Raw genomic sequence first — 144,179 nt, 5'->3', positions numbered from 1 at the left:
AAAGTCAGGAACTTCAAAGAAACCAAGAAAAAAGATGTAAAGGAAGGAGATTCAGCAGTATCGGACCTTAAGCTATATTATAAGAGAGAGTATTGCTGAAGTGTAAAAAGGATAATTTCAACTATTTTAAATTAAAATTTTCTTGTATGAATAAAAGCTATATAGCTAAGAACAGAAGGAATGCAGAAAATTGGGGGGAAAAACTTTCATTGAAAATCTGTCAGATAAGATGTGATTGAATTGGAATATTGCTGTGGCATAGGAAATGATGAGTTGGTTGATTTAGAAAAATATGAAAAGACTTGCACCTATGAAGGAAGATGCTTTCCACCTTCAAAGTAACAGACGACAGGTGAAAATAACCATAGTACAATATGTGCATGGCAATGTTTTTTCTCTTCTCATTTTATATTCAAGTTTAAAATAAAATTTACCAAAAAAGATGAATAAATGCAAATATCTCATTTGATCCTCACAACAGAACCCTGGGATTTGTTATTTATTATTCCCATTTTATAGGTGGGTAAATTGAGGCAAACAGGTTAAGTGACTTACCTAGGGTCATACAGAATATCTGAAGCTAGATTTGAACTCAAGTCTTCCTGACTCCCTTTTATTATTTTAATTTCTCCTATAAGGAAAGCAGAACAGCACAACAATTTTGCTGGAGGAGACTTCTAAGAGTCCTTTGGACAGGAAGGAGACCAAATCAGTCAATACTTAAAGAAATTAATTCAGACTATTCTCTGGAAGATCACATTCTGAGTTGAAGCTTAAATACTTTCGCCACATAATGAGAAGATGGGACTCATTAGAAAAGACCCTGATATTGGGAAAGATTGAAGGCCAAAGGAGAAGGGGACATCAGAGGGTGAGATGGCTAGATGGTGTCATGGAAGCAATGAACCTGAGCTTGGACAGACTTTGAGAGATAGTGGAGGATAGAAGGGCCTGGCTTGCTTTGGTCCATGGGGTCCCAACTGAACAACAACTTCCTGATTCCAGACCCAGTGCTCTATCTACTGCACACCTAGCTTCTTGGGACTGCATCACCGGGAGGCCTAGATCTCTTTGTTTCACCCTTCCCCAAACCCAGGCTGTTTACAAGTCTCTATTTTTCATAAAGAAATATGTAGCATTTGTTCAGCAGAATTTGTCCATTATTTATACTGTATTAGACAGCGGCATCTCCTGGTGAAGCGTGAGATTGTAACCCAATTTCTCAATGGCATCAAACACACCCAGAACAAAGCTTGTATGATAATGAAGATCGTGAGATTTAAGACTGGATGAGAATTCAGACACCTTCAGATCGGACTCCCTCATTTTAAAGAAAAGGAACTTGAGGCTTCAGTCAATTTAATGGGTATTTATTAAGTGCCTACTCCAGGGGAAGACATTAGCTTAGGTACTGGAGATATGAAGACATCAATTGTCCTTAGCCCTCAGTGAACTCATTTTTTCAGGGTAGGGGAATACAACATAAATACAACTAAGTACTGTTTAGTCATTTTCACTTACAGCCATCTCTTCGTGACCTCTTTTTGAGGCTTTCTTGGCAAAGAGACTGGAGTGGTTTGCCATTTCCTTCTCCAGCTCATTTTACCAATGAGGAAACTGAGGTAAACAGGGTTTAGTGACTTCACCACAGTCAAACACCTAGGAAATATCTGAGACCAGACTGGAATTCAGGTCTTCCTGACTCCAGGGCTGTCACTCTATCCACTTCACACCTAGCTGCTCACAAATAAGTACAGTATAATGAAAATAAATAATGAAAATTGACGTTGGGAGAGAACGCTAAGAGACGGGAGTAGATTGGGAGCAGAGGGGGAGAGGAGAATGTTGCACATTTGGGAAGGTGGCACAGAAGAGATATATCCTAAATTGAACCTTAAGGAAAAAAAGGATTCTGAGAGGTGGAATTAAGGAGGGAGTGTGTGCATTCCAGACATTTTGGAATAGCTGATTGGGATTCCCTAGATGAGAAATAGTATCATTTTCTAGGGAACAGGTACAAGACATTTTGCTGTTCTTGTCTAGCTTGTCCTCCCTCCTTTCCTCACCAATGGACTGGAACATAGTGTCTGTGAAGGGGACTAATATGAAATATATGTGGAAAGCTAAGTAGAAACTTGATAGTGGAAAACCTTAAATTTCAGTCAGTAAGCATTTATTAACAGCCTACTCCCAAAGAACTGGGAATACAACGAAAAGCAATAGATGGTCCATGTCTTTGAGGACCTCAAAATCTAATGGAGAAGACAATACACAGGCAACTATCTATGAACAAGCTATATGCAGGATAAATTAGAAATAATCGACAGAGGAAAGGCACTAGAATTGAGAGATTGGAAAAGGCTTCTTATAAAAAGTGAGAATTTATTTTTCTTATTCAATTCCCAGCACAGCTGGTCAGTCTGGTGTCCAACTCTTCATGGCCCCATTTGTGGTTTTCTGGGCAAAGATAATGGAGTATTTTGACACATCCTTCTCCAGTTCATTTTACAGGTGAGGAAACTGAGGCAAACAGGCTGAAGTGACTTGCATGGTCACACAGCTAGTAAATATCTAAGGCTGGATTTGAATTCATGAAAATGAATCTTCCTGATTCCAAGTTCAGAGCCCTATTCACTTGCACCACCTACTTGGTGCAGTAGGTTCTTAATAAAGGTTTATTGACAGTCAGCTTGAAGGAAGCCAGGGAAGCCAGGAGCAGAGGTGAGAAAGAACAACATTCTTGGCATGGGAGACAACCACTGAAAATGCCTAGAGCCAAGAGATGGAATGCATTATTTGAGGAAAAGCAAAGAGTGACTGGATCAAAGTGTGTGTGTGTGTGTGGGGGGGGGGGGTAAAGTGTAGCAGACTGGAAAGGTGGGGAGTGATAGATTATGATTACTAAGAAGTTTGAATTTTATCCTATGAATAATGGGGAGCTATTAAAGGTTTTTGAGGAGGGTAGTGACATGGTTGGACCTAAGCTTTAGGAAAATTATTTTTGTAGTTTTGTAGAGAATGGATTAGTGAGGGGAGTCTAAAACTAGGGAGAGCCATTAGGAAAATGGTTATAACAGTCCAGGCCAGAGGTGATAAGGGCCTGAACCAGGTTAGTGACTAAGTAGGGAGAAAGAGTTGGTGCTGGTGGTGGTGTTTGTCCTTTGTTCTAGAAGAGGATCTTGGCTTTAGGAAAGTGATGCCTTGACTTGCAAGTGAATTGGATTTAATTGAGGGAGCTTCACTCTCTCCTCCAGAGCCAGTGGAAAGATATAAATCAGGATAACTAGAGATGGCCCACAGAGAGAAAGAGATAGATGTAATCAATTAATTAACAAGTATTTATTAAGGGTGTGCTATCCTAGGTGCTGAAGATATAAATAAATAAGATGTGTGACTGGTGTGATATAGGGGGAAGGTCTTGGGTTTTGGAATTATTTTGCTTCAGATCTCCACTTCCAAGCTCTGTTCTACTTGGGTCAGAAATTGCCTGGGGCTCTTGAAGATTGATCAGCCATTCCTTACAATTAACTTGTTCTAGCCTGGAGGCAAACTGTTCCTCAGGTCTATTAGACTTCCTTCTGCTTTTGAGAATTTTAAGAACACTGAAAATCCTAGTTGTTTTGGACAGAGATGCAGCCCCTGTATTTTGATTACAATTCAAGCTAGCCATTGGTGTTTCCCTCCCCCACCCCTTTTGCCTTTTCAATATACAATTAAAGAAAAAAAATTAAGATTCATTTTATTTTTTATCAAGGGAAAGCCAAATCCCTTTGGTACTCATTAAAACAGAAAGTGTGAACTTGACTTTATAGACAAGAAAACTTTTCAAAAGAAACCTCCTTTAGGATGGGAGGATAGAGAGAAATGAGGGAGGGGAGGTAAGTGAGGAAAGATCACCACTGTCTCTTTTAACAGAATCAAGCAGCTCTTTTGTCTCTTTTACAGCCTCAAATTCATCAGAATTAAGCTGTTTAAAGCCTTGAATGACTGTCTAATACTGCCTGATTAGAGAGGTTGCACCTTCTAAAGTTGCCAGAGAAAAATATTCACACCTCATAAAGGGATCACTGGGTAACACAGTTTCATTTTAACACCTTGTTACCACATTAAGCCTCCATCAACTATGATTAAATCTTGTGACTACATTAATTAGCTGGGGTAGGAGTAGAGGAGGAGAAACCAAATTCTCCCTTCCCTTTCATACTTATTTTGCTTAACCCGACACACAAGGAATAACCTACCCAAGTCCATAAAGAATGGAGACAAGGCCAAGATGGCGGAAACACACACATACACTAGCTCTTCCCCCACAGCCCATAAAATACCTGTAAAGAAAGACTCTCAACAAATTCTAGAGCAGCAGAAGCCACAGAACAATGGAGTGGAGATTTCCAGCCCAGGGGGACATGAAAGGCCAATGGGAAAGGTCTGTTGCACCGAGACATAGAGAGGAGCCCAGCCCAGTCTTGGCTGTGCCACACGGAGCTGGGGAAGAGGACCTGAGCAGGCCTCAGGGACAGAATCCCCAGCAGCAGTAGTGGTGGTTTGTAGATCCCTCAACCCACAGGCATCAAAGGTCAGTGAGAGGGTTTTTTCAGCTGGCTGAGAAGGGAGCAAGGTTTTCCCATAGCTCCAGGCTCAGGTGGTGGTGGTGGCAGAGACCTGCATTGGGGGTCACAGCAGCTCCCACAGCAGCCTGCATCCATTGTTGGATTGTAAAACCCCTGGGGGCACTGTGCAGCTGATCCTTACCTCAGCCCTGTATGGAGGCCCTGCCCCTACCTAGTGCTCTTGGAGGAATTGAGCAGCTGATCTTTATCTCACACAGAATGGTGGCCCTGCCCCTGCCTAAAGCCCCTGGGGGAATTGAGCAGCTTATCTGAATCTCAGCCCCTAGTGCTGGCATGGTGGAACTGGAGGCCAGGTGGTTGAGGAGAGGAAACTCTACTACTCACAGATTCTGGGCACAAAAGTCCTGGTTGCTCCCAGACCAGTGTACATGCTTCATTGTGCTACCTTGGAGGAACTGAGATCTTATAGATCCCCAGAGTATACCCTACTCTTGACAAAGGACCCAAAAGTGAGTAACTGGTTGAGAAAATGCCCCCAAAAGGGAAAAAAATAAGACTATAGAAGGTTACTTTCTTGGTGAACAGATATCTTCTCCTATCCTTTCAGATGAGGAAGAACAATGCTTACCATCAGGAAAAGACATAAAAGTCAAGGCTTCTGCATCCCAAACATCCAAAATAAATATTCAATGGTCTTAGGCCATTAAAGAGCTCAAAAAGGATTTTGAAAATCAAGTAAGACAGGTGGAGGAAAAATTGGGAAGAGAAATTAGAGAGATGCCAGAAAATCATGATTTTTAAATTATCTCTCCTGGATCTATTTTCCAGGTCAGTTGTTTTTCCAATGAGATATTTCACATTATCTTCCATTTTTTCATTCTTTGGGTTTTGTTTTGTGATTTCTTGGTTTCTCATAAAGTCATTAGCCTCCATCTGTTCCATTCTAATTTTGAAAGAACTATTTTCTTCAGTGAGCTTTTGAACCCCCTTTTCCATTTGGCTAATTCTGCTTTTTAAAGCATTCTTCTCCTCATTGGCTTTTTGAACCTCTTTTGCCAATTGAGTTAGCCTATTTTTCAAGGTGTTATTTTCTTCAGCATTTTTTTGGGTCTCCTTTAGCAGGGTGCTGACCTGCTGTTCATGCTTCGCTTGCATGTCTCTCATTGCTCTTCCCAGCTTTTCCTCCACCTCTCTAACTTGATTTTCAAAATCCTTTTTGAGCTCTTCCATGGCCTGAGCCCATTGAGTGGGCTGGGATACAGAAGCCTTGACTTCTGTGTCTTTCCCTGATGGTAAGCATTGTTCTTCCTCATCAGAAAGGATAGGAGAAGATATCTGTTCACCAAGAAAGTAACCTTCTGTAGTCTTATTTCTTTTCCCTTTTCTGGGCATTTTCCCAGCCAGTGACTTGACTTCTGAATATTCTCTTCACACCCACTTCACCTCCGGATCCTCCCAGCCAGTGCTTGGGGTCTGAGATTCAAATGCTGCTTCCCAGCCTCAGGGCTTGGGGTGGGGGCAGGGCTGCTAGTCAGTGTTAGATTAAGTTCAGGTGCTCAGGTGGGGGCAGGGCCTCCTCACAGGCTCAGTTCCCTCAGGGGGTTTATGCAGAGACCTTCAACAATGGATCCAAGCTCCTGCCTGCTTGGGGAGCCCAGGTCTGCTCCCGCCTCTGCTGTTGGCTCCCGAGGGGGCCTGAGTTATGGGGGCACCCCACTTCCTTCTCGACCCGCCAAAGAGACTCTCTCACCAACTCCCGTCACCTGTGGGTGGAGGGACCTGTGTGGCCGCTGGAGATCCCGTCCCTGAAGCCCACTTGGATCTGCTCCTCTTGGCTCGACTCCACGTCTGCAGTGCGACAGACCTTTTGTGAGAAGTTTGCAGGGCTCTCTGGAACAGAAATCTCTTCCGCTCCACCGTTCTGTGGCTTCTGCTGCTCCAGAATTCGCCGGAGGTTCTTTTTTACAGATATTGTATGGGTTGTGGGTTCAGAGCTATGTGTATGTGCATCTTTCTACTCCGCCATCTTGGCTCCACCCCTGAAAATCATGAAAAGTGAGTCAACAGCTTGCTAAAGGAGACCCAAAATAATGCTGAAGAAAATAACACCTTTAAAAATAGGCTAACTCAATTGGCAAAAGAGGTTCAAAAAGCCAATAAGGAGAAGAGTGCTTTAAAAAGCAGAATTAGCTAAATGGAAAAGGAGGTTCAAAAGCTCACTGAAGAAAATAGTTCTTTAAAAATTAGAATGGAACAGATGGAGGCTAATGACTTTATGAGAAACCAAGAAATCACAAAACAAAACCAAAAGAATGAAAAAATGGAAGATAATGTGAAATATCTCATTGGAAAGACAACTGACTAGGAAAACAGATCCAGGAGAGACAATTTAAAAATTATGGGACTACCTGAAAGTCATGACCAAAAAAAGAGACTGGACATCATCTTTCATGAAATAATCAAGGAAAATTGCCCTGATGTTCTAGAACCAGTGGGTAAAATAAATATTGAAAGAATCCACTGATCACCTTCTGAAAGAGATCCAAAAAGAGAAACTCCTAGGAACATTGAAGTCAAATTGCAGAGTTCCCAGGTCAAGGAGAAAATATTGCAAGCAACTAGAAAGAAACAATTTGAGAACTGTGGAAATACAATCAGGATAACACAAGATCTAGCAGCTTCTACATCAAGGGACTGAAGGGTTTTGAATATGATATTCCAGAAGTCAAAGGAACTAGGATTAAAACCAAGAATCACCTACCCAGCAAAACTGAGTATAATACTTCAGGGGAAAAAAATGGTTTTTCAATGAAATAGAGGACTTTCAAGCATTCTTTTTTTTTTTTTTTTGAAGGCAGAACCAAAACATTTATTCAGACACCAGAAAGTCAAATCCATCACAATAACAAAAATCTGTACACAATAACAATGCAAAGAACAACACCATCCCGAAGTCTTCTCCCTGCTATGCTTCCCACAAACCAAGTCCATTAAACAAATCACAAGCAGGAGGTCTTAAACAAAATCACAATCAGTTTTACTCATGCTAGGCAGCAGGCTGCATCCTTCCTACCTCAGACTGACCTCAAGACTAACTTCCTCTCAGCTCTGCTCTAGCTCTGTCTCTTCCAGATCTACCCTTCCTGTTTCACCCATTCAGCAAACTCCTCCCATCACAGGCTCTGTGTGACCCAGACAGGTTACATGGGCCTATTAATGAATACAAAATATTTTTCAATTTAAATTACCATTACAATAAGCTGTTCTTCCTGCCAGTGATCATCAGCTGAATCTTGGTGACTCTAAAATGACTTCAGAATCTGGGAATTTTATTATCTGGCACTTATTTTTTTTTTTAATTTTTTTAATTTTTTTTTATTTTGTAATGTTTAACAATCACTGCCATACAATTGTGATTTTATCCCCCCCACCTACCCCCCCTCCCCCCCCCCCCCCCTCCCCACGACTGCATACAATTCTGTATAGATTCTACATATACTTTCCTATTGAGTATATTTTCACTATGGTCATGCTATGTAGTCAGACTAAGATAAATGAAAGAAATCGTATAACAAATCAGAACATGATACACAAACACATACACATACACAAACATGATCTGCTACAATATGTGAGTGACTTCCATATTTCTCTCTCTGAGTGTGGCAGACATTTTGCCTTGAGATCCTCCATTGGGATTTTTTTTTTTTTTGGTAAGAAGTTCTTGTGTTATTACAAAAATCTAAGTCTACCAGAAAAAACTCTCACACACTGTGGTTGTTGCTGTGCATAAAGTTCTCCTGGTTCTGCTCCTTTCACTCAGCATCAGGTCATATAAGTCCTTCCAGGCCTCTCTGAAGTCTTCTTGTTCATCATTTCTTATGGCACAATAGTACTCCATTACATTCATATACCATAATTTATTCAGCCATTCCCCAATTGATGGACATCCCCTTGACTTCCAGTTTTTGGCAACTACATAGAGTGCTGCTATAAATATTTTTGTACATGTGGGACCCTTTCCCATTTTTATGATCTCTTGGGGATATAGTCCTAGTAGCGATATTGCTGGGTCAAAGGGTATGCACATTTTTGGACTTTCAAGCATTCTTGATGAAAAGACCAGAGCTGAAAAGAAAATTTGACTTTCAAACACAAGAATCAAGAGAAGCATGAAAAGGTAAACAGGAAAGAGAAAAGATAAGGGAACCTACCAAAGTTGAACTATTTACAATCCTACATGGAAAGACAATATTTGTAACTCTTGAAACTTTTTTCAGTATCTGGGTAGTTGGTGGGATTATACACACACACAGACACATAGACACATACAAACACACACACACACACACACACACACACATAGAGAAAGAGACACAGAGAGCACAGGGTGAGTTGAATAGGAAGGAATCATATCTAAAAAAATAAAATTAAGGGGTGAGAGAGGAATATATTGGGAGGAGAAAAGGAGAAATGGAATAGGGCAAATTGTCTCTCATAAAAGAGGTAAGAAAAGGACTTTTCAGTGGAGGGAAAAAGGGAGGAGGTGAGAGGGAAAACATGAAGCTTACTCTCATCGTATTTGACTCAAGGAAGGAATAAAATGCACACTCATTTTGATATGAAAACCCAGCTTACAATACAGGAAAGTGAGGGAGAAGGGGATAAGCAGGGTGGGGGGGATGATGGAAGGGAGGGCAATGGGAGGAGGGAGCAATTAGAAGTCAACACTCTTGGGGAGGGACAAGGTCAAAAGAGAGAAAAGAAGAAATGGGGGGCAGGATAAGATGGAGGGAAATATAGTTAGTCTTACACAGCATGATTATTATGGAAATCATTTGCAAAACTACATTGAATTGCTTGACTTCCCAATGGGGATGGGTGGAGAGGGAGGAAGGAAGAGAAGTTGGAACTCAAAGCTTTAGGAACAACTGTTGAGTATTATTCTTGCATACAACTGGGGACTAAGAAATATAGGTAATGGGCTATAGAAATTTATCTTGCCCTACAGGACAAAAGAGAAGATGGGGATGAGGGAAGGGAGGGATGTTAGAAGGGAGGGCAGATTGGTGGTAGGGGTAATTAGGATGCTTGGTGTTTTGGGGTGGGGGGAGGAGAGAGATGGGGAGAAAACTTGGAACGTAAAACTTTGTGGAAGTGATTGTTGAAAACTTAAAAATAAATAAATAAATTTTAAAAAAAGGGAGGAAGACAAATTCCCCCCAGGATTTCAATGGTTCACATGTCTCCCTACACCTTCATCTAGACCTTGGCATCTTCTCTTTAGAGGTGGATGCACACAATTATTTCTTTAGAAATCCAGTTTATCCTGCAAAAAGATAACTTGCATTTTTTCCACTTGGGCAAACAGAAAATACACCCTCAATGAAAAATAATCAGTGAGCATTTATTAAGTACTTACTATGGAGTAGATACTGGAAGGAACATGTTTTCTACTGGTACTTAATTTAGTGGAGGCAAAAAAAGCAAGAAGGCAAGTTCAGGCTATGGAGAAGGTCTCTTGGAGGACCCCTCTTCCCTCACTGGAGCAGGAAAAGAGGAAGCATTGACCATCTGATAGTTTCCTATTTTAACTAAATATGTTATTTAGTTGTCCCAAATTTTTGAGATCCCATTTGGAGTTTTCTTGGGAAAGATACTGCAGTGGCTTGCCATTTCCTTCTCCAGCTCATTTTACAGGTGAGGAAACTGAGGCAAATAATAACTTGCCCAAGGTCACACATCTAGTAAGTGTCTGAGGCCAGATTTGAGCTCAGGAAGATGAGTCTTCCTCATTCCAGGCCAGGTACTCTATCTACCGTGCCATTTAGCTGCCCCTTAACTAAGTATACATGTTAATTAATAAGCTCAGTTGTTCCTTCCTACTTGCAAGTGCTGTCAGTACTCTTTAATTTTAATTTTGGCTACCTGGGGAAAATCCGGAGTTGTGCTACCGTAGTCATAGAAATGCTTTGTTGGGTCAGTGCCTTAGTAACTCCTCATACTGTACAAAGGCTGCTGGTACTTAATTCTTTCTGTGAATTTGTGTTTTCTATTCTGCTGTCTCTCCTACTGGTTGGGATGGGGAAAAGGCATTATACTCTTTGACCCATATTGCTGCTTGAAGTAAGTACTCCTTGTGTCTGAAGGTCAGTTCATTTGTGTAAATTTTATCAACCCGGTGAGGTTAACTTGGTGACCCTCATAGCTATTTGTCATTGACCAGAAAAATGTATTTTCTGGGTCTAGACATTTTTTGTCTTCTCTTGAGACAATCTCCTCTAGTTTCATATTCCTGTCTTGCCCCTTTCCTGGAACCTCTAATAACTAGAATCTTTCTTATTGGAAACTTCCAGGTAATTGAAACCAGTCACTCTGATATCAAACGCGGGAAAACCAATCCGATGCACCTGAACAATACCCAGATTGACCCTTTTCAGTATCAAGAGGTCCTGAGGATGCTTATGGAATTTGGAGGTGTGAGTAAACACCATACACTCCTACAACTTTATTCTGCAAGCAAGAAAGTTGTGGTACTGACCTGGGATACTCTCATTTAACTTTGCAGGAGGCAGATTAATTTGGAACACAGCAAGATAATCCTTCTATTTCTCCCCAATTGATTACTCATCGTACTCCCCCCATAAGCTATTTCAAACTTTTTCTTCCCTCCTCAGGACTTCCCTCTCTTACTTGTCTCCCTCTCCTCACCAAATGGGGACTTTGCCTCTTATTTTGCTTAGAAAATCACGGCCATTCAAACATGAGCTTCCTCTTCTCTCTTTCTCTTCATCTCAAAATCCCTTGAGACCATCTCTCCTATTTCTTCTTCCTTTCCTTTGGTCTTGGACAAAAAGATGACAAAAAAGCTTTGCCAAGGCCACCCCCCTGTACATATTTACTTGAATAAAATCCCCTCTTAATTTTTCATTTCTCTCTCAAATCCTCAATCTCCCCCTATCTACTGGTTTCTTCTCTATTGTCTTCAAGTCTGCCCTATTCTTAAAAAAACCCCAAACCCCAAAACAAAAACATCCTTCCCTGGACCTTATTATCTCTTCATACTGTCATCCTATTTCTTTCCTCTATTTCATAGCCAAATTCTTTGAAAACATTCTCTAGGGTTGCTGGCTCTACCTCCTACCTTCTCACTCATCAATCCTTACAGTCTGAATTTTTCTTTACCACTCAACTGAAACTGCTTTCCAAAGTTACCAGTGACTTTTTCTTTCCTTTGAGGCATTCGGGGGTGGGGGGGGGTGGGGGGGGGTAGGGGGGTGGGGGGGTGGGTGGGGGTTAAGTGACTTGCCCAAAGTCATAGGGCTAGTAAGTGGCAAGTATCTGAGGTTAGATTTGAATTCAGGTTCTCCTGACCTCAGGCTAGGTGCTCTACCCACTGTGCCACCTAGCTGCCCCACCTCTTAACTGCTAAATCTGCTGGTCTTCTCTTAGCCTTTTGCTGCCTTTGACACAGTAGGCACCTTTTCCTCGTGGGCATTCTCTTCTCTGGGTTTTTGAATGCCGCTCTTTCTTGGTTTTCCTCCTACCTGTCTGCCCACACCTTAATCTCCTTTGCTGCTTCATGGTACGTCATACCATACCCCTGAATTGCAAGTGTGCTCCAAGGTTCTACCTCAGGTTCTCCTTCTCTCCATTCTTGACCTTATTAGGTCCCATGGGTTTAATGATCACCTCTATGCAGAAGTCTGATCTCGATATCCATCTTTAGTTGATGCTCCATCCCTACAGCCAGCTCTCACCGCTCCAGAGTTGCTGATCATCGTCATTACTTACTTCCTAGTGTTACACAACACAATCAATTCTGATCTCTCATAGACTCCAACTACTTTTCTCTTCCTTGTTTCCATACTTCATCCTGAATTCCCTTCTTCTGTTTGCTTGATCCAAGAGTCTTTTCATAACTTTTCTAAAGCTGGTAGTGAGTAGAGCAAGTTTGGAAGTCAAATTCAACTTCTGCTCAGAGAAGTAGTGTGCTGGTGAATGTTTAATAACTGACCCCCTTGAAACAAATGTCCAGCACACTTCTAAGTTTAATCTATATTATTAATATTTTATCAATCATTTTCTTAAATCTAGACAACCAATCAGGCAACAAACTGAGTCCTGCTTTGTGGCAATTGAAATTTTAATAACAAATTCTCTTGAGCCTCTACAAGCAGGCTCTAACACACCTCTGCTTTCAAGTTTCTCTGCTCCAAAGGCAGTTTACATTCATAAGCAAATAATTCATCAAGTGGTCAGACCACTTAGCTAGGCTGGTACTTAACAAGTAGACATAGGTTGATGCTGGGATATCTGAAGCTCTTTCAGCATCATAGTATGTAACGGGACAAGTTAGAGCCGACCCCTGACTATTGCAGGACGCCACACTGAGAGCCTGCCTATATACCCTGGGGGCTTGTCAGTAGGGGTGGAACTAGATGGATTTCAGGAGGAAGGGTCTCATCTTTGTTGGCAACGTGGCAGTTCTTTGTCCAGTTCCGGATGTCCAGTGGAGAAGACACCCATATAAGGAATAATGTTAGGTGATAGGTTCAATGTATAGGTTTAGGAATGTTCACGTAATTAAGACTATATATGCATGTGAGCTAGCTGGAATAAATGGAGTTCTCACCACCTTGTCTCCCACCTCATTTCATTACTCACTAGATCAAGGCCTCTTGCTGGACAAGAGCCTTGGGTCAGGGTTTAGGGATCCCCGTAATGGTCTAGGGGACCCCAACAATAGTACCTACCTGACATTGTACTATCCTGGCAGTTTTTGAGAACCCAGAGTCACTTTTATCCTATGATGAGGTGTGAAAGCCAGACTTTGTGAATGTAAAAATAAAGAGGAAAAAGCCTTTGTCAAGTCATGCATTCTGATGCTTCGTTTAGAAAGCTTGGGGTCAAAATAACCTTAATATCTTGCTAAGGCCCCAGAACTTGCCACTGTCTTAACCCCTTCATTGATTGTTATAGATTTCCTAAGATTTAGAGCTAAAATAAATTCCAGAGATTGTCTAAATGAAGTTGCTAAGTTTGTAGACAACTAAACTGAAGCTTAGAGATGCTATGATCTGCCCTTGGCCACATAGATTCCAAATAGTAGAGTCAGGATTTAAGCTGATCTTTTGACTCCAAATTCAATGCTTTTCTGTACATTCATTCATTAAAACTCATTCTATTATATACCCTTTTCCCCCTACGTAGGAATAAGTTCGCAGTTTTATAATTGAAATTTACTGCCGAAGGAGCCAAAACTTCATTTTGCAACTACATTTTCTGGTACAAATCTATCCCATTTGCAAGGATCCCAATCTTTCTAACCAGCCTTCCACCCATATTCCTTCTCTATTCCACACACTTTCCAATTCATTTTTGCTGAGACAACAGTGTCACCTAGTGGAAGAACCTTGACATTACACCTGCAGATTGCCTGCTGCTGGCTCTCCAATCCTTTCAGTCATGTCTGACTAGTTATGACCCCATTTGGGGTTTCCTTGGAAAAAATACTGGCGTGGTTTGCCATTTCCTTCTCCAGCTCATTTTAACGATGAAAAATTGAATCATCTGATAGTCATAAAATCACAAAGGTGGAGCTGGAAAGACCTTTAAAGAACTCTAAAAAATTGTCCTCTTCCTAATGGCAAAATCTGCTGCCAGAGAGTCTTTCCTCAAGATTTTCAACATGCTTTGAAGATTGCAGTTATGACTCCCTAGCTGCATTTGATTTGTTTAATGAAATTGGACAACCAGACTTCATCATGTGGACCCTCCAGGTTAACTCAAGTGTCCAAAGAAATGTACTAAAAAGTAAAAAGCTAGAAGAGACCTATGTATCCCAGATACTATCTCATTTGAAAAGGATGATGATAGCTAACATTTATACAGTGCTTACTAGGTGCCAGGAACTATGCTAAGCACTTTAAAACTATCTCATTTGATCTACACAACAACCTGAGAGGTAAGTGCTGTTATCAATTTAATATTTTAAAAGCTCTAAATCACTATTGACTAGAGAAATGCAAATTAAAACAATTCTCAGGTACCAGCTCACACCTATCAGATTGGTTAATATGACAGAAAAGGATAAGGGAATGTTGTAGGGGATGTGGGAAAATTGGGACACTAATGCACTTTTGGTATAGTTGTAAAATGATCCAACCATTCTGGAGAGCAGCTAGCAACTATGCCCAAAGGGCTATTAAACTGTGCATATCCTTTGATCTAACAATATCACTACTAGGTCTGCATCACAAATCGATTAAAAGTGAGGGGTGCAGAGAGAGAACCTATTTGTACAAAAATATTCATAGCAACTCTTTTTATAGTGGCAAAGAATTGGAAATTGAGGGGATGCCAATCAACTGGGTAATGACTGGACAAATTGTGGTATATGAATGTAATGGAATATTACTGTGCTATTAGAAATTATGATCAGGCTGATTTCAGAAAAACCTGGGAAGACTTACATGAACTGATGCAAAGTGAAGTGAGCAGAACCAGGAGAATATTGTACAGAGTAACAACAACATTATACAACAATCAACGACTTATCAATGACTTAGTTATTCTAAGAAATACAATGATCCAAGACAATTCCAGAGGACTCACAATGAAAAATGCTATCCACCTCCAGAAGAACTGGTGGAGTTCTGAATGTAGATTGAAGAATACTATTTTTCACTTACTGTATTTTATTTTGTAGGGTTTTATTTTTATTCTTTGTGCATCTTCTTTTACAGCATGACTAATATGGCAATTTATTTTGCATGATTGCACATATATAACCTACATCAAATTGCTCACTGTCTCAGGGAGAGGGAAAACTGAGAGAAGGAGAGAGAAAGTACGCAACTCACAATTTTATAAAAAGGAATCTTTAAAATTGTCGTTACATGAACTAGGGAAAAAATAAAATATTACTTTTTAAAAATAAATACTTCTTGAATGTATGAGTATATGCATGATAGAAGTTAGTAGAATATTGATAATAGTTAACACTTACGTAGCAATTGTTTTATAAATATTATCTTAATTGAATTTCACAACAACCCACATATAGACACTAGTTATCATCCCCATTTCAAAGATGAAAAAACTAAGTCTGAGAAAGGTTGTGTGTGACCTGTGAAGATCACACAGCTGGTAAGTATCAGGAGTGGAATATGTCAGGAACTGGATATAAGTTCCAATCCTGGCTCCAAATACAACATTCTTTTAGCTATACCAGACTCCTACCTTATCAGTTATGGTTTCTTCATGAGAGCTGGTAGAAAACATATAACCTAGAATAAGTATTGACAGATCCATTGATGGCTAAATTTGTTTTTCTTTGTTTCTATCTGTAGCTGGGAAAAATGATTGAGATATAAAGATGATAAACATTTCTAAAACATATTAACTATGTATGTATGTGTATACTGAGGACTTGTGTGTGTTTATTTTCTATCTTGCAACTTTGCTAAAGTTGTTAATTATTTTAATTAGTTTTTTAATTGATTCTCTAGGACTCTCAGTATACGATCATATCATCTGCAAAGAATTATAGTTTTGTTTCCTCATTGCCGGTTTTGATTATTTTAATTTCTTTTTCTTCTCTTATTGTGAAAGATGATACTTGTGAATCCATTTGGCCCTGAGAAGGTTTTCTTAGGGAGTTTATTGATGGCTTGTCAAATTTCTTTTCTAAAATGGGGTCATTAAGTATTCTATTTGCTCCTCTGTTAATCTGGGCAATTTATATTTTTGTAAATTATTCATTAATTTCACTTAGATTTTCAGATTTATTGGTATATAGTTGGGCAAAATATTTCCTAATAATTGCTTTCATTTCCTCTTCATTGATGGGGAATTCATCATTTTCATTTTTGATACTGGTAATTTGATTTTTCTTCTTTTTTAAAATCAAATTAACCAATGGTTTATCTACTTTATTTTCTTTTTTTCATAAAAATAGTTTTCTTACTTTTAATTTTACTAATCTCTCCTTTGGTTTTCAGGGTTCCTAATTTGGTGCTTAGTTGGGGATTTTTAATTTGTTCTATTTCTAGTTTTTTTTTAGTTGCATATCCAATTCATCGATCTGCTCTTTCTCTATTGTATTGATGAAAGAGTTTAGAGAAATAAATTTTCCCCTAAGTTCTGCTTTGGGTGCATCCCATAAATTTTGGTTGGTTGTCTCAATGTTGTCAGGCTCTTTAATGAAATTATTGATTGTTTCTATGATTTTTTTCTTTGACCCACTCATTCTTTAAAATTAGATTATCTAGTTTCCAATTAATTTTTAAGCTGTATGTTTTCCATGGCCCTTTACTAAATGTAATTTTTATTGCATTATGATCGGAAAAGGAGGCATTTAATATTTTTACCTTTTTGCATTTGATTGTGAGGTTTTTAATAAATGATCAATTTTTTTTGTAGGTGCTATGTACCACTGAGAAAAAGGTATATTCCTTTCTATCCCCATTTAATTTTCTCTACAGGTCTATCAAATCCAACTTTTCTAAAATTCTATCCACCTCCTTAACTTCTTTCTTGTTTATTTTGTGGTTAGACTTTATATAGTTCTGAGAGGGGAAAGTTGAGGTCCCCCACTAGTATAGTTTTACTATTTTGCAACTCATTTAACTTTTCCTTTAGCAATTTTGATGCTTTATGGTGCATATATGTTTAGTACTGATATTCCTTCATTGTTGTAATGGTAATTTAAAGAATGTAATTGTAATTTAAATGGGAAAATCTTTCCCATTCATTAATAGGCCCATGTCACGTGCCTGGGTCACATGGAAGTCTGAGTCACATGGAGCCTGTGGTGGGAGGAGTTTGCTGAATGGACGGACCAGGAAGTGTGGAGCAGAGCTGAGAGAAAATTGATCAGAGTAGTCAGAACGGAAGGAGAGAGAAAGCAGGTAGCTAGCTGGCTAGCATGAATGGAAGAGCTTGTTTGTGATTTTAAGGGAGCTGGTTTGTGGGAAGCCTAACAGAGGGAAGGCTTGGGGATGGTGGTGCCCCTTGCATTGTTATTGTGTATGGATTTTTTGTTGCTGTGATGGACTTGGCTTTCTGGTATTTGAATAAATGTTTTTCTTCTGCCTTCTATATGGAGAGTCTGTTACACTTTGCTGTTCAGAATTATGTTAGAATATTCATAGTCACCATTGGTACTGCGAATATTACCTTGGCAATTAAATTGTCTTTTGTATCTTTTATCAAAATGTAGTTTTCTTCTGTATCTCTTTAAATTAGACCTATTTTTGCTTTTTCTTTGTCTGAGATGATGATGCTACCCCTACTTTTTTTTTTTACTTTGGCTAAAGCATAATAGATTTTGTTTCATCATTTTACCTTTACTCTCTGTGTGTCCCTCTGCTTCAGATATGTTTCTTGTAAACAACAATTTCAAGATTCTGGTTTTTAATTTGCTTTGCTACCCGCTTCTGTTTTATGGGTGAATTCTTCCTGTTCATATTCACAGTTATGATTTTTAACTGAGTATTTTCCCCCATCCTGTTTCCTCCTGTTTACACTTCTCTTTCTCCTTTCACACTATGCCTCCTCATCAGTGTTTTGCTTCTGACCACCACCTTTCTAAGTCTGCCCTTCCTCCTATCAGCCCTCTCTTTTTCTTTTTCCCCTCCCCTCCTACTTCTCTATAGGATAAGATAGATTTTTATACGTAACCGAATGTGTATATTATTCCCCCTTTGAGTTAAATCCAATGACAGTAAGGTTTAAGCAATGTTCATCCCCTCCCTTTTTTTCTTTCCACAGTAATGGTCTTTAATGTCTTTTCCTATGATGTAATTTATCCCACTCTACCTTTCCCTTCCCTCTCCTCCCAGTGCAATCTTCTTTGTCACCTCTTAATTTTTTCACATTATCATATCAAAGTCAACCCGCACCCTCTGGCTATACATATTCCTTCTAGCTGCCCTAACAGTGATACAGTTTTTAAGAGTTACAAATATCATCTTCCTGTGTAGGGAACAGTTAAATCTTATTGAATAATTTATGTTTTATCTTCTCTGTTTATCTTTTTATCCTTCTCTTGAGCCTTATATTTGAAGATCGAATTTTCTGTTTAGCTCTGGTCTTTTCATCAGGAATGTTTGAAAGTCCTCTATTTCACTGAATATCTGTTTTTCTCCTTTAAGGGTTATGCTCAGTTTTTCTGAGGACATGATTCTTGGTTATAATCTGAGCTCTTTCGTCTTCTGGAATATCACATTTCAAGCCCTCCAATCTTTTAATGTAGAAGCTGCTAAATCTTGTAATCCTGATTGTAACTCCTCAGTATTAGAATTGTTTCTTTGTGGCTCCTTGAAATATTTTCTCCTTGATCTTAGAATTCAAAAATTTGCTTGTAATATTCCTGGGAGTTTTTATTTTAGGATCACTTTCAAGAAGTAATTGGTGGATTCTTTCAGTTACTGGTTCTAGGATATGAGGGTAATTTCTCTTGATAATTTCTTGAAAGTTGCTACCCAGGCTGTTTTTTATTTTTATTTTTTATCATGGCTTTCAGGTGATTCAATAATTCTTAAATTATCTCTCTGATCTATTTTTCAGGCTAGTTATTTTTTCAATGAAGTATTTAACATTTTCTTCTATTTTTCCATACTTTTGATTTTATTTGTTTGATTCTTAATGTCTCATGGAGTCATTAGCATCCAATTCTATTATTTAAAGAATTATTTTCCTCAGTTAACTTTCATACCTCCCTTTCCATTTTGTCAATTCTACTTTGGTCTTCTTTAGTGAATTTTTATACGTCTTTTCCCATTTTTTGTGTTTCCTTTACCAAGCTGTTGTCTCTTTTTTCATGATTCTCTTGCATAACTCTCATTTCTTTTCCTAAGTTTTCTTCTACCTCTCTTATTTGATTTTAAAAATCCTTTTTGAGCTCTTCCAGGAGTTAATTTTGGGCCTGAGACTAATTCTTATTTCTCTTTGAGGCTTTGCATGTAAGTATTTTGATACTGTTGTCCTCTTTCGAGTTTGTGTTTTGATATTCCCTGATTACGTCTGACAGAGCATGCAATATTTTGTATCTATAGCTCTCTGTTTCTCTACTTAAGAGAAGGAGGGGAATAAGAATTCATTAAGCATCTTCTTTGTGCCAGGCACTATGCTATTTACAAATACTGTCTCATTTGATCCTTATAACAACGCTATGAAATTATTCCCATTTTACAGCTGAGGAAATGGAGGCAGACAAAAGTTAAATGACTTGCTCAGTGTCTCATAGCTAGTAAGTATTGGAGGTTAGATTTTAATTCAGGTCTTCTTGACTCCAAGTGCCGTGCACTGATCACTGACCCACCTAGCTGCCTGCTTAAGGAAAGAGATTTATTTCAACATCTTTTCTCCTGAGCCGAGATTGGTCATTAGAATTCCTTAGAGTTCAACTCTGAGTAAGATGTCTTTTCATTTATAATATTATTGTCATTGTGTATGTCATTCTTCTCTGGACCTCAGTTTCTCCACCTGTAAAAGGGAATAGAGCCAGATAGCTTGTAAGTTACCTTCAAGCTCTAACTCTGTGATCCTGCTTTTCCATACTCCTTATGTGCATAATAAATTCTTTCATAATAATATTAGATCTCATTAATATATCACAATTTATTCAGCCATTCTCCAGTTAACGGGCATTCATGTTATTTCTAGTTTTTAGTTGCCACAAAAAATACTGCTACAAATATTTGTGTATCTGTGTGACATTTCCCTATGTATTTGACCTTTTTAGGGTATAATTAATTCTAATGCCTCCCCTCTGTTAATTATCCCTTGTCCAGAGTATAGCTTGCTTTCTATATATTTGTTTTCATGTTGTCTCTCCCATTAAATTGTAAGCTCCTTGAGGGCATGGATTGTCTTTTGACTCTTTTTGCATCCCCAGTGAATAGCACAGTTTCTGGCACATAGTAAGTACTTAATAAATGTCTGTTGATTGACATTGAATTATTAATATGCCCTATAAGAGGATGACTGGGCTGAAGATAGTTTAGTTGAACATCTTACTTTTCTTGACTAATGCCAGAATGGTTGAATCAAATCACAGCTTCACCAACAATTCACTAGTGTGCCTAATTTGCCATATCACTTCCAATATTGACTAGTTTTGTCTTTTTTTCTAAACTCAGCCAATTAGATGGGTATGTGATAGAACCCCAGAGATGTTTTAATTTTTACTTCTATTATTACCAGTTATTTAAATGACCTTTTGTTTGATTGTTGGTAGTTTTCAATCTTTTAAAAATAGATTTTATTGATTTTTAAATTTTTGTACTGCCTAAATTTTCTCCTGTATTCCTTCCTGATTCCTTCCTAGAGAATTGTCACATATAACATAGATTTTTTTTAAAAGAAAAAAGAAGAAGAGAGCAAACAATGAGTAAAACTGACCAATACGTTGAAAAATCTGAAAATATGTGCATTATTTCACACCTGTACACCTCCCACTTCTTCAAAGGATCTAGGGAAGATGTTTTTTCATTTCTCCTCTTTGGAGCTATGCTTATTCTTTGTAAATTTGCACTATTTATTTTTTTATTGTTTTGTGGTGGTTGTTCTTTCAATTTATATTATGTATTTTGTTTTCTTGGTTCTGTTTACTTCATTTTGCATCAATTCATATAAGTTTTTCCATGCTTCTCTATATTCATTATATTTACCATTTCTTACAGCCAAGTAATAGTCTATTACATTCATGTACCCCTGTTTTTTAGACAATCCTCAGTGGATGGACATCTCCTCTTCAGGTTTTTACTGCCACAAAAATACTGCTATAAATATTTTGGTTTATATGGGGATTCCCCTTGTCCACATTATCACTGACTTCTTAGGTGGAATATAGTAGTGGAATCTCTGGGTGAAAGGTTATAGACATTTTAGTCACTTTATTTATGTATTTCCAAATTTCTTTCCAAAATTCAGAGCTCTACCAACATACCAGTGTATTTAACTTCTCATATCATATAACATTCCAAAATAGTCCAAAGACTATTTTTGTCTTTTATCATCTTAGCCATTTTGATGGGTGCCATGATGACTTAATGAGCTGATGAAATTCCAGAGTTGTTTTAACTTGTGTTTCTGTTATTATCATGATTTGGATATGATTCATATGGCTGTCAATAGTTTTCATTTCTTTGAAAAATTACGTGTTTACATTTTTTGACCACTCAGCAATTGGAAAATGGCTCTTAGCCTTATATATTTTTGTCAGTTACATAAATATCAAGCATGGATGCAAAGAACTTCTCCAGTTGTCAGTTTCTATTCTGATTTAAATTATGTTGATTTTGTTTTTGAATAAAGCTCTTAATTTTACATAATCAACATTATCTATTTTGTTTCTCAGGATCATTTCTAGCTTTTATTTGGATAAGAATTTTCCTGCTAAGCCATAATTATAAAGGGTACTTCCTTCCATTCAATTCTATTTTTTTACATGACCTCTTTATTTTAGTCTCATATACATTTGGAATTTATTGTGACATATGATAACTCACCTTCTGCCAAACTGTTTTCTAGTTTTCCAGCAGTTCTTATTCATTAGGTAGTTCTTTTTCTAGCAATTTATCACCCTAGGTTTGATAAACACTAGTCTACTATGTTCCATTGCTTCTGGGTCTTGCAAATGTAGTTAGTTTCATCTTCGTGCTCTTAGATACATAGTCCATAAATTAGCACATGGGCATTTTTACTTTCTTTGGGTTGGCTCATGCACTTCAATGGGTTCTCACACTAGTAGGTCTGGGGCTTCCAAAGCTAAACTACCACTACAAGCCTTTGAGTCAAAATCTTTCAGTGTCCTAGAGTTAACCCCCCTTGTGGAAGTTGCTTCCTAATTACACAAAACCAGTCATCATCATATTACTTACCCATAAGGAAAAAGCAAGATTAATCATATAAATACACAATAAAAAGCAAATACAAGTATAATCAGTATATCACAGTCTATATACAGATACGGGTCATATTCTCTTATCAATATATAATGTATCCATAAGGAAGAGTGGGCACATACAGAAACCTAGGAGGAAGGCAAATAAGCAGAAGACCCAGGCATTTGGGGCATCTCACACTCTGATCTACAGGCACTGTGTCCTTGGTTCCTTTAGGAATATTCTTCTCCATGCGAAGCTATTTCTCTGTTAATGACTCCCTTTCTGGGAGTCTGCTAGGGAAATATATCCCTCTTCTCCTTTCAGACTGATGGAGCAATGCCAAACTATTTAAACTCACAATCACCCTCTTTTTTTCTGCTACTTTCAAGCAACAAAACTGTTCACATATGAAAGGTGCAGTACCTTACAGAAATATAATTGAGTTTCTATAGATAATATAACCAGAACAGAATGTAGCCTTGAGAGGGATAGGTGCACAGAAACATTTATTAGAGCTATAAATGTTGTTAGCAATTGGGTGAATTAGCAGTGTGAGTAAAAAGGACTTTTTTTGAATAAGCTGTTGTAAGTTAGTGCAAGTAGAGATGGTGATGCTTGTCTTGATAGGAAACTGGTGACAGAAAGGACAAGTAAAGGGGAATATGAATTGTGCAAGGGAGAAGAATTCAATCTGACAATTATTTAACTGCTTACTTTTGAATGGGGCATAATGATTGGCCTAAACTTTTCTTTTTTTGTTTTTGTTTTTTCCTATTCTAGTATCACCGATAATTCAGGACCCCCCAAAGATTACAAGCTTACACAACAGAGGCTTGAATTGGGGTGCCTGGCTCCAAAGAGTTCAGTTTCTCTCTCTGATTCTGCCTTTACGATGGATTAAAAACTCCATGAAAAATTAAAACAAAGCTATCAAAAATATTTAAAGCTATCAAAAATATCTAAAACAAAGGTATCTCTTGTGTCTAGAGTTTCCTAATATATGGGTAGCAGGATCCTCCTTCTTCAAGGGACCCAAAGTTGGTATCAGGTGTGGGAAAGTCCTTATTTCTTCCTCTTCAAAAATAAGACAGGATGCAAAAGTCTTACAGACATGTATGTCCAAAGAGACATCAGACACACAATAGTCCACCATATTCCCTTAGAAGATAAAAATACTTCAGATGAACTCTACGTGAAGATTGGAGTGTATTATTTTTACTTTCTTTATTTTTCTTGCCTTTTTGGTATGTTTACTTTTGCAATGTGGCTAATAGGAAAATATGTTTTGTATGACTACATCACATTGCTTTCTTTCTCAAGGGGAGGGGGAAGGACGAGAAAGGGATGGGAGGGAGTGAATTTGGAACTCAAAAAAAACTTTTGAGGAGGCAATCGGGGTTAAATGACTTACCTAGGGTCACATAACTAGTAGGAACTCAAATTTTTAAAAAAATGAATGTTAAAATTATTTTTATATGTAATTGGGAGATTTTAATGAAATTAATAAAAATATATTAGAAGATAAAGATATTTTACACTGAACAAATACTTCTTCTTGACCTTGGACCTGAACCATCCAGGTATCCTGGTCCCTTTTAGAATTGCTTTAGTCTTCTAGCTTCAGACTCTTATTCTCTTCTGACAATTTAAGGAAACCTCCCTTTTAGAGGATAATGCCCAACTTCTGAGCTCAGGAACCCTCAACTCTTAAGGAACCTCCAAAGTTAAAAATATTAATCCTTAGGATCACAAGTCTCTGACTTCTTATCAGATATGAAAACAGAAAGCAAAAGAAGAAAACTATGACTGAGATTCAAGAACTCCCTTCACAAACTGCATGTTGTAAGTACATACCTCCTATGGAAATGTACTTCTGCTTTAAGCCTCCTCTGCTGCTCTTCTGGTAATGGTAGAAGGACATGGATGGAAGAGAAAGGATGAAACCCCTTCTTTGCATTTGGCGTTCTCCAGGCTGAAAGTTCAAAGGAGAGCAAGAAGGAAAAGAAGTCCAAGTGATGATCTGGATCATGGGTCAGTTTTGAAGTTCATAGGGAGTATAGTTCCTCTGACAAGAGTCTGTCCTCCTGTAACTTTGTCAACCAATTATCTGGAGGCAACCCAAGGAACTTAAGATCAATCAGAGTAGTCCTTTGTGTCTTCTTATCAAGGGTAAAAAGTGTATATAGTGTATATCTAGCTCATTGGGAAGTTTGCCCTTCTGGCAAAAACCCATGACCTATAATTTTCATTAAATTGTCTGTCAGGGAATTCATCAGAGTAATTGGGACCTGATCAGTTCCACCACACTAGTCATAGATATTGCATGGTGTGCAGGATATATTTTGGAAAGTATCTTAACCTGGGGTCCACAGACCCCTTAACCTGGGGTTCACAGATCCTTGAACAAGGAAAAAATTCAGGGGGTCTGAGATTTTGGATGGGAAAAACGACATCTTTATTTCAATATATTTAGTTTCCTTTGTAATATTATGTGTTTTATTTTATACATATAAAAATATCCTGAGAAGGAGTCCATAGGCTTTACTAGATTGCCAAAGTGGTCTATCACAAGAAAAAGTAAGAAAATACCTTGGTCTAATGGAAAGAAGACTGACTTTGGTGTCAAAGGACCTGGGTTTGAGCTCTGACTCTACAATTTGCTAGTTGGGTGATCTTGGGCAAATCACCCCATGTCCTCTGAGTTTCCTCAGTTTCTCCATCTAAAAAAAGGGAACACTAATACCTGTATCTACTTCATAAGGTTCTTTGAGAAACCAAAAGGGAGAATGTATGTACAACATTTGATATATTTATAAATATAAGCTATTATCATAAGTATTTTTTTGCAGTTTTTATTTTGAGCTTTATAGTCTTATTTGACCAGGAGATCAAATAACCTCACTTTCTTACGTCCTTAGTTTGCTCATATCAAAAGATTAGACTAGATGAATTGCAGGGTACCTTCCCCCTCTTATCATTCTGTCTTTTTGCTATGAGGTATAGTTTTCAGTTGTGGTACATTCATTAATCCTAAAAACTTAACTGCTTTGCAAGTCCTTCAAAGTCACCCTGACCCAGTCCCCCTCTCATGGATTCAAACAAATATAAAAAGGTCACCTTTAACAACTGCGATATCAAAAATCATGCTAGAACATAATGTGTGTATTTGGCAGACTCCTCCTCAATGTTGGCAGCCTCAAAGCAATGAATCACAGAGGGATTGTGCTTCAGATCTCGGTCTGCGGTTATTGTTCTGGCTGCACTGGGTTTAGTTCTGTACCAAGCAGGGCAGTATTAGGCTGAGACACTTGGAAAATGTGTATGCCTTTGCACATATGGTGGGGGAGTGGCACACAGCTTTCTAATATTAAACACTCTTACAAAGTTTCTGTCTGGCTCATTTATATCCCAATGCCAGATTGCCAAGGCTTGTGTTTTTATTATTATTATTTCATTATTATTATATTTTATTATTGTTTTTATTAGTAGTTTTCAAATTCTTGTACTAATGGTTTGTCAGATCATATAACATTTTAAAATCAACTATAACTAAACTAAACTTGGTAGGTAGGTGGTACAATGAGTAGAGTGCAGAGCCTGGAGTCAGGAATACCTGAGTTTCCTCACCCTATTTGCCTCAGTTGCATCATCTGTAAAATGAACTGGAGAAGGAAATGACAAATCAGTATCTTTGCCCAGAAAACCCCAAATTGGGGCATGACATGATTGAAACAACTGAGCAGTGACAACATGGCATAGTGGATAGAGTGCTGGGCCCAGAGTCAGGAAGACCTGAATTCAAAACTGGCCTCTGAATCTTACTAGCAGTAACCCTAGGCAAGTCACGTAACTGTCTGCCTCAGTTTCCTCATCTGAAAATTGGGGGTAATAATAACAATACCTCCTTTCCAAAGTAGTTATGAGGATCAAATGAGATATTTATAAAATGCTTAACAGGCTACTTGGCACATAGTAGGTGCTTAATAAATGCATGTTTTCTTCCTTCTTTAATACTGAAAATAATTACTGAAAGAGCAGCAAATCTTTATTTAAATCATTTATACATCATTCATGGGCATTCTTGATGAGAGAATCAGTAGGGAACATTTGTAAGAGCTATTTAACAGTGGACCACATCTTTACCATCTCACAATTAACCAAAAGACGTAGAGGTCTGAAAGGTGCTTAAGATTCCACTGGACTTTGTAGATTATGAAAAAACATTTGATTCAGTAGAACAGAATTCTGCCTTACAGGTTCTTTTACAACCATGTCTCTCATTCATATATCAACATCATTGTGGATTCATTGGAAGAAATAAGTGTATTCAATGACCCTCTGATAATAAATGTTGGGCAAGGTACAGTATAGGGAGATGTTTACATGCCAAAAGTATTCACTCTACTGTGATGGAGGCAATTCAGTGTAGAGCACAGGTGGTAGAAGGATAAATTGTAGATGGTGAGGTCCTCTAGAATCTCCCATTTGCAAATAATGGGAGAGATCTGTAATAACTGGTTTCATCCATACAGAAAAGGCTAAATGAATGAAGACAATCTATTGTCTATATTTTAATATGTGTTTGGGTACATATCCTATATATCTTGTCCCATAGTTTTCATATCTGGGACAGACAATATTGATGAATAATGAGCTCAACCCAAAATTGAAAATAACAGTTGGATGGCTTTCAGGAAATTATTGTTCAGTTGTTTTTCAGTCATGTCCAACTCTTTGTGACCCCATTTGGGGTTTTCTTGCAGAGATACTAGAGTAGTTTGCCATTGTCTTCTCCAACTCATTTTACAGATGAGGAAACTGTGACAAAAGGGTTAAAGTGCTTTGCCCAGGGTCACATAGCTACTAAGTGTCTGGGGCCAGATTTGAACTCAGGAAGATGAGTCTTCCTGACTCCAGGTCTGGTGTTCTATCCACTGTGCTGCCCAACTACCTCTAATTCAGAAAATTACAAATCTCTTTACTGTCTTCTAGCTTTCCATAAAAGCAAAGTCCCATCTTTTTTAAAATGGACATTTTACTCGTGTTGCTTTATGGCAACAAGACATGGAGGAACTAAAGATAAGAAGAGGCACATGGGGGCAATGAGTTGGTGGTAACACAACCAACAATGAACTTCAAAGATGAACAAGTAAAGGATGTCATCAAAGAATTATATGACAAAAAGTGAAGATGGGGTCACCACATTTCAAGAGTTAGGGATGACAGCCCGTGACACTCCATTAATGCTCTTGAAATGTTGGGAGAAATTAAGTCTTTAAGCACATTGGGTAGTTTGCTTGTGGCAAACTTTTGGGAGAAGAGTTGGCCAACTAGCGTTTATCAATGCCAGGCAGACACTGGAGAAGAAAAGAGTCATCTAGGATGGGCAAGTATGGATGGCTTTCAATCAGCATCATTGGCAAAAACTCCTGCATTGATGAGGTCACGTTGATGAGATTTGAATATTTAAGTGACATTTGGCATTCTGCCTTAGTTTTGAATTTTTAGGAGACGTAGAGGATAAGTTACTGCTCCTGGAGTTAGGAAGAGCTGAGGTCAAATCCTCTTTCACATATTTACTAGGTTTATGACCCTAGGCAAGTTACTTAAACTCTGTTTGCCTCAGTTTCCTCATCTGTAAAATAGGGATAATAATAGAATCGACCTCCCAAGTTCATTGTGAGGATGAACTGAGACAATATTTGTAAAATGCTTTGCAGACTTTAAAGTGCTATGTAAAAAGCTGACTATTCTTACGATTAAGATTTTCCCACAGTCATTCAGATGACCAATCTGTCCTGGCCTTTACATTACATCTACTCTTGTGCTGTCTCATTACTACCAGTTTGAAAAATTGCAATTGCAGCCTAACAGGTCTTTGTGCTTCCATCCTTTCTCTCCCTCTAATTCATTTTTTATACCACTGCCAGATTTATCTTTCTCTATAAATTTGGCCAATAATAGGTCAATAATTTTCAGCAGCTCCCTATGCTGACTGAATAAACTCCTTTGCTTGGCATTCAAGGCCCCCTACAACCTGGCACCGTCCTGCTTTCCCAGGATCACCTTACACCACTCCTCTCTACATACTCTATGTTCAACCAAACTAGACAAATGTTTGTCTCTTGAATTCTCCCTGTATTTTGTTGCACTATGTCTTTGCTTGTGATGTTCCTTATGCTTGATTCTCTTATTGCAGATCTGCAGACAGAGATGGATAACCACTTGGCAGGCATGTTGCCATGCAGTTTCCTTTTTGGGTATAAGGAATAGTAGAAGGCCATGAAGGTCTCTTCCAACTCTAAAGTCCAATAATTGTGTGAATATCATCTTTCACTCTCTTTGCCCATTGATTTCCTATCCATCTTGTTTCAAAGTCCAATGCAGATACCCCTTTCCTCATGAAGCCTTCTCTGAATCTCTACCAGTAATAATCTTTTGTTCCTTGAATCATTGTACTTCTAGTAGTTTTGTACCTTTAATGCACTTATTATGTATTCTTTTTATCTACACAAGTGCCATCTCTCTCTCTACTAGGCTATAATCTCCATGAGGCTAGGCACCTGTCATATCTAAAATTTGCATCACCTCTAGTACCCAAGCACACTGCTTAGCACATAGTAGACCCTTTATAAAAGTAAGTGCTTATAGAATTAGATTCAATTTGAGATGTTTTCCTCAGGCTGGTAGGAATTAGTGGTTTGTTTTGGAGTTGTCTGAGGTATTTTAAGAATGTCACGGCAATTGAAGCGTTTGTGTCAGCCCCACTGTTGGCAGCTAGAACTGCTTGATTTATTGCCTTTGACAGTAAATTTGCCCTTCCAAGCTTTCCAGTGAGAGATTAGCAAATCGCATTAGATTCAGGCATTTAATCTTTTGGAAGACAGAGCCAAATTCCTAGGGACCCACTTCATTCATTCATTCGTTGAATAAGCAGGTACCAGAGCTGGGAATACAAAAAACAAGCCCCTGCCTTCAAGGAGCTTGTTCTGTTGAGACCCAGTCTCAGGATGAAATGGTCCATTGTCTTGGGAGGCTTCTGAACAGAGACAGAGAAGGGGCAGGAACTTTCTGACTTGAAAATTTGCTGTAACCAGTGTGATGGAATATAATTGTGTGTGTCAATATATATGTGCGTGCATATATTTCATAATCTTATGAAACATTTTATTGTTCATATACATGTATGTTTACATATTCTTATAGGTTCAAGTGTACCTATATTTATTGTGTATATATATCTATAGATACTAGATAGATCTCTAGATATAGATATATGTATGTACGTATGTATGGAGAGATATGTTTCATAGGATTTAGTGCTGGAAAGCTCTTTCGGGACCATTTAGTTCGATCCCCTTGTTTTATAGATGAGAAAATTGAGGTCCACAGAAGGTAAATAAATGATCTGCTCCAAGTCACACAGTCAGTAGCTCAGTCAATACTCAGCTGTAAGCCCACTTTCTCCAAATTTACTATTCTTTCCATTACTTTATGCTGCCTTCTCACAAACAAATAAACAATGCTGATGAATGCACACGTGAAAAAGTAGTTTTTATACCTTTACTTAAGAGCTAGGCTCAGTAAAACTGTTTTAACTAGTTTTAACTGTTAACACCGTAAACAAGGCTAGTGGTTTGGCGGTACTGTTCTTTGCAGTGCTGTGGGGCTTACCTGCTCATCTATGACAGTTAATTGACAGTTGATGCTGGTGGTGTCAAGGATTATGGGTCCCTTTTCTACAATGGTTACTCTCCTTGATGATGGATGCAAAGGCTCATTTGGAAGTAAGGCCAGTGGTCTGAGGGCAGAGGTGTGTGGGTACTAATGTTTCTAGGGTTCCTGGACTCAGGGTCCTGGGCTATCTTTTCTTGGATCTGAGGAGAGGGGATGGTGAAGGCTGTTTGACCCCGCCTGGTATATGCCATTTTCTGTCTCTCCCTCAGGATACCTTACTGCTTCAGCTAGGCTGCTTTGCCTGACAATTCAGTTCTGAATAGGGCAGCCAGTGGGCATGCTCTTTTCAGAAGCAATAGCAGTTTTGATTTGATTACTTTTCTCAGTGCCTGGCACATAGCAGGTGTTGAAGAAATGTTTCTTTCTTTCCTTCCTTCCTTCCTTCCTTCCTTCCTTCCTTCCTTCCTTCCTTCCTTCCTTCCTTCCTTCCTTCCCTCCTTCGTACAGGCTAACAGGGCAATTGGGACAGGGGACAGGGGACCTGCTAGATATATAATAGGTTCTCAATAATCAGGTGAACATTTGCTCCCTCACTCCCCTCACCCCTTAGTGTGATTTCCAAAGTTGAATGTCTTAGCTCTAGAACTTGTCAAGAACTTCTCTGGAGTTTTGGTTCACAGCACTCAGTAGCAGCAAGGTAGCATGTTATGAAGAAGGCTGGAGTAAGGCATCATGATGAGGATACCGATAGAGAGGCAGTGGAGAAGAGTGCTAGACACCTTGGTATAACTGTCATGCCCAACACTGGCAATGTGACCATGGTCTAGTTGCTTAACTTCTTTGGGCCTCAGTTTCCTTATTTGTAAAATGGGACTAATCATACTTGTATTACATATTTCACAGAGTGATTATGAAAACAGTATTTTGGGGGGCGGAGTAGAAAGATGCACATACACATAGCTCCGAACCCACAACCCACAGAACGGCTAGAGGGGACCAACTCACGGTGAATTCTGCACCCAGAGGCCACGGAATATTGGAGCGAGGGAGATTTCTGTTCCAGAGAGACCTGCAAACCTCTCGCGGGGGGTCCTTCGCGCTGTGGACTGGGTGCCGGGACTGGGAGCTGAGTGCAGCCCTGCAGTGGCCGCAACACCGTGAGGAAAAGATCCGAGAGGGCTGCGGGGACGGGATCTCCAGTGGCCACGCGGGTCCCTCCACCCTCAGAGGGACCTGCAAACCTCTCGCAAAAGGTCCGTCGCACTGCAGACGCAGAGCCCAGCCCTGCGGGGGCCACAGCTCCGAGAGGTACAGATCCGAGCAGGCTTCAAGGACGGGATCTCCAGCGGCCGCACAAGCCCCCCCACCCACAGGTGACGAGGGTTGGTGAGAGAGTCTCTTTGGCGGGTCAAGAGGGGAGTGGGGTGCCCCCATGGCTCGGCCCCCCCCCCCCACCCGGGAGATAGAAGCTGAGAGGAGGCTGCAGACAGGGGCTCCCCAAGCAGGTGGGAGCCTGGATCCATTGTGGAAGGTCTGTGCATAAACCCCCTGAAGGAACTGTGCCTGAGAGGCAGCCCTGCCCCGACCTGACCATCTGAACTTAATTCTCACACTGAATAGCAGTCCTGCCCCCGCCAAAAGCCCTAAGGCGGGAAGCAGCATTTCAATCTCAGTCCCCAAACGCTGGCTGGGAGGACCAGGAGGCGAGGTGGGTGTGAGGAGAATATTCAGAGGTCAAGCCACTGGCTGGGGAGAATGCCCAGAAAAGGGAAAAGAAATAAAACTATTGAAGGGTACTTTCTCGGAGAAAAGACACTTCCTCCCTTCCTCCCTTCCTTTCCGACAAGGAAGAACAATGCTTACCATCAGGCAAAGACACAGAAATCAAGGATTCTGTGTCCCAGTCCACCCAATGGGCTCAGGCCATGGAAGAGCTCAAAAAGAATTTTGAAAATCAAGTTAGAGAGGTGGAGGAAAAACTGGGAAGAGAAATGAGAGGGATGAAAGAGAAGCATGAAAAGCAGATCAGCTCCCTGCTAAAGGAGAACCAAAAAAATGTTGAAGAAATTAACACCTTGAAAACTAGCCTAACTCAATTAGCAAAAGAGGTTCAAAAGGCCAATGAGGAGAAGAATGCTTTCAAAAACAGACTTAGCCAAATGGAAAAGGAGATTCAAAAGCTCACTGAAGAAAATAGATCTTTCAAAACTGGAATGGCACAGATGGACGCTAAGGACTTTATGAGAAAGACAGATATCACAGAACATAGAGAGAAGATTCGAAAAATGGAAGATAATGTGAAATATCTTATTGGAAAAACAACTGACCTGGAAAATAGAATCAGGAGAGACAATGTAAAAATTCTGGGACTACCTGAAAACCATGATCAAAAGAAGAGCCTAGACATCATCTTCCATGAAATTATCAAGGAAAACTGCCCTGAGATTCTAGAACCAGAGGGCAAAATAAATATTCAAGGAATCCGCAGAACACCGCATGAAAGAGATCCAAAAAGAGAAACTCCTAGGAGCATTGTGGCCAAATTCCAGAATTCCCAGGTGAAAGAGAAAATATTGCAAGCAGCTAGAAAGAAACAATTCAAGTATTGTGGAAATACAATCAGGATAACACAAGATCTAGCACCCTCTACATTAAGGGATCGAAGGGAATGGAATAGGATATTCCAGAAGTCAAAGGAACTAGGACTAAAACCAAGAATCACCTACCCAGCAAAACTGAGTATAATACTTCAGGAGAAAAAATGGTCTTTCAATGAAATAGAGGATTTTCAAATTTTCTTGATGAAAAGACCAGAGCTGGAAAGAAAATTTGACTTTCTAACACAAGAATGAAGAGAACCATGAAAAGGTGAACAGCAAAGAGAAGTCATAAGGGGCTTACTAAAGTTGAACTGTTTACATTCCTACATGGAAAGACAATATTTGTAACTCTTGAAACATTTCAGTATCTGGGTACTGGGTGGGAGTACACACACACACACATGCACACACGCACACATACATAGAGACAGTGCACAGAGTGAATTGAAGAGGATGGGATCATATCTTAAAAAAAAGATGAAATCAAGCAGTGAGAGAGAAATATTGGGAGGAGAAAGGGAGAAGTTGAATGGGGCAAATTATCTCTCATAAAAGAGGCAAGCAAAAGACTTATTAGTGGAGAGATAAAGAGGGGAGGCAAGAGAAAAACATGAGGTCTATCTCATCACATTCCACTAAAGGAAAGAATAAAATACACACTCATTTTGATAGGAAAACCTATCTCATAATACAGGAGAGTGGGGGACAGGGGCACAAGCAGGGTGGGGGGGAGGATGGAGGGGAGGGCATGGGGAGGAGAATGCAATCTGAGGTCGACACTCATGGGGAGGGAAAGGATCATAAGAGAATAGAAGTAATGGGGGACAGGATAGGATGGAGGGAAATATAGTTAGTCCTATACAACACAACTAGTATGGAAATCATTTGCAAAACTACACAGATTTGGCCTAAATTGAATTGCTTGTCTTCTAAGAGGAAGGGGTGGAGAGGGAGGGAGCTAAAGAAGTTGGAACTCAAAGTGTTAGGATCAAATGTAATGTTCTTACCACTGGGAAATAAGAAATACAGGTTAAGGGGTCAAGAAAGCTATTGGGCCCTACAGGACAAAAGAGAAGACGGAGACAAGGGCAGGGAGGGAGGATAGAGGAGAGAGCAGATTGGTCACAGGGGCAATAAGAATGCTTGGGTTTGGGGGGGGAGGGGATAAAAGGGGAGAAAATTTGTAACCCAAAATTGTGTGAAAATAAATGTTAAAAGTTAAATAAAAAAAAAAAAAGAAAACAGTATTTTGTTAACCTTAAAGTGATCTTTAAATGTGTTTTTATTATAATAATTGCCTCTAAAGCTGAAAAGCTAGCTGATTGGAACTGAACCTTCCTGAAACTTTGGCCCTGTCGGGAAAGGAGAGGCAGATTTCTCTTGGGGCCCACCTTGGATCTTGAGGCAGTGAGTTCCCAGTACCAAACTTGTGGTTGTGGGGTGTCCACAAAGCACCTTTGAATCTTTCCTTCAAAGGCCCCTAGATTTCATCAACCCCAAGGCTTGGAAAACAGGATGGAAATGGCAGGGTACAGGGTCATAAATCTGAAAACTGATGACAGAGTTGTTTAGGGGTTGCAGATTCTCACAAAGATTAAAGTGTCATCCTCCAAAATAGCAGAGCTATAACATTAGGCAATGAGCAAGCAGATGTTGCACCTATTAATGCAAATACACACACACACACACACAAATACATGCTCTATTGGTTTGGGCTAGAATTATAGAATATCAGTATTCCAAGGAACCTAAGGAATTATCTAATAAACACATACACATACTTATACCCCTCTAATTTTATAGAGGAGGAAACTGGCTTACATAGAGGGAAAGAGGCTTGCCCAAAATCATACAACCAACTAATGGAAGAGTCAGGACTTGAACCTAGGTCTTTTGAATATCAGGCAAGAGTTCTTTTGATCATGCCAAGCTGCCTTTCTAGACTTATTTGAACTGAACTGTTTGGAAGTCCAAGTGGAAAGCCAGCACCAAATGAGCTAACTTGGCACAAATTTGGCATATTAGATATTTCTCCTCCTCCCCCTCTGTCCCCACAAAACACCTGCTAGTTGATAAGTCACAATCTGTCAGTTCTTTAGTGACAGGTTTCTCACAAAGTCCACCCTGATCTATATATAGTGATATTCTTGGATTGCCATGGGTTCATCCCAGATGAATCAGGCAATAGGGCCATCTGAAATATCAGCCAGAGAACATTGTATGCAAGGCAATAGCTTACAGGGATTTAAACAGGGAGCTGTTTAATGACCTGTATAGAAATGAATTAAGGCAGTTAGGTGGCACAGTGGCTAGAGCACTGGGTCTGGAGTCAGGAAGACTAGAATTCAAATCCATCCTCAGACCTTTACTAGATGTATGACCCTGGGCAAGTCACTTAACCCTGTTTGCCTCAGTTCCTCATCTGGCAAATGAGTTGGAGAAGGAAATGGTAAACTACTCCAGTATCACTGTCAAGAAAACCCCAAATGCTGTCATGAAGAATCAGACACAATTGAAATAACTGAATGGCAACAAAAATAGGAACAAAAAATATTAAAGTATTATGAAACAACAAATGAGTGCAAAAGGTGTTTAGTAAGCACTTACTATATGCCAAATACAGTGAAGCAGAATAATAAGCCAGTCCTTCATCTCCAGGAGTTCACATTCTAATCAGGAGAGATGACACATAGAGGAGGCTTACCTGAAAGTCAGATGGAAAGACTCAGTGGTCTTTAGGATGCAAGAGCAAAGCAGTTATTTAGCTTCATTTCTGTTAGTAAGACAATTACCATTTTCTGCTGTTGAACCATTTGATAGTGCCAAGCACTTTGGTGGTGAGAACTTTCTTTTCTGGGATTTCAGAAGCTGTGGAGGCTGCACCACCTTCGGAGAAAGTTGCCAGATTACGTCTCCACTAGGGTTGCTTCCCTAGACTGTGACTTTGAGGGCCAGACTAGAAGTAAGGCTAGTGGTTTGGGGGCACTGTTGCTCCCAGTGCTCATCTGTGCTGTTGTTGTATTTGTCCTTCATTCTCAAAGAGGACCATGACATCAAGATGATGACATGACTTGCAGTTGACTTTGATTTAAGTGAGGAAGGGCTATGCAAGGTCACCAACCTCACTTTCTTCTCCTGTGCCATCTGGATGCAGTGGCCTGAAATTCATCAGGACAACTGGAGATGATCCAGGATGCAATGTGAGACCCTGGTCCTCTAAGGCTAAGGTCTTATAGCATTCTCACTGAGTGAGATACACTCATTCAATGAATAGGCTCCTTTAAGTAGTTGCTCAAGGGATGGCCCCTTAGTCAAAAACTAAACAAAACAAAAAAAACCCAAGCTGATAGGAGAAGACCCTCAGGGTTCCTGAGTGAAAGAGAATCAATTACTATTTAGATTGGCAGTTGGGGTTGGTGGTATCAGGGACTGTCTTAACAAGGATTTATCCCCTTGATCATGGATACAAGGATGGAGTTGGAAGCAGGGTCAGTGGTCTGGGAGCAAGGGAGGGCATTGCTATTCCCAAGGTTCTTGGGCTCAGGATCCTAGGCTATATCTGCTTGGATCTGAGGGGAGGTGGTGATCAGGATGGCTTGACCCACTTGGTATAAGTTATTTAATGTCTCTCCCTTAGGATATCCTGCTGTTTTAGCTGGACTGGTTTCCCTGACAAATCAGTTTCCCCAACTCTCAGAGGGCTCCCTTAGGCCAGTGGGTTATATACTGGATCAAAACAAGAATCCTTGCTCCCGATTAGGTGGTCACCTAGCCTTTGCTTGAAGACTTCCAGTGAGAGGTAGCCCACTACTTTCTGAAGCATCTCATTCCACTTTTGGACAGTTCTCAGAAGATTTGTTCTTAAGATCAAGTCTAAATCCGCCTCTCTGCAACTTGGACCTGTTTCTCCTAGTTCCACCCTGTGGGGTCAAATATTGTAAGTCTAACCCTTTTTGATAAATTCATAGCTAATAATAAAAGCTAACTTTTACATGGTATTTTAAGGTTAACAAAGCACTGTACATTTGTTGCCTCATTTGATTCTTATAACAATCCTGTGAAGTATGAATGATTATAATACCCATTTTATAGATGTGGAAAATGAGGTTGAGCTAGGTTAGGTGACTCGGTCATGGTTTCACTACTAGAAAATATATGAGAAAAGATTTGAACCCAGGTCTTCTTATCTTCAAGTCCAACACATTATCCCCCCTTAGCACTTAGCTATCTTATAGGATCTTGGGATAATAAACTCCAAAAGAGAACTTTTCATCTACAGTTCTTTTCTCTCCACACTTTCTCCCTTTTTAATTTCATTGGCTCTCCTACAGGTTCAATTACCTTTATGCTAATGATTATACATCCAGTCCTACTCTCTCTCTCTCTCTCTCTTTCTCTCTCTCTCTCTCTCTCAAAAGTATTTTATTTTTTCAATTACATATAGAGATAACTTTTAACATTCATCTTAAAATTTTTTTGAGTTCCAAATTCTTTTTCTCTCTCTCTCCCCTGCTTGTTCCCTAAGATGATAAGGAATTTTATATAGGTTACATATGTGCAATCATGTAAAATATGTTTCCATGTTAGTCATGTTGTGAAAGAAGAAACATAGTCTCTCTTAAGTTCCATTCCTACACCACTCTCAAACTAGAGGTCCCACAGTGCCTCAATTTCAAGATATCTATACATAATTATACTCTAACTATAGAAATCCTAAAAGTCTATGATACTATAAGTCAGTGGTTCTCAATTTTTTGTCTGAGGACCTATTTGTGCTCTTAAAAATCATAAAGTACCCCAAAAAGCATTTGTTTATATGGGTTATATCTCTTAATATTTACTGTATTAGAAATTTAAACTGAAAAAATTTCTTAAAATATTTATTTACTTAAAAATAACAAACCCATTGCATGTTAACATAAATAGACTCTTCTCGTGAAAATAACTATTTTCCAAAGCAAAAAACTTTGGTGAGAAGATTGGCATTGTTTTCATATTTTTGCAAAGCTTTTTAATTTCTGCCTTAAAAGAAGACAGCTGGATTCTTCTCTCTGCTTCTACCTTCAATCTGTTGCAATATGTTGTTTTGGTTGAAGTATATGAAGAAAATCTGGTCTCACAGAGTATACTTGGAAAAGAGGGGGATAGATTAATAGTCGAATAATATCTCAAAATTGTTATAAAAATAGTTTTGATTTCAAAGACCTGCTGAAGGAGTCATAGAGATCTCCAGGGGATGGAGGACCACATTTTGAGAATTGTTGCTACAAGCTAGCTGGACAAAAATGATTAGAGTTTCCATATGTTTGTTCTTTGTACTCTTTCTATCTTGGGTTTTTTTGGGGGGGTATTGTCTTAAATACACTAATATGCAAGGTACTCCAAACTTTCATAGCATAAATCAAGGTTAGAAAATAATTTTACAGGGGAGGAGCCAAGACAGCAGACTAGAAAGACACACTTACGCAGGGTCCTCCCCACAGCCCATAAAATACCTGTAGAGAGGGACTCTCAACAAATTTTGGAGCAGCAGAAGTGGAGAACAACAGAGTGGAGGAGATTTCCAGCCCACGGTGACCTGAAAGGTCCACGGAAAAGTTGGTTGCACTGGACAAGGCAGAGCTCAGCCCAGCCTTGGCCTGGCGGTGCAGCACAACGAGACTCTGGGAGGAGGACACCTCCGGGGCAGACTCTCCAGTCACAGTAGGGGGCCCTCAGATCCCTCGGCCCACAGGCACCAAAGGTCAGTGACGGGGTTTAATCAGCAGGCCAGGAAGGGAGAAGTGCCTTCCCATAGCTCTGGCATCAGGCAGCGGCCATGGAGCCTGCACAGCAGCCCGTATGGAAGCTCCATTGTTGGAGCATAAAAACCCCTGGGGGTATTGAAGAGCTGAGTCTTACCTCAGCCCTGGGTGGAGGCCCAGGGCAAGCTGGTCTTTATCTCAAACTGAATGGTGGCCCTGCCTATCCAGCTTATCTAAAAATTAGCCCCCAGTGCTACCTTGGCGGAACTGGAGGCCAAGTGGCTATGGAGAGGTATCTGCTAAGATTCTGGGCACAAAAATCCCTCTCTGCATCCAGACCAGTACACGCTTGATTGTGCCACCTTGGAGGAACTGAGATCTCACAGATTCCCAGAGTATACCCTACTCTTGACAAAGGATCCAAAAGTCAAGTAACTGGTTGGGAAAATGCCCAGAAAAGGGAAAAAAAATAAGACCATAGAAGGTTACTTTCTTGGTGAACAGATATCTCCTCCCATCCTTTCAGAGGAGGAAGAACAATACTTACCATCAGGGAAAGACTTAGAAGTCAAGACTTCTGTATCCCAAACATCCAAAATAAATATTCAATGGGCTCAGGCCATGGAAGAGCTCAAAAAGGGATTTTGAAAATCAAGTTAGAAAGGTGGGGGAAAAACTGGGAAGAGAAATGAGAGAGATGCAAGAAAAGCATGAAAAGTAGGTCAACACCTTGCTAAAGGAGACCCAAAAAAGTGCTGAAGAAAATAACACCTTGAAAAATAGGCTAACTCAATTGGCAAAAGAGGTTCAAAAAGCCAATGAGGAGAAGAATGCTTTAAAAAGCAGAATTAGCCAAATGGAAAAGGAGGTCCAAAAGCTCACTGAAGAAAATAGTTCTTTAAAAATTAGAATGGAACAGTTGGAGGCTAATGACTTTATGAGAAACCAAGAAATCACAAAACAAAACCAAAAGAGTGAAAAAATGGAAGATAATGTGAAATATCTCATTGGAAAAACAATTGACCTGGAAAATAGATCCAGGAGAGACAATTTAAAAATTATGGGACTACTTGAAAGCCGTGATCAAAAAAAGAGCCTAGACATCATCTTTCATGAAATTATCAAGGACAACTGCCCTGATATTCTAGAACCAGAGGGCAAAATAAGTATTGAAAGAATCCACTGATCACTACCTGAAAGAGATCCAAAAAGAGAAACTCCTAGGAACATTGTGGCCAAATTCCAGAGTTCCCAGGTCAAGGAGAAAATATTGCAAGCAGCTAGAAAGAAACAATTCAAGTATTGTGGAAATACAATCAGGATAACACAAGATCTAGCAGCTTCTACATTAAGGGATAGAAGGGTGTGGAATATGATATTCCAGAAGTCAAAGGAACTAGGACTAAAACCAAGAATCACCTACCCAGCAGAACTGAGTATAATACTTCAGGGGAAAAAATGGTCTTTCAATGAAATAGAGGACTTTCAAGCATTCTTGATGAAAAGACCAGAGCTGAAAAGAAAATTTGACTTTCAAACACAAGAATCAAGAGAAGCATGAAAAGGTAAACAGGAAAGAGAAAAGATAAGGGACCTACCAAAGTTGAACTATTTACAATCCTACATGGAAAGACAATATCTGTAACTCTTGAAACTTTTTTCAGTCTCTGGGTAGTTGGTGGGATTACACACACACACACACACACACACACACACACACACACACACACACACACACACACACCCAGCACAGAGTGAGTTGAATAGGATGGGATCATATCTTAAAAAAATGAAATTAAGCAGTGAGAAATATATTGGGAGGAGGAAGGGAGAAATGGAATGGGGCAAATTATCTCTCATAAAAGAGACAAGCAAAAGACTTTTCAGTGTGGGGAAAAAGAGGAGAGGTGAAAGAAAAACATGAAGGTTACTCTCATCACATTCCACTAAAGGAAGGAATAAAATGCACACTCATTTTGGTATGAAAACCTATCTTACAATACAGGAAAGTGGGGGAGAAGGGGATAGGAGGGATGGGGGGGGATGATGGAAGGGAGGGCAGTGGGAGGAGGGAGCAATTTGAGGTCAACACTCTTGCAGGGGGACAGGATCCAAAGAGAGAACAGAAGCCATGGGGGACAAGATAGGATGGAGGGAAATATAGTTATTCTTACACAACATGACTATTATGGAAGTCATTTGCAAAACTACAGAGATATGGCCTATATTGAATTGCTTGCTTCCCAAAGGGAATGGGTGGGGAGGGAGGGATGAAGAGAAGTTGGAAGTCAAAGTGTTAGGAACAACTGTCCAGTATTGTTCTTACTACTAGGAAATAAATACAGGTAATGGGGTATAGAAAGTTATGTGGCCCTACAGTACAAAAGAGAAGATGGGGACAAGGGAAGGGAGGGATGTTAGAAGAGAGGGCAGATTGGTGATAGGGGCAATTAGAATGCTCGGTGTTTTGGGGTGGGAGAGGGGAGAAATGGGGAGAAAATTTGGAACCCAAAATTTTGTGAAAATGAATGTTAAAGGTTAAATAAATAAATTAAAAAAAAAAAAGAAAATAATTTTACAAATTATTTCTTCAAGCAAAGTTCCCCCCTTCCTTGTCCACCAAAGAATTTTTGGAGAAGTGCATTAGATGACACTGAAAGATGAGGTCAGATTCTGATTCTGAAGGTGAGGAAACTGTGAATGCAAAATGCAGTGGAGACAACTAGAGAGGGAGGAGAGACTGTACTAAGGACTTTTGTCAGATGTTCATGTTGGATTTATGTAACTAAGTAAATGAGTAGCTATTGAGTTACACTCTTTGATATATCAACCCTTGGTGGATTCCCTAGGTTTTTCTCTCAGTAGAAGAGGAGGCAAATCTTTAAAAGTCACTGGTTCCCCAGTGACAAATAATACTTTATCTTGCATTTCTCTTAGACTACATATACATACATATACATATACATACATACATATATATATGAATATATGTATACATGCACATGTACTATTGTGGATTAGATGATAATTGAACCCTCTGCAGCTGATTAAGTCACCAAAGGATTATTTGCATTGATGTTTTATCCTTCTACTAGATTGATGTAAACTTTATCCTGATTCATATCTGGTCACTGGATCCAGATGGCTCAGGAGTAGAAAGTGAGGGCGGTGACTTTGCACAGCCCTCCCTCACTCAAAACAAAGTCAAGTGCAAGTCATGTCATTGTTTCTTTAATGTCATGGTCCCCTTAGAAAAATGAAGGATGAACACCATTGGGACTTGAGGGCAAGGACTATATTATTTAAACTTTGTATCTAGGCATTGACTGCAAGACCACAGGAGTCACTTAATAGGTGTGTTGGAATAGATTGGATTGATAACAAAAAGATCCTAAACCAAAAAATTTAAGATGTGATGAGAAGGTATCTGACTTGAATCCTATCATTTTCATTTGATTGAATGGTTGTTTGGGCTAAATCTAAATATGAACTGTGAATCCCTGCTGTAAGGTCAATTTCTTTTCAGATGTAAAGCAAGATCATTTACTGAACAAATCCTTACAGTATCATCCTTTCTCCTCCTTTATCTCCTCCAAATATGCTATATGTTTTTCATAATCACATGACTTGTCTTATCTTGCTTCTTGGAACAAGAAGCCTTATGTAATACAGCGAATCCTCTATCAGGAACCATGAAGAGAAGGGATGCTGAGGATGCCTTTTGGCAGTGATTTTTCTACTGTTTTTTTGGCATTAGATCTCAGCTCTTCTTTGTATTTGTAGCAGAGCAAAGGTTTTTAACCTGGAGTTGGTGACCTTTTAAAAACATGTTTTGATTACAATGATCCACAGGAGTTCTAAAGGACTCATGATGAAAAATGCTATTTGCCTCCAAAGAAAGAACGGATGAACTCTGAGTGCAGACTGAAGGATATTGTTTTTCACTTTCTTTATTTTTCTTGCTTTTTTTTCTCTCTTATGACTAATATGGAAATATGTTTTGCATGACTTCACATGTATAATGTGTATGATATTGTTGCCTTCTCAATGGGTGGGGGAAGAGTTGGAGGAAGGGAGAGAATTTGGAACTCAAAATTTAAAAAATAAACGTTAACACCTCAGACTGGAAGGGAACCGTCCCTGGTCTGTCCATTCAAAGCTATGTGTGAAGGATGGCTGAGGGAAGGCCCAGCTCTACATCCTTTCCCAGAAGTAGGGCTTTTGGTGGCATAGTAGTGGTGTGGGGCTTTTTTGGATTTTAGTCTGTGTCTTATTTTGAAATGTCTTATTTTTTAATTTAATTTTTCATTTTTCAATATAAGCTGAAAGATGAAGACTAATTTGGTAATTTTTGGTTTCCTCTTCCTCTAGCCCCTCCTTGCCTACAATTTTTTAGATCCCTACTCTATGCATATTTGGTAACTCTAGCTCTCCACGTTTAATTTAGAACAAAACATTGTATATCAATTTCAATTTTGGACCAAGCCACATTGAAAAAAATCTAATATTTAGAGCAGCTTTTATATGGAGTAGATTTAGGTCCTTTCAAACTACCTTGTTTGCATGAGTCTTGCTGCCAAGCTCTCTGTGAAAGGATATTGGCTCTCTCACACAAATAAACACCCTCCAATCCAGGTGGGAACCTGTAGCCTCCAGACCACATGTGACCTTCTAGGTCCTTGGGTGAGATTTTTTTGACTGGATCCAAGTTTTATAGAACAAATTACTTTATTATGGGGGATTTGCTCTGTGAAGTTTGGATTCAGTTAAAGGGTCACATTTGAGGACCTAGAGGGCCACATGTGACCTCGAAGCCACAGGTTCCCCACCCCTGGTCCAGGATCACAGAGCTAGTGTCTCATGTGGGAGTTGAACCCAGGTCTTCTGATTACAAAAGGTAGATCTAGAAAGCTAGCCATTATGACACCCTACTTTGCTTTGGAATGGTGCCAAAATCCTTTACTAGTCTCTGTGACTAGGAGTTGTGTCAAAGAAAATCGACTGAACCAAGGATGAACAGCCCACTTGGTGGTTTATAAATGAGAAGAGTGGCCTCTTTGGGACACAGTACTCATCACAGCTCCCTTTGACTTCATCAGGGGAAGAGGAGATTTTCATACTTTCTTGTTCTTGCCAACAGCCTGAGACTAGATCTCAATTCTCCCGCTGCCCCTTTTGTGTGGTTTCCTTCCTTAAGCCCAGATCACAAATAGTAATTCTTAGAAATGGACATTTCTAGCTCTAGTCTCTACCTTGTAAATTCTAGAGCTCCTGAGTTGAGGATGGATTGCCTAACAGAAAGGGATTTCCTTAATAACTTCGCAGAAGAGAAGTGTATTACCATTAGAAGAATAAAGCCACTGAAAGGAATAAAGAACCAGGGGCTGGCTGGTTGGAATATTACAATTTTGTGAGTTAGTCACACAGTAACAATGCAGAATGAATGTTAAATACTTGTTGAGTGGTCCTATAAAGTTGTCTTTACCTCCTGAGAGAACATAATAGATTGTGGGTTACAATTTTAGGTTGTCTTTGTTAATGCACACCCATGTCTTTTATCAGTTAAAGTATCTCTTTTGTGTTGGAGGAAATAAATAACTGTCCCATATCTAATATCTATTCTGAATGTTGTTTACCTTTTCCAGGGAGGACTGTGTCAATCCACTTTTGGGGAGACTCCAGACATGAGCCATGTTTTAGCTTTATTTAAGAGATTTTTCTCTTAAATGAGACAGGGAGTTTGAGAAAAAGCCCAGTTCTCCTTTTCTTAAGGGTCAGCTTCCTCCAGGGTTGAACCTTATCTGCGTGAGTCCAGAACAAGCACCCCCTGGGCTTCAAATAGCACTCTAATCTGGAGAGGACAAAAAGATTATCAACAGATTATTATTTATGTTTAGCAGATGCCTCCAAGTCTAAACGTATTGGAATATCCAAACCTACCACCTGTGACAGGACATATTTTACACAATGAAACCACTAGAAATATTAATTTGGATGAGAAAGAGATATGTAGTGATTCATATTGCAATGAAAAGGTTTATCACGATGAGGTAGGTCTGCAAGCACTTGATATAACCTTGCTACTTTTAGATCCTTATTTAATAACTCAAGTAAACCAAAATACCCTGTTCATAATTTTAATATACCCAATTTTTCAGCTAAAATTTTAGCTTTTGGATTAAAAAGGGGATGAATATCCTACAACAAAACATCAAAAGAAGCTTTTTTTAAACAAATGGTAAGAGAAATTTATAAATTTACTTTTTCAAAGAGGAAGGGGAGAAGTATTTATGAAGTACCTGCTGTGTGCCAAGGCCTTTACAAATATTATCCCCTTTGATCTTCACAAAAACCCTAGGAGGTCACAATCTAGTCCTAGTTCTAGATCTAATCCTATGATCTTAGAATTATTATGCTTCATTCTTAATATATAATTGACCCACAGACTGGATTAGGAAAAAGAAAGCCTGAAGAAAAAGTTAGGAAAACTGACTGGGGCCAAGGAAAAGGAAACTAGACAGAGACACACATACTGAAAGATGTTATGCATATCTTACATAACTACACACCAAAAGGAGTATAGATGTTTGATTTCCCAGTAGTGTCATGCCATTTACCTGTAAGTCACCTGTGAGGTTGGGGCTGGTAATCTGTTACCTTATGTAAATACTAACCACACTGTGCCCCTCAGGGAAGGTTGAGAACTTGATAAATGCCTCCTTATTCTCTCAAACCATTCTGGTCCTAAACCCCTTCATCAGGGGAAGCATGGTCATCTCTGGTGTCAAGTGGGCAAAGAAAGAAGAAAACAACAGTTCAGAAACCACTGTCCCATTTCAGCTCTGAAAACTGGATTTCATGTTTACTGCATATAGAGATTGTTTCATCATTGAGACAAAAATCATATATAGCAATGGCATAGGTCCTAAGGCTCAGATCCCTGACACAGACAGGGCAGGTAAGTGGCAATGATGAAGGGCAACTGATAGGGCAGAGGGGGAGAGGGAGAGAACTCTTTCACCCAAAAGAGCCTTCAAATTAATATCGTTTTAGTCTCTCCCTTTGCCTCTTTATCCTCTCTATAGCTGTCAAATGTGTATTCTTTAAACACAGTTCTGACCATGTCCCTCCCCCACTGAAAAATCTAGCTCAAAAGAAATATGAGACATGCAAATTTAGATAATCCATCCCAAATGTTCACTATTTGTGCCTGACCTGTGGTAGATCATTCTGAGCTCATGTTAGTCTGATCAACCACAGTCAGACACACTGTAACTTGACTCTAACATAGTGATATCATTTTGGTCCTCTTTGAGAACAAAAGACAACCACCAACCAGTCAATCAATTGCCTCTAAGATAAAAAGACAAAATAGAAATACATATATGTCACATAGCTTCCTCTCATGCAGTCCAAGTTCCTAAAAAACTGGCCTTCTTTTTCCCGAACTAGGCAATTAATCCATCAACCAATAAACATTTCTTAAGCACCTACTATGTGGCAGTCACCATGCTAAGTTGCAGAGATACAGAAAGAGGCAAAAGGGCAGCTTGCAAAGAGTTTACAATTTAGTGGCATTACTCCATCCCTCACATCTACCTTTCGCAGTCTATCTCCTATGTTGACAATGTACTCTTTCCTCACCTCCATCTCTAAGAATCCTTACTTTCTTCTAAGGCCCAGTTCAGGGATAGTCACTCATGGGAAGCTTCTCCTGATTCCTGTAGTTGTTAGTGCCTTCTTCCTCAGATGACCTCATGTTATATTTTTTTATCAATACACATGTAGGATGTAAACTCCTTGAGGCAAGGACTCCTTTCCCCAATTTTTTGTTTTAGTTTTTGTATCCTTAGACTAGGGCTTGTGCCTTATACATGGTACGTATTAAATGAATGTTCGTTGATTTCAATTGAATTGTTGAAGGCATTCAGAAGAAAAAGGTTTTTTTGAAAGCTGAATGGAAGAAGATTGGATTTTGAAGGATGAGTAAGATTTTCACAGGTTGTTGACCTGAAAGTTTGGTTAAGAAAAGGCAAACAGGCTGAATGCATATTGTTTATTCCCTTTAAGCTGGCAGTACATGATCATGAAGCCAGAAGAAACTTCTGACTGACTAATACAACAATGACCAGACTTAAATCCATTTAGGACAATCCAAGGTTGTCTGTATTCTTCAGATTTATGGTCTTGATGAGTGATTAACGATAACACAACAAAGGAATTTCTTAATTGGATAGGTTGCAAATACAATAAGATAATAGAGTTGAGAAGATGTTGATTGAAATTACAACTCAGAACATCTGTGTTTTCTTTATCACTAATATGTCATAATATAGTATATGTCCACAAGATGAAAAAGAAAAGTCCTATTATTCAAGATAGTGTCTAGGGTTAAGGATCTTGTAAGGAATGCTAAGGTAGCCTCATCTAGCTTTGTTGACATAGGAGGAGGTATTCTATGAGTTTACTTCAGAGAACAAAGAGACTATTAGGTCCAGGCTCTTCTTCTGATTGATTAATTCAAGCTCTGGCCCTTATTAAAGTCCAAAATTCATATTAAATGATTACCAAGATGAATGTGGGAATTAGGACAGTTTAGGAAGAGGGAGTAGGGGAGTGAAAGTGTAGTGTCCAGCACTTAGCACAGGCCCTGGAATATAGGAGGCATTTAATAAATGTTTATTGATTGAATGATCAAGTGTGCTTAGGGATTAGCAGAGTATCCCAACTGGCTAGAGCAGAGGTGAAGCAGCATAAGATATTTTGGAAAGGTTGGTTGCAGCCAGATTTTGGGAGGGCTCTGTATACTAGATTAAGGGGCTTTTATTTTACTTGGTGGGCATCAGAGATTCATGGAAGAATTTCAAACAGGGTAATGGCACCAATAAAGTAATGCATTAGGTAGATTATCTAGCATGGTTCCAAAGAAGGAAAATCCAGAAACAGTGATTCATTGCTATTACAGTAGCTCAAGTTCTTAGACGGAAGGTAATAGCATTGGGAATGGAAAGTAAAGGACAACTAATTCCATCTGGTTTGTAATTGTTGAAGTTGTTTTGGTACAGACCTGTGATTTCATTGTATAGGGTAATGCTTCTCAAAGTGTGATCTGTGGAACCCTAAGAGTTCCTGAGACTCTTTCAAGGGATCCTGAGGTGAAATATATTTTCAAAATCATATTAAGTTGTTATTTGCCTATTGAACTTCTTGCCTTTTCCAACTACATATATGTGTGTCTGAATTTTCCTGGTCCTGAATTTTCAACCAAAGTAGCATATTGCAACAGATTGAAAGCAGAATCAGATATGAGAAACCAGCAGTCTTTTATTTAGCCAGACATTAAAGAGATTTGCAAAAAAATGTAAAATTGTGCCATTTTTCTCACTACTTTTTTTTATTTCAGAAATAAGCCATGTTATTTATGTTCATGTGAAAATGGGGTTATCTTTAATAATAAATTAATATTTTAAAATTTTATCAGTTTTAATTTTGGATTTAGAACTTTATAATCCACATAAACAAAAGCTCTTTGGAATCCTTAATCCTTAATCATTTTTAGGAGTATAAAGGAGTCTTGTGACCGAAATGTTTGAGAACCACTGGTATAGGGAACTCCCAGGGTGAAAACTTTCCCAGGGAATAAAACCAGGAAAAATAGTAGAAGTTGCAGATTTACAGGATCAAACTTTTTAACAAAGCCTTCTAGAAGGGAGTTAGGTGGTGACCTGTAGAATGGTGATCTTGGAGTCACAATGATGTGACAACTAGGTAAGTAGATGGCACAAGGGGTAGAATGCTGGATCTGAAATCAAGAAGACCTGAGTTTTATCTTGCCTAAGAAACTTATAGGCTGTTTCATTCTGGGGAAGTCACTTAACCCCTGTTAACCTCAGTTTCCTCATCAATATAATGGGGATAATAATAGCCCCTACCTCTCAGGGTTGTTGTTAAGGACACATAAAATGACTTATGTAAACCCTCTGCAAACTAAAAGCCCTCGGTAAAGGTTAGCTATTGTTATTTAAGCAGAATAAGTTGCTTTAGGAGGCAGCAAGGTTCTACTTCACAAGTTCCACCCACACAAAAAAATCTCTTTAAGTAGAGATTGCCCAAATACTTGTTGAGTATGTTGTAGAGGGAATTCTTGTTCAGATTAGATGGCCTCTGAGATCCCGTCCAACTCTGAGATTCCGAAGATAAAAAAACCCCCAATGAACCAAAAAACAAAACCAAATGTTAATAGTCAAATACCCCGCACCTCCAAAAGATACAAAACTTTGGTATAAGACAAAGATTAACATTACACCTCCTAAGTCACTTCAATACAGCAGACTTCCTGATGTAGGACCCATGGCTGTGCTCTGTCATTTTGTTCAGTCATTTTCAGTTGTGTTTGACTCTTTATGACCCAATTTGGGGTTTTCTTGGCAAAAATACTGGAGTGGTTTACCATTTCTTTCTCTAGCTCATTTTACAGGGGAGGAAACGGGCAAACAGGGTTAAGTGACTTGCCCAAGGTCACAAAAAGTGTTTGAGGTCAGATTTGAACTCAAGAAGATGAGTCTTCAGGTCTAGCACTCTATCCCCTTCACCACCTAGTTGCTCACATTGTTGTTAGGTATGATTTCAATAACCTTTTAGTCTCTTGATGGGACCTAGATGTACATTTGTCTGCATGATATATCTCAGTTTTAAGCAAATCTTCTCTTTCAGCTTCTTGGCTAGCAGGTCAAAGTGCCTTACATTGTAGCCTTACAATGATGACTTGCTATTGATCTATGTAACACTTTTGAAGGACAGACTTTCAGGGATTTTTTTCTATTTATTCCAACTTCATTTTCCAAAAAAAATTTCTCCTTGTGACCTATTCAGACTCAGGGATTTATATTCCAAGACAATTATGTATGTCTGTTCGTCCTTTGTTGCCAAAGAAGACCATGGTATCAGAGAAATAATGACATGACTTGCAATTGACTTTGTTTTGTGAGGGAGGACTGTGCAGGTCACCAGCCTCACTTCTCCTCCAGAGCCATCTGAATCCAGTGACCAGATACTCATCAGGATGACTGGAGATGACCCAGGATGAGGCAATTGGGGTTAAGAAGATATACAAATAGCATGAAGTTAATGTTACACGTATTAACCAAATAAAACACAGGAAGCATTGAAGTAATTGCATCTTCAACATATTACTTTATAGCTATTTCTAATTCTTCAGTGTCAGAGCAGCTTTTATCACCAACAAGTATGTACCCTGTGATTGTGATCATATCACTTAACCTGTGTGCCTCCTATGGAAAATGAGGTTGGATTAGATGAATTTTAAAATCCCTTCTAGCTATATGTAAATATGTTTTCCTACGAAAATTTTGATTTTAAAAAAGTTTTGGGGGTTTAGCTATAATAAAAAAGCCTTCATAAGAATAAGTAGTAAAAAGCAGAATGTTGTTATTATTTCTACATTTATAACTAAATTTTGGCACTGCCATTGAACAAAAGGTCTATTAATTATCAAAACAGAAAGCAAAAATGAGCTGTATTCTAGGTGACATAGTGGATAGGCTTCTGGACTTGCAGTCAAAAAGACCTGAGTTCAAATACTACATGAAATACTTACTAGCTATGTGACCTTGGACAAGTTGCTTAACCTCTTTCTGGCTCAGAATTGTCATCCATACAGTGAGGAAAATAACCTCTCAGGGTTGTTACAATGATAAAATAAGATAATACTTGTAAAGCACTTTTCAAACTATAAAGCACTCTATTCATGTTAGCTCTTATTATCATCAATATTAATATGTATTTCATCTATAAAAAGCTGTTGTTTATGGAATCATCATGGTATAGTAGAAATAATTTCTGACTTACTGTGCAGGCACCTTGAATTCTAATCCTTTCTTTGCTGCTAATTTAGTTGTGTGGCTGTGCACAAATTGCTTAACCTCTCTGCGCCTCAATTTACTTTTCTGCAAAATGAAAGGTGATTTTTAAGATTCCTCCCAGCTCCGAAATCCTGTGACTTACATATGGAGCTGAAAGCCAGAGGAAACTTTTAGCAGCTCATATACAAATTTCTGATTTTTATTCCATAGTTTCATATCTTCAGATTATACCAGTTATGTTACCAATTATCAATGAAAGGAATTACTAGCAGATAAGAAACAAAGAAACCTCTTTTTTTCCAATTAGTTAAACAACCAATATTTATTAACTGCTTGGGGAGAGGTATAGTGGGTAAAGAGCTGGGTGCCAAGTCAGGAAAACAAGTGCCACCCCCGAAACATGCTAGCTGTGTGCTTCTGGGCAGATGGCCTTCCCTCTCAATGCTCTGAGTAATTCTTTTTGTTTATGTCTATTTATTTATTTTTAGTTTTCAACATTCATTTCCACAAAATTTTAAGTTCCAAATTTTCTTCCTATCTCTCCCCTCTCCCATCCTAAAAGGCTGTGCATTCTGATTATCCCTTCCCCCAATCTGCCCTCCCTTCTATCACACCCCACCCTTCCCTTATCTGCATCTTCTCTCTTTTCTTGTAGGGCAAGATAGATTTCCATACCCCATTACCTGTATTTCTTATTTCCCAGTTGCATGTAAAAACAATTCTCAACATTTGTTCCTAAAATTTTGAGTTCTAACTTCTCTCCCTCCCTCCCCACCCATCCTCACTGAGAAGGCAAGCAATTTAATATAAGTTATATATGTGTAGTTTTGCAAAAGACTTCCATAATAGTCATGTTGTGTAAGACTAACTATATTTCCCTCCATCCTATCTTGCCCCCCATTTATTCTATTCTGTCTTTTGACCTTGTCCCTCCCTAAAAGTGCTTACTTCTAATTACTCCCTCCTCCCATTTGGCCTCCTTTCTATCATCCCCACCACCCCATGTATCCCCTTCTCCCCTACTTTCCTGCAGTGTAATATAGATTTTCACACCAAACTGAGTGTGCATGTTATTCCCTCCTTAAGTCAAATGTGATGAGTGTGAGCTTCACTTTTACTCTCTTACCTCCCTCCTTTTCCCCTCCATTGAAAAAGCTTTTTCTTGCCTCTTTTATGAGAAATAATTTGCCTCATTCCATTTCTTCCTTTCTCCTCCCAATATATTCCTCTCTCACCCCTTAATTTTATTTTTTTAGATATCATCCCTTCCTATTCAACTCACCCTGTGCTCTCTGTCTATACGTGTGTGTGTGTGTGTGTGTGTGTGTGTGTGTGTGTGTGTGTGTGTGTAATCCTTCCATCTACTCAAATACTGAGAAAAGTTTCAAGAATTGCAAACATTATCTTTCCATGTAGGAATGTAAACAGTTCAACTTTAGTAAATCCCTTATGATTCTCTTTCCTGTTTACCTTTTCATGCTTCTCTTGATTCTTGAGTTTGGAAGTCAGATTTTCTATTCAGTTTTGGTCTTTTTATCAAGAATGCTTGAAAGTCATCTATTTCATTGAATGACCATTTTTTCCTTGAAGTATTATACCCAATTTTGCTGGGTAAGTGATTCTTGGTCTTAATCCTAGTTCCTTTGACTTTGATCTCTTAATGTAGAAGTTGCTAGATCTTGTGTTATCCTGATTGTATTTCCACAAGATTTGAATTGTTTCTTTCTAGCTGCTTGCAATATTTTCTCCTTGGCCTGGGAAATCTGGAATTTGGCTACAATATTCCTAGAAGTTTTGCTTTTTGAATCTTTTTCAGGAGGTGATTGGTGGATTCTTTCAATATTTATTTTACCCTCTGGTTCTAGAATATCAGGGCAGCTGTCCTTGATAATTTCATGAAAAATGATGTCTGGGCTCTTTTTTTGATCATGACTTTCAGGTAGTCCCATAATTTTTAAATTGTCTCTCCTGGATCTATTTTCCAGGTCAGTTGTTTTTCCAGTGAGATATTTCACATTATCTTCTATTTTTTTCATTCTTTTGGTTTTGTTTTGTGATTTCTTGGTTTCTCATAAAGTCATTAGCCTCCAACTGTTCCATTCTAATTTTTAAAGAACTATTTTCTTCAGTGAGCTTTTGGCTTTTTCCATTTGGCTAATTCTGCTTTTTGAAGCATTCTTCTCTTCATTGGCTTTTTGGACCTCTTTTGCCAATTAAGTTAGTCTGTTTTTAAAGATATTATTTTCTTCAGCACTTTTTTGGGTCTCCTTTAGCAAGGTGTTGACCTGCTTTTCATGCTTTTCTTACATCTCTCTCATTTCTCTGCCCAATTTTTCCTCCACTTCTCTTACTTGATTTTCAAAATCCTTTTTGAGCTCTTCCATGACCTGAGACCATTGCATATTTATTTTGGAGGTTTTGGATGCAGAAGCCTTGACTTTTAGGTCTTCCTCTGATGGTAAGCATTGTTCTTCTTCATCTGAAAGGATGGAAGAAAATAACTGTTCATCAAGAAAGTAGCCTTCTATAGTCTTATTGTTTTTTCTTTTTGGGGCATTTTCCCAGTCAGTTACTTGACTTTTGAGTCCTTTTTCAAGAGGAGGGTATATTCTGGGGACCCTTAAGTTCTCAGTTCCTCCAAGGTGGCATAATCAAGGGAGAGGAATTTACTCCTCTCCTGGCCTGCACGCTGGTCTGGAAGATACCACAAGCTTTTCTACCCAGGATCTTTGAAACTGTCTTTTGTGTTTATGGGTCGAGCAATCTGGGAACCGCAGCTGCTGTTGCTGCCAGGAATTCTGCCCCTGAGGCCTGCTTGCACTGGATGGTCAAGGCTGGGCTGCACTCAGATCCAAGACTGGTGTGGTAGAGCTTTTCTGCCCAGAATCTGTGAGTGGAGTTCCCTCTTTACGGCAACCTCCAGCTCCACCATGCCAGTGTGCTCCTACTCACTCTATGGCTGCTACTCAGGGCTGAGATTCAGATCAGCCACCTGATTCCCCCAGGGGCTTCAGGTGGAGGGCTCCTAAAATGGAAGCTGTGCCCCAGTTACCCTGTTGCCCTGGTGGGACCAGACCACGAGACCACATTCCCTTCTCCCCCAGGTGAAAGCAATTTCTCACTGACCTTTGAAGCTGTCTTTGACATTTATGGGTTGAATAATCTTTGACCCACAGCTGCTGCTGGGGATTTTGCCCCTGAGGTGTAACCAAGTCTGTGCTGTGCTCTGAGGGCTGCAGTTTGCTCCAAGCCCAATGTGATTCTTGTCCGCTGTCCAGGTTGTGTTGAACTGGAAAACTCTTTCACTCTGTTGTTTTATGTCTTCTGCTGCTCTAGAATTTGTTTAGGGTCATTTTTTACAGATATTTTATGGGCTATAGAGGGAGAGCATGAGTAGGTGTGTCTTTCTACTCCGGCATCTTGACTCTGCCCCTCTGGGTCAGCAAAGAAGCTTCTTGATGTAAATCCCTTTACTCAAAATATTATGGTAGATAAGGTAGACAAAATTAATTCCCTCTGTAGAAATTAAGAATGAAAATAAATTCTCTCAGGTATATAGACAAAAATGGTACCCTGGAACTTTATGTTTCATTTGGAATGAAGTATTTGTATCACTTTTTCCCTAGTTTTAATTTATAGGCAGCAAAGTGGACAGATAGTGTTCCATCGGGAGTCAGGAAGATCTGAGTTTGAATCCATTCTCAGACACTTACTAGCCACGTAATCCTAGAAAAGTCATTTAATCTCTCTAAGCCTCAATTCCATTGTCTGTAAAATGAGGATAACAATGTCACCTACATAACAGGGTTATTGCTAGATAACATATGTAAAATGCTTTGCAAACATTAAAGCTCAATATATGACTTAGACATAAAGGGTGATATCATATACAAATTACTTGAGTACGGAAGAAATTACCTGTCAGATCTGTGGATAGAAGGAAAGATCAAAGAAGAGATAGAGAGGTTCATAGGAGATAAAATGGATAATTTTGATTACATAAAATTAAAAAGGTTGTGTGCAAACAGAATCAATGCAGCCAAAATTAGAAGGAAAGTAGGAAAGTGGGAAGAACATTTTTGCATTGTTTCTTTAGTAAAAGTTTCATTTCTCAAATATATATAGGGAACTGAGCCAAATTTATAAGAACAAGAGCCATTTCTTAGTTGATAAATTATCCAGAGATATGAACAGGACTTTGAAGAGGAAGAAATCAAAGCTATCAATAGTCACATGAAAAAATACTCTAAATTATTAATACAGAACTACATACTAAAACAACTCTGAAGTACTACCTCATACACATCAGATTAGCTAAAATGATAGAAAAGGAGAATGACAAATGTTGGAGGGGATATAGGAAAATGGGTACATTAAAGTATGTTTGGTGGAGTTATGCACTAGTATTATTCTGGAAAGCAATTTGGAACTATGTCCTTCAAATTATTAAACTATGCAAACCCTCTGATGCCACTACTAGTTCTATGTACCAAAGAGATCAAAGAAAAAGGAAAAGCACCCATAGGTACAAAAATACTTACAGCAGCTCTTTTTTTAAGGACAAAGAATTGGAAACTGAGGGGAAGCTCATCAATTGGGAAATGACTGAACAAATTACAGTCTTGAATGCGATGGAATATTATTATGCTATAAGAAATGAGGAAAGGGATGTTTTCAGAAAAACTTGGGAGGATTAGTTCTTATATGAACTAATGCAAAGTGAACTGAGCAGAATCAGGAGAGCAATTTATGTAATAACAACAATATTGTAATGATAATTGACTTAGTAACTGATCAGTATAATGATTCACCACAGCTCCAAAGGGCTCATGATATAAAATATGCTAACTGCTTCCAAATAGAGAAGTGATAGACTCAGAGTGCATATTAAAGCATTTTTCTTTCTTTCTTTTTCTTGGAACATGACTAATATGGACACTTATTTTACATGATTTTAAATTTACAATTTTGTATTTCATATTTTGTATTTCTTGCCTTCTAAATGAGTGGGGAGGGTGAAATTGAAAGTAAAATTCAACAAAAAATTAAAAAATAGAGAAGCATAAAAAAAGAAGCTTGATATGAATGCCAGCAAAATTGAGATATGTCTAAGTATCTTTACTGGGTGTATTTTTGCTCTTAAATCATGATTAGCATCTGTATAATATAGCCACGCATATTAGCATATACTCAAATAGTTAAGGCCTAAAGTCACTAGACAATATGAATAGAAAACATTTTTTTTTTAAAGAGCTTCATGTGAGTATGGCTTCCCACTGTCTACTAAATAAAAATTTTAAAATTCTTAGGTGGCCTCTTAAAGCTCTGAACCATCTAGTCCCAATTTTTTCTTGGCCTTATTTTCCATTTCTCATTTTCATTCCTGTTCAAGTACACTGCTGATTTCCTGAACACATTCTAAGCTTTCTCTTTTCTGTACCCATTGCCTGCATTATCTTTTATTCCTTCCTCTGATAGTTCAATTTCTGCCCATACTTTAGGGCCCATTTCAAATAGTACTTCTTCCATAAAGTCTTCTGACATATACTCTTTCCTCCATCAAAGCTCATAATTAGCTTTCCTCTTTCTGAGCTTCCAGCCACCCTCAATGCACTTTCCTTCTCTGCTGTAGAGAAACCACCATTTTAGAAGGAAACTTCTACATACACCAAGACATGTACAGCAGTACTTTTTGGATGGCTAAGAACTGGAAACAAAGCAGAAGGGCTCCTTATTGGAACTCAGATCATTATCATATGTAAAATTCAGAAACAAACAACTTAAATCTGCTAATTATTAAGTAAATGAAATGTCAGGGTTACAGGCTCTAAAGCTTGAAGTAATATTAGAGTTCATTAGTCCAACCTTCTTTTTAAAGGAACTACTAACAATTAGCCTTTGTGAGGCACTTATGAGTTTGCGAAGCCCTTTGTATACGTTATATCATTTGATGAGTTGCTGCGTGGTGTAATTGAATGCTTTTGATTTCAGCTTTGTCTGCCTATCATTGATAATAGCTCACATTTCGTTGTAATGGAAGATTTGCAAAGCAACTCTGAGTCAGAAATATAGCTAAGGTAGGGATGACTAGGGCCTGCCCCGCAGGCATACAAAATGAGAGGGTACGAATGTCTTTAAAATTATTTTTAAAGAGTGCATAAAGATTTTATTGGTCACATTTACACATTGGCAGGACTTTCACTACTTCAGCAGAACAGAGACTGATTGGTAAGAATAAGCTGATAGAAGGCACACTTCTTTTTTAGCCTACAAGCCAGGTCTGTACTTTCTAGGCTGTGGTCTCACCAGCAGTGATCTCAGTGTTCCAGAGTCTTTTTCTGCCCCTTGCCCATAGAGCAATGCTCCTGGGTTCTACCCCTATGGTTAATTTGAAGATGAACTTAGTGCTACCCCAGACTCTAAGACCACTGCTGTGAAGTAGATACAGTTGTGACACCATTTGAAGTTTTCTTGGCAAAGATACTAGAGTAGTTTGCAATTTCCTTCTCCAGCTTATTTTACAGATGAGGAACTGAGACTAAAGGGGTTAAGTGACTTGCTCAGGGTCACACAGCTAGTAAGTGTGTGAGGCTGGATTTGAATTCATGAAAATGAATCTTTCTGATTCCAAGCCCAGTGCTCTATGCACAGTACCACCTAGTGGTTCCTTGTGAAGTGTGTTTGTCTTTCATTGTCAAAGAGGACCATGCCATCAGAGAAATGATGACATGACTTGCACTTGAGGGAGTGAGGGAGGGCTGTACAGGTCACCAGCCTCACTTCTCCTCCACAGCCACCTGAATCCAGTGACCAGATATTCATCAGGATGACTGGAGAAGACCTAGGATGCACTGGGAGACCTTAGACCCTTTAGGCCAAGGTCTTTGCAGGTAGTCACTTAGGGTGAGGCAAGGCCCATTCATTGAATAGGCCTGTTTAAGAAGTAGCCAGGGCATGGGCTCTTTAATGAAGTCAAGAAAAAGAAAGACATCAGGCTGGGTGGGAAAACAGGGAAACAACAACAGTTACTATTGATAATCACTCTCAAGCTAGGAGGGGAGGAGAGGAGAAGAGAGGGGAGGGGGAGGCAGACAGGAGAGGAGGAGGTGAGTTACCCAGCTAGCATTCAGCCAGCTGCATCTACTCATAGGATTGTGTTTGTTCTTCATTGTCAAATAGGACCATGCCATCAGAGAAACGATGACATGACTTTCACTTGACTTTGCTTTGAGTGAGGGAGGGCTGTGTGGGTCACCAGCCTCACTTCTCCTCCACAGCCATCTCTCCTTGTGAAGTATATAGTGACAGGATTACTATCCCCAGTTTATCAATGGAGAAACAAACTCAGAGTCACAGAGTTCATAGGTTTTGAAGCTAACTATTCAGGCTAGAGTGTACTGATGCCAGGTCCAACACTTTCCACCACCAACCTGACCACTCAAGAACAAATGAGATCATAAATTCAATTCATGTTTATTAAAAACGTACAAAGAGCTAAGCACTTCATTTGGTGCTGTACAGTGTACACAGTGAAGACGCGCCTCCAACCTTCTGAAGACATGTTCTAATGTCAAACAAGACAAAATAATTCAGTAAAGCATGAGATGAAGCACTGAGATAAAGGGCAGATATATAATTTGACATACTTAGTGCTTCTAATATCATAAAACCAACAGCTGTTTTAATGTTACATATGCTTCGGTTTTTTATTTCACACATGTATCTTATCATGTTTCATTGTAACATAATTCTTGTGAACTCTAACTTGTCCATACATAGAATTCGTTTAATGGTAATCTGGACCAATACCCTGTCCTTTTTTTCTTTCATATATGTAAAGACAATATTGGGTATTTTTGCCTGTTTTTCTTTGATACAAACAAGGAATTCATTTTGGGGTGAGGGGAAGAGCTTCCCTTCTCAGTGGCAGGTGAGGCTATGTCTTAACATAATTGTGGTATAAAAAACATAAGGCATCAATTAAACTTATTTATTAAAATATACCACATCAACAAAGTTAGCCAATAATCTATGTTTACCGACTTTCCACAAGCCACTAAGAAGCAAGCATTTTATAAAGCAGATAAATCAGAGACAATATTGACATTAAAAAAAAATCTCTTCATGATTGGATGATTATAACCTTGCCCTGCATCTTTACATAGGATTCAATCTGTTATATTTTAGTTTACATGGAACTTTTTTGGAATATGGGTATTGCACAAAATGAGGCACACTGGAAAAGTTTAGACTTTGCCCTATACAGAACTTGTACTTGGGAAACAAAAGATTTCATCCAGGAATCTATCAAGTAACTCTCTCTCTTTGTATATATCTATATCTATATCTGCGTGTGTGTATACATACACATATAAATATACATGTATACACAAGCACACACACACACACACACACACACACACACATATATATATATATATATATATATATAAACTTGCCCTCTGAAGAGGGAAAATGTGCCTTGATATTTACAAATGACTGGAAAAAGGCAAAAATTGGACTGGCAAAATGAAAGAAATATATGTAACTCAAAATGTGATAGGAACATAAGTTAAAGTTATTATTTATATAATACTAACAATGTTATATATTAGCATATTAGGCACTTTGCATTTTACAATTATTACCTTATCTGATGCTCACAACAACTCTGGGAAGGACATATTATTATTATTTCCATTTTATATAGATGAGGAAACTGAGACAGAGTTTTAGTGACTTGTCTATGGTCACAGAGTTAGTATGTTTAGTAAGTGTCTGAAGCTACATTTGAACTCAGATCTTCCTGACTCCAGGCCTGGCACTCTTCCCACTTGGCACTTTTCCCACTGTGCTACACTCCAAAATTCAAGAGAATATTTTAATGTGGTCCACTAGCAAAATCTCTAGCAATTATTTTGGGCTGTGAGATTATATAAAAGAAGTAACTGAAAGGGAAGCTTTTTGTTGTGGAAATGAAATTGAATGAATTCTAATGTATTTCTGAACAGTTTTTTTTTTTTTTGAACAGCTATAATATGAGACGGGACAGTTAAGTAGAACAGTAGATAGAATGCTGGTCCTGGAGTCAGGAGGACCTGAGTTCAAATCTGGCCCCAGACACTTTCTAGTTGTGTAACCCTGGGTAAGTTACTTAATCCTGTTTGCCTCACTTTCTTCATCTGTAAAATGAGCTGGAGAAGGAAATGGCAACCACTCCAGTATGTTTGCCAAGAAAACCCCCAAATTGGATCATGAAGAGTCAGACATGACTGAAAAGTGACGGAATTACAACAACAATTATCTGAGACATTTAGAACTGCAAAATATAGAAGTGACCCACCACGGTCCCTTCCTACTCTGGGATTCCAGTGTTAGAGGGAAGTAATTTCCCTCTAATCTTAATTTATGACTTCAGTGTCAAGAAAAACTTTCAAGTATACCTCTAGACAAAATAATCCTCTATCTCTGAAGTACAATTACTGTTTCAAGGTTGATTGAAAATATACCTAAGTAAATGCTTTAACAAACATTTATTAAGTGCCTAATATACACAAAGTAATGAGCTAGGCCCTAGGTTAAAAATAAATAGTCCCTGCACTCAAGGAACTTACATTCTAATGGGAGTGGGGTAGGAAGAGACAACATGTATTATATATAGGTAACTCAATACAAATATACACTGGGTAAATACAGACTGATTTCTGGAAAGAGGCACTAATAATTTGGTGGCCTGGGCATTATGAAAGGCCTCTCCATTAGAAGGCTTGCTTCTTGAGGAGAATGATTTGTTGTTTTTACATTTCTTTGTATTCCTAGTGTATAGTACAGGGCTGGGAACTAAGTGTGTGTGTGTGTGTTCATCCTTCGTTGCCAAAGAAGACCATGCCATCAGAGAAATGATGACATGACTTGCACTTGACTTTGTTTTGAGTGAGGGAGGGCTGTGCAGGTCACCAGCCTCACTTCTCCTCCAGAGCCATCTGAATCCAGTGACCTGATATTCATCAGGATGACTGGAGATGACCCAGGATGCACTGGGAGACCTTCGATCCTTTAGGCCAAGGTCTATGCAGGTACTCACTTAGGGTGAGGCAACGCCCATTCATTGAATAGGCCTGTTTAAGAAGTAGCCAGGGCATGGCCCCTTTAATGAGGTCAAGTACTGTCATCATTACTTGGGTAGTTTAAATGAAATGCTTGGGCTGAGTTGAATATGATGCAGTGATTCCAAAAAAGAAAACCGGGCAGGGGGAGGTAAAAAGTAACAGTTATCTCATTCAAATGAGGTATGAAAGAAGAACTGACATAGAAGAAACAAGTATGGGCGGAGGACTGGAAGTGCTAGAACCTTACTCTCATGAGAATTGGGTTCAAGAGGGAACAATACATACATCTAGAGAGGTATAAAAGAATATTTATAAAGAAATAAAAGGGAGAGGGGATAGAATAAGAGAGAAATTTTTGGCAAGGTGTGTAGATTAGGAACTAGGAGGGTAGGGGGAGAAGATAAGGGAGGGACTCTTACAAGGGTGGATAGGTTAAGTAACAGAAAGGCAAGGTAGTGTATAGAAGTAAATTAGACCCACAAGGAGGTATAGGGTAAAAAGGATAAATAATGAGGAAAAATAGGATGGAGGGAAATATGCAACCAGTAATTATAATTTTGAATGTGAATGGGATGGATTTATCTATAAAAAAGAAAAGAATAGTAGAAGGCATTAAAAATCAGAATCCAAAAATATCTTGTTTACAAGAGACTCAATTAAAAAGGAGAAATACACTCAGAGTTAAAATAAAGGTCTGGAGTAGAATTTATTATATTTTAGCTGATGGTGAAAAAAAGCAGGGGCAGCAATCATGATCTCAGACAAAGCTAAAGCTAAATAGATTTAATTAAAATAGAGAAACAGGGAAACTACACTATGCGTCACCAATATTATTCAATATTGCTTTAGAAATGCTAGCAATAGCAATAAAAGAAAAAGAAATTGAATGTATCAGAAGGAGAAATGAGGTAATAAATGATCTCTTTTTGTAGATGATATGGTGACATATCTGGAAAATCCTAAAGATTCAACTAAAAAATTCATTGAAACAATAATTTTAGCAAAGTAGCAGAATGTAAAATAAATCCGCCCAAATTATGAGCATTCTTATATATCACCAACAATACCCTGTAAGAAGAGATAGCGAGAGATACCCCATTTAAAATAGCTGTGGATAGTATAAAATGTCCAAGAGTATATCTGTCAAAACAGGCTCAGGGATTATATGAACATAATTATAAAACACTCTTTAATTTATTTTAATTTTTATTTAGTATTTTATTTTTCCCTAGTTACATGTAAAAATTTTTAACATTCATTTTTAAAACTTTGTGTTCCAAATTCTCTCCCTTCCTCCCTTCCCATCTCCACCCTGTGAAGAAGGCAAGAAATTTGATATAGGTTATACATGTGTAGTCATGCACAACATTTCCATTCCAAAACATTACAACATATCATGTTGTAAAAGAAAACATAGACCCAAAAAAAGAAAAACAACCCTCAAGAAAAATAAAGTGAAAAAAGTATGCTTCAGATTGTATTCAGACACCATCAGTTCTTTCTCTGGGGATGGAGAGCATTTTTCATCATAAATCCTTCAGAGTTGTCTTGGATCATTGTGTCGTTGAGAATAGCTAAGTCATTCACAGCTGTTACTTTGGACATAGTAGATTTCTTTTTGCATCTGCTCGTGAAAGTCTTTCCAGGCTTATAAAATACTCTTCATACAAATAAAGTCAGATTTAAATAATTGAAGAAATATTGATTGTTTATGGCTAGGCACAGCCAATATAATAAATATGACAATATTACCTAACTAATCTATTTATTCAATGCCATCCCAGTTAAATTAATAAAAAATTATTTTAACGAGTTAGAAAAAATGACAAAATTCTTTTGGAAGAACAAAAGGCCAAGAATTTCAAAGAAATAAACGAAAAAAATGTGTAAGAAGGAGGTTCAACAGTACCAGACCTCAAATTATATTATAAGGCAGTAAATATCAAGACTATCTGGTACAGACTAAGAAATAGAAAGGTCAGTGAAACAGAATAGAATACAATCCACAGTAGCAAAGGATTATAGTAACCTTGTGTTTGACAAATGCAAAGATTTAAGTTTTTTGGGATAAGAATTCATTATTTGGCAAAAATGGGTGGGAAAGCTGGAAAGCAGTCTGGCAGAAACTGGACATAGACAAGTATCTTAAACCATGTACCAAAATAAGGTCAAAATGGATACATGACCTAGAGATATAAAAGGAGATATCACAAGAAAATTGTGTTTGTCCTTTGTTCTTGAAGAAGACCATGACATCAAAATGATGACATTACTTGTAGTTGATGTTGATTTGATAGAGGGAGGGCTGTGCAAGGTCGCCAACCTTACTTTCTTCTCCTGAGCCATCTGGGTCCAGTGGTATGATATTCATCAGGATGGCTGGAGATACAGTGTGAGACTCTGGCCCTTTCAGGCCAAGGTCTTATCACAATCTTACTTTGAGTGAGACACACCCATTTAATGAGTAGGCTTCTTTAAGTTACTCAAGGGATGGCCCCTTTTATAAAAAAAAAATCAAACTGGGAGGAGAAGATCCTCAGGATTATAGGTAAAAGAGAAACAATTACTATTTAGTTATTACATTCACTCTGCACTAGGTGGGTGGGGATTTGTTGTGCAATCTATGAGTTCCACAGTGAATTCGGTTTAAGGCTTGATCTTTGAGCAAGAAATGCAGCCAGTAAATCCAGCGAAAAAAAGACAGCTTTTGGCCATGGAATTTACCTTCTCCTGAGCAGAACACCAGAGAAGAGGTGAGGAGAGGGGAGGAGAGATCTTAATGTCATGGTCCTTCTCCAGAACGAAGAACAAACACAAGCCGTGAATGAGTAGCAGCTCCTCTCCTGTCCTCTCCTGTCCTCTCCTCTCCTGTCCTGTCCTCCCCTCTCCTCCCCTCCCCTGTCCTCTCCTCTCCTTCTCCACTCTCTCTTCTCTCCTCTTCACAAGAAAATTAGAATAACATGGAACACATTACCTATTAGACTCATGGATAGCGGAACAATTTATGAAGAAACAAGAAATAGAGAGCATTGTGAGGTGTAAAATGGATAATTTCAATTAAATTAAAAAATTCTTGTGCAAATGGAATCAATGTAGCCAAGATTAGAAGGAAAGCAGAAAAATGGGGAAAAATTTTCATAGTCTATCAAATGAAAGTCTCATTTCTCAAATATATAAAGAATGTCAAATTTATAAGAATATGAGTCATTCCTCAATTGATAAATGGTCAGAAGCTATGAACAGGCAGTTTTTTTAATGAAGAAATTGAAATTATATAGAATCACATGAAAAAATGCTCTGAATCATTATTGATTAGAGAAATACAAATTAAAACAGCTTTGAGATATTATTTAATATCAATCAGATGGGCTAAAATGATAGATGCCCTTCAACTGGGGAAGGACTAAACAAGTGGTGTATGACTGTGATGGAATATTACTGTGCTGTAAGAAACGATGAGCTGGTTGATCTTAGAAAAACATGGAAAGACTTGGATCTATGAAGGAAGATGCTATCTACCTTCAGAGAAAGAACTGATAAATAGAAGTATGTATAGTATGGTTTTACATATATGTATATGTGTGTGTATTCACATTTAATTGTAGCTTTCTCTAGGGTGGATTTGGGAGGGAGGGAGAAAAAAGTGCACAGCAGAGATTGAAAGAAACCTGAGAGGGAAGCACAGAAAAACTGAGTTTTGAAAACAATGTACAGTATTTTTTACACAATTTTTTGAAGTAATCTTCTGAAATGGCAATCCTTGGTTTTATATTGAATCTTCTCTCTATATTCTGCTGTGTACATGGAAGTGTTCTTTTTTTTCATTTTGTATTTAAGTTTAAAATGAATGAAAAAATAAATTAAAAAAACATTTTTTCAATTAATAAAAATCTATTTGCTCTCTCTTACCTTTCCCCACCACTGAAAAAAAAAAAAAAGGAAAAATAAAGCCCTCATAATGAATATACATAGTTAAGCAAACAGTTTGCTACATTGGTCATATTCCAAAAATGTATACCTCACTGTGCTCCCTGAGTCTATCACCTCTATTAGGCATACTTTACAATTGGAATGGTGGTTAGTTGTGTTGATCAGAGTTCTTATGTGTTTCAAAACTGTCTTTACTATGTTACTATGTAATTGTTCTCTTGGTTCTTCTCACTTTACTTTTCATCAGTTCACATAAATCTTCCCAATCCTCTCTTTCATTATTTTTTAAAGCATAATAGTATTACACTACATTAATATACCATAATTTGTTTAGCCATTATTTAATTGATGAATATTCCCCACCCCCTTTACTTTGCCAACACAAAAAAGAACTGCTATAAATATTTTTGTATATATGAGTCATTTTCTTCTTTATTTGATCTCTTTGGGATGTAGGCATAGCAGTGGTATTGCGGAGTCAAAGGGTATGCTCAATTACTTAAGTACTTTTGGGGAAATAGTTCCAAATTGCTTTGCAGAATGACTGAACCATTTCAAAACTCCACCATCAATGTACTTCTTTTCCCCATGATCTATCAAGGACTTTTAATGATCCAAGCTTCTGCCAGAAACAAAAGCCCATCTTTTTAGTACCTATAGTTTTTTTTGGTGATGTTCTGAGTGTAACAGCCCCTACATCCCCCTGCTCTTCACTTAGAGAGCAAGGGTTTGCTATAATAGGATCATAGATTTACAGATCACTTAGTCCAAGTCCCTCATTTTGCAAGTGAAGAAACTAAGACCCAGAGAATTAAAGTGACTTCCCCAAGGTCACACAAGTACTAAGTGGTTCAAACAGGATATGAGCCTGCACCCTCTAACTCTAAATCTTAAAAGTTGTTCCATTGTATGATGCAGCCTTTGAGTTATGGTACACTGTTTTCTCCAAAGAACTAAAGTTGAAGACTGCCCAATGGGCCATGAAGAGGTGTGTGATGGATATGAATAGGTTGTAACACTAAGAAACCAAAAATTTATGCAGGAGAGGTAGAGTAATTATATATATAAAAAGGAAAAAGAAGATGGGCTGGTCAAATAGTCAGTGTGAAGGATAACTGATGCTAATGCATATGCTCCATCAGTATCCTCACAACTTTAGCAGAAACTGAAGAAGACTCTATGCATTTTGGGTGGATCTCGTATGGCATTCTTATGGGAGGACATGGTTGATTATTGCACAGCGTGGGCAGTCATGGATGGACTGCGATGTGTATCATCAGAAGGAATACACATATAAATGAGAACGCAGGCCCATCAAAGTATGTACAAGGTATTGTTGTCAGTGCAGAAGATGCTCTGATGACTGTGATCTCACTGATAGAGGTTCTAAACAGTTCCATCTAAGGTTTCTCTCAATCCTGCAATTCTATTATTTTCTAACTCAGATTCTACCAAATCACTAAAGAAAGAATACCTACAGGGGAAAATAGAAAATTCCCAAATTTACACAACTGGTTAATTAATTAATTCTAGTGGCAGAAGAACTGGACCTTATGCTTTGTTTGTGGCACCCTGACTCAGGTCCATCTTCTAGATCTCATCCTCTTTTCTTTCTCTGGATTGTATCCTCCATAAGAATTCATATCCCTTCCTTTTTTACCCCCCAGCCCTCAGACCCATAAGGAACATTTCAAGCCTCAGGATGAAATAAGATTTTGACTTGATCTCTTCCTAGTAGATTTTTGACAGCCCCCATGGGCCCCTGTATCAGAGAGGAACTTCAGAATGCCTTTTTTAATTTCTCCATAGAGTGCTTGCCTTTCTCCACTTTCAGAGCTATTCTCAAGGAACTCAGGATCCCTATACTTCTCCCAAACTCTCCAGCATATGGGGAAAAACACCAATAAACTATTCCACACTACCATGTTTAGTTAAGTTTGGTATTCCTCTTTGAAAACCTGTATTTAAAATATGATGCCTATGGAGGACCATTTGGAAAGATCCTAGGTCTTCAAATGGGAAGGGATCTTGAGATCCAATCCCACCCCTTCATTTTACATGTAGGGAAACCAAGGCTCAGAGAGTTTAAAAGATCATACAGAAGTAAGGAGAGTGAGGATTTGAACCCAGATTTTCTAAATCTAGTGCTTTTTCTAAGTTATATATCCTCTTGGAGATCACAATCTAGTTCACCAAGTTAAAGTCCTGACTTCTTCATCCTTTTGAGGAGCATAGGATCAGATGACTAGTTCTTACTATGGCCCTGGGGCTTTGAATAATTCACCTGCTTTCTATAAGTTACAGTTTTCTCATCTCTAAAGTGGAGGAGATGCTGTAAATTATCTCTAAAGTCCCTTCTGGACCTATAATTCATAATTTACTTTCCTTCTGTATCTCATTAAATTTGGGATTAGTATCCAAGAGATCTGGGTGCTTAGTATTCTGAAACAAGCTAATTCTAGTCTTAAACAAGTGACTTAATTTCTCTGGCCTCAGCATGCTCAGCCGTAAAACAATAATATTGGCATCCACTCATATTAACATAGCCATTTACAGATGGCAAAGCTCTTTACTCACAACACCCTCTGAGATTAGTAGTGCAAGTACTATTATGCTCGTGTTATAGGTGACAAAAATAGATTCAACAAGCTTGCACTTTCCAAGGCTAGAACCCAGGTCTCCTAAATCTGAATCCTGGTCTAGGAAGCTTGGCCTATGCAGATCTTCCAACTCTCTACTTTTTTGAGACTTCATGATCCAACTAGGTAGCATGGTAGATAGAGTGCTAGTCCTTATATTAGGGAGATAAGAATCTAAATCTACCCTCAGACACTAGGTGGGTGACCCTGAGCAAATGATTTAACTTCTGTGTGCCTCAATTTCTTCACCTGTAAATCGAGTATAATAATAGCACCTACTTCCCAGGGTTGTAGTAGGGACTTAATAAATACTTCTTTCATTACCTTTATACTGATTCTTATACATATGTGTATGTTTGAGTCAGTATAAATTGCAGTATAAACATATTCCTATGTTTATACTGAAATTCCTCTTGGACCTTTGCTCTAGGACAGTGTTTTCCCAGAGTAGTATAGACCCTCACCCTTATTTTCCTTCTCTCTTTCCACCAAAGAGCTGACCATCCTCCATACTATGTAGTTGGCACTGTGCTGGCATTGTGACACAAAAACCAAACAAAATACATCTTGTCTTCAAACAACTGAAAATTTAGTAAGTGTAAAAAGACATGCACTCTGATATATTATTATCACAATACAGTGTACGTTAGAAACCTACAGTGGATATGATACAGGGAGCTATGAGATTATATTAGTGACAACATTTCTGGCAAGGAACTAAAAAAGCTCATTTATCTTTCTCTGCCCTTTCTGTCCTATAGATGTCATTTTTAACGTTGGGTTCAGTTATCATCACTCTGCATACTCTCCAATCTATGTACCTGCCCCTAATTTCCCTCCTAAACTTCATTCTTATATTACCAACTATTTACTGGGTCTCTCCACTTGGATATCAGGAGGCATGTCAAATTCAACATGTACAAAAAGAACATAATATATTTTCCCCAAAACACATCCTTTCTCCAATCTTCCCTATTTCTTTTTATGATACCACCATCCTTCCTTTTACTCACCCAGGTTCACAACCTTGAAGTTGTCTTCTTCTTCACTCTTCACATCCAATTCCTGTCAATTTTACTTCCATATTGTCCCTGGAATCTGTCCCTGCCTCTCTTTTCAGATAGCCTCTACCACTGCAATGGTCTCCAAATTGGTCTTTCAGCCTCCAGGGTCTCCTATAGCCAATCTGTCCTCCATATTCCTGACCATGTTGCACCCTCCTCCCATACATATACTCACAAAGCTTCAATATCTCTCTATTGTCTCTAGGATGAAACACAAATTCCTCACTACAGCATTTAAAGTCCTCCCCAATCTGGAGTCCACCTACCTTTCCAATTATTTCATATTACTCAACTTCTTCAACTGTTCCAGTTGAAACTTACTTGCTACCATTTCCCCTTAGGAAACATTCCACCTCTGACTTCGGTACCTTTGTACAAGTGACCCTCCCCATGCCCCATATCTGAAATGTGTATCCTCCTTACCTCTGCTTCCTAGAATGCTTAATTTCCTGTAATGCTGTGGTGCTAGCTTCTTTATCAAGCTCTTTCTTATCCCCTAGTAGTTAGCACTCTCTCACTCTTCAAATTAGTTTGTATTCCTTTGTGTAATAGGTATTTGGCACTTACTCACTTGTGTATATATTATATTATTGGATCCTGCCTCTGCTTTTCACCCTTGCATATGATAGACTGCTAATAATTGTTTGTTGAAGTGAAAGGAGGCCATTAGAAAAAGTTCAGTGAGAAGATGATATTTGATGGGGCTTTGAAGTAAAGATGGGATGCCAATAGATCAGGCATGTAAAACCAGCAGCCCACAGGCCATAAGGGACCCAGGGGCACTCCATAGGATTTTGGGCAGCCCGTGAAAAATGTAGAGGATGTTTTCCTTTATGTTTTTTGTGGGCTTCCCAAAATTCTTTGGTGGGCTGCCGGTTGTGCAGGCCTGAAAGAGATGAAACTTTGGTTCAAGGAGAAATCAGTTTTGTTGTCCTATGGTGATTTAGAGTTGTAGAATCACAGAATTTGAGAGTTGGAAGGGACATTGGTGGCCATCTAGTCTGACCCATACATGAAATGAATTCCCACTCTAATATTTTCAACAAATGGTTGTTCAGTCTGCTTGAAGACCTCCAAGGAGAAGGAGCCCACCATCTCTTTGGGGAAAGCCATTTCATTTTTGGACAGCTTTCACTGTTAGGACATTCTTCTTAAAATCAATCCTAAATTTACCTTTTTGCAACTTCTATCCATTACTCCTGCATCTGCCCTTTGGAGCAAAATAGAACAAATCTAGTACTTTTGAATTATAAACCTTTAAATATTTGACCACAGTTCTCATGTCCCTTATAAATTTTCTTTTCCCCATGCTACAAATGGCCAGTTACTCCAGCTAAGTTTTATATGTTCTGAAATCACGGCCCGTCAGCAACTTGGTTGTCTTTTTTCTGGACATTATGCAACTTATCAATGTCCTTAAACCATGCTGTTTATGAACTGAACACAATAGTACAAATGAGGTCTGATGAGGGTAAAGTTCACTGAAACTATCACCTCCCCATTCCTGGAAGCTATGTCCTTAATTCAGCCCAAGGTCACATCACATTGTTACAAATGCCACACCATATCACTAATTCATATTAAACTTGCACTTTACTAAATCCCCCAGATCTTTTGCAGAATATTTCCTCTCTATCTATACCTCTTCCATATTATATTTGTGGAGTTCATTTTCTTTGGTATCCAAGGGTAAGATTTTAAATTTACACCTATTGGGTTTCACCTTTTAGATTCAGCCTCTAGTCTTTCAAATCCTTTTGGATCCTTACTGTCATCCATTGTGTTAGCTATACCTCCCAACTTTGTGTTATCTGCAAATACGATATACCATTTGTGCCTTATCCAAGACATTAATAAAAGTGTTAACATGGCACAGTACCAAATATGGATCTCTGGGATACTCCACTGGAGACCTCTTGCCATGTTGACAACAAACTATTAAAACTTTTCTTTGAGTCTGGTCATCCAACAGTTCATGTGATTGTATTATTGTTTAATTTATATCCTTCTATCTTTTGCACAAGAATAATATGAAATATTTTATCAAAAGCTTTGCTAAACTCTAATTAAATTTTTAGCATTCCTCTCATCTACTACTTTAGTAATCTTGCAAAAAATGAAATAAAGTTAGTCTGACATGATCTTTTATTGATGGGGTCATGCTGGCTCTTTGTAATCACTTTCCTTTCTAGATATTTGCCAATCATCTCTTTGATGATCCAGGCTAGAATTTTTCCAAGAGTCCAGGTCAAATCACTGGCATATAGAAACTTCATTCTCTTCCATTTCTTGAAAATCAGAAAATTTGCCCTTCTCCAGTCTTGTGATACCTCCTTCATTTTCTGCAGTGTTTTAAATATCCTGACTTAGTGGTTCAGCTATCACATTTGCCAGTTCTTTTAAGATCTGAGATGCAGTTCTTGACCAGGTGACAAATTCATCAAGGGTAGCTCCTTCTCCCTTACTGTCTCAATTCTCTGTTAGTCATTTTTGTTCTGTTATTTTCATTTTAAAGACCATTCACTTTTGAACAAAATAAGTTTTGAGCAGCTCTACTTTCTTTTTACTGTCAATTATGTTTGCTTCACCCACTCCCAAGTGAACATCCAACCCTTCTTTAATCTTCCATTTCCTTCCATTATAAGTAAAAACACCCTTGAATTGGGGATTATCTTTAGGTTCTCTAATCAGCCTCTGCACATTCTGAGATTTAGTATTCTCACACTCTTTTTATAGGACCATACCACAGTCTTATTCATTTTCTACTACCTGGCCTTGCTTCCAACTTTTTTCTATTTCCTTCTTAAATCTGAATTGGTTGGTGAGTATCCTGTTCATCCTGTACATTTGTCTCTTCAGACAAATCCCATTTTTCCGCTTCCTTAGAACTACTTGCCTTTGTGTCTTCTGAATTTTATTCCTGAACATCTCTCGTCCCTCCTGAACTGAATCCCCCCTAAAACATTTTAGTCTTTGTCATCCTATCTTTCCTTTGAACACACTGACATCTCCTTTCACTAGATCTAGGGTGCATATCAGATTATATCCACTTCTCCTGTCCATTTCTATCATCACTTCTTCACCAGGTCCCTCTCAATTCAGTGCCAGCTCTGTGAGTGACAGTAAGATCCAGAAGAGAACCAACCTTATTGGTTTCTTCACCTTTTGAAAGATAAAATTTTCAGTAAGACAGATGAAGAAATCATTCACTGCAAGGGGACGGAGCCAAGATGATGAAGTAACAGCGCAAACTTTCTGGAGTCCTGCCCCCAAGCCCAGTCAAATACCTGTAAAAGATGGCTCTAAACAAAATCTGGAGCTGCAGAACCCACAGAATGACAGAGTGAAGCAAATCTTCAGCCCAAGACAGCCTGGAAAGTTGCCAGGAAGTGTCTATCATGCCAGACTAGGGGCAGGGTGCAGTCCAGGGTGGACCACACCAGCACAGACAGGATCTAAGCAGACCTTGAGGAGACTGAATCTGTCACACCTGTGGCAGTTTACAGACTTCAGGGCCCCAAAATGCCAATGACAAATTAGAAGGTCAGTGGAAAAAGATCTGTGGGACCAGTATGGGAGAGTGGAGTGGTCCACTCCCAGCCCCAGGGCAACTGAGGGAGAACGGAGTGAAGGAAAGCACAGCAGTCCCAGAAGCAGCAGGGGCAGCTGCAGCCATTGCTTCTGGAACTCTAGGCCCACAGATTGTGGGGGAATTGAGCAGCTGATAGTACAACCCCCCCCCCCCCCCCACTGGAGCAGAGATCTACCTTAACAAAGAGCTCAGAAGTCAAGTAAATGGCTGGGGAAATGAGCAAAAACCAAAAAAAGAATCAGACTATAGAATCTTACTTGGGTGACAGGAAAGGCCAAAGCATGCAAACAGAAGATAACAAAGTCAAAGCTCCTCCATCCAAAGCCTCCAAGAAAAATATGAGTGAGTCTCAGGCCATGTAAGAGCTCACAAAAGATTTTGAAAATCAAGTAAGAGAAGTAGAGCAAAAATTGGGAAGAGAAATGAGAGTGATGCAAGAAAATCATAAAAACAAGTCAACTGCTTGCCAAAGGAGAACCCATAAATGCTGAAGAAAAAAACACTGTGAAAAATAGACTAACCCAAATTACAAAAGAGATCCAAAAAACCAATGAAGAGAAGAATGCCCTAAAAAACTGAATTGGCCAGATGGAAATGGAAGTCCAAAAGCTCACTGAAGAAAATAATTCCTTAAAGATTAGAATGGAGCAGATGGAAGCTAATGACTTTATGAAAAATCAAAAAATTATAAAACAAAACCAAAGGAATGAAAAAATGACAGACAATGTGAAATATCTCATTGGAAAAACAACTGACCTGATTTAAAATAGATCCAGGAGAGACAATTTAAAAATTATGGGACTATATGAAAACCATGATAAAAAAAAAGCCTAGACATCATCTTTCAAGAAATTATCAAGGAAAATTGCCCTTATATTCTAGAATCAGAGGGTAAAATAAATATTAAAAAAATCTACTGATCACCTCCTGAAAGAGATCCCAAAAGGAAAACTCCTAGGAATATTATAACCAAATTTCAGAGCTCCCAAGTCAAGGAGAAAATATTGCAAGCAGTAAGAAATAAATAATTCAAGTATTGTGGAAATACAATCAGGATAACACAAGATCTAGCAACTTCTACATTAAGGGATCACAGGGCTTGGAATATGATATTCCAGAAGTCAAAGGAGCTAGGATTAAAACCAAGAATCATCTACCCAACAAAACTGAGTATAATATTTCAAGAAAAAAGATGGTCATTTAATGAAATAGAGGACTTTCAAACATTCTTGATGAAAAGACCAGAGCTGAATGGAAAATTTGACTTTCAAACACAAGAATCAAGGGAAGAATGAAGAGGTAAACAGGAAAGAGAAATTATAAGGGACTTAATAAAGTTGAACTGTTTACATGACATTACATTACATTTCCTACATGGAAAGATATTGATAACTCTTGAGATTTTTTTCAGTATTAGGGCATTTGGAGGGATTATATACATATTGACAGAGGGCACAGGGTGAATTGAATAGGAAGGGAATGATGTCTAAAAAAAATATAATTAAAGGATGAGAGAGGAATTATTTGGGAGGAGAAAGGGAAAAATAGAATGGAGCAAATTATCTTTCACATAAAAGAGGCAAGAAAAAGCTTTTTCATTGGAAGGAAAGAAAGGGGAGGTGAGAAGGAAAAAGTGAAGCTTACTTTCATCACATTTGACTTAAGGAGGGAATTACATGCACACTCAATTTCCTATAAAAAATATATTTTACACTCGAGGAAAGTAGGGGAGAAGGGGATAAGTAGGGTTGGGGGGATGATAGAAGGGAGGACAAATGGGAGGAAGGTGTAGGTAGAAGTAAATACTTTTGAGGAGGGATAGAGCCAAAAGAGAGAACAGAATAAATGGGGGGCTGGATAGGATGGAAGGAAATATAGTTAGTTTTTACAACATGACTTTTATGGAAATCTTTTGCATAACTACACATGTATAACATATATTGAATTGCTTACCTTCTCAGTGGGGATGGGTGGGAAGGGAGGAAGGGAGAGAAGTTGGAACTCAAAGTTTTAGAAACAAATGTTAAAAATTATTTGTACATGCAAGTGGGAAATGAGATACACAGGCAATGGGGTATAAAAATCTATCTTGTCCTCCAAGAAAATAGAGGGGATGGAGATAAGAGAAGGGAGGGGTGACAGAAGGGAGGGCATATTGGGGGAATGGGTAATCAGGATGCACACTGTCTTGTGGTGGGCAGAGGGGAGAGAAGGGGAGAAAATTTGGAACTCAAAATCTTGTGGAAATGAATGTTGAAAACTAAAAATAAATAAATTAGAATTTAAAAAATAAAAATAAAAAAAAAGAAACCATTAGCTGCTCTGTTTTTGGCAGAGGAGAAAGAGCTTCAGCAAATATGCTGATAATTGAAGTCCTCCATAACTAACATATCATCTTCTGTTCCAGATTTGTGATACTTTCCATATTCTTCATCTATTTCTTCTATCTAGAGGTTCTGTAGCAGGCTCCAATGACAAAATTCCTTCTGTTTCTCCTTCTTTAACTTTCACCCAAACACCCTCCTTTCATGCTTTCCTACTCTGGTTACTGAATTTCCTCACATCAGTATGTCTCTTTACTATAAAATCATCCATTCCCCCTCCTTCTCTTCCCCCCTCCCCCAACTTGCCTTTTCTTAAGACATATCCATCGAGAGATGTGATCAAGTTATAAGATTCACCTCAGCAACTCTCAGCAATACCTAGGAGAGTAAATTTGCCCTCCTTGCATTAGGACTTTTGTTTCTTCTGTTTGTTGCCTAAACTTTGAGCCTTTGTTTATAGATTCTTGATGCTATGGGTTGTAACATTGGCTCTTTTCTTGAATTTTATCTCCTCTTGGCCTTCCACTTGCTTGTCTTCTTTCTTTGAGGCTATAGTACCTAACTCCAGGAGTATATACGTGCAGCCCTCTCCTTTAACCATCTTTTTTAGTTCAAAGCCCTTTTAATTAAACATAGAAGACATCTGGTATATACATTTTGAAAAACTTTAAAAAAATATTATCAAGAACTTATTTTCTCTCCCTCTCACCTGCTTTCCTCCCTGACGCCACCATTGGAAAAGCAAAAGTAAAACAAGAAAGAACTTGTGACAAATATATATAGTCAAATGAAATAATTTGCCACATTGTATGTCTCATTCTGCCTTTTGAGTCTATTGCAGCTGTGACTCTGAGGCCACAGGTGGCCCTCTAGGTCCTTAGGTGTGGCCCTTGGACTGAATCCAAACTTCACAGAATACTATAATTGTAATTGGTCACTGCAGTGATCAGAGTTCTTAAGTCTTTCAAAGCTTTTGGTCATTACACTTGTAATTTGAATTGAGGTTATTATAGAAATTATTCTAGGTTTGCTCACTTCACTGTGTTTTCAGTTCATGCAAATCTTCCTAGATTTCTCTGAAATCATCTTTCATCACTTCTTTTTTTTTTTTGTGAGGGAGTTGGGGTTAAGTGACTTGCTCCGAGTCACACAACTAGTAAGTGTCAAGTGTCTGAGACTCCTTGATTTTTTCATCATTTCTTAAAGCACAATAATATTACATTATATCAATACACCACAATTTGTCCAGCCATTCTCCCAATGATGGGCATCTTCTTAGTTTCCATTTTTTTGGCCTCCACAAAAAGAGCTGCTATAAATATTTTTGTCCATAGGGATCCTTTTATTCTTTCTTTGATCTCTTTGAAGTATAAGCATAGTAGTAGTATTTTTTGAAAATTTAATTTAATTTTTTTCAATTAAAAATATTTTTTCTTTTCCTCCCACCTCCCCCACCTATTGGAAGAAAGAAAAGAAAAACATCTCTTGTGACAGATATGAATAGTCAGACAAAACATGTGGTCATGCCCATATAATAGATATGTTAGTCTACTCTTTAGATTCTATTCATCACCTCTCTTTCAGGAAGAAGGGAGTATGTTTTTGCATGGATCCCCTGAAATTGTGATTGGTCATTTTGTTGATCTGGGTTCTTAAGCCCTTCAAAGTTCTTTGTCTTGAGAGTGTTGTTACTGTTTAAATTATTTCCTTGGTTCTGCTTATTTCATTCTGCATCATTTCATACATGTCTTTCCAGTTTTATCTGAAAACCTCCCTTCCATCATTTCTTATGGCAAAACAATATGTGATTACATTCTTATGACTCCTTAATTTCCATTTCTTTGCCACCACAAAAAGGTGCCATAAACATTTTTGTATATATGGATTCTTTTCCTCTTTCTTTCACCTTTTTGGGGATATAGACTTAATAGCGCTATTGCTGATTCAAAAGGAATGCACAATTTAGTGCCTTTTAGGTCATAGTTGCAAATTGTTTTCTAGAATGACTGGACCATTTTTTATAGATCCAATAATAGCAATGCATTAAGGTGCTTGTTCTCCCTTAGTTCCTTCAACATTTGTGAGTTTCCCTTTTTTTGGGGGGGGGGCATCTTTGTCAATCTGAGTAGCTTTAATTTGCAATTCTATTATGATGATGATGAGGCAATTGGGGTTAAGTGACTTGCCCAGCATGCCCAGCTAGGCTGGATTTGAACTCAGTACTCCTGACTCCAGGGTCTTTGCTCTATCCACTGCACCACTTAGCTGTCTCTGCTTAGATTCTTCCTTTTAGAATCGCCTGTTCATGTTTGAACCATTTATTAATTGGGAATTGGGTCTTAGTCTTATAAATTTGAATCAGTTTCTTATGCAACTTGGAATTAGAACATTTATCAGAAAAACTTGCTGCAAAAAATTTTTCCAGTTAACTTTTTCCCTTTTAACTTTAACTTCATTGATTTTATTTTTACCAGAACTTGTTGGTTTTACACAATCACAATTGCCCAGAAAATACATTCCTAGCTGTCCTCCATCTCTGTCCAGGAGTTTGCTAACACAGTGTTGTAAGCCATGATCCAGAAATCCAAATATCATTCTCAGGCACCACCTTCTTAGCAAGCTGTTCACATCCCAAAATAATTTTTGTCTTCAGCATCCCTGGCCTTTAATAATCAACAGTGAGGAGAAGTCTGTTCCCCTGTGGTCTTCAGTTTCTTGCCCAACACTTTTTCATCATTGGCAACTCGTTTTAGGTTCCTTCTGCCGGAGTCATTTGTATTCACGGGGATCACTCAAAATGGGATATTGTCATCTCTTTTGCTAAGAACTGAGGTGTTCTCTGCTGGGTCTTGGATGCATGCCCCAGGAAGATAGCAGACCTCCTTTATCAGGCCAACAAACAGTCTCTTCATTTCTCCCGAGCAGTGAATCACTATTACCCTCCTCTTTCTTCTGTACTTCACTGGAAGTTTGGAAACACTTTACATATATTATCTCATTTGGTCCTCTTGATAATCCTGTGCAACAGGTGCTTTTACTCCCATTTTACTGCTGCTGGGAGAGGTTAGGTGACTTGCCCCCGTGTCACATAGCTAGTGTATGTCTGAGGCTGAATTTGAACTGAGGTCATGCTCTAAGTCCAGCATTGTAATTTATTGCGTCCCCTACCTGCGGGCCAGTGCGGGGAGGGTGTGGGGGGTGCAACTGGGGGAGACAGAGAGGCGCTAGAGAGGACAGCAGGAAGGCCACAGAAAATAGGCCACACAAAGCAAGGGGAAAACAAAGGACAGTTGGGTAGGCGGGAGCGGCAGCCAGAAATACTAGAAGGGAGAACCCTCGCCCCAAGCCAGCTTGTGCAACCCTGGCTTTCCAGGTGCAAAAGAATGATAAAGTCACGCCCCCTCCCCCTCTCACCACAGAGACAGACAGACACAGACACACACACAGACACACACACACACACAGTCACGTAGCTTCGGGCTTCGGGCACTAGGGAGGGGGGAAGGGTGCGATCCCAGAGCGTGGCGAGCAGACCCGGTGCCTGCCGGTCATTAGGTATGCATGCCCAAGGGCTTATGCTCGGAGCGGAGAGGGAGGTTTGGGGGTGGTCTCTAAGGGCGACGCCCTAGACTGGGCTGGGCTGGGCGGGATAAGGAGGGAAGGCGGGCCGACCAGAGCTCTCGAAGCTGCTCGCCTTTGGGGAGCTCACTCTCTGGGAGCCGGCAACCAGGCAAGATGAGTTCCCGCAACTTCGAGGAGATCTTCTACCAAGTCGGACACTTTGGCAGGTACAGGGGTTGGGGCGGTAGGTTTCTACCTTGGCACCGAAATCCTCTCCCCCGATGGAGCTACCTCTCCTTTCCCACTAACTTCTTTTCTCTCTTGGGAAAGGGGGAAAGAAAAGAGAGAGAGACCTGTCCTTTTTTGGCTTTTATCTTCTTCCCCTCCCCCGCTTCTTCTCTCTCTCCCTTCCCCTCTTTCTCCTCCTTTTCTCTCCTTCCCTTCCCCTCTCCCAGTCACCTTCTCTCCTCTCTTCTGTTCTCCCCAACCTCTCTCTCCTTCCTTTCTTTTTCTCTTCCTCCACCCTCCCCTCCCCTTCTTTCCTCCCCATCTCCCCACTCCTTGTAACGTGTCTCTCACTTCGTTTCCCATCCAATTTCTCTTCTTTTCCTCTTCTTCCTTCCTTATTATCCTCTGTGCTTTCCTTCAACAGCAAAAGAGAAAAAAAATGGGTCAGGGAGAAGAGGAAGTTTCCCCCTTCTTTACCCCATGGTGCGTGATGTGTTTGGGTCTGTGCGTGCGGGGACTTCTGGTACCCAATTAGACTCGCTGCTGCGGGCTTTAGCTGGGACCAGTTCTACCTCTCCTGGAGAGTCATCATCACCCCAGATTCCCTTCCAAGGCTCTAGGCGGGTGTTGTCCTCACTTGACTCCTGTTCTTGGTGTAGGACTGGAGGAAAGGGAGGCGCTGGAAAAAGCTTACAGATGTTGGGGCAGAGAAAGAATGCCTCTCCTCTAACTCTCAGGTCAAGGATGAGTTCCAGGAAAGCAAAACGTTTGGTGAGACCTTGGCAGTATAACTTTTTAAAGTCCCTAACTCAGAGGAGATGCGTTACAGGGGTGACTTTCTGCCCCTCTCTGCATAGAACTCAGATCCTTCCTCTATCATCCAAGACAGTCAATGCTGTCTTCTTTTCCCACTTGCTCTAACAAATGCTGCTTTTCCAAAGCTTTGCTAGGTCTTCCGACTTCTAGAGTCTCACAATACCTCATCCTGAGTAGGGGTTACCTAAATATTTGTGGAATGGATGACTTTTTGACTGTGAGAGGACATCTCCTGATCTTCCCTTTTTATTTACCACACTGATGCTTTTCCGGTAGCGGGGTTCCATAAGTATATGTTGTTGAGTGAATGAATGAATGAATGAATGAATGAATGAAATTAAGGCAAATTACCTTCAGTTTTAAAGCAGGTGCTTTATGACTTCACAGAAGTGAGAAAAGGACTTAACCAACTGTTTCTTCTTTTAGAAGCCTTAAGAGTGCTAATGAGGGTCAGGAAGAGCATCTCATCTGTCTGCTGGGGCAGAGGTAGTGACAGTTCAAAGTACAGTCACTTTAAGACCTTGACAGCAGGGACCATATTTTATTTAATGTTTCTATCTTTTCCCCAGGGCCAAGTCTGGGTTGTTTTGTTTTGTTTGTTGAAATTCTGTTGAAGAGAGATCACAGGAAGTGGACAGGTGGGGCTTGGCATTGGTCAGTTGGACAAAGATGGCTTATGTAGGCCAAACTAAGTGACCTTAGTGAGCCAACAGAAATGTGTGTATGGTGTATTTAAAACCTGAATAAATGGTGCCTCTTTCTCTTATGTTATTTCTTTGCATAATAAAAGATTTGCTTCTGGATACCTGGCCCTGTTCTCAGGATGATGCCAAACAATCTTGGGGAAACAGGCATGTACAGGTGGGATACAGTCAAGATTTCACCTTAATATGATTTGACAGTGTCTAGAAACATATTTATATTGAAAAAAACTCCAGGGGTCATATGTCCTAGCACCCAAAGTGGAATGAATTGAGGTTGTCCAAAGAAACATATCTAGAGTAGAAATCAATGTAATCTAGTAACCTATAATAGTGACAGAGATTTGCATAGCTTTAAAGTTTACAAAGCTCTTTTCTTCCATTATTTCATTTATGTTTTACAATAACCTGATGAGGTAGGGAATACAGGTTTTATTTATCTCCATTTTATAGATTAGAAATTGAAGTTCTGAGTGATTTAGTGCCTTGATGGGGGAGAGTGTATCACAACTGGTGTCAGAGTTGTGGTTGGGACCCTGGACTAGTAGACTAGTGTCATGTGCAGATTACTCCAGATCTACATATCCATTCCTTGACTTGCTCCTGAGTTCTGGTTCCATGTCACAATCTACCTATTGGACATTGCCCCTGATGGATTATCTGTTTTTGCTGTTGCTCAGTCATTTCAGTCCTGTCTGATTTGTCATGACCCCATTTGGTGTTTTCTTGGCAGAGATACTGGAATGGTTGGCCAAATTCACTGTCTTCAAAACTCCTTATGTTTCTCCAAATCCACCCCTCTTTCTAACTTCCTATTTCTGTGGAGGGTAATACCATCTTTCAAAATCTATATTCTACCACCTTCACCTAGATTCACAACCACCTTCTAACCATGATTCTAACTGCAGCATATCTCTCTTTATTCTCCTTTCAACTCATAACCCTCATCATATATTATCCTGACCTTTCCAATGGCTTCCACGTTGAGTTCTCTTCTTCAAGTCTTTCCTATCTGTTCTCCATACAGCAGTCAGTGATATTCCTAAAGCATAGGTCTGAACATATTATGCTGCCCTGCTTGAAAAGCTCCAGTGGCACCCTATTTTCTCTAGAGTAAAATACCAACTCTCCTGTATGCATTTAAAAGCCCTTCATAGTTTGCCTTCAATTCTTTCTTTTTCAACATTAGTTTATTTAATTTTAAATTCAGTTTTTTATGAACAAAAATCTATTTTATCTGCCTTGCATTACCCACATTGAAAAAAAGAACTCTTGAACAATACATAATCAAGCAAAACAAATTCTCCTCACTTGTTATGTCCACAAATATATGTTTCTCCTTTTACACATCTTATACCCAATTTCCTCATGGAATTTCCCCTCTCCCCATTATCTTGCTGTCAGGAAGGAACCAAGTGATCATGAAGCTGCTAATATGCGCCAGGCACTGTGCTAAATGTCTAACAAATATTGTTTCATTTGATCTCATAATCATGCTGTTGCTTATTATTATCTCCATTTTACAGACAAACAAACTGAGACAGAGATTAAATCACTTACCCAGGGTCACACAGCTAGGAAGTGTCTGAGATCAGATTTGAACACTCAGGTCTATTAAGTCTAGGCCCAGAAATTACTGCCCCTTCTAGCCACATCAGGAGGTAAGCAGTGTGCTTCATCTCTGGTCCTCTGGAATAGTGGTCCAACCTACCTTTCCAGATTTAATAATACTGTGTAAACATTGTTCTACTTCATGTAAACTACATTGCCTCCAAACTACCTGACTTGTTGTCTTTCACACAAGACATTCCATCTCTAGCCTCTAAGCCTTTGCATAGACTGCTCCTTTACTTGCAATACTCTTCTTCTTCATATCCACCTCCTGAAAGGACAGCTGGGTGGTGCAGTGGATAGAGCACCAGTGCAAGAGTCAGGAGGACCTGAGTTCAAATCTCACCCCAGACACTTGACATGAACTAGCTGTGTGACCTTGGGCAAGTCACTTAACCCCAATTGCCTCATCCTGGGTCATCTGCAGTCATCCTGATGAATATCTGGTCACTGGATCCAGATGGCTGTGGAGGAGAAGTGAGGCTGCTGACCTGCACAGTCCTCTCTCACTCAAAACAAAGTCAAGTATAAGTCATGTCATTATTTCTCTGATGGCATGGTCTTTGGAAACGAAGGATGAACACACACACACCTCCTGAAAGACCTCCCTTTCTAACATCCTGCATGAAGCCTTTCCTGATCACTATCATCTCCTCTCCCACAGCTCTTAGTGCGTCCTCTACACCAAATGGCCTTATATTGTATTTACTTTGTAAGTACTTTATGTGGTTTGCATGTTTGTTGTTTCCCCCATATTGGTGCCTAGAACAAGTGCCTGGCACACGGAAGGCACTTAATACTTATTAATTAACTTATTAACTCACTTGTTAACTTGTCAATTCCTTGAGACCAAGGATTCTTTCATTTTTGTCTGTATTCCCAATGACTTGCATGTTGGAGTTTGTTGAGAAGAACTGAATATTATACTCTTGTTCCAATGGAGTATTTTTTGTGAAGGAGGTAGGGTGGGGTAAACCTTCTATAGCAGATTGTACCCTAAAAGCATCCTCTTGGCTGCTGCTGACTGTTGTACTTGTTGCTTTCCCTTTTAAGATATCTTTTTATATTGTTGGCAAGAATGGGTGATTTCTGTTGACTGGGTGCACTGGAGGAGGTGGGAAGATGGGTGGAAGGAAGATCTCACTGAAGGAAAACAAGGAATGTGACAAGAGAGGTCATAGGAGAACTGCAGAGATGATTAAAGAGTTGGAAAAGAGGATCTTTGGGAAAAGGTTAAAGGACTTACTTTTGTTTGTTGCAGAAGCTTAAAGACTAAATAGTTTCCCAAGCATATGGAAAGTTTTCATAAAATGGTGGTGTTTAACTGTGGTTCCCTTTTTCAAGAAACAGAAGAAATAAGTATAAGTATAATATGATATATATGTTATATATAAAATGTTATATATAAAAACATTTTGCAGAGTGATAATTGAAAGTCAGATTGAGGGAGGTAAGGGGTATCTTTCTGATACCTTTGTAAAAAAGAATGAAAGAAACAAGATAGTTAAGAATTAACTTTATCTGGAGGTAAAGAGATTGAGTAAATAAGATGAAAAACAAAGGATTCTTTCATCTAGGAAGTACTATGTAATTTAATTGAATAAACTTTTTTTTTAAGCCAAATTCCAAACCTTTTCCAGTCCTTTTGCCCTTGGTTTTTAGTAAATTTCCCATAGTCTTTAATTAATATGTAAGGAAATAAGTTCTAAAATATAACATAGAGGTGAATGTATTAGGTGCTGAGAAGGATCAAGAAAGGCCTTTTGGAGGATGGTGGTTCTTGAGTTGAGTCTTAAAAGAAGTCAGGGATTCTAAGAGTAGGAATTGAGGAGAGAACATTCTAGGGATTGTGTGCCCGAACTCAAGTGATGGGTGAGTGGAAAGTATGGGACAGATATGAGAGATGCTATGGAGGTATGGACAAGATTTGACAACTAACTATATATGTGGGATAAAGAAGAGAGGCCTATCCCCACTGTGCGGGCATATCTATTGGTACTGTCTTGGGCCCTCTGCTGCCAGCTAGGAATCTTTACTTGGATTTTCTATCAACATTTCAAACACATGTTCAAAACGAAAGGTGTTAGCTTCATCATTCACCCATCTGTCCTCAAAACTTCCCTATTACTGTTGAAGATACCACCATTCTTGCAGTCACCCAGGTTTAGAATCTTGCAGTCATCTTTGACCCCTTACTTTTCTTCACTTGCTCTGGGAACTCACTCTCAAATTAACATTGTTTTTGGAAAGGGTATGCCAACTGACTTTTCTATGCCTCCACTCCCCGCCCCCCATCCCTGTGAGATGAAAAAGACTTCTCAGACCATAAATCCCTTCCCTGAGCATCTCTCCTCTATATATCTTGTCTCTCCCTATCAGAATGTATGCCTCTTGAGGACCAGGACCATTTCCTTTTGTATTTGTACAAAGCTTAGTGATTAATAAATGATTTTATTCCATATCTAATTAGTTTCAAAGTTTTGTCAATTCTCTTGTCACTATAGCTTTAACTTCTGTGCCCTTTCTCTCCATTGATAATTCAGGCTATTACGTCTTACCTTTATTTTATCTGGTAATAGTTTTAATAAAATCTTGTTGGTTGGTTGATTGATTGATTGGACTATTATATCCCCTAATAGATTGTAAGCTCCTTGAAAACAGGGATTGAGTTTTTGTGGTTGTTGTTATTGTTGTCGATCTTCAGTTTACCACTGTACCGGACCCACAGCTCTATGGAATTTGTGTTATTGTTGAATAGTTTGATTCATCCTCATCAATATAAATTCTTACTGTGATTGTGTCATTTCCTGCTAGACTTGTAGGTTGTAGGAAGGCAGAGATCATGACTGATTCCAAGTCTAGCTTGGTTTCTGCTGCCCTACATTGCCTTATGAAGAATATCTGCCATCCATCCATTCATCCATCCATCTATCCATCCATCCATTCAAGAATGAGTTACCAGGATTTAATTTTGAACTGTAATTTTTCTAATAGTTCCTCTATTCAAACTGGTGTAAAGAAGTTTACCTACCTAAATGTCCTATTTAAAGATGTGTATGTGGTTGATGAGGAATAGCTTATGGTGAGCTGATTTAAAACCATTTATCAAAGCAGTCTAGAAACTAAAGAGAGGGAAGTGGAATACAGTTATGGCTTCCACATCACAGCTTTCCCCATTAGGGTTTCAATATACTGCAAGTCAGCTTGAGAAATTAAATGGGAATTTTGGGGGGAGTTTTATAGAAACTATAGACAATAGACAAAGGCCAACAGAGGACATAAGAGCCTATGCCTGAATAACTGAACCCAATTTTTACAATAAAATGCTGTACGTATTCCATAAAAGAAAAAGAAAAAATTCAGACTTCTGGTATGAAGGGAGGGTCAAAAATTTTATGCAGATTTTCCAGATTGCTGGGAGGCTGGGTCTCTAACCCCTGTGATGTGGAAGGGAGAACTGTACAAAACAGAGTGGCAACTTCTTGTCATTATTTGTGTTTGTTTGTTTTTTACACTCTCCATATAACTGAGTGCTTTCTCAGAGTTATGCCTCAGTTTCTTTACCTGCCCCCATTTGTCCTTCAACGTGGTTATGAAGATCAAATGAAATAAAGTAGGGAAAAAGACTTTGAAAATTCTCATGAATCTGCCAAAGGGATCTTCCCAAAGTACAGATCTGAGCATATCTCTCCCACCCCCTTCTCATTAAACTCCAGTGACTCTATGTTACCTTTAGCATCAAATATAAAATTCTCTGTATGACATTCACTCCCCTTGACAACTTGGTCCCCTCCTACCTTTTCTGTCTTCTTTCACTTTGCTCTCTTCCACTCACTCACTCCATGACCCAGCTATGCTGACTGGCCTATTAGCTGTTCTTCAAACATGTCACTCCATCTCCTGATTCCTAACTTGGCACTAGCTGTCTCCCAGGTCTTGAATTTTCTCCCTTCTTTCCTCTGCCTTTTGACTTTCCAGATTTCCTTCAAGATGAGCTCAAATCCCAGCCTTTCCCACTCTCTCTGCCTTCCCTCCCCTCAGAGCCTCTCTTCTAATGCAGTATTACCTTTCATCTCTTCTGTACACACATGGGCACATACACATGCATCACACATAAGTTATTTGCATGTTGTCTTCCCCATTAGATACTGAGCTCCTTAAAGGTGGAGACAATGTTTTTGCCTTTCTTTGTACTTAACACAGTGCTTGGCACAGAATAAAGGTTTGATAAATGTTGCCTAACTGATAGTAATTTTGGGTGAAGAAGAAATACAGTATAGTGATAAGGGCACTGGACTTGTTGGCAGACTGTGGTTTAAGTTCTGCTTCTGAAATTGTGTAGAAGTATAAATATGGACTAGTCACTTAACCAGAGTCTGTTTCCTCAACTGCTAAATAGGGATCATTCTGAAAATATCAACCTTATAGGGATGTTGTGAGGAAGCGGCTTTATGAATCTTAGCATGCTCTAGAAAGATGAGGATTCTGTGACTGATGTTTTCAGCAGTCATATGGTCTTCTGCCAGTTGATTTCCTTACTTTTTTCTCTGCCTTTCCACTCCCTCCACTTTTTTTCTTTAATCTCCCAGACACTTATCCTTTTTTCTCATCCCCATTTCCACTGAATAGCATAAGTGACAGGTTTTGAAGTGTGCAGTCAGCTGAGTCTTGGCTATGTTTACTTTTGCATCATAGTTGATGCCCAGAATAAAGATAAGATTGAAGAAAAATGAATCGGTCTCAAAGGTTAATCTTCTCAATGCCCATATGGCGTATTCCTATTATCAAGTTCCAAAGGGCTCTAAACTCTTGGTGTAGGGAAAGAAAGCTAGACTTGGGTTCCAAATTAGTTTCTGGGAACATAGTCAATTCGCTTTGCCACACCAAACCTCAATGTCATCATCTGTTTGAAAAGAATAATGTACTACCTACCTCACAAAGTGGTTAGGAGGAACTTACAGGTTGCTGAAAAAAAATGTGAATTGTTATTATTCTCATAACTTTCTTATTCAAACATTCTTGTGAGATTAGCAGGAAGCATGTATTTTCTTTTTCTTTTTTTCTTTTTTTTTTAGGTTCTACATATACATTCCTATTAAATACATTTTCACCATAGTCATATTGCATAGAAGAATTAAAATGAATGGGAGAAATCATATGACAAACCAAAATGTAGTACAAAAGAAAATGATCTGCTACATTCTGCAATTGAATTCCATAGTTCTTTCTCTGGATGTGGAAGGCATTTTGCCTTAAAAGACCCCTGGGAATTTTTTAAGTCTTTGCATTGCAATGAAGTTCTAGTCTACCAGAAAAAATTCTCACACGCTGTGGTTGTTGCTGTGTACAAAGTTCTCCTGGTTCTGCTCTTTTCACTCAGTATCAGATCATATAAGTTTTTCCAGGCTTCTCTGAAGTCTTCCTGTCCATCATTTCTTATAGCTCAACAGTATTCCATTACATTCATATACCACAATTTATTCAGCCATTCCCCAATTGATGGGCATCCCCTTGATTTCCAGTTTTTGGCCACTACATAGAGAGCTGCTATAAATATTTTTGTACGTGTGGGACCCTTTCCCATTTTTATGATCTCTTGGGGATACAGTCCTTGAAGCGCTATTGCTGGGTCAAAGGGTATGCACGTTTTTGTAGCCCTTTGGGCATAGTTACAAATTGTTCTACAGAATGGCTGGATCAGCTCACAGCTCTACCAACAATGAATTAGTGTTCCAGCTCTCATACATCTTCTCCAACATTTATCATCTTCCTGTTTTGTCATGTTAGCCAGTCTGATAGGTGTGATGTGGTATCTCAGAGTTGTTTTGATTTGCATCTCTCTAATCAATAGTAATTTAGAGCACCTTTTCATATGACCATAGATAGTTTTAATTTCTCCTCTGAAAACTTTGCCTGCTCATATCCTTTGACCATTTATCAATTGGGGAATGACTTGCATTCTTGTACGTTTGACTCAGTTTTCTATATATTTTAGAAATGAGGCCTTTATCACAGACGCTAGTTGCAAAAATTCTTTTCTAATTTTCTGTAGGAAGCATGTATTTTCTCAGTTTGGGGAAAAAAACATATAAGATGAAAGTAATTTGGCCAAAGGCACATACTTTACAGAGTCTGAAGTTTTAGGTAGAAATAGATTGAGATCCCCCAGTTTTTTCTCTGACAGCAAAAACTTTATTTCTCTTTCCTCTCCATTACCAGGTCCTCTCCCTGTAGTTGTTATCATAGCTGAAATATAGGCAATATTACAACTTACTATTTTAGATAGCAACTACTACAACTCATTTTGTCACATTGTCCAATTACATTTTTGTTACTTTTTAAAAAATTGCCCAATGATTTAAAAGCTGCGTGGAATGAAAAAGCATAGAGAAGGGAAACAGACTGTTGTGTGTGAGGGACAGCCCCTGGTTAGCCTCACTGAAGGGGATTAATATATGATAACAATGGAAAAGTGGATTGCAAGAGACTTTAAATGCCTTTAAATAAACTATAAATACAGGTGATTTTATTTTTTTTATTATTTGCTTTTAATTTTTATTATTTTTAAATTTTAATTATTTAAATTTTAATTATTTATGTTTATTTTGTTATTTTTGTTTATGATTTTAATTATTTATTATTATTTATTCATTAATCTTGGTGGTAATAGAAATTTATTGAGCTGGGAAGTGGCATAATTCGATCTGTACTTTAGGAATATTACTTTGGCTACCATGGGGAAGATGATGTTCTAGCTTAGGGCCTAGGTCTCTCTTTAATTAGGCTTGGCTCTCACCTCCTTTTCCTCCTAGCTGGTTCTTCATTTCGGTCCTGATGATTGTTCCTAATTACCAGGAGTGAGCTCTCCCTCCCTTTCCTCTCTCCACCTCCTCATTCCTCTAACTGGAAACAATGGGAGGAAGTTACAAAGAGGCAGATTTAGGCTTGATGTTCGGAAAACCGCCCAGCAACTAGGGCTTTCCAAAGGGGGAATGGGCTGCCTAGAGAGGTGGTGGGGTCCCCCCTTTCTGGAGATCTTTTGTCAGAGGCTGCCTACTTGTCAGGTCTGTTGTAGGGAATTCCTTTTGGGTATGGAGTAGACTAGAAATTGAGATACCTTCCAGTCCCCAAATTCTGTGCTCAGCCTTACCAGTTTCTAGATATTCATCTCTTTCTTTAGTTCTCAAATTTATTTTTTCCAATTGGTTGTACAGTAATAGTTTCATTAGTAGATGGTGTCACCATCCATCAGCCTAATGCTGTCTAAGTTTTGAAGCTTTCAGTTACATATACCAACTTCATTTCCTCCTTTATCTTGAAGAAATGGAGGTATAGAGAGGGTGAAGCAGCTTCACTTTCAAGTCTTTATCTTCTCATCTGTAAAATGAGGGGGGGAAGGAGGGTGAGGAGCAAGATTGGACCAGGTAAGTTCTAATGTCTCCCAGGGTTAGTATTCTGTGACTCTCCATGATGTGATAAAAAACATTTGGCCTAGATTTTTCCAGCTGAAATAGTTTCCTTTTCTTCCAGATTAATAGGTCAGAAAAAATCTGAGGGATAGAGCAAAATGCTGGTTTGTTTTCCCAGTTCTCTTGAATTGGTTTTAAATTTGACAACCTAGGCAAATCTCATTTAACAAAGTGATTGAGGTTCCTCTTGAATACATTCAAATTCTTGTTTCTCTCTGAGTCTACAGTGACATTTAAAAATGTTTCTTATAATTATAATATATAAATATAAATTGCATTTATGTGTTTGAAGTGGACACCCACTGTATGTATAATTCTAGCCCTCAGTTCTGATCATTTTATTTTCGACTCCATGATCTCTCCTTCATGAGGGTGGTTTATTCTTGAGTATGTGTTGTGACACATTGTGACTTCTTAGCTAGTGGAATTCTTTTCCATGCCCTTCCATAAATTCTCTACAGAGTATCTCTAACTGCTGGAGTATTACAGTGATTTCACTGATTCTTTTAGTCTTTCATGGATAAGTGTAACACTCAGGTTCTCCCTCTGTCATCTTTTGTTCTTGACAGGTAGGTAAATGTTGCAACATTTAATGGATAGAAAATGGAACCTGGAGTTAAGAAAACCTGAGTTCAAATCTGACCTCAGAGACTGATTGAGTGCATAATTCTGGGCAAATCATGTCAACCCTTTTTGCCTTAATTTCCTCATCTGTAAAATGGGAATAATAATAACTTGTACTTTCCAAGGCTGTTGTGAATATTGATAATGAGATAATGTTTGTAAAACGCTTTGCGAATCTTAAAAGCATGACATAAATGCTAGCTATTATTCACTAGCTAGCTATTGAATGTGACTGGCCCACCTCCATTAGATACTTAATGTTTTTTTCATCCTTGTATACAAGTTATCATTTGTTATATGTTTTAGTGTACTCACATCTACTGTCTCTTCCATAAAACTTGTATTCTGATGTCATTTATGGAAAGGATAGCTTTTTCACAAAACCTAACTTTTCTCTGGAAGAGAAATGTTAAAATGGTGTGTGTTAATCTGCTGTTGTCCAAAGGGAGAGGAAGACTTTCAAACATATTTTACCTTCTCCTTGAAAGAATGGAAGTAGGGTCTGGTGGGAAGAGAATATTATAGATGACCTCTGCCCTTCTCCCAGTTACCCTAGAAGAGCTTCAGGGTACTTGCCCAAACCAAAGTCAACAGTTAGAAGTCAAAGGGTTTCTCCCCAAAATTTGTGGGCCTCCCCCCTATCAAATGAAATAGGGGCAATAATCCCTACCCTGCCTCTACTCCACAGTGTTGTAAGAAATAGAGTCAGATAAATTGAGGACATTTGCCTAGAGTCCCTCCTTCTTCCCTTTTTATCTAACATGCCTTTGTCATCTTTCTACTTAATATCCTCCTTCACTCCAGTCACTTCACTCTACCTTCTCCTTGCCAAGTTCAATTCATCTACCTCTACCCTTGGTCCCATCCTTTCCTGTTTTACCTAACAGATTGGTCAACAATTTTGAATCTCTCTGTCTTTTGCCCTATTTTTGACTGCCTACTAATATTCCCATATCTCTTTCATCCTTAAAAAAATCCTCACTGGATTCTATTATTTTGTTGTTCAGTCATATCTGACTCTTTGTGACTCCAGGACCAAAATGTCCACGGGGTTTTATTGGTAAAGTTACTGGAGTGGTCTTCCATTTCCTTCTTCAGTGGATTAAGGCAAACAGAGGTTAAGTGACTTGCTTGGAGTCACACAGCTAGTAAGAATCTGAGGCCAGATTTAAATTCAGATCTTCCAACACTCTATCTACTGAACCACCTAACCACCTCAGATTCTCTCATCCATATTAGCTATTATCTTATATCTCGCTTCCCCCTTGGAGCTAAACTTGAAAAATCTGACTACTTTTGGTACCTCTGCTTCTGAGTCTCTTTTTTTATGCCCTCTGAAATCAAACTTGTGATCTCATCATTCAATTTAATCTGTCATTTCCAAAGTTTTTAGTGATTCCATAATAGCCAAATCTGATGACTTTTTCTGAATCTGCATCTTTTTAAACATCTCTGCTGCAGTTGACACTGTTTTTTTGGTTTTTCTTCTGTCTGACTACTCTTCACACTTCTTTGCTGAGTCTTTCTACATGTCATGCTCCCTAACTGTAAGTATATGTCAAAGTTTTATGGGCTTTCTCTCTCTCTCTCTCTCTCTTTCTCTGTCTCTCTTTCTTTCTCTCTCTCTCTCCCTTTCCCTCCCTCCCCCCAACCCCCTCTCTCTCACTCTGTATTTCTCTTTCTCTCTCATACTATGGCACTTAATTACCTCATCAGCTCCAATGAATTCATCTCTATGCAGATAATTCCCAGTTCTACATGTCCATACCTAGCTTCTCTCTTGAGCTCACTCCTACACCAGCAAATGCCTATTGGACATTTCAACCTGGATTGCCTGTGAGCATCTCAAGCTTTTTATGTACAAAACTGAATTCATTATCTTTCCCCCTAAACTCATCTCTCTTCTAAATTTCTTTACCTACATTCTTTGCCTGTATTTTCCCTGTCACTCAAGTTCAAGACCTCAGAGTCATCCTTAATTCTTCACTTTCATTCATTCTACAAATTCACTCAGTTCCCAAATATTGTTGTGTCTACCTCTCCAACATCTCTTGAAATCTTCCCCATCTCTCCAATCACACAAATACCACCTTTATTCAGGCCCTCATAACCTTTCATCTATGTTATTACCTTATAAATGGTTTTCCACAACTGCAAAAATGATTTTCCTAAAACACTGGTCTGATCATATTACCCTTCTGTTCAGTAAACTCTAGGAGCTCCCTATTTAGACCTCTTAATAACCTCATCCCATCCTGTATTTCTTGTCTTCTTGCACAAAAGTCCCCTCAGTACAGTCTATGGCCCAGCCATCCTGGTCTCCTTGTTTCTCATTCAGGATACTCTCTCTCACCTCTGCCATTGTACTGATAAATTCTTTCCTTCTCTCTGCTTCTGAGAATCCCTGGCTTCCTTCAAGACTCAGCTCACATGCCACCTTCAGCAGCAGGCCTGGTCCCATCCGCTACTAGTACCTGCTTTCTTTTCTGTATTTTCCTTTTATATGCCTGTTTATAACCATTGTTTCACTCATTAGAATGTAAGCTCCTTGGAGTCAGGGGATTGTTTTTGCTTTTTTATTGGTATCTTTAGAACCTACCATGATAAAGGCTAAATAAATGCTTGTTTTTTGATTTAGATTGATTTAGTTAGTGATAACCCTTTGGAAAGTACAAAACTCGAATCAGGACGTGTCCTGATTACAAGGGCAATGTGTATTCCATCTTTATCGCTAATCAAATGATGAAAGATTTACTTCAGTGTGTCTGGGATCTCACCTGTGTCAGTTTTCTCCCTCCATTAGTACAACATTTCTTTGCTTTCCCATCCCTTGGGATTCTTTTTCCTTTTCCCTCAAAGACCCATCATAGAACATCTTCCCAAATGTGTGGTTTTTTTGGATGTTGTATGGTCAGGATATCTCAGTTGCTGAAGAATTGAAGTTGTTGTTAACCAAAGGGAAATGGAGAAATACCCTAGGAGTGTGAGTGTGTGTATACGAGAATGTGTGTGCATATGCGTGTGTGTGTGTGTGTTTTATGTGCACAGTATGGGCTGTGATTTCCCAAAGCACATGCTAATGTCTCAAAAATTATTTATTTCTGTACTGTGTGTCTCATTTTTTAAGTGTGTATTTTAAGTATAGTTAATTTTTAAAATTAAGTTTTGGTTTTTTTAATTTGATGAATAAAAATATCCTTTATGATCAGATATTCAATAAATGTTTTGCTTAAAAAATAATTTCTAGAGGCATATGTTAATGAAACATGCTATGCATGTATGGTGGGCACAGATAGACTGGAACACATTTCCAAGGATGACCTATGCATACTCAAGAGGTGCTGAAAGGAATACCAGTGGACTGCTTATGCAAGAGAATGAGGGATCATAGATGGTGAACATTTAACATGTATATTACACAGGTGTCTATTAAATCTAAAAAACCAAACCAAACCTGGAAGTCTAAATTTTTGTAAGAAAGACTATGTCTCTTCTCATGTATATCTGGCTGAATTCTCCAGTCACCCTTTAGGGAGCACTTAGTCAGGATCAAAATCATATTTTTTATGTTTCTCCCTATGTTGCTGGAAAGTGGCCACTCAGCAGGTATTTGTGACCAACTTTTAAAAATGCTATTTTTAAGCATGATATAGCCACTCTTGCTGTATAGAGTACTTTCCTTTCTTTCCCTTCTTCTGTATTTCTCTCCTATGCAAATTTTTTCCCTTCTCTCTCCCCAGTTAAAGCTCCAGGATGGAAGAACAGTCCAGGAAAGTGTTTGTCATACTGAAACTAATAATAAACTAATAATAATTGGGCAGGATTAGCTTTCTCAGAGATTATGTAGATTAAAAAAGTCCTGATAATCATTTTATTTTACACATTAATAAATTTTGTTTTGATAAATCACTTCCCAGTAAATTACTCCTCTCCAAACTTTCCCTTAAACAAATACTTAAGCTCAACTCTAAAGTAAGACACTTGGCAAAAACAGCTTTCCCCAGGCTTGCCAGGGTGGGGCAGGTAAATTCATATAAATGGGGCAACTCCCATCACTGGTGCAGATGAGCCATTCCTCTGTAATTTGTAGTTTTGAACAGTTGGCTAGCATACTGAGAGATTATGTGATTTGCCAATAGTTACATAGCTTTTAAGTGTCACAGGCAGGACTTTAAGCCTCTTAAAGTTCATCACTCCTTAAGAGAAAAGAAAACAATATGTTTTAACTTTAGTCAATAGATGCCCACATTGAAGATTGTATTTGACTTGAGTTCTGAACTCTTTTTGTGTTTTTATTCCTGTTATTATAGTCATTATGCATCTTGTTGATCTGTACCAGTTCATATGGTCTTCTCATATTTCTCTGAATTCTTTATATCCATCCTTTATGCTGTGATATGCGTATTCATTCATATGCTGCACTCTGTTCATCCATTCTCCAAATACTGGACATATGCTCTTGTTTCCTGCTTTTTGCTATTACAAACAGTCCTTTTATGACTATTTCAGTACATGATGGGATGGGTTCTTTCTGTTATTGACCTTTCTGTTCTTGAGTATAAATGAATTGTTAATGAAACAAGTCTCCCTTTCTAGTATACCAATCCAAGATATTAACCAGTTTAAAATAAGCAGTGATTTAGTCATCTGTATTGTGTCTTTGCCAAGAGAAAGGTGCCATAACTGAATCAGATTGGAAGCATTATTCTTTGCTACTAGTATACCCTTTCCCAATGGATTAGACACTACTGTTCAGGGTGACCTCTAAACTCCATGCTTACCACTACCTTTCATCAGTGTGATCCCTGGTTGAAGGATTGTAGGGAAGGTTTGTGTAATAATGATATTAGCTACCATTAAGATCCCCCTTTGCTGTTTTGAAGCAATTTTAAAACCATTATCCCATTTTTGTGATAAATGACTCTTTATACTCAATAGGATTCTGCCATTTTCCTGTGTGTATCACCAGTTTCTTTACTGTGCGTCAATCCTGAGAGAAGGAAAATGAATTAATGGTCTCATTGGCAGAAGTTTAGAAGATGAGCCATTATTTTCTCAGCAAACTCTCTACACAATACAATTTGAGAGCTTTTTAATTCTCAACATTTCAGACTTTGTACTTCTCCATTGGCTTAGTTTAAAAAAATAGATGAAAAGGTCCATCAAGTTAAAGAGTCTCTTAGCACTTGAGGTGGTAGTTGATTAGCCTATCTCCCTTTGTGCAAAGTGTTACTTATTATCTTCAGTAAAGGAATATTTCTGAAAGTCTAAAGTATTCCATACACACTTTAATAAGAACTTTAAAATTTTTATTCTCAACTGGATTTGAAGAGGAAGCATGGCATTTTAGGGAAGAGCTGGCATAATTTTGAGAGAGCAAAAGAACTTGGATTTAGATTCAGCCCACCATATATAGGCTTTTTGACTTCAGGTTAATCACTTTCTTGCCTCAGTTTCCTACAAAATGAGTTGGAGAAGAAAATGACAAACTACTCCAATATCTTTGCCAAGAAAGACACAAATGGGATCATGAAGAGTCTGACACAACTAAAATGATCACTAAAAAGTGCTCTAGGCAACTGTCTCAGACTTGGAATTCTAGAGAAATTGGTAGAGGGTATTTCCTCATCTAAAATCCCTGCACCAGTGAAATCCCAAGTCTAGTACCTGTTCTTGTCCTGGGATCTAATATTACATATTAAAATTTAACAGAAATTAGTTTGAGCATTCAGTAGGCAAACTCCTTAACCCTTTTGAGCTTCAGTTTTCTCTCTGAAATGTGTTTGATAATTACATTACTTATGTCTTCTCATAGGGTAATTATAATGAAAGTTATGGGAATCATAAACTTTACACATCAGGTGATACAGTGGATAGAGCCCTGGGTCTGGAGTTAAGAAGACTTGAGTTCAAATCTGATCTTACACACTAACTATGTGACCCTGGGCAAGTCACTTAACTCTGCTTGCCTCAGTTCCCTTATGTGTAAAATGAGTTGGAGAGGGAAATGGCAAACCACTCCAGTATCTTTGTCAAGAAAACCCCAAATGGAGTCATGTAGAGTCAGACGTGACTGAAACTACTGAATAAGCTTTACACATGAGTTTGTTGCTGTGGTTTTGTATGGTTAGCAGTTTCATACTGAATTAAAAATGAAAAACATGTAATAAAGAACCTTATAAATTATGAGTAGTGACTACTCATAATTGATTCTAATCTAGACAGTGACAGTGTGGCTAATTGAGAAGGGAAAGAAAGAAACAACATTGTGGAAGAAAAGAAAAGAATGAGGAAAAAATGTCAAATTCTTTCCTATTCATAAAAAGAAGTTGAGGGTAGAGAGAATTATTGATCTAGAAGAAACTTCCATGGTTATATAGTTTAAACCCCTGCTTTTACAGATGAAGAAGGAGAGCAAGGAGAATAAAGGAGAATAAAGGTCATAAACAAATCAGCAAAGTGGGATTCAAATCTAAGCCTTCTGACTGCAGAGTCAGTACTTTTCCCAATGTACTAGTCTGCTTCTTGATAAAAGAAAAAATGAAACAAAAGGAAATAAATGAAGTGGGGGAAAAGAAAAGTAACTAAGCAGATGAGAGGAAGAAATCAAAAGGTGTACAGTTAGAAACTCAGCGTGATCTAGGAAGGAAAGAAGAAGCATTTATTAACAACTATTATATGCCAGGAACTCTGCAAGCACTTTACAAATAATATTTTAATTGGTCGTCACAGCCCTGGATGGTATGTGCTCTTATTACCTGCAGCAAAACTCTATATCCTAAGGAACTGGGAGCTACGTATTCAAGCGTCTCTCTTTTTATTGAGCTTTGCAGATATTGTATTTTTTATGAATTGAAGGTTTGTGGCCGCCCTGCTTCAAGCAAGCCTACTGGTGCCATTTTTCCAACAGCATGTGCTCATTTCACATCTCCGTGCCACATTTTGATAATTCTCACAGTATTTCAAACTTTTTTATTATTGTTATAATATCTGTTATGATCTTTGAGGTTACTATTTAATTGTTTTGGGACACCACTCATATAAGACAATGAATTTCATCAATAAATGAGTGCATTCTAACCGCTCCACTCCATTAACTGGCAGTTCTGTTCCCCATCACTTTCCCTCTTCTTGGATCTCCCTATTCCCTGAGATACAACATTATTGAAATTAGGCCAATTAATAACCCTACAATGGTCTGTAAGTGTTGAAATGAAAGAAAGAGTCCACCTATTCAGCAAACTTCATTTTTATCTTATTTTTAAAAATGTTGTTAATTTTAAACTTAAAAAAAACAAGAAAAAAGAACATTTCCATGTACACAGCAGAATAAAAAGAAAGAATTCAATATAAAACCATAAATTTCCATTTCACAGTCTATTATAAAAAAAAACCTAGTTAATAAATACTACACATTGTTTTCCAAGCTACCTAGCTTTTCTCTACATCCTTCTAAGTTTTCTTTTGTTCTCTGCTGTTGTACTTTTTTTCTCCCTCCCTCCCCATCCCACTCCAGAAGAGGCTACAATTAAATATGAATACACATACATATAAATATGTATACATATATAAAACCATATACATACTTCTATTCATGAGTTCTTTCTCTCTGGAGGTGGATAGCATCTTCCTTCGTAGGTCCAAGTCTTTCCATGTTTTTTTAAAATCAACCTGTTCATCTTTTCTTATTATGCCATCATAATCATAGCTATTCCCCAGGTGAAGGTCATCTATCTTTTTAACCAATCTGAGGTGTATTGTATCTCAAAATTGTTTTAATTTTCATTTCTCTCATTAATAATGATTTAGAGCTGTCCCAAGGATTTATTGTTTGTTGACTCAATGAAGTCTGCCTGGAGGTGTTTGCCCTTCATCTTTCAGCCTCAGGAAGTTGGGTTTTTCCTGAGGTCCTCTAAAGTTGTCTTAGAAGGACAACTGCTTTACTCCGACTTTTATTTATTTCTGCTGCTTCATGTTCACTTTGAGACAATGTTCTTTTTTGTGGAGGAAATTTGGAGAGCCTGAAATTTTCTGATCTACTTTGCCAGTTTCCCAGAATCCTCTACTTTGCCACAACCACCCAAACCTTCGGTAACCACCACCAGCATAATCATCAAGAAACATAAACATCAAAGTAAGACCTTCCATCGGCAAAAAGATTACAACTTTCTGAAGTCTCAGATGATGGTTATCATTTTTTATCAATAAAATATTTTAAAATTAAGGTATGTACATTTTTTTAGTCACAATACCATTGCACATTTAATGGACTACTATTGTTGTTCAGTTGTTTTTTTCAGTTTTATCTGACTCTTCATGACACCATTTGAGGTTTTCTTGGTGAAGATACTAGAGTGGTTTTCTATTTCTTTCTCTAGTCCATTTTACAGATGAGGAAACTGAGGCAAACAGGGTTAAGTAGCTTGCCCAAGGTCACAAAGCTAGTAAGGGTCTGAGGCCAGATTTGAATTCAGGAGGAGGGGGTTCTTCTTGTTTCAGGTCTGGTACTTTATCCACTGCACCAGCTAGCTGTCCTTAATTGGCTATAATGTCATGTAAACATAGTTTTTATATGTACTGTGAAACCAAATAATTCATTTGACTCACCTTATTGCAATATTTGCTTTTTGTAGTGGTCTGGAACTGAACCTGCAATATCTCTGAGTTATGCCTGTAATTTCTACCTGCTGTCTTTGAGTTGAAAAATTAGACGGATGAAAGCCAGAGAGGAAAAGATGAAAATATGATCAAAGGAAAAATTCAGTGAATCAGGTGGAAGTGTATTTTTGTCTTGAAATCTTAATCTTAACAGGAAGAAATACTCATCCCAAAAGACAACAGTTGCCGACCCAATGTTGCATCAGTTTGAGTGTATTATTCTTTCCTTCATTATGTTTTCTTTGGCTGGCCTCTTGGTTTAAACCCATTATTTTCCCTGTTGAACTTAAAAATGCATGAAGGAAATAATAGCTTTCCATTGGATGCATCTTGAATTTAGTGGGAAACCGGAACTACACAGTCTTAATTTCCATCTGTACAAATGCCTGTGGTCTCGGGAAAGAGGATGCTTTTATTAACTTTGAGAGCTGGATGCAGAATCAAAGGGGGAAAAAGCCTTAGTTTAATTTGAGAATAAATTTTACATTTTTCCATTCATTTGAATAATTTTGCATCTTTCTATTAGTACTACTGAAACTCAGGAAAATTTGTCATTTCATTTCCTTCAGTCTTTCATAAAATCATAGAAGGGACTTTAGTGGTCATCTGGTCTAACTTGTATCTGCACAGGAATACCCTTTATAATTTCCTTGACCAGTGGACATCCAACTCTGCCGGAAGACCCTGATTGATGGGGAGTGGGTGTTCACTGTCTACAAAAGGAAACCCACTCTGTTTTTGAATTGCTCCTCTAGTTAGAAAGTTTTTCATTGTAGTGAACCAAAATCTGCACTTCTGTAATTTTTGACCATTCTTTCTCCCTCTACCCTTGGTGCCATGCCCCTAAAACTTGATCCCATTTCTATATGACAGTCTTTCAAAGACTTGAAGATAGCTATTATCCACCCCCATTCACCAAACCTTGGGAAAATAGTAAGGTATAGCAAAGGAATGAACACTGATTTTGGCAGTAACTGGAACCTGATTTCAAGTTAAAAGTTACTGAACATAAGGAAATTAGACTTAATGGCCTCTAAGATCCTTTCTAGTTCTGAATATATGATCCTGTAAATTTTCTATTCTCAAGACCTGAGTTCACATCCTACCTCAAACACTAGTTTCCTGACCCTGGTTTTCTCATCATAATAACAACTTCCTTGCAGGAATTTTTGGGAGGTTCAAGTGAGAAAATATACACAGTGCTTTGCAAACTTTGAAGCACTATATGAATACTTTCATCATCACCATCACCATCGTCACCCTAGGGTGAATACCCGGAATTTCTTAAACAAATAATTGCATGGTATGATTTCCAGTATCTTCCTTCTCTGGACAGACTACTGCTTTTCACTGCCCTAAAATGTGGCCAGAACTAGTATTTGAGATAGAGAATCTCAAGATCAAAATGTAGCAGGATCACCACCCTGTTCTTTCTAGAGGCTAGGATTGTGTAAATGTAGTCTGAGATTACGTTGATGTGATTGTTTAGTTGTGTCTGACTTTTCATGACCCCATTTGGGGTTTTCTTGGCAAAGATAGTGGAGTGGTTTGCCATTTCCTTCTCCAGCTCATTTTACACATGAGGCAAACAGAGTTAAGTGACTTGTTCAAGGTCACACAGCTAGTAAGTATCTGAGGGCAGATTTGAACTCAGGAAGAAGAGTCTTCCTTACTCCCAGCCTTGGCACTCTATTCACTGAGCCACCTGGCTTGCCCTAGTAGGATAAGATCAAGGAATAGCTAATAGCTTATATATGCAAAATATTTGGATGATGAAAATGAAGAAATCAAACTATGTCAATTGACCATAGCAACTGGTAAATTTTTGTGCCTTTTAGAACTTTGAGCCACAGATTGTTGTTTGGATATGCCTTAATGATGTATTTTATGTACCCAGTTCAAGGTCCAAAGTTTGCCTATTTGTTATGCATTCAAATAAACATTGACACTTTGGATTAATGATTTTATGTGAATAGCTCCTCCTGGATTTTTATCCTCTGTTTTTCTTTCATATACCTTTCCAAAAACTCTCCATGGAATATTTGCTAAGAAAAATAAAACATGCTGTAGGTTTTCCCAGATTTCTTTTAATATCTCATATATATTAATTTATCACTCAGATCATAGGAAACATTTCAATAAAATATAATCCTTTACCCCAAATGCTTCCTTTTTTAAAGAAATAATACCCCTAATATTATTAGATTCTTTAGGTATTAAAGAAAAGACAAGAAAGATACTGCTCATAAATTCACAGATTTAGAACTAGGAAGAAACCTTAGAGGTCATCTAATGCAGTCCTCTAACTCTACAGATGAGGAAACTGAGGCCCACAGAGTTTAAGTGAGTTGTTGAGGTTTGAACAGAGGTCTTCTGACTTCAAGTCCAGCATTTTTCATCCACATACTCTGCTACAACCCATCTTTTTCTTTCTAGCTATATTGTCTTGGTCCTTGACATGGTAAGCTTAGGACTGAATTTAACTGTATATGTTGTTAGGGAAACATCTTTTTCAGAAAGACCACCAACTGTTCAAGATAGGTATAGAGTTGCAATAATTTTCTGTGTTTTAGAGATGTTTTGAATCTATGGATATTCTCCATTTCTCTGTCTCTGTTTCTCTTTGTCTCAGTGTACACACACACACACACACACACACACACACACACACACACACATACACACACACACACACAACCAGTCAATGAAGGTCAGAATGGAACTGTCCAAATGTGTCCAAACAACCAATCATCCAGTTTTGTTTACATTATTTCAAACAAATGATTTGATTTATTTTTCTCTGAATTGGCAAATTGCATTTGTTCTGTGTAGATATAGCTTCAGTATCAACTAAGATGTGTAAGAGAGAAAATACTGGCTTTGGAGTCTGAGGACATTGCATCTAGTCTCAGTTCTGGCACGTATTCCTTGGATGACTTTGAACAAGTTATTTCTTCTCCTGTGGACTCACTCATCTGTGAAATGAAGGAGGTTGGACTAGTTTTCCCGGAGGTTAAAGAGCAAGCATATTACCAATTTCACTCATAAATCTGCTTCCTAAAGGAGCAAAACTTGGAAATGAAGAAGTTGAAGTTATAGTGGGCTATCATTTTGGGACATTTCTCAAAAGGTTCATGTGGTTTGTTTTTTTTTTAAAGGCTTAACCTAGCTTTAGATTGGCAACAGAAATGATAATAACAGCGTCTGACCCTGCTGAGACTGAACAAGTATCATTTCTTTCATTTCTATGTAGTTTTTATCCAGGAAACAGATTAGCTTGTGGAAAATGAGTTCAGGAAAGAAACATGAAAATAAGGGATATTGTACCTTTGACTTATATGTAGTACCTTTCAGAACTGTAACTAGAATGGGGTAATCAGAGTCTGCTTCAGGGTACTACCATTTAGAGGGAATGCAAATTTAAAATAATATTCTAAAAAAGTATACAATATAAATTTTTGTTAAATTTACATTTGAAAGAATGTTTCATTGATGCTCTTTTGAACTAGCAGTGCTGTCATTTCTCAGAAACTCATACAGTTCCCCTGCCCTTAATAGAAACTTCCTTCATAACAAAGAAATATAAGTTAGCTGTATTTGAAAATGTTTGCCTCCTTCTGTGCCTATAGCCTACTACTTTAGCCTTGGGCTGAGAGGCAGGAGGCATGCTGTATCATTGGTCCTTTGAAGTCATGATTGGTCGCTGTGATAAAAATGTGATAGTCTTTCAATTTTGAAAAATACAATAGAATTGTGGTCATCATGCAAGTTGTTCTCCTGGTTCTAATTATTTTGCTCTGTATCACTTGTTTATAATTTCAAATTAATTTTTAGAATTTTTGTGTCAGTTTACAGCTCCACTGATAGCATACCAACCTTCCCATCAACAACTGGCCATTGTCACCTTTTTTCATCTTTACCAGTCTAATGGATAGGAGGTTAATTTGATTTTCTTTTATTAGTGATTTGGAACACTGAATTATCTGGTTGTTGATAGTATGTTTCTTCTTTTTTTTTTTTTTTTGACAACTGCCCATTTTACATCCCTTGAAGACCATTTATCTATTGTGGAGTAGCTCTTGTTCTTGTATTGTGAATAGATGCCAATGTTTTTGATAAAGCTTTGATATCCAAGACATATATATATATATATATATATATATATATATATATATATGTATGTATGTATACACAAAATACGTAAATGTGTGTGTGTTTGATAAAAAGATTTTCTTTTCCTATTGAAGCTTTACCAGTTTTGCATAAAAACTTTTAAAAGCAACTTTGGGTAATATAAATTTAATAGTAACAAATATAATTTTATTATATTTATGTATTGACTGAACATGCGTTCTGGGGTCTCTCACCTTAGATGGAAATGTCCTGGATTCTCACCTACCACTGAACTGCATTTCAATGATTCTATTATTTTCACAGGATGAATTATAAAGTTGACATGATGGCATTTGTGTTGTTCTACTTGCCCTAGATGGCAGAACTGCCAACTATTGTTGTTATACCTTTAGCTCAAAGATATCAAACCATCATTATTCCTTTCTTATGATATAGATGAATTTGGCACAAATCCATTATGTTATCATCATCATCCTCATCATCCTCATCCTCATTATCACTACTGTATTGACTACAAAGGAAATAATTTATAATGCTGGTATATTTTTGGTTTTGTTATTTTTATAGGATTTAGAGCTTCAAAGGAACTTTGAGGTTGTCTGCTTCCTTATATGCTGGGCTTTTTTGTACTCACAAAATTGGAAACTTATAGCTATGTTAGTGGTGTAAATTTTTAGTCCCTTGAGCCAATGAAGACTTGAGGATGTTTTTTTTTCTAATTTATTTATTTATTTTTAGTTTTCAACATTCATTTCCACAAGATTTTGAGTTCCAAATTTTCTCCCCATCTCTCCCCTCCACCCACCCCAAGACAGCGTGCATTCTGATTACCCCTTCTCCCAATCTGCTCTCCTTTCTATCACACCTCTCCCTTCTCTTATCCCCATCCCCTTTATTTTCTATTTCCCATTGCTTGTATATCTTATTTCCCAGTTTCATGTAAAAACAATTTTTAACATTTGTTTTTAAAACTTTGAGTTCCAACTCTCTCCCTCCCTCCTTCCCCATCCATCCCACTGAGAAGGCAAGCAATTCAGTATAGGTTATACATGTATAGTTATACAAAAGACTTCCATAAAAGTCATGTTGTAGAAGACTAACTATATTTCCCTTCATCCTATCCTGCCTCCCATTTATTCTATTCTCTCTTTTGACCCTATCCCTCCTCAAAAGTGTTTACTTCTACCTACACCTTCCTCCCATTTGTCCTCCCTTCTATCATTCCCCAGCCCCTGTTTATCCCCTTCACCCCTATTTTCCTGTAGTGTAAGATAGGGTTTCATAGCAAATTGAGTATACATGTTATTCCTCCTTAAGTCAAATGTGTTGAGAGTAAGGTTCATTTTTTCCCTCGCATCTCCCCTCTCCCATTGAAAAAGTTTTTTCTTGCCTCTTTTATGTGAGAAATAATTTGCCCCATTCTATTTTTTCCTTTCTCCTCCCCATGTATTCTTCTCTCACCCCTTAATTTTATTTTATTTTTTAGAGATCATCCCTTTCTATTCAACTCACCTTGTACCCTCTGTCTATACGTATATAATCCCTTCAACTACCTAGTACTGAGAAAATTCTCAAGAGTTATAAATATTATCTTTCCATGTAGGAATGTAAATAGTTCAACTTTTGTAAGTCCTTGTGATTTCTCTTTCCTGTTTACCTTTTCATGCTTCTCTTGATTCTTGTGTTTGAAAGTCAAATTTTCTATTCAACTCTTCTCTTTTCATCAAGAATTCTTGAAAGTCCTCTATTTCATTGAATGACTATTTTTCCCTCTGAAATATTATACTCAGTTTTGCTGGGTAGGTGATTCATGGTTTTAATCCTAGTTTCTTCAACTTCTGGAATATCATATTCCAAGCCCTGTAATCCCTTAATGTAGAAGCTGCTAGATCTTGCGTTATCCTGATTGTATTTCCACAATACTCAAATTGTTTATTTCTGACTGCTTGCAGTATTTTCTCCTTGACCTGGGAGCTCTGGAATTTGGCTACAATATTTCTAGAAGTTTTCCTTTTGGGATCTCTTTCAGGAGATGATCAGTAGATTCTTTTAATATTTATTTTACCCTCTGGTTCTAGAATATCAAGGCAGTTTTCCTTGATAATTTCATGAAAGATGATGTCTAGGCCCTTTTTTTGATCATGATTTTCAGGCAGTCACATAATTTTAAAATTGTGTCTCCTGGATCTATTTTCCAGGTCATTTGTTTTTCCAGTGAGATATTTCACATTGTCTGCTATTTTTTCATTCTTTTGGTTTTGTTTTATAATTTCTTGATTTTTCATAAAGTCATTAGCTTCCATCTGCTCCATTCTAATCTTTAAGGAGTTATTTTCTTCAGTGAGCTTTTGGATCTCCTTTTCCATCTGGCCAATTCAGTTTTTTAGGGCATTCTTCTCTTCATTGGCTTTTTGGATCTCTTTTGTAATTTAGGTTAGTCTATTTTTAAAGTTGTTATTTTCTTCCGCATTTTTTGGGTCTCCTTTAGCAAGCAGTTGAGTCTCTTTTCATAATTTTCTTGCATCACTCTCATTTTTCTTCCCAATTTTTGCTCTACTTCTCTTATTTGATTTTCAAAATCCCTTATGAGCTCTTCCATAGTCTGAGACCCATTCATATTTTTCTTGGAGGCTTTGAATGGAAGAGTTTTGACTTTGTTGTCTTCTCTTTGCATGTTTTAGTCTTCCTTGTCACCAAAGTAAGATTCTATAGTCTGCTTCTTTTTCCAGTTTTTGCTCATTTCCCCAGCCATTTACTTGACTTTTGAGTTCTTTGTCAAGGTAGATCTCTGGTTTCAGTCGGGGTGGAAGGTATCCTGTCAGTTACTCGATTCCCCCACAATCTGTGGACCTAAAAGAGAAGAGCTCATAGAAAATTTGACTTTCAAACACAAGAATCAAACAGTCACTGTCTCTGCCCCTGCTGCTGCTGTGACTACTGTGTGTTCCTCTGCCCCTTTCCCTCTCTACCGCCCTGGGGTTGGGGCTGGACCACTCCACTCTCCCACACTGGTCCCACAGGCTTTTTCCACTGACCTTCCAATTTGTCCTTGGCATTTTGGGGTCCTGAAGTCTGGAAACTGCTACAAGTGCAAGAGATTCAGTCTCCCCAAGGCCTGCTCAGGTCCTGTCTGTGAGGATACCACCCATGCTGGACTGCATCCTATGCCTTGTATGGCTCAATAGACACTTCCCAGCAACCCTCCAGATTGTCTTGGGTTGGAGATTTGCTTCACTCTGTCATTTTTTGGGTTCTGCAGCTCCAGAATTTGTTTAGAGCCATTTTTTACAGGTATTTGGCTGGGCTTGGGAGCAGGGCTCTAGTGTGTGCTGTTATTCTGCCATCTTGGCTCTGCTCCCCTTGAGGATGATTTTTTAAAAAGATTTGTCAATTATAAAGCATTTATTCTCTTCCCCTCTATTTTCCTACTCCCCCTCAATTAAACAAATACAAAGAAAAATGATAAAAATTAGATAAAAATTCATAGTCAAGTGAAACAAATTCTGCCATTGGCTGTGTCCAAAAATACATATCTCATTTTGCCTTTTGAGTCTATCACCTTTCTGTCAGGAGGTAGCATATTTCATCTTCAAGAATGGTTTCAATGCCTTTTTAAAAAAAAAATTAGTATTTTATTTTCCCCCAATTACCTGTAAAAACAATTTTTAACATTCTTTTAAAACTTTGAATTTTAATTCTCTGTCTCCCTTCCCAACCCACCCTCCTCGAGATGGCAAGCAATTTGCTATGGATTACACATGTGTAGTCATGCAAAACATTGCCATATTAGTCATATTGTAAAAGAAACAAACCAAAAAAGAATAAAGAAAGTTAAAATAGTATGCTTTGACTGTATTCAGACTCCAGCAGTTCTTTCTCTGGGGATGGATTGCATATTTCATCATAAGTCCTTCAGAATCATCTTGCATCATTGTATTACTGAGAATAGATAAGTCATTCACTGTTGATCGTCTTACGCTATTTCTGGCATTGTGTACAACGTTCTCCTGGTTCTACTCATTTCACTTTACATCAGTTTGTGTAAGTGTTTCCTGGTTTTGAGAGTATTCTGATCATCATTTCTTATAGCACAGTAGTACTGTATTACATTCATATACCACAACTTGTTTAGCCATTCCTCAGTTGATGGGCATCCCTTCAATTCCTAATTCTTTGCCACCATAAAAAGAACTGTTATAGATATTTTTGAACATATAGATCCTTTTCCTTTTATTATCTCTTTGGCATATAGACCTAGTAGTGACGTTTCTAGGTCAAGGGATATGCACAGTTTTGTACCCCTTGGGTCATAGTTCCAAATTGTTCTCCACAGTGGTTGAATCAGTTCACAACTTCACTAATACTGTGTTAGAATTCCAATTTTTCCCATATCCTCTCTAATATTTGTATTTTTTTTCTGTCATATTAGTCAATTTGATAGGTGTGAGGTGGTACTTCAGTTGTTTTAATGTGCCTTTTTCTAATCAGTATGATTTAGAGCATTTTTTCATATGACTATAGATACCTATGATATCTTCATCTGAAAAGTGACTGTTCATATCTTTTGACCATTTATGAATTAGGAAATGATTCGTATTCTTATAAATTTGGCTTAGTTTTCTATATATTTGAGAGATAAGGTTTGATCAATCAGAGAAACTTGTTGTAAAATCTCCCCCCCCCCCACCTCCCCCCTTTTCCTTCTAATCTTGGCTGCATTGATTTTGTTTGTGCAAAACTCTTCTAATTTAATGTAATAAAAATGATCCATTTTGCATCCTATTATGCTATCTCTTGTTTGATCATAATTTCTTCCCTTATCCATTGATCTGACAGGTAAACTATTCTGTGTTCCCCTAATTTGCTTATGGTATCACCCTTTATGTCAAAATCATCTGCCCAGTTTGACCTTATCTTTGTGTATGGTGTGAAATGTTGATCTATTACTAGTTTTTGCTGATCTGCTTTCCAATTTTCCCAGCAATTTTTGTCAAATAGCAAGTTCTTATCCCAAAATCTTGGATCTTTGGGTTTTTCAAACACTAGATTACTATGGTCATTTGCTACTCTGTATTGTATACTTTCCACATTAACCATGTTGTTACAAAACCAACCAAACAAGAAAAGTAAAGAAAAATGTGCTTCAAGCTTTACTGCTTAGGACTTTTCAGTAAATACACATGATACAATCCATCCTTCAGTTCTATATGACTGCTAGGTAGCACGGTGGATGGAATGTTACACTTGGAGTGAGGAAGCATTGGGTTCAAATCCTTCTTCAGATATTTACCAGCTGGGTGATAATAGGCAAGTCACTTACCCTCTTTCAAATTCACCCTCCTTCTCTATAAAATGGAGATAATATTATTGCTATCATGGAATTGTTGTAAAGATCAAATATATGTAAAGTACTTTGTAAACCTTAAAATGCTATATGAATGGTAGCCATTGTTAAATTATTGTGATGTTGATGATGATGCCTGAGTAAGGAAGAGAGAGAAAGGCTGAAGGAAATAAAAGGGCAGGGAAAAGAGACTGAGAAACATGGAGAAATTTCCAGGGAGAGGAAGATGGTTAAAGAAGGAATTAGAGAGAAAAAGGAAAAGGGGACTCAAGGGGAGAGAAGAATTTAGAGAAGAGAAGGAATCCCATGAGAAAGAAAAAGGGAGCACTAGCAACCTAATAATGGGAGGCAGTGTAGTGCAGAGGAAAGAGCCCTAGGTCTAGAGTAAGAGAGCCTGGATTTAAAGTTGGGCTCTGCCCTTCACTACCTGTGTAACCTTAAGCAAATCATTTCACTTCTCTTGTCCTCAGTTTTCTCATCTGTAAAATGCAAAATCTTTAAGTTTTATTTCAGCCTTAAATCTATGATTCTATGAGCAGGTGAAAAAACTCTGAGTAGGAAGAGCCCTGTTGTATTGCCATATACATTAATACAAAGAATATTGATATCTCCCTCTAATGGAAGAGACATGTAACGGTGAGTTTTGTCTCCTTGTTAATTCTGGGTAAGCCTATCCTGATAGAGAAGATATCTTCTATTTCCTTTAATAATGAAAGAACAGCAGTGAGGGGTTCTCCCCTAACTGCCATAGATTGATTTGCCACCATTAGTGACTGACCTTCTCCATGGAATAAATTTGATTTCCAAACCAGAGGTATCAGTCTCTGATTTGGGAGACCTATGTTTCAGTGGGAAGTTATTAACCATCTTTTTCTCTCTTGCAGATTCCAGGCATTTATCTATTTTGCATCCGTCTTCCAAACTATCTCTTGTGGCATCCATTACTTGGCTTCTGTGTTCATGGCTGTTACTCCCAAGTTTTCCTGTGCTGTCCTGGGAAACATAAGTCAGGTCCTCTTTTATAATTCATCTAGCCTACATATAGAGGATGCCTGGGCACTGTTCACACCAGAAAAAGAGGATTACATGGTAGTGCAGATGCAGAATGGAGATGTTTGGGAACTTGCTCAGTGCAGCAGATCCAAAAGGGAGGACCCTTATTTTGAATACCAATATGATGGTAACAAATCTGACTTTTCTTGCACTGATGGCTACTTTTATGACCAGACCAAGTGGAAGAGTACTGTGGTGACTGAATGGGATCTGGTCTGTCACCGGGAGTGGTTTGCCAAATCCATCCAGCCTACTTTCATGCTTGGAGTCCTTCTGGGAGCAGTAATTTTTGGTGATCTTTCAGATAGGTAAGTATCTTTCAGATAGGTAAAGTATAGATGATATGCCTTTGCAAAACAATCCAACCTTCTATAGCCCCTTTAATTGTGTGCTCAAAGGTTTTTCTAACAATTCTTTCACCAAGTTTGTCACTCATATTTGCCTACTAGGAAGTGTGGTTTTTTAAACTTTTTATACTGATAAGATAGTCATTGGTGCATTTCCTAGTTCCATCTTCCTCGATGTCCTTATTACAGGAGACCTAAAAGGAATAGTGTTAAATATGAGATCCTACCTAATTTTAATAGTTTTTACTTTAACACTTGCATGGATTTGTTATCTTTTCAATATGGGTACTCTGTTCAAGGGTATATCCTTTCTTATCCAAAGTGGCACATTTTATACTCACAACCAACCTGGAGAGTTCAGTGCAGACAGAAGGTAAATAGCATTTCTCTAAGTCATGTAGTAAGTGTCTCAGACCTGACTTGAACTCAGGTCTTCCTGACTCCAGGTCCAGTGCTCCATACACTGTGCTACTTAGGATAAGAAAGTATCTGGGGGTAGGGAACCTGTGGCTTCAAGGCCACATATGGCCTTCTAGGTGCTCAAGTGTGGTCCTTTGACTGAATTTGGATTCAAGCTGTAGGTTCCCTACCCTTGGACTTAGTACTCACATTGAGGAGTGTTAAAGTAAAAACTATTAAAATTAGGTAGGATCTTATATTTATGTAAAAGGCTTCTGAAGAGGTTACATATCAATTCAAAAAGCTTAAGTTAAGTTAAGTTCCTACTACATGCTAAGCAGCATGCTAGGTGCTGGGAATGTCAAAACAGAATAGCCTCCTTCCTCAGGGAGTTCACATTCTAACAGAAAAAACAAATGTAAATAACAAGATATAGGTAGAGTAGATAGAAAGTAATCAGGGGAAGCTCTAGTAGCTTCAGGCATAGAGAAGATGGGATTTGAGCTGAATCTTGAAGATAGTCACAAAAGCTAAGATACAGAGGTGAAAAGGGAGAACATTTTAAGTATGGAGGACAGCCAATACAAAGGTATGGAGGTGGGAGATGGGAGAGGGGAGTGTTGTATGCAAGAAAGAGAAAGTTGGCCAGCATAGCTAGATCATGGAATATGTGGATGAGAGTAAAATGTGGGGAGACCAGAAAGATAGAAAGGTTAAGAAAAGCTTTAAATGTCAAACAGAGGACTTTATCCTGGAGGTAACTGGAGATTATTGGGTGGGGGCTGGGTCAGTGTAGAGAAGGTGACATGTTCATTCTTGCAATGGAGAAAAACCACTTTGGAAACTCTGTAGAGGATGGGTTGGAATTCATTCTTGAGACATGAGACAGGGAGACCAATTAGAAAGTTAATGCAATAACACAAGTGAGAGGTGATGTTGATGATCTGAACTTGAGTTGGAGCTGTATGAAAAGAGAGAAGGAGATGTACATGAGAAATGTCATGAAGAGAAAAATGACAAGATCTGGCAGTGGTGTAGACGTGTGAGGTGAGTAAGGATGAGGACTTGAGCATGACAGTAACAGTGGGGAGATCAGAAAAGGCTTTATAGAGACTCTTGAACTGAATTTTGATGAACTCAGATGTAAAGATTAGGAGAGAGTACATTCCATGCTTGGGGAGCAGCTTGCAAGCACAAAGATGTTGGCTAGAACATTCTGTGAAAGGAACAGGAAAAAGGCCAGTTTGGGTGGATTGTAGAGCGTGTGACAGGCAGGAATACAGAAGGCTGGAAGGGTGGGTTGGAGCCAGATTGTGAAGGGTTTTACAAACCAAACAGGCAAGTTTGTACTTGATTCTAGAAGCAACAGGGAATCACTGGAGTTTATTGAGCCAGGGAATGACATGATGATGATGATGATAACAATTATAGTAAATAATACCAATAATGATGATGATGATGATAATTAACATATTTATTGCTTTGAGGTTTGCAAAATGCTTCACCTGAGTCATCTCAATTGATCCTCATGACAACTCAGAAGTAGGGGCTATTATCCCATTTTTCAGATGAGGAAACTGTAGCTGAGAGAGGTTAAATGGCTTGCCCAGGTTCAAAGAACTAGGAGGTATCTGAACAGGATTTCAGTCCTGTTCTTCCTGACTTTGAATCTAGTCCTGTATCCACCATATACTTTTACCTTTGTGGTCTGTGTTTTGGCAAAATTTCTTTGTCAACTGTGTGATTAACGCATTGGTGAGGATGGAGATTTGAAGGTGCAATATCAATTAGAGGGTGGAGCAGTTGTGGCAATACCTAATGAAGACCTCAATGAGTGCGGTGGCCATGTGAGTATAGAAAAGGGAACTGAGGTAAGAGAGGTTGCGGAAATAGAACTGAGAATATTTGGCAACTGTTATAACAACTGTTGTTGCTGTTGTCTGTCCTTTGTTCTCAAAGAGGACTGTGATATCATGGTCTTGAAAGTGAATTGGATTTAAGTGAGGCAGGGTTGTGCAAAGTCACCAGCCATACTTTCTGTTCCAGAACTTTCTGGGTCCAGTGGCCAGATACATATTAGGACAACTGGAGGTGGCCCCAGATATGGTGGAAGACCTTGGCTTCTTAAGGTTAAGGACTTTAGTAGGTCTCAATTTGACTGAGGCAATATCCATTTAATGATTAAGGCTAGGAAGGAAAAATGAGGCAAGGAATGGTCTCTTTAATGGGGAGGGAGGGAGAGAAAGAGCGGTAAAGAAAGAGAAAGAAACAGACAGACAGAGAGACAGACAGACAGAAACACTCAGACAAATTATGAGAGAGTGAAATTGGGAGGGAGGGGAAGGAAAGAGATTGAGAGAGAGAAGAGGAAGGAGAGAGAGAGAAATTGAGAGAGTCGGAGATAATGTGTTTGTTGTACTCTCATGTGTATATTACCTAATTAGGCAATGCTTTCCTGGAAATTGGAAGGGAAGCCTGTTTTAAAAGCAAAGAAGCATCAGCTCTGTCCTGTCATGCGCTTGTCCCATTCTTCATTGATTAATATGTGGTCTGAATTTGTCCATGATAAAAGGAGTCCGTGTTTAATGTGGTTGTATGCTAATGTTTTGTTTCTTCCATTGTGTGATTCTCAGGTTAGGAAGGCGGTTTGTGATGTGGTTCACAAGCACTGCGCAGTTCTTCCTGGGAGTCGCAGTGGCTTTTACATTTGACTATTACAGTTTCATAGTTGTACGTGTTCTTCTTGCCATGGTGAGTGTCTGGAAAAAATACAACTCTTTCATTCTGGCATGTTTTTTAATTTAAGCTTAGTTGATAGAAAGTCAGAAAACCGAAACCTGTACGTTACAAGAAACCTGTTGCAGGGGTGCACACTTGAGGTCACAGGTTTCCTACCCTGTCCTATTTTTTATTTTGTTCTTTTCTCTCCAAAGCTGCCACTTTACATAAAATAATAAAAGCTATTATTGTTGTAACATTTTGAGGTTTGCAAAATGCTTTGCTTAAGTAAAGTATAATTTCATTGGGTCTTCCACAGTAAGTCTGTGAGGTAAGTGCTGCAACCCTTCACATGAAAAAAACTGAGGTTAAGAGCAAGTAAGTGACTTACTGTAGGGTCCCAGATGAACATAGTATGAAGCACATTTCATTTAGGTGTATATTAAAGGAATTTTATTGTTTTAAAGTGCTTATTTATTGAATATTTAGTCATAAAAGATATTGTTTTTATTTATCAAAGGAAAAAATGAAAACAACTAAATTATAAAAATTAACTATTAAATTTTACTAAAGCAATAAACAAAATGCTAATTTTTTTTGGAGACATTAAGGTATGCCCAGGCAACCGTCCATCCATGCTTATATCAGTAAGTGTTGGGGGCAACTTGGAAGCCAGATCTTCCTGATTCCTTGTCTAGCACTCTCCCTATGATGCCACTCTGCCTCTCAGCTGTTCTTTAGAGTTACATGGTAAGGGTTAGTGCCTTCTTACAGGTATCCTTTTAGTAGAATGTAAAATCCTGGAGCTCAGAGACTATTTTTTAGTTTTTTGTCTTCCTGTCCCTAGCACCAAACACAGTGCCTTACACATGGTGGCACTTTATAAATGTTGAGTTGAATTGAGTTGTATGTACTTTACCAAAAATGGATACTTGGGAATTATCTTCCTGCTTTGTTGTTAGTACATCAAGATAAAGTGGTTCCTCTAAAATTACAGGTTGACTTGGTGATAAAGATATTTGCAAATGGAGAATTGGGGGAATAATTAATGTTCCTCTGAAGCCCTGTTTGCCATCAACATTAACCAAAAGAGCCATGTGACTAGTGTGCCCTTAAGAACTTCCCTTAATAGTTTATATAAGAATTGGACTTTAAAAAAAAAACCAAACCAATAACTACCTCATCTTACATCTGCAAAAGTTACACATGGCTTAAGATCCAAGGTCTGAGTATCTTGTGGGACAGTGGAAAGAATGCTGGATTTACAATTAACAGATCTGGTTTCAGTTCCCATTTCTTCCACTTACCACCTGTGTGATATTAGGCAAGTTACTTAATCTCTCTGGGGCCCAGTTTGTTTGTGTTGGACGAGTTGATCTTCAAGTTCCTTCTAGAATTAAATCTTTCCTGTGATCTTTGTCACTGTAAAGCACACATGTATCCACCAAACTCTTTTGGTCTATGACAAATGACCTGGCAATAATCTTCTCATGCTTTGTAACAGCATATGGTTCTGTTTATCCATGTTTGAAGATGGAATTCATTAAAATGAAAAATTGTTACTCAATAGGCCAAGACTGTTTCTATCCGATGATTAAAGAGTTGGCAGATAGAGCCAGTGAAGAGGAATTAAGTATTAGACCTTAGAGAAAAGACTTGGGGATGACTTAATAATTTTCTTTTGGTTCATGAAATCTTTTTATTCAAAGGATAGTCTTTCATTATTCTTCTAACTCCCCTAAAGAGAGAAGAAAAGGAAAATGTTCTTAAGCTGCAGGATGAGAGCAAATGAAAAAAAAAATGCTCTGATGGCAGGGTTCATTAAAGCAGCAGGACAGGTTAATAAGAAATTTCATATCATTTCCTTTTCAGGCTAAATAACATGAATGACATCTTGGTATCACATGGCTGTATAGTCGTACAGGGTATCCTAGAGCTAGCTTGAATCTACTCATCAGAGCTGATTGTTAAATTTTCAGCATGAGCATTTACAGCTTGGAAACTAGTAAATGCCAAAAATCAGGGCTTGTTTTATTGTTTTGTTGATTATTCAGACTTCAGAAAGTGATAGGGAAAATGTGAAAAAATGTACATTAAACTTAAAAATGTGTTGTGAATGAATTTTTTTTCTCCTGGATAGCCAGTTGTTAAATATTTTATACTACCCTGGAAGTATTCTCTTTCCCAGAGGGACGTTGGATGGGTTACTTGCTTTTTCAGGTCCCTGCCATTCTTAGCATTCTAGAAATCTGTTTATTCACCTGTCCGCTTCCCAGTGAAAGATGAAATCCTCCCCCCCCCCCCCTGCCATTATCCCTCTTGTACTTCAGAAACTGTGAGGCTAAAGTGTAATCACCCTATCTTCAGGAAAAGAAAATAGTGACTTCTGTAAGAAGATTGAAAAGTGCTGTTCTTAACTTTGCACCTATTCTCGAAAAATGACTGGTCACCTATGACTTTGTTTTGCTATATATAAAATTGAAATCATTCTTTTAAACAAAAGATTTATTGATGCTTTTTAAAATAACACTATCACTTCCAAATGACTGTTCTTGTCTCTTCCTCAATTAAGCACAGCTAAGCAAATCAAATTAAAGTTGATTATTTCTTCCACCCCTCTGCTAAGAGCTAGGGGGAATGGGTCAATATCAGTCGTCTGAAGTCACTATTGGTTACTGCAGTGACTTCAATTATGAAGCACTTTTTTTATTGCTTTCCTTTACGTTACTGTGACCATTGACTTCTCACTTTTGGTCTAGATCATTTTGCTCTGAATCAGTTTATACTAGTATTACCAAATGTCTCTGAATTCTTCTTAGAATCATTCTTCTTGGTCTCTCAGCTTTGTTAAATTAGAATTAACTAGTCAATTGTGCTTGTAGAGTTCCTAAGAAATAATCAATTTGTGAGGGAGTGAGGTGTAATAATTAAAATTGGCACTGTAAGCTTTATGAAGAGTTTTCTCACAGCAACCTGGTATGAGTTTAATTTCTCCATTTTAAAGAAAAGGAAACTGAGGCACTGAGATCTTAGTTTACTTGACTGCTATCACTAAGGTAATCTTGAGGCAGAATTAAAACCTTGGTCTTCCGACTTGTTTTTTCATCTTTTTTAGGAATATCTAAATGGTACAGTGGCTAGAGTACTGGCTTAGGAGTCAGGGAGACTTGAATTCAAATCCAGCCTCAGATACTTACTAGCTGTGAAACCCTGGGCAAGTCCCTTAATTATCCTCTCTCTGTCTTAGTTTCCTCAATGGGGATCATAATAGCACCTACCTCCTAGACTGGTTGTAAGGATCAAATAAGATATTTGTAAAGCACTTAGCATAGTGTGTGGCACTTAGTAGATGTTTAATAAATGCTTCCTTTTCTTTTTCTCTTTCTTCTGTTTTCTTTAAATTTTTTGTTTATGAAGGACACACAGTTGGTTCAATTTTCTAAGCCTAGAGACGGAGACAAACAGTAGGAAGGAGGAAAATGTTGATGTAGTGAAGAGAATAACACTGGTAAATGTGAATGGTACTAATGCCTGCCTAATGGGCTAGTCTAGGGGATAATAAATTACTAATGGAAGGAAGATGAATGAAATTTGTCCATTAGTTCTCCCCTTTATTATCCCTATGGGCAGCTAAGTGGTGCAGCGGATAGACCACCAGGCTTCGACTTAGAAAGACCTGTTTAAATCCAACATTAGCCACTTACTAGCTGTTTAACTCTTGTTTGCCAGTTTCCTCATCTGTAAAATGAGAAGGAAAAGGCAAACCACTCCAGTATCTCTGCCAAGAAAACCCTGAATGGGATCACAAAGAGTCAGACATGACTGAAATGAATGAAAAAAATTATCATTCCTAGCAGCAAATATTGATTGGACGTCATTTGTGGAGATTCAGGAGGACACCAGATGAGACATTAATATAAATGGGCATTAATAAGAAGCTAGCTAAAATAAATTCTACAGCATTTTGTTTAAAAACAAAAGATAAATGTCTTCTAACATTTGTGTTCATCAAAAAAATGTATATTTTTTGCTATGCCCTCCATTGGAATTGAATGGCACTGCTGTTCCTTGCAGTAGACATTTCATCTCACTCCCCATCCTTACTGGATGTCTCCCGTGCTCAGAATGCTCTCCCTCCTCTTTTCTGCTTCCTGACTTTACTCCAGCTTTCTGCAAATTTCAGCTAAAACCCCACCTTCTTCAAACTTAGTGCCTTTCCTTGGGGCTTATTTCCAATTTATCCTGTATCTATCTTGCTTGTACATAGTTGTTAAAAACTGCCTCTTAGACTGTCAGTTCTTTAACAGCAGAAATTGTTGTTTGCCTCTCTTTGTGTCTAATGCTTAGCTTGCCTTATTAGGGGCTATGGACATTGCATGTTGCACAGCTAGTTGGTGTAGTGGGTAGAGTACTGGGCATGGAAGCAGGAAGATTCATCTTCCTAGGTTCAAATCTGGTCTCAGACACTAGCTGTATGATCCTGTCCAAGTTACTTAATCCTGTTTGCCTCAGTTTCCTCATCTGTAAAATAAGCTAGAGAAGGAAATGGCAAACCACTCCAGTGTCTTTGCTAAGGAAACCACAAATGAGGTCGTGAAGAGTTTGGGCATGACCAAAACAACTGAACAACAATGTGCTGCATGTCATACAAAGAGATAGTTCTAAGTAAACATAAGGGAGGGATTTAGAGAGGCAGGGAGAAGGTCACTATGTAAAGAAGGTTAATACAGGTAATTAAGGAGAAAGGAGAAATTTGAATGCTATTTCCAAGTAACTAAGGAGAAAGAGAATTGAATGCTATTTGAAAACATTAAAAATCTTTTCTTGTCATTTTTTCTTTTTTCCCTGCATAGCACATCAGGTAAATGTCATTTGCAAGTGGAAGTTCTCCATTACTAGAGTAAAGAAACATAATCTTGGCTGGCAACCCTTTTTTTTTTCTTTAGTAAGCTGCGCTGGCTGAACTAATCTCTCTTTCTTTTCCCCACCCAGGCTGCCAGCGGGTATCTGGTAGTGGTATTTGTTTATGTGACAGAATTCATCGGTACTAAAGCACGGACATGGGCTTCTATGCATGTCCATGCCTTTTTTGCGGTTGGCATTATGGTAGTGGCCCTGATGGGATATTTGGTCCGGACCTGGTGGCTCTATCAGATTTTTCTTTCCATGGCAACTCTTCCCTTTGTCTTATGCTGTTGGGCTTTGCCTGAAACACCGTTTTGGCTCCTCTCAGAAGGAAGATATGAAGAAGCACAGAACGTAATTGATACGATGGCAAAATGGAATGGAACAAGGTCTTGTAATGTGTCTGACTTGCTTTTGGTGGAACACAGTGGTGGCATTGACACCACCACTGGGGATGTCGAGTCTGAACCCAAGAGTCACAATATACTTCATCTGTTTTGTAACTGGAATATTGCAAGAAGGACCCTCACAGTCTGGTTCATTTGGTTTACCGGCAGTTTGGGATACTATGTATTCTCTTTGAGTTCTGTTAACCTAGGAGGCAATGAATATTTAAACCTCTTCCTCATAGGTAAATAGTGAACTTTTTCACAGCGACAGTCATGTGACTAGTTAATCATTTGGGAATTTCAACAGATCTGTGTAGTACAGTCTCATTATCCTTTTATTTCAGGAACATGACTGCTAACCACATTATCATGACCTCTGTCTGATCTCAAAAGTGCGATTTATTTTTACTTTAGCCATTTAGCCAGGAAAATTATATTTTGACCTTTCCTCACCAAAGTGCAGTAGATAAAATTGCATGTTATCATGCTACTGAATATGAGGCACATTTTATTCCATTGCAGTGGCATGATAGAATTGCTTCCAGTATTACTATTGTAGTACCCAGCACGCAAGTCCCAATGTAGATAAAAGTACAAATTTGTAAACTACTGAAAACTTAGCAGTCCTCATTTTCTGCATATGCTGCGATGCACTCCTGATTATTTGTGTGAAGATTTATTTGCATTGTGGATTTTCTGTGTAAAATCTTGAATTCCAGTTATTTTTAGCTTCTTGGTTTACTAGGTAGTTTATTGTCATAAATGTGATTCTGTTTACTGAATGGGGAACCAGAGAGATAGCCTTTTAAGGGAAAATAATTACTGAATTCCTTTGTCCAAGGAATGGGTGAACCAGCAAGTCGGTAAGAGATGACCCATCTCTGCTATAGACTCTCTTGTGAATCTGTTTGGGAAATACTAGAGAGATTTAGGCTCAGACACTTAGCTTTGTGACTGTCATCAATTTAATCCTCTCAGAACCTCGGTTCCATTTATAACCTGGTAATGTAGGTATCTCATGGGGTTATCATGAGGAAATCCTTATATAGGTTTCAAAGTCAAGGAATAGGAAGAAAAAGAGAAGATAAGGGAGATATTTGTTGTACTAGTTACTGGCATAAATTGCCAGATGATCGAATACTCCTTGTGTAATCACCAAATTTTTTTTGGAAGGTGGATGTAAATTATTTTGGCTTATTTACTGTCTTGCATCATTCAGTGTCTCTGCCATTCATGCAGATTATTGAGCAATAATTATAGTGGGGTTTTTTTTCCCTCAATCTAGGCATAGTATGTAAACCTTTGAAATTACAGATTAGGTATTCATTTTTCTGAAATTCCTTGAGTATGGTTATGATTCTTGGGCCTGGTCTTTTGACACATTGGGAGATCTCTGATGATCTCAGGATTTGTTGTGATACGTTCCCATTTCTCAGTGAAAAGGTTAATTCTCTTTTCACAAAGGTTGGAGGTCGCTACCAAAGAGATGGGCATTGTTGATGACATAGTCAGGGTTCAGACCCTAAGTGGAAAGACAAAACTACCAAATACATTCAGACAATGCTTCTGCACCCTAACCTACCTAGGACCAAGATTAGGACCACCTGGGCATATTGCTCATTTCTCTCAAGCTATTAAACATTCACCACTCTCACCTCCCTTGACCGCAGCTTCACATGACACTAGAATAATTATCAGTGCCTCAACACATTGTTTTGTAGCTTAGAGAGCCTCCAAGACTGACAACACATGTGTTACCCAAAGGATTCATGCACAACAGTTATACCTGTGAAAGAAGGAGGATCTTCTCAGAAGTTCGATTTATTTTTCACTTAAAAAAAGTTAAAGGGCACCTTCTGTTCTTCAAACATTTTCTTATTTTTATTGATGGATTTTATTTTTATGTCACATTTACTTCTGAGTATATTCTTCTCTTATCCCCCTCTTGAGGCACTTAGGGGGCAAATAGGTAGCACAATGAATACAGCACTAGACTTGGAATCAGGACAAAATGAGTTCAGACATGGCCTCAGACACTTACTAGCTGTGTGATCCTGGTCAAGTCCCTTAACCTCTGCCTGCCTCAGTTTCTTCAACTGAAAAATGGGAGTCATAATGGCACCTGCCTCACAGGCTTACATGAGGATAACATGAGATAACACTGTACCTGGCATGTAGTTCATACTTAGTAAATTATTTTCTCTGTCTCCTCCCTGCTTAATAATTCATCCCTTGTAACAAAAAGTAAAAGACAGGTCTTCAGTGTTTGTTTAGTACCTTCGGAATATTAATTTTTTGCCACTAAGGCATTTTTTGGGGTACTTATTCTTTAGAGTAACAAATGTAGTATTATTGATTTGTTCAACTAATATCATTCAGTAATTATTAATCACTATGGTTTTTGGCCTCTAATGTGAGGGCTAAGACCTGTACATACATAATTACAGTATAAGGCAGTCTAGTTTATGTCATTTATCACCCTCTCCTCTTCTCTACCCTCTGTCTCCTTTTCCCTCTCACATTTATTTAATTTGTTTAAATTATTTTTACTTAAAATTTTTTATATTATTTTTTATTTATATAAAAATTTATTTTAAAAACCCTTTATTTAAGCTCCCTCCCAAAAAGTTAGTGTTTTTACATTACCCCTATTTGAAAATATATCTCTTTCAGCTTGGTGGCACAGTGGAGAGAGCACTAGGCCTGGAGTTAAGAAGACCTAAGTTCAAATCCAGCCTCAAACACTTATTAGCTATGTGACCCTGGGCAAATACTGGGATCTTATCCTGTCTCAGCCTCAGTTTCCTCTTCTGTAAAATGAGGATAGTAATAGAACCTAGCTGCCAGCGTTATTGTGAAGATATAGTCAGATATTTGTAAAATGCTTTGCAAACCTCGCAGTGCTACATAAATGCTAGCTATTTTCATTAAACAATCCTTCCTCGGAAGACCATTGAAGAAGGAGTTCCACCAAACACCCTTAGTGAAGGATTCTGGTGTTTGGCTATCTTTGTTGTCCAGAAATTCTTCTTATATTTAGTAAACTCAATCCCTTTGGTGAAATTTTTTCTTTCTTTTGATATAGTATCAGGGAGACAAAGAGATCTGGATGAGGAGTCAGGCTGAATTTGAGTTGTCATTTCCTAAGTGTGTGACCTTGGATGAGTCACAATCTCTGAATTAGTTTTTTCCTCTGTAAAATGGGAGTTCCTAGCTTATGATTCCATGGTTGTTTATTTGTTTCAGTTGTGTTTGACAATTTGTGACCTCATTTGGGGTTTTCTTGGCAAAGATATTGGAGCAGTTTGCCATTTCATTCTCCAGCTCATTTTACAGATGAGGAAACTGAGGCAAACAAGGTTAAGTGATTTGCGTAGGGTCACATGGCTAGTAAGTGTCTGAGGCCGGATTCAAACTCAGAAAGATGAGTCTTCCGGACTCCAGACCTGGCACTCTATCTACTGTACAAACAAAATTGTTATAGAAACCGTTATAAACTAGCTCCCAGCCAAACTACATTGCTTGGAGGGCCCACTTCTTGTGGCAATGCCAGTGAAAATTTTTTTTGTGTGTGTGTGGTGTTGGGCTGGAGGGATGAGGGTCAGGGGAGGAGTCCCTTTGGAAAGATTCACTTGGGATCCCAGGATTGAAGGGTTTGCTTTGTACCTAGAATTTATTTTCCCATGAAAATGCTATCCTTACTTATAATTTTTGTTAAATTATAGGCAGAACATCTGTAAATTGTCTTTTCTGAGGATATGATTATTATTCCTGAATCAATATTTGCAAAAGAGTCAGAAAAACCATGGGGCCTGTAGCCAGTGGCCTAAATAAAAGGGAATCCAGTTAAAAATAGGTTCAGAAGAGTTCATTATATGTCAGGCATAAGAATTAGAGCTGAGAAGAACCTTAGAGCTCATCTAGGTTCACCCACTCACTTTACAGATAGGGAAAATGAGGTCGAGAGAGATTGACTTGTCCAAGGTTAGGCAGAGAATGTAGTAAGATTAGAAAGACAGTGGCAGGTAGTAAGATTTGAATCCTGGTGCTTTGATGCCAAATCTAGAGTTCTTCCTATCATACCACCTTGCTCCTACAGAGGTGGGAACCTTCGCTTCTTTCCTCTTTTCGAGAAATAGAGATTCTTGTTTTGTTCAGTAGTTTCAGTAGTGTCTGACTTTTTGTGACCCCTTTTGGGGTTTTCCTTGCAAAGATACTGGAGTGGTCTGCCATTTTCTTCTCCAGCTCATTTGACAGATGAGGAAACTGAGGCATACTGGGTTGGGTGACTTGCCCAGGGTCACACAGCTAGTAAGTGTTTGAGGCTGGATTTGAACTCAGGTTTTCTTGACTCCAGACTTGGTTCTCTATTCACTGTGCCACCTAGCTGCCATTACCTTACCCTACAGTTTGCTAAATTTTCTGTTGACAGGTGCTGTGGAACTCCCTGCTTATGTTATTGCTTGCATTGGAATGGACAAACTTGGAAGAAGAAATACTCTGACACCATTTCTTATTGCTAGTGCCCTGATCTGTGCCATGATCATGCTGATCCCTGACGTGAGTAGTTTGTTATCTTAAATCAGTGGTTCTCCAACTTGTCTTGATTTAAGGCTCAGTATTCTTTGCTGGGATGAATCAAGACATGATGAATGTGTAAGTTGGCACTACAGGACACTTGGCTGATGATCACTGGCACAGTTCCCTTTGTGTGAGGGTGTAGTTCTTTGTCAGTTCAAGGTTTAGTGTATTTCCAGGTGATTGTGTACATAATATAGGTGTGTTTTGCTTATTTAAAAAAAAAAAAACCACAGTACTTAGATTATGCATGCTGGCTAAGTAAAATTCATATTAAATTAATTATATATTTTGTTTTACATGAAATAGCATAACACCCCAAATTTCACGGCTCACCTAGGGAAACTCATATCTCATACTTAGAGAACCACCTCTTCAATCTTATTTTCCAAGAAATGAGCCTGACATTTGGATCAAGTGCCAGGCCTGGAGCTAGGAAGACCTGAATCCAAATGTAGACTTAGATACTTATTACTGAGGTGACCCTGGGCAAGCTGTTTGACCTCTGTTTGCCTTGGTTTCTTCAGCTGTAAAATGGGGATGATAAGAACATCTGCCTCACAGGGCTGTTGTGAGGATCAAATGAATAATATTTGTAAAGCACTTCACACAGTGCCTAGCACACAGTAGGCACTATATAAATGCTTATTTTTCTATTGCATTTATTGAATTAGAGGTAAAGGAAAGTAAGTGGGTTTATATGTCTGATCTTTCTTTCCTTATTCAACGATAGATGTCATGGGATTGGGAATATTTTAGTAACAGTTTCTTTGATCCTTAAGAATTAGACATTAGAAATATATGACATAGTATGATCTAATAGTTCTAAGTGGGTCTGCAATGTTTTAGAAGCCAAATTACTTGAGATTTAAGTATAACTTCTATTTAGAGCAGGACTAAAGTTAGTTCAATTAGAAATATTTCTGAAGCGCCAGATACTGTCTTAGGCACGAGGGATACAAAGATAAAATTGAAACAGTTCCTTGCCTCAGGGAGCTTCTACTCTGTTGGTTAGAACATGTACATAGATAAGTAAGTATAAGATAATCTGTTCAGCAAAAGGGAGAAATAATAATTCTGAACAAATGAGAAAGACTTCCCAAAAGTAGAAAGTGGCTCATGTACTGAGCCCAGAAGGAAAATAAGGTTTCAGAGAGGCAAATTTGTGGGATAGAATTTGTGGTAACTATTGACTTATGGCAGTGGTGAGAAATGAAATATCTCATATGAGAATAGGTACCAGTCCATTTTAGCTGGAATATAGAGCACATAAAAAGTAATCAGGTCAAATAAGGCTAAGAAGGGAGGTGGAGAGCCAGAATGAACGGCCTTAAATACCCTAGGGAGTGAATGTTTTATCCTGAAGGCAATAGAGAGCTGTAGAAGGCTTTGCCCTTCAAGTTGGAGAGAATATATGTTCTCTTTGACTGTGTATTCCCTTTAAATGACAATTATCCCATGTCTACAAGGAAATTTTCCAAATCTAGGATGTTTTACACAGCTGCCAAAGTGGTTTAACATTAGTCCAAGTCTAACCCTACTACTCCTCTACCCAATCAACTGCAGTGGCTCCCTATTGCCATAATAAACTATAAACTCTTCTGTTCAGCTTTTAAAGTCCATCACAACCCAAGTTTCCCACCTTACTGTGCATTCCTCAGCCTTCTTGACTCTACAATCCAGCCAAACCAACTATTGCTCCTCACACACAGCAATACATCTCCGGGCTGGATACCTTTGTACCTACCTTTCCTGATACCCTTAATTTGCTACTGCCCTCCCTCCCAAACTACCCTCTGTTTAACTACTTTATATTTTTTTAATATTTATTTGGTATCTACTTATATATGGCCTGTTAGAATGAAACTTCCTCTTAGGGATTGTCTCATCCTTTGTCTTTGTATCTGTAGCACCTCACACAGTCCCTAGCACATAGTAGTCACTTAATATGTGATTGTTGATTGACTGATACATATGAATATCAGGAACTTTTCTTTTGGGTACAGAACTATACAGATGGATGATCCAGGCATGGCTGTAAAGGTTTGAATGTGAGACTTTTTAGACTGTTCATTTCACTTGATCTCTAATAGGTAGAATTTTCCTCCAAGTTCTGCATACCTTCTGTATCCTTTTCAAGTTATGGAACAGGCTTCCCCTTTAGGATATTACCTATATGGGGTAATGCTTTTTAGGGCTGTGCTTTTTATCACTGGCTTTGGGACAGCTTGGTATCTCCAGTTGTCTCAAGCAGTGTTATGATGCTTTCGCATTTTCAAAATAAAATATATTCAAGTTTAATTTTATTTTGGGGGAAAGATGGGTGCCTTGTGACACTTGTGCATGCAATAATAATAATAGCAGTAATAATACATGTAGCTCTTTAAACTGTAATATGTACTTTGCAAAGCATTTTATGAATATTATCTCACTTTATCATCACAACAACCCTGGAATGCAGATGCTATTTATAGATGAGGAAACTGAAACAGACAGAAGTGAAATGATTTGCCCAGGGTCACACAGCTAGGAAGTGTCTCCAGCTGGACTTGAACTCAGGTCTTGTGTCTCAGACTGGATTTGAACTCAGGTCTTCCTGATTCAAAGGTCAGCACTCCATCCACTGTGCCACCTAAGTGTGTCATTGTAGCCATCCCACAAATGAGGAAACTGAGACCCCAAAATATTAAACGACTTGGCCCAAGTTTGTACTGTGGTGGACCTGGGATTCTGTGACTTTTTGAGAGTCCTTTTAGATCAGTAAGTATAAGATATACTACAGTGGTAACTTGCCCTCATGTTTGGGAGAGCAAATGCATCTCCCAAATTACCTAAATACATCCAAAGAGCACGTTATTTTTGCTTCCCAACTGACTCAGGAAACATTTGTAAGGTGTACGGGTGCTAGAAATACAAAGAGATATAGCAAAACAAACCCTACCTGCAATGAGTTTACATTCCGATAGAAGTTGTTGTTCAGTCTTTTCAATTGTGGCTTACACTTTGTGACCTCATTTGAAGTTTTCTTGGCAAAAGTACTGGAGTGGTTGACCATTTCCTTCTCCAGCTCATTTTACAGATGAGGAAATTGAGGCAAACAGGGTTAAATGATTTATTCAGAGCCACATAGTTAGTGTCTCAAACCAGATTTGAATTCAGAAAGATGAGTCTTCCTGACTCCAGGCCTGGTTCTCTATCCACTGCGCCACCTAGCTGATTGAGGAGGAATACACAGTATGAACAAGTATAATCCAGAGTGAGTGTATTAAGGGCAAAGGAGAGAACCAAAGTGTTCTAAGAAAGTTTGAGTGCTAAGAAAATGCATTCAGGTGGCAGGGAACAGAAACTCTATCATGGAAGAACTGGTACCTTTGATGTGCCTTAAACAAGGAAGACTGGTGAGTGAGGCAGCGGAATGAGGAAGGAGAATGTTCTGGGTCAGAGGGAATTTGCTGCATTAATGAAATGCTCTTCCACCAGGGGGGAGCCTGCAGAATGAGAGCAGGGTCTAGTTTAGTTGGAAAGTAGTTCCTGAAAAGGGGAATAAAGCTGTAAACTTATCCTGGAGCTATTTGGAGCCTTACATGTCCATCTGAGTTGAAATTTTATACTAAAGTCCATAGAGAGTCACTGAGGATTTCTGAGCAGGGGAGAGGTGTAGCCAGAGTTACGCATTAGGAAAAACATTTTGAAGTGGTGCAAAGGAGGCACCGGAGAGAGGAAAGACAGGGAAACTAGGTGCGTAGCTTATAAAATAGTCTAGAAGAGAATTGATGATGCAGGTTTGCCTTGGGGAGGGAAAGAATAAGCATTTATTAAGTCCCTACTATGTACCAGGCATTGTGCTAAGTGCTTTACAAATATTGTCTCATTTGATCTATACAATAACTTTGTGTGTAGGAGTTATTATTAGCCACATTTTACAGATGAGAAAATTGAGTCAAAGGTTAAGTGACTTGTCCAAGGTCACACAGCTAGTAAGTGTTTGAAGCAGGTTTTGAACTGAGGTCTTTCTGACTCCTGATATGGCGCTCTATCTATTTTTCCACCTAGCTGCCTCTAGAGTCTAGGGACCCCTGATGACTGTGTGAATGACAGAGGAACAGGAAAAGAAAGAGGCATCCTGAGGTGGAGACAAGCATGCTGGACTTGGAGTCAGGAGATCCTTGGGTTAGAATCCCAGCTCTAACACTTACTAACTATAATGTGAACTGGATCCTTTGTCAGTTTCTTCATCTGTAAAATGGGTGACCAATACCTGTAGTATTCATCTTTCAGGGTTATCATGAGCTTCAAAGAAGATAATGAGTCCAAAGGACATTGCAAACTCCTTAAAATGACACATTTGCATTGTTTCCACAGCACTGCAATGTTTTGATTGTTTTGGCAAATATGGCAGGAAAGTTTGCCATCGGTGTTGCATTTGGCCTCATTTACCTATATACGGCAGAGCTATATCCAACATTCATAAGGTGAGAGTTGGCGATTTACTTCCTGTTTTCCTGTTACTGTTGAATGTACAGTCTTTGATACTTCAAGGATATTTGACTTGTTTGTGAGTACTGCCTTCCCTGATGCAGACAGTGACTCTCCTCTGTGCCTCAGAAGGTGAGCTTTGTGATTTATTATGACTAAAAATTTGTTGTTCCCACATCCCAACCAACCTGGTGATGAGCCTCTCTGAATTTTACTTGGCTTGTCACCAAATGATGATAGATGACAGTCATCCAAGTTGCCTGGCTTAAACTCACAACCTTTTCAGTTAGTAAATCACTCAATTGGGCATATCAGGGTTGGCCCTCTGCTGGTATAGGGGATGACAATCCAAACTCACCTCTACAATGAAACTTTACAATGAAATATTGGAAGAAGACTTTAGTGGACATCACAGTGGACATCATTTGTTTAACTGGCTATTCAACAAACAGAGGTCCCAGGTATCTTCTATTTAGAAAGAGAGCCTGAGGTAAAAGAAATTCTGGTATATTGTAACTCTAAAGCTGTGGTTATCGATCAATCAAAAAGCATTTATTAAGCACTTATGGTGTGCCAGGTACTGTGCTAAGTGCTGATTATGGTTCATTGGCACTGAAAAACTAAAAAGAATGATTTTGAAATATTTATTTTAAAAAATCACTTTTTGAAGGTGTGCATAGTCCTAAAGAACTTTAAAGCACAGTTGTCTTGGACTTCTAGCTTTAAATCCCAATATCCTAAGACTGCCTATATTTCTTGCCATAGGAGGCCTATTTTCTCATGATATATCACTGCTGTTCTAATATTTGGCAAACTGTGACCCTAAATGTAGAAACCTTTCTTAGCTCATGGGCTGTTCAAAAACTACGGGCTTGTGGGGTGTAGTTGGCTATACCCTCCTTTAGATGAAAGCAAATGCCAATGGTGCTATAACCCCTTGTATTCGGAGATCCTTGGGCCTCATTTGTGAACCCAGATATGACTCTGAGCAGGAAAGGGGGTGGGAGAGATCTAAGTAAGGTGCCCAGTTACAGAGTATAAGGAAACCCTTTCACCTTTGATGAGACAAGACCCAATCCTGGGACCAGAAGTAGACACAAATTCCAAAAGTTCTTTGTGCAGAGCATTTTCTGTAATTCAGGGCAGAGAAGAATTTGAACAATCTCCATTGACTGAGGGAGAAAAGAAATTGCCTAAACCATTGCTGTGGATATGTGTTACTGGTAGTTGTACTGCGTAGCCATGGGAGATGGTATGCTAGAATTGGAGACAGGAAGGGAAAAGGTATGATTCCTGCCCTGACACTTAACTAGTTATGTGATGATGAGCAAGTTGCTTCATTTATCTCTTCAAGCCTCAGTTTTCTGAATACCTTCCTCATAGAGTTGTTATGAAGTCAGCTTGTGTATGTTTTGCAAACTTCGAAGCACCGTGTCCACCACTATCAATCAGCATTTATGAAGTGTTTATTAAAATGGCAGCTGGTATGAATTTTAGAAGAATAGGTGGTCTCTTTTCAACTAGAGGTGCATCCCACTTTAAGAAAAAGTCAACAGGTGAACATTTAAACTTGTGAAACAGCACTCTTTATTAGGGAGGGATAATTTACTTTAAAATTATTTTACAAAAAATTTTGCTAATGTTTTCCTTAGATAGTGGTCACACATTTAAAATACTTGACATGAAAGAAAAATTGGATTTATGTGCAACTTTTCAGCTACCTATCACTTGTGTAAATTGAGGCATAATGCTACCCATGACTGCTGGGGTTGCAAAACTTCATGCATTGGCTTTGTTTCATATCTATATTCGTGAAAAATCTTGTCTTAAAAATTTTTCCTGATTGAATTCATCTAATATTTCTCTTAGGTGTCCTTTCCTCTACCAAAGGCCATCTCCAGTGTCCTTCCAGACTGTGGAGGGCTCTCTGGGTTCAATGAGGCTATGCCAATGGGGTGTGAGTTTCTGGTGACCCCTACCAAACCAGAGACACTTCAAGCATAGACCCATTGTGGATCTACAGGCTATGGCCCAGGCTAGCTGAGTTCTGAATGGTTCATTGTCAGAAAGCTGGCCACCAGGTGATAAATATTTCTGACCACAGCAACTCCTAAACAACCTCTTTTGAAGGTGTCAAGAGGGCCATGAACTGTGTGGATTGAGGGAAGTCCATACATCAATGCAGTTTGGCCTGCGTATTCTTTCCACCTATGAAATTGCAGCAATGTTCAAATATTTTTCATAGAGCAAAAGTCATAAACATTCAGTTTTCTGTCTTGTGTCTCCTACTTATTTCCTGTGCTATTGCTATCTTAACATTTTTAGGTCCCTTGCAGTAGGAAGTGGAAGCATGATGTGCCGTGTAGGAAGCGTGATAGCACCTTTCTGTGTTTACCTCACAAGTGTGTGGATCTTCATGCCACAGGTATCAATTGACAGCATTTTTTTGATAATGCTAATTCAGAATTTAACAATTTAATTTTAGAATTGAACAGTGAGATGCCTAATTAGTGGTTTAAAAAAAACCACTTGTTTTTTATGATTCTCTTTTCTTACTCCTAGAAATGATCATGTCTTTTAAAAAATGTTTTATTGGTGTCTTGTTTTTATGTTATGATAATTTTCAGATGTAGGCAAATGATCTTGCCCTTTTAAAGAAGGCTTTACTGGTGCCTTGTTCTTATATCACAATCATTTTCAGACGTAGGCAGCCCCTGCCATCTTCTGGAATTAAATCTTCCCTCATAACAAAAATAGATGAGCCAAAATGTGACAAAGACTACCTCCAGAAGCATATGCAGCATGCTTCCCCCACAGTCCCTCACCAGTCTGTTAAGAGGAGGCATGAAGCTCTCGTTATTCTCTTGGGTCAAATTGGGTTATTATAACCATGTAAATTTGGATTCATTTTAGAGTTCTTAGTATTTACATGACTATTGTTGACATTAAACTCTGGGACACCAGCACTTGTGGTTTCATGATGTGCTGTGGGTAGAACTGTCTCAAAGAGTTCAGTCAGACCACCATTATTCCAAGTATAAGCGTTTATTGAGACTGATACCTCTCATGAAGCAGGCTAAGTTCCAAGAGGAACCAGCAACCTTAGGGAAAGCAAAATGGATTTTTATAGGGTAAAGATGCAATTACATAACAGAAATTATGGATATTAAAAAGAGAGGAGGAGTTTGTTAAGGGATTAGGTAATAGGGAAGGGGTCCCAGTCACAGTGGAACTGTGCATGCAGTTACCCACAATGCATACAGAAAAACCTATTTAGGGGTACGTATGTATGATAGTAGTATTATAATAAGCCTCTCTATGTCATAAGTTCACTCTAGGTCAGTTCTTTACTATTATTGTGCAGGTGCCTACTTAGGGAAAGTTCCTTCTCTTGTTTTGAGGTCCACACCCTGCTTGGGCATCCTGGTGGTCCTGCTCTTTGATTGACTGAGTATTGTGGCCCTGTCCAAGATTAGATGGATGTGGTTGTGGTTGAGTGTGTGGACATACCTGCTGCTTCTGTAGGAAATATGAGGAATGGGTCTGGAGACAGTACCTAGGCAGAGGCAATGGCTGGGATTCCATCACATGGACATACCTGCTGTTCTGTGAGAAATATAAATTCATGGACACATCTGTTGTTCTGATGAGCAGTGAGGCATATATGAGGAAGTTAGGATATTGAATGGGGGATGTGTGAGTGGCTAGGTAGGGACAGTGGGCCTTTTATTCAGTGGGGCCTTTAAGAAAATTAGAATATTGGGGCTGGAGGCAGCTTTATTAGGATTCTATCAATTATGATCATTGTGTGGGGCAGCAAGGTGGTGAAGTGGGTATGCCAAGCCCAGAATTAAGAATATCTGAGTTCAAATGTAAGCCTCAGATACTTACTAGCTATGTGACCCTGGGCAAGTCATTAACCTTTTTTGCCTCAATCCCACATCTGTCAAATGAGTTGGAGAAGGATATGGCAAGCCACTCCAGTATCTTTGCCAAGAAAACCCCAAATGGGGTCATGGAGGGTCAGACATGATTATAATGACTCAACAACAAATCATCATTTATATTATCTAAACGATCATCTCTTCGTCACTTCATTAGATCTGGAATCAGGGTCTATTTTAGGCAAACTGAGTGGATTTGTTTTTTCTCACCTCCCTCTATCCATTGGCTTCCTCATCTTTTGTCACATCATAGCCAGAACAATTCTTCTGTGGTCAGACATCCTCATGCTTGCCTTTGGCCACTCAAGGCTTTGTATACTTGACCTCTGTCATTGAAGCCAATCTATTCTGTGACTGAGTCCTTCAGGGTCCAAGTTCTCAACTCTTATTATCTCATAAACAAATCCTCTCATTGGCTAATATGCCAAGAAGAGAAGTGGTTTTTCTGAAATAATAGGTATTTATTTTAACTGTAGTTTTCTGGAGATAATTTTACTGCTATTATCTAACCCAGCAGAGTCAGAGTGGTAGGGATTTTAGACAGGTAAGGAAGGTATTTTGAAGCAGGCAAGTCTTTCAGTACCCCTCAAATTGGAAGTTTTGTAGGTAGCTATAGGGAGAAAGGAATTGAAATCAGAATTTGAGGATAATTTTAAAAGATTGGAGAACATGCCTGAAAGAGCTCAAAATCAATGAGGCAACTAATAACAGGTTTATCATTTTATAAAACGGAACTGTGAATGCCACAGAACAGCTGGAAAATAAGCTTATCAAATGATTGTTATTAAAAGAACTGTAAAATATTAAGATTCAAGTGATTAAAGTCAACAGGCTAAGACTAGAACTATTGTCATCTCCCCAAGTTTAGAAAAGTAAGAAAAAATTTAATGCTATGTTCCAGGAAATTATTCAATAAAACTTTTCAGAATGAATAGAGTAATGACTAAATGTAAATAGAAAGAATCCACATAATACTGACAAAGAAAATTGTTGTTATTCCTTCAAATCAGTTGTTTCCAACTTTTTGTGACCCTATTTGGATTTTTTTTTTTTAGCAAAGAGACTGTGGAGTGGTTGTTCAGAGTCACACAGCTAATAAGGGTCTGAGGCCAGATTTGAACTCAGGAAGATGAGTCTCCCTGACTTTCAGCCTGGCACTCTGTCCTAGCTGCCCTGACAAAGAAAGTGGCAAGATTCAATTCTCCCAATCAAAATAATAAGATCATATATTTGACTAGAAAAAAACTTCAAAAATCATTCCATTCAGTGCCCCCTCCCCCCACTTCCCCACCATTTTACAGATGAGGGTACTGTGTCGGAGAAATGAAATGAACTGACCCATGTCACATAAATGTAAAGTGGAGGAGCTAGGGTTTGCAGCCAGTTTGTAGTTAACTTTTAATACTCTAATGAAAAGAAAAAAATCATGTAAGTTGCCAAAAGAAATAACTATAACAAGGAACATCAGTTTTGGAGTTCTTAAGAAAGATGTGGATTGATTAGAAAAAATATAATGTATACAAAATTAAAATGTATTGGGGAATTTAATTTAGTTTATGTAGACTTATTTATAGGGATTATTCGAAGACTTCAGTGAAGTCTTCAAATAATCAAGCTTCCAAATGCAAAACATAAAAATTTTAAATAACTAATACTTCTCTAATTGAGAAGAAATAGATGTTAATGAAAATGTGACTGTTTTATGTAAACAAAGAAGAAAAGGAAAAATAAGATGAATATAAAGGCACATGAGAGAATAATTTCCAGGGAAAAAAGGAAGGCTTCTATCCTTGATAAAGGAGAAGTTTAAGTTAAAGAAATGTACTAGTATGTTACCAGTATAAAATAGGAATTTTGATTTCAGTGTTTTTAATTGGGTTTAGATTATTAATAACAACAAAAGTTTGTTGAATTGCTATTCAATTTATGACAAGGGAATAGAATGCTAGAAGAAAAGAAAAATCTAACAATTGTAATGCAAAATGCAAAGTGAATTCTTTAGTAAAAAGAATGAATTCTAGAATGACATAATAGAGAATCTGACAATATGTTGTTTTCCATTTAAGTTAGAGAACTTTGTATTTAATATGAAAAGTTTTATGAAGTTTGTCATGCCATTACAAAATCACAAAAAACAAGAATAGCATGGAAAATATTAAATTTTAACCAGAACATATTAGAAAAGATAATAAAAAATTCCATGTTATGCTAAACATTTTTATTCAATGGGAGAAATGAGAGAAAACCAATTTGAAATATAGATGTACCTAATAATTCTGCAGTAAAATTCATAAAAGAAAAGCTGAGGGTGTTACAAGAAGGAATAGCAAAAAAATAAAATAAATTATAGTGAGATTTCAACACCCCACTATCAGAATAGGACAAATCTAAAGAGGGGACAAATAAGAAAGAAAATAATAGAGCTGAACAGAGAACTAAACAAGTTAGATGAAGGTGGAATCAAGATGACAGAATACGGGCAGCCACCCAGCTGAACCCTCCCAACATTCCCTTCCAAACAACTGAAAAAAACTCCCCAAATCAAATTTTGGAGTGGCAGAACCAACAAAAGATCAAAATGAGACATTTTCTCAGTCTGAGACAATTTAGGAGGTAAGCAAGAGAGACCCAGAGTGCAGTATCACTGCCTTGGAGACCACTGTGAAAACAGCATCAGAAGCAACTGTGGGAGCTCTCAGCCCAGAGACAGTAAGGGGCTCAGACAACTGGTTAGAAGGAGATTATAGAGGACCCTTTCCTGGCACTGGGTATAATTGGTGATGATTGGTGACTGTATTGATTGTATACAATTCTGGGTTGCAGATTCAGGGCAGAGAAGAGTGCTTCTAGTTGGTCATAAGAGTGCTGGGACCTTGGTCTCAGTTCTAAGGCAGAAAGGAGTACTAGTGTTTGTGGCTACGGGACAACAGGAACCCTTCTTGGGTAAACACAAGAGCTGAGATTAGGAGAGAGCAGTGATTACACCTCTCCCCAGATCATACCACCTTGGAAGCATTGAAAATGTGCAAACACTTAGAGCTGGCTCTAAAAATGGCAGCATAAAAATTCACTAAATAAAAGTACTCCTTAAAAAGCAGACTTGACCAAATGGAAAAATAAGAAACAGGAAAACCATTTACATAATAATTATGTTAGTGTAAAGGAAAATAACATGAAAGACCTCAGAATTTTGATCAAAGCAGTGACCATGATTTCAGAGAAATTAATGGTTAAGCATACTTTCCACCAAATAGGTGTAGAAGGAGGCATACATTTTTAGACATGGGTAATGTATTGATTTGTTTTATTGACCATACTTATTTATTACAAGGAAGAGTTCTACTATGGAGTGCAGGGAGCAGTAAACCATTGGGAAATTAAAATGACATAAAAAAAAAAGAACATCAGAAAAATGAGGAGGGTGAGAAGGGATACACTAGAAAATGTAGAGAATATGGAAACAAAAGGTATCAATGAAATTGATTTTTTCAATACAGGAAGATTTTTGTAAATCCTCAAAAAACCCAAACAAACAAACTAGATGCAATTGCTATATGGAGAGAATTTATTGGGAAGAAAAAAAGTACAGATTTTTCTAAGAACAAATGGAATATCCAGAAATGTTGATGACATACTGACTCACAAAGAAGTAGAGGTAGATGTGGAAAAGAAAAGATTGTATATATTATGTTTATAGATTAAAATGCAAGTAAGTTAATGGGAAATAATTACATAATGCATAAAATAAGTGGGCCCATCTATAGCCAAGATAATTTTATTAAATATTAGTAATTTAAAATATGTAATATAAAATGTAAATTTCCTGAAGAAAGTATAATAATAATAGCATTATTACGTAAAAGATTATTACAATAGACATGACATTTCAAAATCTCATGGGATGAAGCCAAAGCAATACTCAGAGGAAAATTTAAAGTATGAATGCCAAGATCGAAAAGTTGAATCTATCCTTAAAAAAAACACCCTAGAAAATGAACAAAGCAATACACTAACAGAAAAAGAGAAATAAATAAAATAGAGCAGAATTTAGCCATTGAAATAAGCAAATGCAAATGATAAATCCAAAAACTTTTTAAAAAGAGAAGACTTTAGTCCAAAGGATTAAAATGAAAAGGAGAAAGAAGAGTTCTAAGAGCAAAGAAATCAAGACTCTGACCTATGAACTAAAAGAATCTCTAAGAAATTAATAATGACATATAAAACACAAGTATTAGTAAAACAAGAAATGGAGAATATAAATGGACATATCTGAGTAGAAATTGGTATAGTGCTGTTCTGCAAAAAAAGACATGGAGTTCAGATAGATTCACATGCAAATTTCACCAAACTCTTAAAGAACTGGTAACTTCTACAAAAACAAAAACAAAAGAACCAGTAACTTCTACACTCCAGTATAGGAACTGTTTCAGTATGGAGAGAAAGATGGTAGCCTAGCAGTTTCTTCTGGCAAGGCAAATATGGTTTTGATCACTAAGCCTGACAAGGCTAAGAGAGAGAATGATGAACCACTATGATTAATGAATATTAATGCAAATATATTAAAATGCACCAAAATAGAATACAGCAGTATATAAAAAATTAAGCAGCTTGACCAAGAAGTATTTATAACCAGAGTGCAAGGTTGGCTTACTAGCAAGGGAATGATTCATATAAGAAATCTTATCAGCAAGAGAAAAATAAGATTATATAATTTTGTCATTAGATATTGAGAAAACTTTTGATAAAATATAGTGGGGATGGGGGGTAGGTAAGAAAGGCTTCTTGAAGAAAGTAAGATTTTAGTTGGGACTTGAAGGAATCCTGAGAAGCCAGGAGATGGAGATGAGGATGGAGTGTTCCAGGTAATAAAAATGCTCTGAGAGGGATAATGTCCTGTGGAAGAAACAACAAAACTAGTGTCATTGTATGGAATATTTAGTGGAGGGGAGTAATGTGTTAGCAGACTGGAAAAGTAGGGGGAGATAAGGTTATGAAGGAGAACTTACTAAGCAAGGGATTTTAGACAGGGTGTCCCAAAATCCCAGTGCAGTTTTAAGCTTTATTGTTGTTCAGTTGTTTCCAACTCTTTGGCGTTTTCTTGGCAAAGATACTAAAGCGGTGTGCCATTTCCTCCTGTAGCTCATTTTACAGATCAGGAAACTGAGGCAAAGAGGTTTAAATGGTCTGCCCAAAGTCACATAGCTAGTGTCTGAGACTGGATTTGAACTCAGTTCTTTCTGACTCCAGGCCTGGCGCTTCGTTTGCTTGGCAATCTAGCTACTGAGGTTTTTTTTTTTTTTAAATTATTTTTTAATGTTTAACAATCACTGCCATACAATTGAGATTTTATCCCCACCACACCTACCCCCTACTACCCCCCTCCCTCCCCACAACTGCATACAATTCTATATAGGTTCTACATACACTTTCCTATTGAGTACATTTTCACTATAGTCATGCTATATAGTCAGACTAAAATAAATGGAAGAAATCATATAACAAATCAAAACATGATACTGAAGTTTTAATGAAACTTAAATATCTAATCCTTGAGGTAATAGGAAGCCACTGGAGTTTTTTGAATAGGGGGATTGGATCATATAGTAAGACCTGGACTTTCGGAAGATCACTTTGATAGCTGAATAGAAAATGGACTGGAATGGGCAGAGATTCAAGGCAGGGACATCAGCCACTAGATAATTGCAATAGTTTAGGTATGAGGTGAAGAGGGCCTGTACTAGGGTAGTGTCAGAATCAGAGGAGGTAAAGGGATGTATATAAGAGATGTAGAATCAGCAGGACTTGGCACCAAATTGGACATGGAGGGGGTATGACACTTAGCTTGTGAGCCTGGGTAACTGAGAGCCTAGTGGTACCCTTAAGACTAATAGGGAAGTTTGGGAACAGGGAGGACTTTTTGGAGGGGGGGAAGGAAGGAAGGTAATGAATTTAGTTCTCGATATGTTGAATTTAAAATGTCTGTGCAAATCCAGTTTAAGATGTCCAGTAAGAAATTGGAGCCACCAGACTGGAGGTCAAGGCCATATTAGAACTGAGTATCATTTGCATAAAGATGATCATTGAATCCATGGGAGGTTATGAGTTCACCAAATGAAACAGTATAGAGGGAGAAGAGAAAAGGGTCTAGGACAGAACTTTAGGGAACACCCATGGTTGTTGGTAAAATGACCTGGATAAAAATCAGCAAAGGAGATTTAGAAGGAACAGTTGTGTACATTGGAGGAAAACCAGGAGAAAGCAGTACCATGAAAACCTAGCAGAACTTGAGGCCTCGAGGTCAGATGTGGCCCTCTAGGTCCTCCAGTGCGGCCCTTTGACTAAATCCACACTTCAAAGGATTTGTTCTGTGATGTTTGGATTCTAAGGGCTACCATGGAGAACCTAGAGAGCTACATGTGACCTTGAGAATGCAGGCTCCCCATCCCTGAGAGGGAACAGGACCAAAGAGAAGATAGTCACTGATATTGTGCCTGTTTTCCCCCAGCCGCTCCAACATTTGCTGTTTTCTTTGTCATCTTTGCCAATCTGATGAGTATGAAGTAGAGTCTCAAAATTGCTTTAATTACCATTTCTCTAAATATTGGTGATTTATAGTGGTAGGTGAGATATAATGAGTTTGGTGAGTGGCAGAGGACCAGGTTGAAATTATGGTGGCTTGAGAGGGGCATTTTGAGGTCATCAGCCCTTTAGAAGACAGGAACTGGGCTGCCCCAGGAAGGAGGAGATGTTTGCTCAGGGTTAGGAGGTTTCTATCAGTGCAGCAGAATCTGCCCCAGACTAAAGAGTGCAGAGTAGGGCCACTTGAGATGAGGCAAGGCAAGGCAAGTCCACGAAGGTCCATTTCTTCTTGGATATGCATCTACTTCCCCCACCCATCTCCACCAGACTCTGGGACTTTTCTTACATTTGAAGCTTTGCCATCCTAAACTGCTGAGACTTTCCTACCAAGAAGAGAAAATAGGATAATCTTTGGTTCAGGGTGCGCCTGGAAGGATGGAAGGCCCCTATCTTGGCTTAGCTACTGGCCTTTTATCATTAGACTAATCACTGCTGTATTGGAAGAATTCCCTGTGCCCTCAAGGTGATTATAAATCAACAACGTGGCTAAAAGGGCAGGACAGGGAGTCAGGAGACCTGGGTACTAGTCCCTGCTCTGACATGAACTTTGGGACTATTTTCTTCTCTGCAAAATGAGGGAGTTGGCCCAGGCATTCTCTGCGCTCTCTTACAATTCTAATGGTCCTCAATTTCAATAAAGCTTTATTGAATCTTTCTGTCTCTGGCCAAGTCATGTCCCCTCTTGGTGGGGTGGGGGACTCAATTTCCTCTTCTGTAAAATCTAAGGGTTGAACTAGATAATCCCTCAGATTCCATCCTGCTCTAACATGCTACTTTATATTAATATTTTTAAACAATACCTTTTACTTTTGTGTAATTGAGCATGCTTTCTTTGGTCAGTTAAAGCATATATTAGATTGATTAGATTGCTTGCTATCTTGGGGAAGGGAGTGGGGAGAGAGGGAGAAAAATTTGGAACTCAAAATCTTATAGAATGAATGTTGAAAACTATCTTCACATGTAAATGGAAAAATACTATTTACAAATATATATACATGTGTGTATATAGACATATAGACATACACACATACACACACACATACATACATACATATACACGTGCTACTTTTGAGATTTCAAGGGTGAGAATTTGGATTGGAGTTCAAACCCTCTTTTAGCCCCTTCCCCAAGGGCTTCTCCCTGTTTTTGGTAAAGGATACCATTCCCCTCTCTCCCCCACATACAGACCCAACACACAGTGATAAGGCTTCTCTGATGCCAGGTGTGCCAAGTGTAAGGAAGCAACTGCCATTAGCACTGATTATCAAGACAAATTGGTTTAAATAGCAATCTACCAAATGGCTTGATTCTCTAGTACATGCCTGGTTGTGTCTAGTAGTTTCTACACTCCACACTCACCCCCATCTGGCAACTGAGGTAGCTAGATGGTTGGACCTGGAGTCAGGAAGATTCATCTTCCTGAGTTCAAATCCCTGGGTAAGTCACGTAACCATGTTTGCTGATTTTTTCCTCTGTAAAATGAACTGGAGAAGGAAAGGCAAACCATTTCGATATCTTTGCCAAGAAAACCCCAAATGGGGTCAGGAAGTGTTGTACACAACTGAAGAACAGCTAAATAGCAATGGTGGAACAGGTTTTTCTAAGAAGGAAGTGAGCTCTCAATAATTGGAATTAGACAAGTATAATATGAAATTTCAGACTTGATCCTGCTTATTTTCAAGCAAGAGAAGGTAGGTGGTGAAGTGGATAGAACGCCAGGCCTGAAGTCAAAAAGACTCATCTTCCTGAGTTCAAATCTGGCCTCAGACTAGCTGTGTGACCCTGGGCAAGTCATTTAACCATGTTCACCTTAGTTTCCTTACCTGTAAAATGAGCTGGAGAAGGAAATGGCAAACCACTCCAATATCTCTGCCAAGAAAACTCCACATTAGGATCATGAAGAGTCAGGACACGATTGGAACAACTGAACCACAAGAAGAAGCGTTCAAGCAGGAAGTTGGCTATTTCAGTTGGGCTTTGTTTGAGTCAGCCCTTCAGGAGGAATAACTGGGCATTTGTTCTCCCTCACTGTCAAGACTTGCCCCAAACTCCTGAAGGGTACTTCCTACTGAGGGTGCAGTCAATACAGTGAAATCTGCTTCCTTTTTCTGCTAGTATGGAAGGAAAAGAAAACAATGCCTCAAATCACAGTGGTTTTGACCTGTCTCTTTGTATAAACTCTCAAAGTAATCAATGATGTATTCATTGAACCATCTAGCTGCCTCAGTTGCTTCTTCAACAGAGCTAAAAACACTGATTTATTTTTCATGTGGGGTAAACACTGCAAAACCTCCCCATAGGAAAGCAGAAGACAAGGCATTCTCATGTGATCCTGAAGATGCCACCAGGTGGGAGTGGTGTGGGGTGCAGAAACTACCAGACACAAAGCGTGTGCTGGAGAATCAAGCCATTTGACGGATTCCTGTTTAAACCAATTTTTCTTGATAATCAGTGCTAATGGTAGCTGTTTCTTTACGCTTGGCACACCTGGCACTGGAGAAGCGTGATCACTGCATGTGCTGAGTCTGCATGTGGGGGAGATATTTCTCAAGTTTCTTAAATTCAAATGACTCCTTAATTAAAAGTAACATCCTATTAGTTGGAATATAGGCTTCATTCCCCCTCCACCTAAATTGGCTCACTTGTTTTACAAGCTGTGTGGTTTATAATCAATTATTTTTCAGTACCTACAAGACTAAAACTTGCAGAGAAAGTCCTGAACTTCATCGGTGGAGGTAGTTTCCTGATGTAAAAGTTCCCTATACCAATGAAATCACATTTCCAATCCCTATCCCTCTCTATACATATACACAACATGTACATGCACATTTTTCCCCCTTCCAATTGTCATTCTAAGGTTAGCATATATTTGGATAAAGTAGGGTATTTTTGGAAGCCTGGGGAGCGGTGGTAGTGGTGTTTGAATCTCAAATATCTATGTATCTGTCTGTCTCTATCTATCTATTCATAATATATATGTACATATTCACACACATATATATTTGTAAATGGTATTTATTTTTTCCAATTACATGTGAATATAGTCTTCAATATTCATTTTTATAAAATTTAGAGTTTTAAATTTTTCTTTCTCGCTCCTTCCCCACCCCCCTCCCCAAGATAGCAAGCAATTTATTCAACCTAATATAATTTTAAACAATACCTTTTACTTTCGTGTAATTGAGCATGCTTTCTTTGGTCAGTTCATGCAACTTAAGTAACTTAGGTTTTATGCTTTACTTTGATTTTTTTAAAAAGTGCATTTTGTACAATAATAATGCAAAATTTCTTGTGAAGTTTGTGTGTGGCTGTCATAATGCCAAGGAGGCAATAGTTTCTTTTTAAAGGCTGGGAGGATATGTACTTCCCTTCTATTGATAGGGAATAGGAAATCTCTGAATTGGGGTAAGGAGTGGGGGAAGTTTTATTAAATGATTTCTGGATTCCTTTGATCTTTTAAATCAATGATCTCATAACCATCTCTAAGTCTTATAAATGTCTGCTTATCTGTGAACTATCCCCACAACGAGGTTCTTATGAAAGAGCATTGATTTACAGACTCCAGCCCTGTATCTGATGCTACCTTAGATAAATCATTTAACTCCTCTGAGCCTCAGTCTCCCTAATTGTAGGAGTTGGTCTATATGGCTCCCAGGTCCCATCCATGGTAGGGACTGGGGGAAGAACATAAACACTGATCCAAAAGAGAGCAGGTTAAGGAGATAGGTTCCATATTTCCCATGAGAAAAGAGCTTCATGGCAGGGCTTGGCCTACTTCAAATAATAATGAATATAGACAGCAGCAGCTTATGGATTTAGAGCTGGTCTTGGAGCCAGGTTAGACCTAGGTTCAAGTTTTGCGTATGTGATACTGGGTAATTCACTTAACTTCTCAGTGCTATTAGCCAGAGATGTCAAATAGGCATTACTTTGCATGGTAAAGCATAATTGGGAAATATTTAATGAAATAAAATTACACTGCAACATAAATAATTTTCGTTTGTGGGTTGTCAACATGAGCCTTCAGGGATCTTTTCTATTTGAATTTGACATCACTACTCTAGACAACTTTCTACTTCAGTTGGCTGATCTGCATCGATAGAGGGAGCTTTCCTTAAGGAAATGCCTTGAACCAGTAGAATCCCTAATATTAAGAACAGCAAATCTTCACTTCCCAGCAAATAAAATGCTTCACACACCATGGAAGCTCAGTATAGACTGATTGACTATTTTTCCTCTTGCTTAGAGTTATGTCTCACAGTTTAGTTCTCTCTTTATCCTTCTAATTTAAATCATCCAGGTCACTGAAAAATGTTTCATTCTTAGGAATTAAGGACTCTTATCTTCCCCTTCTAATCAATATATAATGTTCCTTTCTTTTATTGAATGCATCAGTTTTTTTTCAAATTTGAAATTAGGAATATTGGAAGGATAAGAAATGTTAAAGTATTCTATAAATGTAAATTATTGATATAACAGGACAGAGTTCTATTTTAGTGTTCAACTTGAGTTGGAAAGTCAAAATCCACACAGAACCTTTGGAGGGAGATGGTTCCATACTGCCCCCTAGTGGCTTGCTCAGTGATAAAAAGCAGCGACCCCAATAGCTTCCAGATTCCTATCGTATCATCTAACCAGAAACCTGGTAGGTTTGAAGGAAATAAACTTTCTTACAGTTGTAAAAGTCATAGCAAAGTAGGACAGCATCTTCGTCTCCTTCTGAAATAAATTCCCAAGCTCTTTTTTGCTGTTTATCCTTTATTTAATCTTTATCTGTGGCCTTGAGGATAATGTGGCCTTCTAGGTTCTTAGGTGCAGCCTTTTGACTGAGTCCAGGTTTTATAGAACAAATCCTTTTATGAAGGGGATTTGTTCTGTGAAGTGTGGATTCAGTCAGAGGACCTCATTTGAAGGCCTAGAGGGCCACATGTGACCTCAAGTCCCCAGGTTCCCTACCCCTGGCTTAGCGCAAGGTCTGGCACATGATAGGTATTTATTAAATGCCTCTTGATTGATTTGTTGATGACCAGCTAATTTATTTCTTCTAGTTACTGGTTGGTATTATGGCCTTTCTGACTGGAATGTTAACGCTGATGCTCCCTGAAACTCTTGGGAAACCTTTGACCAACACTTGGGAGGAAGCTGAAGAACTAGGAATGAAGAAAGGAATTTCTCCTGCCAAATTGCTTCCTACAATAAATAATATGGATTCAGGGAAAATAGAGATGGTCCATCAAGGGGCAGCTGGTACCCATGGATAGGAATGTTTTGTATGTTGGCTACCATTTGAAAAATCATTAACCATTAATGCCATTTTATTAGAACCCCTCTCCTATGTATTTGTATTGTCCCTTCTTAATTTTGTAAGGAATTTTGGAAACTATTTTCTATAAATAAATAAATGTTATGAAAACAATGTCCTGCTTGCTAATAGATTAAACATATGCAAACATTTTCAGTTTGATTCTTTAATCGACTTATTGCTAATAAGAAGGGGATATATTTTCCCTTTGTAATTTCTGGCGCCACCCCCCCCCCCCCCATTTCTCCTTCTTCTTTACTTTTTGAACTTCAAGATTTTTTTTCTTAAATGTTTCCTCAGATAATAAATTCAATTTGAGGACAGATGTAAAACAGTAATAGTAATATAATTAATACTAACTAGCACTTATATGACATCTTTAGGTTTGCAAAGTACTTTACAAATACTATCTCATTTTTATTCTCACAACAATCCTGGGAGGTTATCACCCCCATTTTACAGATGAGGAAGCTCAGGCTAAGAGAGGCTTTATTTAACTTGCCTAGAGTCACACAGGCAGCTCAGTGTGGAAGTGATAGAGGGCCAGGCCTGGAGTCAGGAAGACTTAGCTTCTTAATTACACATCTGGCCTCAGACACTTACTTAGCTGTGTGACCCTGGGCAAGTCACTTAACTGTGTTTCCTCATCTTTCCCATCTAAAAGAATGAGCTAGAGAAGGAAATGGCAAACCATCTTTCTTTGCCAAGAAAACCCCAAACAGCATCATGGAGAATTAGAACACGACTGAAATAACAGTTCTTTCCTAAGGAAATATAAATGCAGATGGCAGAAAAACACCAATAGGGTTACATAGCTCAGGTAAGTATCTGATACTGGAACTGAACTCATCTTCCTGACTCTTGTGCACCCCCTATCTGCACAAGAATGGGGAGTGGAACAGGTTTGTTTGACTGCTTTGTTCCCAATCAACAGAGAATTAAATATGACTGGTCCCCTTGGTTTCAGCCCAGTCAGGGTGTGGTGATCCTCCCACTGTGCTCGTGGTTTTTCTAGTCCTCGGAGTGGTTTGATTTTTGAATTGGAAAGCCCTCTTCTGTGCTTATCATCTAATTAATGACTGAGTGAACTTGCCAGTTCTCCCTTTATCTTCCAGCTAGGTTTCCCCCATGAGTCTCCTTCACATGCCAAGTCCCTTTGAAGTTGGTGACAATTTAGTGCTTCAAAGATTTCTGCAAGTTTTCACTGCAAAATCAGAGTCTGGGGTCAGCATGCTGACTGAACTAATGCAAATCTGAATATTTCTAAGGGCTTTTGTTCTTAGCACTTTGCGTGAAGACGTCATTCCTTTTTCACATCTCCCTCCCCTCCCGCCCCAGCTCAATTCTGGCTGAGTTTTACAACTTACCTTACCATCCTCGCCCTTCACTTCTATCATTACTGTCATTTGCATTCTCATCCTTTTGCTAGGTCTGAGGTGCACATTTTCCCCCAGGTGTGTTTATTTGCAGCTGTTGGTTTTTTTGATAATCAGGAACTGATTCTTTTATCTTTAGCTAATTGAATAGAGAGACAAAGCTATTGGGTATATTCTAAGTGAAAAAGAGGGTTGAAAAATGCAGCTTGTTTGGTTGTCTGAGAAATTCAGGTGTTCAGGCTACTGAGGAAAAAATGGTGTCTTTTTAAAACCTTGTGTGGGATGGCTCAGGTCCCTACATAAATCAATTACTCAGAGGCCTCTCAAAGTGATGACAGAAAAGAGTTTTATTCGATTCTCGAGAATCTGGACAATCCCACAGCAGTTCACCTGGAGTAGGAAAGCCGAAGATAAAAATCAGGACAGTGATTTATAAACCCTAACGCAAGTCCCTCCTCCCCCCCACTGACCATTATCCTCATTAGCTGAGGATATGGTCTTACATTCTAGACACGAGATCTAACCAATCCCTTTGAAATGAAGACATCGAGGAATTACGCAAGTTTTGTCCAATCATTGAGACCCCAGTACACCACACAGTTTTATGCCTTATATGGAACTATTCTATTCCAAAAACACTGCAGCCCCGAGCCTCCAGGCCCCACCTCACCCTTGGGAGAAAACCACAATCTGAGGAGTCTTCACCAAGTCTATCCCACTCAATCCCTCCTCTTATTTTATCAGCCTGAAGACTTCTCACGGATGTTTTAACCAAAGTTCTGTAACATAATCTCACACTGTCTATTAATCTCCTCATCCCAATCAGGATCATTCATGTCTCTTGTCTCCACAGGTACCCAACCTTCCTTTTTTAATAT

The 144,179-nt window shown here is 38.4% G+C and overlaps 1 protein-coding gene and 1 long non-coding RNA gene across 2 annotated transcripts; one reads left to right on the top strand and one right to left on the bottom strand.

The window, feature by feature from the left end:
* The first annotated feature begins 77,659 nt into the window (after window positions 1-77,659).
* On the top strand, window positions 77,660-142,077 carry SLC22A16 (solute carrier family 22 member 16). Its single transcript, XM_072643039.1, has 8 exons — window positions 77,660-77,817; window positions 108,060-108,536; window positions 111,608-111,725; window positions 116,685-117,228; window positions 121,419-121,546; window positions 125,927-126,036; window positions 128,366-128,465; window positions 141,672-142,077. Exons 1-8 carry the CDS (start codon window positions 77,765-77,767, stop codon window positions 141,882-141,884), a joined length of 1,743 nt encoding a protein of 580 aa, XP_072499140.1. The 5' UTR covers window positions 77,660-77,764; the 3' UTR covers window positions 141,885-142,077.
* LOC140526648 (uncharacterized) lies at window positions 78,170-82,316 on the bottom strand. Its single transcript, XR_011974464.1, has 3 exons — window positions 82,193-82,316; window positions 81,771-82,089; window positions 78,170-78,233 (listed from the first exon to the last, which is right to left on the bottom strand). It is a non-coding gene; the product is annotated as an uncharacterized lncRNA (long non-coding RNA).
* Window positions 142,078-144,179: the final 2,102 nt, after the last annotated feature.

The sequence above is a fragment of the Notamacropus eugenii genome, chromosome 2 (genome assembly GCF_028372415.1).
Source record: "Notamacropus eugenii isolate mMacEug1 chromosome 2, mMacEug1.pri_v2, whole genome shotgun sequence".
In the NCBI taxonomy this organism is placed as follows: domain Eukaryota; kingdom Metazoa; phylum Chordata; class Mammalia; order Diprotodontia; family Macropodidae; genus Notamacropus; species Notamacropus eugenii.
Note: the sequence above shows the minus strand (reverse complement) of the source record. Positions and strands in the feature narration are given on the sequence as shown.

What these genes read in the sequence shown, in the direction of transcription:
- SLC22A16 (XM_072643039.1), top strand. Translation starts at nt 77,765, where the DNA reads ATGAGTTCCCGCAACTTCGAGGAGATCTTCTACCAAGTCGGACACTTT. An exon ending in TACGTGTTCTTCTTGCCATG is followed by an intron (nt 111,726 to 116,684) that starts GTGAGTGTCTGG and finishes TTCCCCACCCAG; the next exon opens with GCTGCCAGCGGGTATCTGGT. An exon ending in CTATATCCAACATTCATAAG is followed by an intron (nt 126,037 to 128,365) that starts GTGAGAGTTGGC and finishes TAACATTTTTAG; the next exon opens with GTCCCTTGCAGTAGGAAGTG.